Source organism: Galleria mellonella, unplaced genomic scaffold, assembly GCF_026898425.1.
Source record: "Galleria mellonella isolate WM207_F2 unplaced genomic scaffold, CSIRO_AGI_GalMel_v1 utg113, whole genome shotgun sequence".
Lineage (NCBI taxonomy): Eukaryota > Metazoa > Arthropoda > Insecta > Lepidoptera > Pyralidae > Galleria > Galleria mellonella.
This window is the reverse complement of record NW_026441975.1, coordinates 1,167,320-1,297,736: the sequence shown is the minus strand read 5'-3', so window position 1 is coordinate 1,297,736 and position 130,417 is coordinate 1,167,320. Positions and strand designations below refer to the sequence as shown.

Genomic DNA, 130,417 nt, shown 5'->3' with positions numbered 1-130,417 from the left:
TTATCTTAAAAAAAATAGCTTGTCATACGAATAAGGCGTGTCCAGCAGTGAAGTTTTCATGGGAAGCCCAAATTTTTTTGTTTCTTCAGAAAAAAAGTTCCTTATCACTGAAAGAGCACTAAAATTATGATAACGTAAGTAGTAACAGATTTCGTTTTGAACACTTCAGCCTTTCAGACATAATGTTTAGTACTTAGCCGTGTGGTCCCAGCATAGAATATGCCACCCCTTGCTTTCCTGTGAGTGTAGTAACAAGCGACTAAGTAAACTTAATAGTAGAGGAATGGGCAGCAGCATCCTTTACACCCCTAAAAAATACCCTTAAAAGTGTAACTGCAGTTGCCAACCAGCCTGCCTACAGACAAAACTTCTCTTATGGGGGTCAGCAGTGGATAGTTAACGGTTGAAATGAAAAAAACTAATACTTAAATGCATTTATTCCGAATTGCAATATGATATATTTCAATTGACATAATTGCAATATTTAATTATATAATAATAATAATATTGAAATATAATAATACATATTAAGTTATATTACATATTAATGATGTTTAGTCCTTCAGACTTGTGCCTATTTTGGACCGACGCTAGCTTATCTTTACTTACCATTCTAATTTGTATTATAACTAACTGCATGTTTAGTTCTATTTATATTCATTCTTTATTTATAATATGACTAGCGACCCACCCCCGCTTCGCACGGGTGTAGAATCAATATGGTATCAGTGTGGAGTAAATAATAAGTAAATAATTATTATCGTATCCGTCTAAATAGCTTTGTTCATAACGTGCATATTTTTTTAAACATTAAAATGGTTATAAAGAGCTATCTGTATAATATAGAATGCTAATGCAGTCTTTTTTGTAGTCCTAATAAAGAGAAACAATTTTATCATACAATATTTTATTATATTTTAGCATTTTTGTTGAAAGTCCTCAGTTGACTTGATTTCTTCCGACATCTTGAACAAATTAACAAAAAACAATATTAAATTATACGTATAAATGTATGAGGAATGGGCAGCGGTGTTTTAAACATCACCAAGCCTAACTGCGGTTGCCTACTAGTCTGTCAAACGTGGTAACTTCAGACAAAACTCCTTAATAGAAGGAGGCCTATGTTCAACAGTGGACAGTTCCCAGAGGGAGACTTTGTACAAAAGTCGTTTGCTTGGGCACCTCTGTCCCATTCGTGTTTCTACCATGAAGCAGCTGTGTTTGCATGGCTGTGTTTCTGTTTGAAGGGTGAGATATGTCAGTGAATTTACAAGGTACAGAGGAATAACACCTAAGTCCTCAGAAATGGCAATGCATGGGAGAGGGGTAATTTGGGCGAAACAATATATTCTATTATGTCCATGATACTGCTCATGTCTATAGGTGCCGGTTACCACTTTCCATCAGGTGGTCCGTCAACTTGTTTGGCCTTCTAAGTTGCATAAAAAAAGTTAACTACTATCTATTGATAACTAGATAAAATGGTATGTGTACTGCATTTATTTTTGTAATTAAAAATAATCGACATCATAATTGTGCACCTATTTGTCTTAATCATAATAATACAGCTATCTATGTATTTTGGGATTTAGGCATAAAATAACGATGATGTAAAAAGTTCCTTCTAAATGTTTGAGCAATACTAATTGACCGTACGTTTTTAAATCAATCAATTATAGTCTGTGGTATCCCACTGCTGAGCAAAAACGTTCCCCAACTGTTTCCATCTCGCACAATTAATGACCAAGCTGTACCAGTCTTTATAGAACCAGTCGAGATTGTCTCTCCATCACATACGTAGTGTTCCGCGACTTCTTTCGTAATTTTCACATAGCCAAAATGTACAGATTTTGGCTCACCTATAACTTGGTAAGTGACTCACATGTCCTGCTCAGACCTACTTCAGAGTTGCCGATTCTTGTGTTGCATCAACAATTTCTGTAGTTACATTTAAAAAAACAAGATTATTCTGAATTCCTAAAATAAAACCAAATATTCACTAGGTAGATAGGTAGGTAGGTAGGCACGTACCTAAGATACTTACTTTAATCGTCATAATAAGATACTTTGAATCGACTACCTATAAGACTAAGTTATAAGCTTAGGCCTAAGGCTTAGACTATAAGAATCACCTAAAATGGTTAAATCATATATTTAGGTATTTTACAGTAAATATAGAATTCATACTTTATCTACCTTAGGGAAAAATACAAACTTATGCAATGACTGTGTAACGCAATAAAGAACCAAAGATCGGTATCCCAAGTTTCGCCCGTTTTGGCTTAAGCGGATTGCTTTCCCGCCAAATACGGCGGCCATGACAGTTCACTGAATTATGTGATTAAATGACATGGCACACGAAGTGATCGCGAATCTTATCTTCTTGCTGATGACTTTGTTTGTATGATACTCAAAAATTTCTTTATTATTTGATAAAATCACTTAATGTGCAGCAATATTTAGTAAAATGCACTAATTAATTTCTTCCTAAATATATAGATTTTAAGAAAATATATGAGTATCTACTTTTCAATTAGATCACATTAAAAATAAAGAATGAAGTCCTAGTTATGTCGCCAAATATATCTACGTCAAGTCGTCACTATAATATTAAATGAATATGACCACATAACCATCAATAGGTATATTAAAACTGAATTGATTAAAGATTAAATCATTCAAATTAAACTCTGCATTGTATAGACATTCCTTTAAAGGAGAGTGATACGAAATGTTTGCAATCATAAGTGTATTGAAGATTCTCGATTTGTCCATACCATTTACCGTTACGGACAGTCACTTAGTTTATAGGTAGGGGTCGATATTTCGATTATTAATAATAAAAAAATATTTTTATGACCCGATCGCTAGTAGGTGTTGTACTCAATTTTATTAGCATCATTTCCACTGATGATATGCATTGTGGATTCTGATATCTCATCTTGAGACCTGTTTCCAAATTTGGTATTACTGATAATGTAGCTGTAAATTGAATCAAGTTTTCTTAAAGTGCAATGATATCATAATTGAATATTAAATTTGATCCTATATGTGTCTGTTCAAAAAAAATGATCGAAGTAAAAAAATAAATAAAAAGATATTTATTACTGAGCATCTTAAAAAGCAGCAAAAAAAAAAATAAGAAACAGTTTTTTTTTTAAATCTAAAGAGCTATTAACTTAAAATCTCAGAATAATATTTTTTATTTTTCTTAATAAAAAAAAATATAATAGCGGTGATTGTGGCGGTTTTTTTTATTTGTAACTAAATAGATGGACCTTTTCATAAAATAGGATCTATAATAAATCTGTAATCTTATACTTAATTATAATTAAACAAAATGATTAAGTCTCTGTAACAGGAAAAATGTTTAACCAGAATTTTGTTATTAAGTTATAACGAGCAACTTAGCAGTAACCAGAATAACATCTATTATTAGAATAATAAGGCAAAAAGACTTCGTAGGTATGTAATACCTGACCTAAATAACAAGAAGTGAATCATTATTACTTTAAATTCGTTCAGTCCTCTTTTTATGTTACAAATACCTATTTATTTTCTTTAGACCATACAAAAAAATCCGGCGAGCTTAAGCCTAAGTTAAGATTATATTTTGTTTGACCACCGGAGACGATGGTGTGCCATACTCTTATTACATGTTCCATGCCAAAAATAAAGCCAAAATTTATGGTCCTGCAAACGCTCCATCGTATGGAAATAAGATTAAAAAAGTTTTCAAACTTTTTCACAAAAACTTGTCTCGGCCCACGGTATCGCCCGCGCAACTTTGCACAATGTTCACAAAAATGTCACCCCGCTGCACGAGCCGCTGATGTCACACGACCTTGCTTACGTTGTAGGTGTTTGGAGAAACGTCCTACTCATAAACTCGTTTATGGTCTCAAGTAGCCATAGCTTTCTCTGTCTGATCGTGTTCAGTTAATTAAAAACAATTGATTCATTTAAATGAGATTGTGGCAACCCTGTCTTTTTGACAGATGACTGGATAGAGAAAAAAGAATGGTTGCTATGATATGTACGGTAAGGAAAATAATATTGTTGCAATCAATTGGATTGATGTTTGTACCCTTATATCATGCTTGTATAGTGCGGTGTTATACTAAAATATTAATAGTGCTTGTATAACAAATATTGTGAACTGATTATAAAAAAGAAAACGTCGGTTCGTGTTGAAAAGTTATACTGACAGTTTTATATAAAAAAATGAATAATTAAAGGAATACAATATTGGAAATACAAATTACAAAGGAGTTTGTAACAACAAAACTTCGCCGTTTCATTGCACTTCATCCTCGCCGCGCGGTTTTCGCCGGCGTACCAACCCCAAAAGATATTATCTGAACAATAACACCTCTTCGCAATGTCCAAATTGTAATTCGTTAACTACTACACTGATTACGATTCGTAGATATACAAAGATAGGTTAGAAACTCTAAAAACTATATCTGAATTATACAAAATTAATAGTAGATGATAGCTTTGTTAAAATAACCAGTTTGTATGAATCATGGTATTATTCATTTCGTATATCTACCTACTCACTTAAAAATTGTCAGTAAGCGATGAGAATAATAGGTGAAAATGAGGGGTATACTCTGTGATGGATTGGATATACGCTTTCAGGTCTACCGACATACGGTTCCACTTGGAAAGTTACTTTTAGGCGAATTGTCCAGATTTCATTGTCACCTATTGCTAAATATCTTTCATTGGTATCCACTAGTGCAAAGCTTTTTTTGCATAAATCCTTATAGTGGCATTATAAATATGAAAGTGAGTTATTTTGTTTCCTCAATAGTTATAAATATATAGTGGTATATACACTAATTATAGTGTATATATTACTTCTACTAAGAAGGAAAATAGAGAGTAAAAGAGGAAGGGGAAAACCGAGGAATAATCACATGGGACAGATAAAGAAAAAAACACTAGGTGTCATGTTGTATAGTAAGGTTAAAGTTATGACATGGGATAGAACTGGCTGAAAGAGAAAATGCAACTGAAAAAGAAGAAGATAACTATATAAGATAGAAAAGACAATTCTATACAAGGCTATTCTATAAAAACTATATATTAAGCTACATATTATACAGAAATATATATATATATATATATTAATAAAATATTGACACATTATAAAGGATTGAGATTTCTGTATAATTATATTACAATTATTATTATATTAATAGCGTTTAAAAGTTGACATTATTTTATTATATTATTACATATTAAAAAAATATTTTGCCATAACTTTTATAATGACTGTTGCACGCTAATAATGACAAAATGTGTAAAACCATTGTAATATTACCATATGACCTTATTGTACCACATTTTTAGCAATAAAATTTATTCATTCATACATAAAGTAGGTACATAGCACATATATATATATATATATATATATATATATATATATATATATATATATATATATATATATATATTGTAAATGTTAAAATAAATTTGTTTGTTTGTTTGTTACCTTATAGCCACTATTAAATTTGATCAACACGTATATACAAGGTATGGAGAAGGCTATAGGCTACTTTTTAACACAGTCGGTAAACATATGCCGGTTACGCGGACGAGGTCGCGGGTAAAAGCTAGTATGTAGTAAAAACTTGTTGCGTCCTTTGTTTTATCTTGACTCACGATTATATTAATCTAAAGATTATGTGCTGAGTGACATATAAAGTGTATCAACAGTTCGACAGGTCAGGTAATTGAATCATTGGTTGATTCAATTATAAAGCTATACGTTTTCTTACTAAAACCAGTTCGTAAATTGAATGCATATCTACCTACTCAATAATGATAATCCTGGATTCTGATTCAATTTATTTAATTCAATAACTAACATTATTTCACTGCCATACGTATAAATACAATTTTATTTTTAACAATATCTGCAATATTAATTATCAAGAATCATCAAGAAGAATTATCAAGAATCTAAATTCGATTATATTATTTACTTATATATTTATCCTATTTCCATACTAATCTTGTTAAAAAAAATCTGTTTTTTTTTTTTAAATAAGTTCATAGAAATGTATCTAAGTTCACAGAAGAAGGTACAAAGATGAGGAATAAAAATACAATTTATCCGTAGAAATAAAATGTACGGAACTCGATATGTGTCGGCACGTTAGTTCTTTATCTATATTTTCTAGGGTATTTTTTTCTTCTGACGAATCCTATATACAGTAAACTAATATGCGTGATCAATTAAAGATAATGTTTGGTGTTCGCACTCTGTAAGGTGTTGGCGCAGTGGGTACATGCATATTTATGCATTTAATGTGTTTGTTTTGAGATCTACGAGTGCAAATAAAGGAACGTTCATATTGGATTAGTAAATTTTACTCTATTTAAAAGGATCGAAAAAAGATTCTATAACAATTGTATCTTATAGCATAGATTTTATGTAGTATATTCTTCTTTAATAATAAGTACAAATATCAAAATCGCGTTTTATATAGCTTTTTCTCGTGCTAGTTTCAGAATTGTGTACTATTTTGAAGAATCGATAGTATATATTCTTTATTGCACTAAAACATACAGTAACAACAATAAGTTAATAACAATGTTAGCAAAGGCGAACTTATCTCTAAAAGAGATTTCTTCCAGTCAAGTATAAATTTTTACATAAATAATAAATCATTATATATATATATATATATATGATGACAGTCTTCTAATCATTTTATTATTATAGTTATTATTTTTAAATAATTTTATCAAAGTATCCGCTTAAAGAATGTGATTATAGTGTATAGCATAACTAACAATAATAAAACTTATAATAAAACAAGATACTGGTATAATAAAGCATTCAGTGGTAGTTATCCTAACTAATCATCATTTCAGCCGTTAATTGCTGAACATAAGCCATAAGGGAAGTTTTTCTAATAGTTGGCACGATTGGCAGGCTGGTTGGCAACTTGGGAAAAGTTAAGTTTTTAAAGATGTTTTAAGAGTGACGCTGCTGCTCGTCTCTCTACTATTAAGTTCCTCTTGTCACCTCTTACGTCACTCACAGAAAAGGAACCAATGACAAAACAATAAAATATATGTTGACAGCCCAAAATTCTTTTATTTATGCCTATTATAAATGTGAAAATCAGTTTGTTTGTTTATTATGTCTAAGCATCGTAACGGTTGAACCAATAACTATGAAATTTGGTATAAAAACACTATATGGGTTCGAAAAGGATTTTTTTTATACAACTTAGAATGACGTACAAGCTGACGGCCTACCTGATGGAAAGTGGCAACCGTCGCCTATAGACATGAGCAATATCGTGAACATAACAGAGTATACTGTTTCGCCCTTGTTATCCCCATGCGCTGCTGTTCCTGATAACTCAGGTGTTGTTGCTCTGCCGTCGGAGATATGGTGAGTGCCAAAGCGAACCCATGTCTCCGACATATGGCACCTCGAGGGTATATCGTCTGGTTTTTGGTGAGTACATCTCCCACAAGGTGTATGGGTCTGCATAAAGCATTTTCCAGACGTTAAAAAAAGAGGTGTTATAGCTCTGTACCCTGTAAATTCACTGCCATATCCCACCCTTCAAACGAAACACAGCCATGCAAACACAACTGCTTTACGGTAGAAACACGAATGGAACAGAGGTGCCCAAGCAAATAAGCTAAATCATAAGCTCTTTATCCCGGTTAATAAACATATCCTAGTCGCGCGGACGAACTCGCAGTTAAAAGCTACTCTTGAATAAATCCAGCATTAGCAGCACGTTCACGAGTATGTTAGTTCATTTTTAAAAAACATAGCTAAAACATATGATACATACGAACAATACTAGCTAGCTAGCTATTTGTCAGTTTATTATAAATTATGACATGGTATTTGTAGAACTTTATATTTAACCTGACTCATACGTTCATGATGTAGCATGTGCATGCCCTACGTAACTCAACGGGTGCCGCGGACACCTAGCGGTCATAGGTACTAACTACTTACTAGGTAACTAATAGTGTGAGAAAAATGTACTAACCCTCACCTACATACGCTTGTACGAGCCTCTGGAGGCGCTGGCGCTTCGTGCTTTGATTATGGCTATTCTATACACACGTGGCCAGTCTAATTTATTTACTAGCATTTACATCTAGTACTACGGATACAGCTATACTTTTAGAAACTTCTATGCTTATAATGTTAGTACACTGTAAAATATTATATTAAGTAATTAAATAAGCTATGTCCACGCAATTATTCGTTTGAATCTCAAACTGTGATGGTATCTAAGATCATTATTTATTTAAATTTAATCGTTAGCATGCGGCCGAAAAACTTATTTGCGACATCGATTGAAATACTAACTTTTAGTTTACGATATTTATTTGTATTAATTATTCGAACACAACCTTCATGCATGTTCGGTGATAATTGATGGCTTTGGACGATGAAAATTCTCACGCCTGCGACATCATACGATTTCTTTTCTACTAAAAATGACGACGTGCTGATTGTCAAACCATTTATGTTCTAGAATATGGTCATGCGCTCATTTTTGTTAACGTTTTTATAAAGAAATACAATATGATCTATTGATCGTGAGCTTTTGCACACGATGTGTCATGTTCATTGATAAACAACAATACTTCTTCATGTTGAATCAGTATCGATGATTTCTATACTTGCATATATAAAGTTCAAAATTGTATGTTCAGTAATCTTGTCATTATGAAGATATATTGGTCAAATTACAGGGTTTGTCCACCTGACATTGTCGTATTAGGAATGGTGAACGTGTTGTCGATTGGGAAACAGGCCTAGATCTGCCTTGATACATTGATTACATACCCACATTGAACTCGTAAACATCTTCGAAACTAGTACCGAGTAGTTTACGAATGGATTAATCTTTAATTTTATTTATCTTATATAAAGGTATATTTATTATTCTTTAGGGGTTGTAAATATAGGCCCTGATTATATCCACATTTTTAAAATTTCATAAACTGTAATTAAATATTCATATATGTGGTTTTAGAAGTCGATTAAAACACAACGAAATATTGATGTATTTACTACATACCTATCTGTATAAATTAAAAATAAGTAAACATACTTACTACTATAATTGCTGATGGCGTAGGCAGAAAGATTGTCATTACAATTTTAATAAATATACAACTTATACAAGTTTATTTAATATATATTATTTATTATATATTTTTATTTGCAACTTAGAATGGCAATTAAGCTGTCGGCCCACCTGATGGAAAGTGATAACCGTCGCCTATAGATATGAACATGGACATAACAGAGTATATATTTCATTAATGTAATCCAATGATACAAAAAAATTATAAATCACTATTAATCACTACATTACACATAGAACTATTTATAGGCTTTACTAAGGAGAAGACCAAGTGAGCAAATAAAATATAATTTTAAAATTTGAAATTATGAATCATTCTCACTTAGGTCGGTTCTGTTGACTCGGTAAATGGCGAGGTACCTAAGCTAAATATGGTCTTTGACCATATAACAATGTACCTAGTGCTCCTCGGAGTATAACGACTCAAGCATTGTTTTAATTAATATAATTAAATGATGTGTTGTTGAAATGAAGGTTTGTAATGAATAAGTTTAAAAGTTACAGTAAATAACTACGTCATTAAAATTTATTACTTTGTGTTGACTTAATATTTATGTATGCATTACTTACGTGTCAATTTAAGTACAATATAATTATAGATTCTTTGAAGCAATGCCTAATAAGATTCATTCACACACCTTTTTTTAAATGATAGACCATTCATCGAGTGCTATGACCGAGGCTAGGACTACCAATCACGGTAATTACAGCATATCCATTACATCATTAACATGTCTGTAATTAATATGGTTATTGCATAATTTACCAGAGGGAGACTTTGTACAAAAATCGATTGCTTGTGTACCACTGTCCCATTCGTGTTTCTACCGTGAATCAGTTGTGTTTGCATGGCTGTGTTTCGATTTGAAGGGTGGGATATGGCGTGAATTTACAGGGTATAGAAGAATAACATCTGAGTCCTCAGGAATGGCAACGCATGGGGGATATCATGGGTGAAACAGTATACTCTGTTATGTCCATGGTACTGCTCATGTCTATAGGCAGCGGTTACTACTTTCCATCAGGTGGGCCGTCAGCTTGTTAGCCATTCTAAGTTGTATTAAAAAAATATTATATTGAGTTATGGACGAATTTAGAGATATTTATTTATATAATTAAACAAATAACTTTCTCTAATTTTATCGATGTCTCCACATATATCACGGTTTTTCCAAGAGACTACAGCATGGGATTCTAAAAAAAGGGCTAAAGAGGTTTCTTCAGGGTTGGCAACGCGCGTGTAATGCCCCTGGTATTGCAGGCGTTCATAGGCTACGGTAACTGCTTACCATAAGATGAGCCGTATACTTGTTTGTCACCTTAGTGATATAACAAAAAATATATTCAGTACCAATCTAAAGGCCGAGGGAGTTTTTTAAAAAGCAATTATAAATTTATAGCAATTTGTTCGATTTCTAAAATTTTAATAGTTCACGGATTATAAGTTGTATTTTATCAAAATATGCAGTTGAGCTTCATGCATGTTCAAGTGCATAGATATATTAGGCTCCAACTTTATCGCCCTATACCTTGCATGTGAATGATGCAGATTTTCCATATAAAGGATGGAATCAACCTCAGTCTAACAAACCTTGTTTTGCTATTCACCAAGCTGTGTTTATTCAATTTTCAATCTAAATCCTTAGCCTATAATGTTTGAAAATAAGGGATAGCTATTAAAAATATAATGGGGTAAACAGACAGGCCTCTGTCTCAACTATGAGGTTGCGTATATTAATACTAATGTCTGCACTAAATTTACATTGACATTTTGTACTCTATATCAAGATACTAAAACTGAGAATGGCTTGTTGATCGATAGAATAATTTAAAGTGTTTTGTAAATAGTTAAAGAATGGATTTAATTACGGTTTGATCCGTGAAGGTGATATGTAACTAATTACAAAATAATTATCATAATGAAGCAAAAAGAAATCTGCAATATCAAAAAGATGAGCACATTTTAATCGATAAAATAATATAAAACTTGTTTTAAGAAAAAAATTAAATATTTGAAGAGAGATAAATTTACACAGCTTTTACTCATGCCTAGATTATCTGTGTAAATATGACACGCCCATTCAATTTTTATTACAATGTGTGTAACAATATACAGCCGTGGTGCTCTGTTTGTATAAATGACAAATTACTTCTTTCTCAGTCCTTGGAAAAGTTTTTCTTACTTCTAGTGTTTTACTGTATTTTAATTACCACAAATATTTTTACTCACCACCATTCATATCATTTATATTTTTAAGTATATTAATTTTGTAAGTCACGTAAATCTTTTTACGTATTTGAGTCATTGCTTGTTCTCATAGCTCTTTGGATTTCATTCATCAACTACTGAGAAACCTGTTTGAAATATCAAACACCAGAAAAAGTATAAAACTTTGTCATAGAATCCCCTTCTTGTCGAAGAAAACTCTACTGTTTGCGCTAATTGGACATTAGTTCACGGCCTACACCGCACATTTTCACTTAATAAAATTATTTTTAGCTCTTATGTTGTCAGTAATAAGACACAAAATATAATTGTCAGTATTGTCATTAACGATATAAGTAAACGCCTTCTGATCTTTGTAATTCTAAAAATTCTTATAAAAACAAGTTTATATAGCGCTAAGAACGTGGCACAGTGCTTATTTATCATATTTTCTTGAGATAATGACATCTATCATTCAGAAGCTTTTTAGAGCATACGTAAAGAAACTACCATTCAATGAAGGCTTTGTTATTAAGTACTTCCTGGCTTTCAACAGGTAAGTACCTACATAAATAAAGTCAATAATAAGGGCACTGATTTATAGATATCCGAAAGTGTAATATATGAATATCTAAGTACACTATCATAGCAGATTCTCAGATTTGAAAGCAACTGTCTTTTATTGGATGATAATGAAATGGTAACCCCATCTGTGCTATCGGTATACACTGGTTAGGCACCTGTGAGGGATGATAGCTAAGGATGAAAGCCGGTAAGTTAGTCCATCGTGAGGAATTTCACTAGAATTAATCACAATGGTTTTCAGGGGGAATCGCGTGGAGATCGACCTGATTGGGAGTATAGCTAGCAATGGGGCAGTAAGACAAATTATTAAAAAACCCCTTTCCCTTGAGAGCGACTGTCAGGTTAATTGTGTGTACTTATTATATTATTACTTTAATTTCTCTTCTCATCAAATTTTATTTATAGGGTTGGGGTAATAGGTAAAGTACCAATTAATATTCGATACAAAATAAGAAATCTAGGACAACAGGTATATCAACACAGTCTTAGGATATTATTACTGACAGTTTGATTTATAAATAATATAACAATCCTTTCCATTACATCTATACCTTAGTTTCCAGTATAAACACAATGTCTCCATAACTACATAACAACAATAAAAGTGTCCAAGTGCACCCTCTTTTTGAATGTCGTCCCTGCCATCAACTTTTATTCTATGGAAGCAGCTAATATAATTGGTAATAAAGTGATTTGACATTCTCAGTACTATACCCCATTTGTCCTTATTCCCACTGTTAAATCAATTGCATAGAATTAAATAATTGTATCTGTCGTATATCCAATTAAATAATTATTGCTACAACCGAAAGAAAAAAGTTAATGGAACTTTTTAATTGACATTGATGTTGATTCTGTGGCGCCATTTCTTAACCTTAACTCTAAAAATAAATTTTTTACTTGATAGTTTAGCCAAGCTTATTAATTTACGAAAAAATTTTAAAGAAGTTTGACGAAAGTAATTTTGATTAGCCATTCATTCAAAACAGCGCCTCGTTGCTAGATATGATTTTTCGGCCAAAACTGGATACTCTTCCAAAAGGTCCAAACCTAATTAGCCAACAAACAGCGTTGTGTATGATTAATAATTTTGAGCTTCTAGATTGTTTGGACCTTGAATAGAGTATAGGCTCAAGTCCCAATGCAAAATTCACCAAATTGAAGTTTGCGAAAGGGCGAGTTCTAATGCACAACGAGAAATTGACTACCGTGTGTTCTACACTCGTTCACGGTCCATGGCAATGTTTTAAACAAATCTGACATTCTTTTTATGTAAGGGTGTTGGCTGATTATTTACAGAACTGATCAACGCGAATTTGACCACTAAATGTTAGACAGTAGACTGTGAAAGGCCTCCACGGCCGCAGTAAAATGGACGCAACGCGACCAATATGTGCATTAACGAACGACACACGTTTGATATTAGCGTATTAATACGTGTGTACGTGTTATTTAGTCGTGCAACTTGCCATGTTGATTTGGCATTAGTAACTCGATAATAAACAGTAGATTAGACAGACGCCACCGAAACATCATGGCCGTCAGGGGCCGCCAACATCTACCCGCGTCAATAAAAGACCCTATATAAAGTGTCGTTTTAGAAATAGACAACTTTAGAATAGTCCACATCGTTTCTGGTCTAAATATTTTTTATGCAACTTAGAATGGCAAACAAGTTGACGACTCACCTAATAGAAAGTGGTAACCGTCGCCTATAGACATGAGCAGTACCATGGACATAACAGAGTATACTGTTTCGCCTATGATACCCCCCCATGCGTTGCCATTCCTGAGAACTCAGGTATTATTCCTCTGTACACTGTAAATTCACTGCCATATCCTATCCTTCAAACCGAAACATAGCTATGCAAACACAACTACTTGACGGTAGAAACGCGAATGGGACCAAGTAAACAACTTTTGTACAAATTCTACCTCTGGCCTAAATATTTTATTATTTTTATACAACGTAGAATAGAAGTTAATGACGATCTGTTGGAAAGTTCATACAGATCTTTAGACAATTTCCGTATATTCATTAAAGCAAAGGATAACATTTTAAATATATTTTAGCATATAAAAGTAACTTCTCAGCAAAATTTCTGGACTTCTAACTTTCTAAGCCTATTAAGGTGGTTATTATTACTATGGTTCTTTGCACTCCGCTGCAGTCACGGTTTATGAATTCTTTAATGTTCAAAATAAATCTTAATACAAAATATTCGTATAACAAAAAATTAACTACCTATTCCCAGTGTTACTAACTAAACTTTTAAAATTATGATATCATAATGAAACATTTCGAATTTCATTTCGAGGCAATTTGTACGATTGACCATGTGTGTTAACATATTTATACCAGCCGTTAATTCTCTACTGCTAAACACAGGCCTTCCCCGTTAAGGGACTTTTGTGAGTAGTTGCCACGTTTGGCAGGCGGATTAACAAGAGAAGTACTGCTGCCCATCATTCAATGATTAAATTCCTTTAGTCGCTTCTTACGACACCCACGGGAAAGTAAGGAGTGGCCCATTCTATGCCGGAACCACTCAACAAGTGCTAACATATACGACTATTAAATATTGATGAAATCAGTTCAGATATTGTTAATATGATCCCTTAACAAAGAAACGTACTCAAATTTGTAACAGCAAATAAACACAAGTGTGGGCCAGGAATATAAGTAAGAAAACAGTGGAACAAATAAAATATATAAAAAAAAAAGAAACGTACGAAAAAAAAACATAAAAAGTAGTATATATGTAACATACTCACATAACTTTAAATAGATCTTAATAATTTTTTTAATGTACATACGGTTTTAAAATGTGTGATGTATATAGAATAAAAAATTAGAGTATAAGGATTTGCAATAAAATTGAAAACTACGTGGACATAACAATTTCCTCAAAAATTGCAACGCATGAGGTACTGTGGGCAACGCAGTGTATTTTGGGATCTCATGATGTTTTATATAGGCAATGGTTACTACTACCTATCAAGTGAACTGTAAGCTTATTTGCTATTCCATGTTGGATAAAGGAAAGTAATTATTTAGTAATTACTGTACGTCTAACCAAGATATATAGGTATACATATTGCTTTCTCTTTGCAGTTTATTCTTATTATTATATAAATTAAAATGCATAAAAATAATAAAAAAAATGAATACATAGCTTGGTTTTTGTATTAATTAGTTATCTATATATTGTAAGTATAATACAAGTCTTTGTTTGTGTCATATTTAAATGTCTAGTTTCGTAAATAGTATTGCAAAGTTTGTTTACTGAATATGTCTAGAAATCAGAATAAATCAATAATTTAATAAACTTATATGGTTAAATAAAATACTAAACGCTTGTAAATCGTTTTCTGTAGATAGTTAACTATTATACGTATTTATACTTAATACCGATTAAATGTTCATACCATAAATTTACTCGACTTGGAATAGTGTGTTAAACACACATTCTGCAAGTAGTGGCGCCAAGTCTTGCTGTGGAATTTGTAAATTAACGTGAACGTTTCTCAAGCTGCAATATTTAATTTTGCAACTATGTTCAACGAATAATCACATATGAAATCACTTTTTATAGTCTCATCTTATAAAAGTCTAGAGTTCGAAATTCGAACATGACATAGACGTCTTTTCTCGCAATCACAAAAGAAAGTGTAGTGTGCAAACATTTTGCTTCTCGTCTCACCATCTTCAACAGGCCTCCTACATATATTTATATAAAGAATAGTTCTAAGCATTCCATTGGTTCCCTGAAATCTTATTTTATGATTTTATTAAGATCTATTCATTGTGCTAATCTTGTATTAAATACTTCTATAATTATAAAATCATAACAACAAACTTATAAATCTTTATTTACCACTAACAAGGAATAACAGTGTATGACAAAAAAATATATTATTATTATGTTTATATCATAAAACATTTGTCTTTGTGAGAGTTTGGAGTCTGAACTAGGTTAAAATCTGTACTACAAATCTTCAGACTCCCTCCGGGGTTTTACATTACATTATTGTACTTATTATTATTACTGTAATATTACTGTAATATTATTATATCAATTCAGTTATGGTATGGTAAGCATTTTTCACAATTTTTATTTTTGCGTACGAACATTCGTGCGTGCATGCCTGTGTTCCTCTGTGTATATATTTTTAAATTCAGTGGTTATTTGGGAAGATAAATATTTTTTCAGAGGAGAAGACTGAATTAGTAATATTATTCTCGCTTACTGCTCGTTTTCATTATTACATTATATTACACGAAATTTTTTAGAATATACTAGAGATTTTATTAACAGTTTTGATACTACCTATTACTATCTGGTTTACCTATTACTGACGAAATACTGGGCGTGTAATAATATGATGACTGACAGATATATGTTTCGATCTCATCATTCCATTAATCATTTTCAATTCATGAGACTTGACTGACGCAAAACCTATTCCTTTAATAGGCGCCTAAGGGTACTATGAACAAGGATCAATTTCGTTGAAATCACGTTATAAATCATCAGATAATGATTTACTCAAGGCTAAATTTTTAATTAGGTACATAAATAATAAACACTGAACTCAAAAATGAACGTCGCCATGCTAGGCAATAATTAACGAATTCTTCGTTCCGCCGAATAATTTTCGTAAAATAAGAGCTTTAGACGCAACGACGTTGATTTGAAGAATTATAAAATGTTTATATTATTAGTAATTTCCAAATGTATATATATATATTTTGTGTGTATTTAATATACCAATACATTCAAAATAAAACTTCGGTGCCACGGTATCCTGGTATTCTTAATAATATTAGATAATACGTAAATGAATTTAATACAGCCCTTTTATTCCGTCATGGGGATTTTGAATTCAATAATTCTCACAAAATAACTCATAAATAGTTAAAATGATAATTAAGTGTTAGAGTTTGTAAATGTAACTAGTCTATAACGAAAGATAGATTAAACACTAACTGTATCCCGCGTCTTTACCTACGTGAACCAAGTACTAATGTATCCAATGTATTGAGTTAGGCTATTATAGCCTACTCTAGTGCCCAAATTCATTCAAACGAGTATGTATTCAGTCGTTTAAGTATAATTAAGTGACAAAACATCTAAATATCTTTACACACTTTCGAATTATAATATTTGTAGGACTATTAACAAAATATAGGTAGTACAATATACCAAAAAAAAAGAATAAAATGAATAAAATGGATATAATGAGCATATTAAAATTTGCAAATGAAATTGATGATGAAATATATAAATTTGTATTCTGTTCATTGCACAGCCCTATTCTCCTTGATGTCAGTTGAGATGTGAAATAGGAGCAAACACGATAGGTCTATTGAATTACTGACATATTTACGAACTTGATATAGCCATAGAACTGAACTAACATGTCATTTACTGAAAATTAATTACAAATTTTAATCATACCTATTAGTTACTTATTTATTTCATACGACTTCATTTACAAGAAATTTACAAAACCTGTAGTTTTATACTTATATAATTGCATTTTAATAATCGATAAAATTTACTAGCTGTAACGTGGACCTTTAAGTAATAATCTATCTGTGCAACAAATTTCATTTAAATACAATTAGTCGATTTAGTGAATAAAACAGTGAATGGAAGACAGCTTGTATTAAAAATATAACAGTTTACAGTTTATTTGAGAATGATGGCCTATATAAGTCTAATATATATGCCGTCACTGTAGTTTTCATTCAAATCCGCTCATCATCCTACATGGAGTCCTTTTTATGCTAATTCATGTGGACACCTGTCAGGGGGCACGATTAATAGACTAATTTAAAACGTACCTCAAAACTTTAAACTTTGTTTTCTCAAAAACCTTTAGAATATTAATTAATATTTTGATTATTATTATTACGACTTATTTGAATTTAGAATTTGAAACTTGTATTGATAAACCGTAACGGTAATACTTTATATGGTTGAATATAACAGGGTAGCATCCAAGCGTACGGTGTGCCTGATAATAAGTGGCTACCCCAACCCACGAAAGCCACGATAGCCTTCTTACAACGCCATAATCTTATGAGACGACTATACATTACGTCTCTCTTGGATAATACACTGATATTTTATATATTTTTATAGAACTCTTGTATAAAATTTGAAATTGTTACATATTGAATAATCTACCTACAAGTTATTGGGGGAGAGCTTTTTGGATAACAAGTTCTAACAGCTCTGTTGCTAGTAAAGTCAGGTCGACCTCCGCGTGGTCTCCACTTGATATCATAAAACCATCACAATGGCACAAGTGACCAAATTTATCCTCGTCTATCATCCCTTACTAATACCGTGCCAGCGTATATGCGTCTTTTAAGTGCTGAAAATTTAGTTTTTTTGTTGATGGGTGAAAATGGTATGGTAACCCTGCCTGCGCCAACGGGATACGCTAGCGGAGCACCGGTAAAGGGTGATAGATGAGAATGAAAACAGGCAAGTTAGCCCATCACGATGAATTCATCAGGAATTAACCATGATAGTTTCCAGGGAGAACCGCGAGGATGTCGACCTGGTTGGGTATATTACTAGCAATAGGATTCTCAGTCTCCATTACTAACAATTCCTTTTCCCCCTACTGAAAATGTAGTGGTAATACCGCTCGCGGGGAGGGGGAGGGATTGTTAGTAATGCGGACTATCAGTCCCATTGCTACCCTATCTATCTATCTAAACGATCGAAACTATCGTGCTGAACTCCAGGCGTATTCATCACGATAGGCTAACTGTCCTGCCCTTTCATCCTCACTTATCACCCCTCATTGGTGCCCCGCCAGCGTATACCGTTAGCGCAGGCGGGATTACCATTCTATTACCATCCATTGAAAAAAAAATACCGCTCGCGCTCGCATTACAGCTGTTCATAACTAAGAGTCCCGGATGGACCCGAAACTAGTCGAACTTCCTCAACTAAAATATGTGTAAATAAAACCGGTAGTTATTACATTAAAATTTAAAATAAAACTTACAAGCTATTATCACAGTATAAAGTAACTTATAAAAAAAATTTTAAACACACGTCACCTCTTCGACATAACTGACTTCAAATTAGATGAATAAAAATAACTTAATATTTTATATTTATAGATCATAATTTTATATTGAAGTCGGAGCACAGATATAAATATTATGCACCTACGTTATTTAATAATATACAGTAAGCAATTCACTTGAACTGGAAATCCTGACCTCAACTGTATGAATCATACGACCTGACACAACCGAGCCTCAACACTCACGCTTTAGACATGGAATAATTTAATTTATTTATTTACTTACAATATAGATATTTTAAGTCAAATAAAAAATGTAAAAAAAAATTGATGTAGAAATAATAATAAAATACTTATATTATAAAATTGGTCCCTTTACTGACAATTTGTCACAATTATTCTGTACATTTATTACTATACTAGAGCATACAAAAATAGCTAATTATTTTATATCGATTCTCCCTGTAAACCATTTAGGCTGATTTCAGATGAATTTCTCACAAAAGGCCAATTGACCTTATTTCATCTTCACTTGTCATTCCTGACGTGTATATATTTCACCAACGTATACCATTATCGCAAACGGACTTATCATTCCAATTTCATCATATAAAAAAAAAATATTGCCATTCTAGCAAATTATTGCACATTTTGTCGTATCTATTACAAATAAAAATATATTTATTATACGAGTATCTAGCAACTCCAGAGTTGTAATGGTGGTATTTTTTATCACAACGGCGCCAGACGATTACACCATACAGATTTCAACTGCGTGTAATTTCGGCGGCAACAATACGTGACTACCATTTTTGGATTGCTCTTACGTTTTATAAGTTTTACTTAAAACATTCTTAATCACCCAAATATGGTGACATTTATGTGCCTATTGTTTGCAGTTTAATCGTTTAAAACACTCTGTGAGTGTCAAGGATCGCTACAAAATTGTATTGAATAAAAAACATTTTTCTAAAACAAATATTTTCATTAGTGTTTGACTGAATTTTTGGTTCCGATTTCGACCACTTTCGATGAAAATTATAGTTTCAGTTGAAAATTACATACCGAACCGAAACTAAACTGGATGGTGGCGTACAATGCGGTTTCAGAGCAGTTTCCTACCACAAACGCTCAAGTTATAGAATGAATCGAGGTTTTTCCAAGAAACTATAGCATGGGGTTCTTGAGGGAGAATATGTTTCTTCAGAGTCGGCAACGCGCGCGTAGTGGCCCTTGAATTGCAGGCATTCATAGGTTTCGATAACCGCTTGCCATCTGGTAGGCCGTATGCTTGTTTGTTACCTCAGTGGTATAAAAAACAATACGTGTATACCAAATTTCATAGATAGATAGATACTCTTTATTGTTTCCTCTAAAAGATTACAATAGTAAACAATATATAATATATATATATTATATATATATTTATATATATATATATATATATATATATATATATATATATATATATTCATAGTGATTCGTTAAGCTGTTAAAATGCTATAAGATAATAAACAAACAAATTCACCTTCACATTTATAAATATTAGTATGGTTTACGACATGTTTATGGACAGAAATCAAAAGTTAATTAATTGGTTCTAATATAAATTCTCAATATGTTGATGTAAAAAATTGTAATCTATATAACACAGAAAAGGAAGTAGATAAATTTGAAAAAAAAAATATCTACAAGTATTTTATAAAATGTCAGTTAGAAGGTATTAACGTAGTATTAACATACCTTTTATTTTTATAAGAGATTATTTTTTGACTCCTTAATGAAAAACTTTATAGACAGAGATCTAATAATTTATGATCTGAGAATTTTATTTAATATTCGTAAAAATGGTATAAAATTTATTCATTATTGTTTATATATACTAATTATTGCCCACAACTTTGAATGCGTAGGTTTTAAAAATAGAGGTTTTTTTTTAATGAATGATAATGGAATGGTAAGCCCGCTTGCGCTATTAGTATACACTGGCGGGATACCAGTGAGGGATGATTGGTGAGGATGAAAAGGCAGGTCAGTTAGCCCATCATGACGAATTCAACGATAAATTAGTCACGATGGTTTCTAGGGGGAACCGCGTGGAGGTCGACCTGATAAGGTATATTGATAGATGGGAACTAACCTCCCCATTACTAACAATCCCTTTCCCCCTTTTTGAAAAGAGCTACGCACTTCAAGTTAGAGTACCAAAATAAAAAATATACCAAATTTTAAATTACGCCTTTAGGAACACAAAGGTACGCACAAAAAAAAAAACATATTCAAATTAAACAAATAATTTTGAATTACACCAGTATAATATGCATATCGACGGACAGACAAAAATTCGACAAAATATTGGTTTAGCTTCTATTGATCTTATTAAGAGTCCTCATATAAATTTTTCTTAAATATCTCTTATGTTGCCGTGTGTGCCCTGGCATATAATCTACAAGCCTAACTGCGGTTGCCAACTCGCCTGCCAAACATGGCAACTACTAACAAAACTCCCCTTATGGGAAGACTTATGTTCAGCAGTGAATAGTTAACAACTGAAATAATATATCTCTTATGTACATACATTGTTCAATTAAAACATTATTATATTAGTAAGATAAATAGTATGTATATAAATATTGATGGTTTTTTTAATAACAATAACACTAATTATGTGAATCTCAAGTTAGAATACCTTGTATTATGAGAAACCAGAGCACCCAAGTCCAAGCTAATTTAGAAAAGTGTGTTTCATAAATTAACACGATCTTACCCAAGTCCAAAACCAACGTTTTAGAAAAGTGTGTTAATTTTTCTTTATAAACTTAAATGGCAAACAAACTGACTGATGGAAAGTGGTACCGATACTCAAGACCTCATTTTCTATTTCGCAAACCAATCGTGTTTATTCCACTGTAAATTCACGCCATATCACTACCCTTCAAACCGAGATTGTCAAAAACTATTATAGAAACACGAATCTGCTAAGGAGATTTTTATTTACTTACAAAATAAAAACACCAACACTACTTACATGTCATTGTACCTACAGCATACTAAATAAGTCACACAAAATAAGCTATCGTACTAATTTATTATATTTATAAAGGACGTAATGGAATTAAAAAAATAATTTATGCTACAACAGAACTGAAAGTAATTACAATTCTCGCTGACACGAATATTTACGCCTAAAGTTCTTAACATCTTATATCCTTCCATATTAGGAATACGACCGGTTACCCATTTTGGGGAACGGTTTTTGGCTTTCGAAAACATTGGAAAGTAAATGAAGTGGTTACTTATTTACATACCTAATAAATTCTTCTGTCACGGTCATTGAATTGCCCACCTATAATCGTGTTTGTATAATATTATTAATATGGCTTTAATTTAAAGGTCCTTGAATTGATTTAGAGCTATTTATGATTTTTAGAATAAAAACAAGCTAACACATCATCTAATGGAAAACGATAACCGTCTCCTAAAACCATGCCCATCGCAGAATACACTGTGACGCTTTTGGGATGCGTTGTATGCCACTCCTGAGAACTAATATAATAATAACAACAATATATAATATTTTTTTAATGGGTGATAATGGAATGGTAACCCCGCCTGCGCTATCGGTATACGCTAGCAAGGCACCAGTGATAGATGATTGGTGAGGATGAAGGCAGGTCAATTGGGCCATCATGAAGAGTTCAACAAGAATTAACCATGATGATTTCCAGGAGGAATCGCGTGGAGGTCGACCTGACGGGGTATATTGCTAGCAATAGGGTTATTAGAACCCATTACTAACAATCCCTTTCCCCCTAATATATAAAATTATTATATTAATAATGATATATGCCTCCCTACTTTGTAATTTCACTACCATACTCACACTTTAACCCCTTTCTTTCCCGTGGGTGTCTCAAGAGGCGACTAAGGGAACTAAACAGTATAGGGATGGGCAGCAGAACAACAAAAAAAGCCTAATTGCGGTTGCCAACCCGCCTGCCAAGCATAATCGCTACTGGCAAATTCCGCCTTATGGCGGAAGTGTCAGTCCTTAACTGGCCACTGCTGAACATATCAGCAGTGGGCAGTTAAGTGCTGATAAGGTGATGATTCTTCCAAACCTCAAATCAAAATAAAGCAGTACAAGACAAAAGTACCCATACAGATAACAAACTATGTGATAAGAGTATTTTTTATTCAAGTAAACTTAATTACAAATATTTTTTAATAATCATTTTTTATGGTTCTACCGTCCATTTGGAATGCAATTACAAATAAGAAGAAAGATGCTATGAATATCTATAATAGGCATGAGCATTAATATTGTATTATATGTATTTAATGTTTGTTATATTTATATGTTATAATGCAATATGCTGTTGGTATTTCTTTAAATAAATAAATAAAATAAATAAACGAGCAAAAATGTCAAGTATTGCTTTTTTCCACAAAAATTGATTTAACTTGCTATTTCGAAATAAAAATATGTAGAAGTAGAAAGACGAATTTTAGTTAATAGGGTTCTTAATTTACACCTACCGATTGTGTTGATTATGGTCTTACCTTAACATGTGGATTAAAAAAAAACTATGTTTACTAGATTACTAGTTGTCTACTTACAACAATAAGTTATTAATCATTTTAGCTTAGTGCTAAGTCGAAATCTTTGGCTTAGTATACCTATTTCCGAAATTATAATTTTTAATTACTCTGCAGTAGATACTCTGCATACTGCTTCAAATATTTGTCAATTGTCGTCGTTGACATATTCGCACATCTCTAAACGTCATTGTCAATTTTGATTATTTTACTCTGTATCGCTATATGCACTATCGTACTTATTAATCGTAATACGTATCGTAAGTCTCATAAATTATTTACTTTCAATTAAACCCATTATAAAGATGAGGTGACGTGGTCTTTCTTTATTTAAACATAACGCATATGCATTCCATTTCATAGTTTCAGTAGTTCATCTCATTAATAATGGCTGGTACTCCGGTGAAGTTGGGTTCGATTTTATCCTTTTGTATTGTACTATATGCAGTGTATTACCGCAAAAACGATATTGGAGACGAAAGGTTGTCACCAGTCAAAGATCATTTATTATATTTGGAGAGCCAGAATAAAGTAGGGGTCGGTAATCGACAGCCGAACGTAGCTTTAGGGTACGGAGCATGCCACGATCTCTTCGTAAACGCAACCTCATTACTAGATTATAGAGATCTGAAAGGAAGACCTAAACATTTTGATGAAATAAAAAATAAAGAAGAATTTTTGAAAAGTTTTTCATATTTCTTCAAACATGGAGCAGCTGCAGAGTAAGTTTTTCTTTATGCAAAAATCTAAAGAAAATAATAAAACTAAGATTTGGTCTGTTTACATTAAATGATAGCCTTTCAGAATTTATTTTATTTTTTCTTAATACTATCCATGCTTATTTTTATATATGTTTATCACAATACTCATTAAAATATATGATTGCATACAAATTATTAATAATGCCATTATAATTATTATTTAACATCTTGTAATTACTTTACTGATAATTAGTTACAAAAGTAACTTTTTGCTTGTTACTAATTTGTTAATTCTTTAAAGCACCTAAATAATGTGTCTATGTGATAATATTAATGCTATATGACTTTCTTTACTGTTAGTAAAGAAAGAAAACAGGCAGATAGGGTAAATTTATAATATTATTTTTGGCTTACTATCTTTTACCTGTGACTTCATCCATATGATTCGGATATGTTTACTACATAGAATAAAAGTAATCTATTACTTACTATTTTTTACCTGTTCCTTTATCTATGTGACTTGGATATATTTACTGACCGGGATAAAAAATAGTCTATATCTCCCATTTCCCTCCTATATACAAAATACAAAATAATATGTATATAGTATGTATATACCAAATTTCATAATGAATGATTAAGCTGTTAAGGTAACAAATAAATAAACTCACTTCTCACTTCACATTAATATAATAATGTGATTACAAAGTATATATTTTATAAATGTATAAAATACCCTTTAATTAAAATATGAAACTAAACCTGTCTTCTAATATTTCAGGAGATTTATGTCCAACTCGGATTTGTTTGATGAACTAATTGAACAAGCTCTAAAAATACCAGATTCTAGATGGTCCATAGGAGGCAATGCTCCTCTCATGGCTAAAAGATTCTTTTTAGAAGGATGGAAGGTACTTTTAGCAGCAAAAATGAGTGGAACCCTTAAGTCATACATTCCAAGTGGTATCCAAATAGTTGGTAATGCGGATGAAGAAGATATTAAGGATGATGTCCATATGATTCTGGAATATAAAGCAGATGAAACTTTTGGTATTTATAAAACCCCAAGAGCAAATAGGTATATACTTCACAATGATGAAAATAATCCTCTTTTAAGTTCCTTGGAGAAATTTGGTGAACACTTGCCCAGTTTCAACCCAAATTTACTAGTCATTAGTGGACTACAGATGATGGACAACTATCCATTTAAAAAAAATGATGTGAGAGGTATGTTAATTGTAGTACATCCAATGAATAATGCTATAAATTTATTAATAATAGTAACACATTTTTATCATGAAATAAATAGAACCAGAGAATTGGTAAACATCTGTGCATAAATATTATTATTCTGTTAATATTAACTTTTCAGAACACTGGTCAACAAAAGAAACATGTTTTGTATACATTATGAAAATTTTTAACTAATTATGTTTAAGTAAATTAAACAAAATTGAGGATAAAAATGATATTAGATATTTCAGATACAAATACTATTATGGAATATATTTTTAATATTTATGAAAAATTCAGTTTTTATAAACAAAATGAAATTATTGTGATATATTATAGTAATGTTACCATATGTTATTTTTCTCTCTATATTTTGTTTCAAGGATGCTTTATTGTAGTTTCTCACATTAATCCACTGATATACTTGAAGTTTATTTGAGTTGACATGGTTTCTCTCTAATCATGGTAGATTCTTTTAGTGTCATCTTTGAAATTATCCAAATTTTTAGGACTTTCATTTTACAAATATAGCCTCTTTAATTTTTGAATCACCCAATTTAGAAGGTTTTCTTTCAAATTTAAAAAGCCATCCTAGTCATTGCTTTTTATCATTATATGCAAAGGTAAATAATTGATCAGGTATAATATTGACTATGTTAATGAAGCTTTTAGTGTTTTTGTGATAAAGAGATTCTCTTTTTTAACTTGCCCTGAGAATGGTTTCTAAATTTATAGGAATTCCAAAAGACATAATTCAAGATCTTTTTTCTTGTAACATATATAACACAACAGATGTAAAAATCAATACTTTGTCTAATTATACACTACAAAACTAAAAGAATAATACAGAACTTAGTTATTAATTGTGTCAAATTTCTTTATTGGATTTCAAAATAATTTCATCATAAACATAAAACTTGTCAGGATCATTTATCTCAGGAAACAAAAATTGCAACCATGTTTATTAAGTACAAGATTTTAAATTAGACCTTCAGGAATACAACTGTGAAAACCGCATCCATCTTGGTGCAGTAGTTTTTGCATAATGTCGCAACTATTGGCCTTATTAAGACCTCCTAATATAAATTTTTCTTAATATACTGAAATTAATAAATATTCAGTTAAAAGGCTAGTAAGTGTAACCAGATCTATATACAAACTAGACATAATCAAACTAAATATAATGAGGGAAGGTAAATAATTAAATAAATAGTATATACTACCTTTCTTGTTACAAAATTTTGTTGACCAGTGTCTATACTTACAAATACATAATAAAAAAAATTATTCATCTGAAATTGTAAAGAAAAAAGAAAATGATATTTATTATTATATTTATAAAATTCAATTTTTACTGATTTGTTACAGATTTGAGAACCGAAAGACTTGAATTAGTTAAGAAACAAATATTATCACAGCCTCTTAAAACACTTGCTCATTTTGAGATGGCTAGCTATGTAGACTTGGATCTTCTTTTGCACCTTACCAACAAAGTTTTACCTTTTGTTGATTCTGTTGGTATGAATGAACAGGAACTTGATAATTTATGCAGTGTCTTAGAATTAGGTAGGGTCAGTGTAGTAGCAGATTCCAATCCACGTGTTGCTACAGCTTTAGATCAAATGCGTAAAATTTTTAAGATTGTAAGGCAAAAGAATGTTCAGTATGATAGCAAGAGAAAGTTGACTCGTATTCATGTACACACATTAGCATATCAAGCAATATTAACAGTGAAAAACTCAGCATGGAAGCGTACTGAAGCCGCTGTTGCAAAAGCATCATTAACTGCCCATAGATATGTGTGTAATAATCTTACTATAGCACTAGAAAAGACAAAACTATTACTTGATGATAGTTTCTCTACAACTACAGATAACAATAATAACAGTAGGGTCTTTTTTGAGCCCACTAAGCCTGTGGCTTGTTGGGATGAAATGATAAGTAATGAGAATGTAGATATATGTGTTGCACCAGTTCTTATATGCACAGAAGCACAATTGACTGCAGGTGCAGGAGATAATATTTCTGCAGCAGGACTAGTATTACAAGTTGAAAAATAATTGTTTTTGTAATTAAAAATATAATCAATTTCCTTTTATATAGAAAATGTATTTTATGTGCTACAAATAATATTTAATATCATGTTCCCTCAGTAATGTGCCATAACAGAACAAAATTGTATTTTTTTTTTTATTTTGGAAAACCTGCTTATTTACTCTTAGCATGTCTTTTTTAGAAATTGCTAAATTAAAAGTAACGGAAATAAATAATATTAGGCAACATTAAGCAACTGAAAAGTTTTTATTGACACTTATTTCAATAAAAAGATATGGTTTATTAAATAATTCTAAAAATAAATAATAATGTCAAGTATAAAAAAATATTGAATTCTAAATCATATGAACAATATGGGAAATGGAATTGAGGGTTAATATGTACAACAGATTATAGGAAAAATAGATCTTGATATGTCTGTTATTGTAAAAAAAGATAGAAGGCAATGATGATCATCAATTTCTGTTGACTGTTGCCATGTTGGGGTAGTGCTAATATTATGGACTATCATATTCATTTATAATCTTAGTGACAATGCCTGTATGTTCCTATGGCTTATATTTTAAACAAAAATCCTAATTTTATGAATCTTTAATGAGGCTAATTTATTAAATTTCTTTACATTCCTAATTTAAATTTTGTGTAATGTTGAAATAAAAAATATTTAGACAATTTATTGTTTTAATACATGCAAACTTATAATACAGAACATATGTTTATTTTTGTGTATACAAAATGACCCTTAAAAATTCCTAAATGTGCAAATACCTCAAATTTAAATTAAAAAATAAGAATAAGGTGAGAGTTTATATAGTAAGACATAATGTGATATTACAATACTAAAATTTAAATTAGTATGCTCAGTCTTACATGTGATATAAACATTAATTATTAATTTTCATCATCATTAAATTTCATTTTTTTGTTTGGAGGTAAAGCAGTAGCTCGGTAGGGATCATATAGACCACTTCTCACGAATCGTTTCGCCGCCTCAATGTCCACGGTAGGCCGTTTGTCGCGATCTTTCACTTCTTTCCATTTTAACATGACTGTTTTTATTCTTTGAAGTTCATCTTTTATAGGATGTTTTGTTGGATCTTCGCCTTGTATTCGTAAATTGATCCAATGTAATGAATTCAATGTGAAGGCTAAGAATAAATCTAGCTCAATTTGAGCGGGAAGAGACATTTTATCGTACTGTTGCTTTAATGGAAGCAACTTGTCTAGAACTGTTTGTATGTCCTTCAAATTTTCCTTCAGATTCTCACATTTATTAACAAAATCTACATTCTCTGCTAATTCGCCGTAATTGAGATTCCAATTCATCTTGAATAATCCTTGTTTAAGAGCGACTAGAATTATTTTTCACTAACAGCTGTGGAAGAAAGAGTATATCAGAAGATATTAAATAAGTATTATAATTCTTGAATATTTATATTATAGATAGGTATAAAATGACAGATAACAACACGAAAACAAAAGGAATATGAAAGCATGCACCTATTTATTTTTAATTAAAATTCAAGTCAAAAATGACTAGAAACAATAAAGACCTACCACACGAGATGACGTCCGTCAAATAGTCAGTCTGGCAAAACCACAGAGCAAATAAACAGTCGACGTTGACATAAACCTTATATCAACTATTATTGTGTAATACTAAGAACAAAGAATTACATAGAAGAAATGACAAAATAAAAATTGAAAATCATATGTTTGGGTCCTTTCTTCTTACGCAAATATAATTAGTAAAAACGAGGAAAGGTACACCATTAGACGCTATTTTTCTCATTTCATAGCAGGTTAGTTATAGAAAATGTTTGATATGTCAATTATTTGTCAATGACAAATTTTACATTACTAGATTATATATTCGACATAGTTTATGTAGAAAGTATACAAGCAGCTTGTATCTGAATTTGGTAGGATCATACAGCCATATTTCCTATGTATGCTTAAATTTTTAAAACTACGCAACGGTACGGTTTTGAAGCGATTTTTTTTTTTTTTAATAAATAGAGTGATTCAAGAGAAAGGTTTATTATGTATAATACATGCATAATATTATAGAGAAACATTGATAAATTTAGAGGTCTCTAATGTGATGTCGTAAATAAACTAATTTTTTTGCGCTTACATTGCAAACGCTGCCTGAACCCCACGAGATAAATTAAAATAATAATGTCTTAAAAAGGTCCACCAAAAAGTCCGCGATGGTATATGTCTATTCTCTATGTCTCTATTTATTAACTCATAATAACCTTTTTATATCCTTTACATTTTACGGGAAAAAATGGCTTATTTACGAAGTAATTTTAAGCAATACAGCATTAATTTTTATCTAATTAAGTACCTTAAATACATTGTCCATTCAATATAGATCAATATGGCTTTTTACAGCATGTAATTTAAATGAATATTTCAGAAGATATTACAGATTTAAAATGCAGGGACATAGCAGTGCGACAATACCGGCGCGGCCGCCGGCGGTGCGTGCCTATATAATGTGAATGTGAAAAGGACTCCATTTTCCGCGCTTAGCCTCTCATTTGGGCCATTGTGCGTATGAGTCGTGGCTAGTGCAGCCAACCTAGCTCCGTCCAGAAGCGCAGAAGCTTCCTGGGTTCTTCACAGGCCTCACGGAGCGACCTCACCGGTCCGAGGATTTCTAAACGTTGATGGGCCACAGCCTCACATTCCAGGATTACGTGAGCAGCCGTTCCTTCGGCGTCGAAACAGCCTCGACATAGAGGGCTGTCTGTGGCTCCTATTGTGTATATGTTTGTTTAATGGACAATGTCCCGTTATTGTCCCTATCATTGTTTTGAGGTTTTTTCTGTCTAGATGTAATAAACGTTTTGATAGTCGTTGATTCAACATAGGTACGGCCAATTTTGATTGTCTGCAATCAGTAGCCTATATCCATCTTTGGTTTTGTATGTCAGAGGATCTTTGACGAATCCACATTCGAAGTTGTGAGAATGGAAGAGGAAGGAGTGGATACGGGCCTACCACCCTCGTTCCTGAGCCTTTTCTAGCTAGTTCGTCTGCGGCATCGTTACCATAAGATCCACTGTGCCCTTTTATCCATTGGAGGATAACTCGGTTATTGGAAGATATCCTATCCAGTGAATGGTGGCATTCAATTATTAGTTTGTTGTTTGTCTTGTTGTTTCGTAATGTTTTTAGTACTGCTGCGCTGTCGGATAAGAATCTAATGCTATAACCATTTATTCCTAGCTTATGTACAACTGCAGCAGCCTCGGTTATTGCAACACATTCGCATTGGAATATTGAGCTGTGGTCGCCAAGCGGTATGTGCATGTTTATATTAAGGTCTAAGGAAAAGACTCCAGCTCCGCGTGCCTATATAATAGTGCGTCGAAGGCCGCGCTTCGCCCTATAGCACTTTATCATATTTGTATAGTCTAATGACAAGCTGTAAATGATGTTTATAAGGACATTCTGTAGTAGATAGTTATATTTAGTATCAGCATTGCACCCGTGCGAAGCCGGGGCCGGTCGCTAGTTATGAATAAGTACTAAAAAATTGTCAGGGTTTATCGGTTGTCAGTTAATTGAGCTACATACTACATATCTAAGGTTACCATAACTAGCTGCGAAACTAGCTTTTATATATATAAATATTGTTAGTTTAGAATTTTATTAAGTACTTTCGGTTTTATGAGTTATTATGGGTAATACATACTGACTCGCCTTCAAAGTGTAAGATTTAATTGAACTTGTAAATTATACCTACCTATCAGTCAGTAGTCAAATGACGATATTAAGTGGGAATTAAACCTGCAACCATCAAGAACTAAACTCCAAGGAAACTTGTTTTTATGTATAATCTGTCCATCCTACATCTCTACGAATATCTAGCTATCTAGTTTTAAAATGATCAAACAAGTATGAAGGATAATTATAAATAATTAATATGATACATGTTGTAAATAAAAATAAATAGAGGTTCTACTTATTCACATTATCTATGGAATTAGATTGAATTGTAGGAAGCTACTTAAATAAGAACACTTGTAAATTAATTCGACAATCATTTAATTGAGAAAGAAACACAATAAATTTTTAGTTAGTATCATATATATGTGCTTACATCAATATTTAGTTAAATTGTTCAATACATTTCCTGTTATAATTCTACTCATATTAATTTTAATAATATATATATTTGTCGAAGAGGTTAAACTTATCAATCATCTAAATATTCAAAGGGTTCCGGGGGTTCAGGTTCCTTTTCTTCTTCTGTCTTTGGCCCGAAAGCGGCAACGGGCTCTACAAGCACTTGCTCCACATCTCCAGAATGGTTTAGCATTACAATACCTCCAATAGTTACGTCTTTTAATGGCACGAAACCTGAGCCCTCAACGATAGAAATACCCTTTAACTGTTGTCGCATTACCCTAGCTGGATTACTTAAAATCTCAAAAGTAGGTTCTGGTTCCTTCTTTTCTTTTACTTCTTTTTCGTCTCCATCTTTTTCTTCTTTCTTGTTATCTTTTGATGATCCAGCTTCCTTGTCAGTTTTACCATGAACTGTTATGTTAGGATTAGGAGACTTTGTTGGTTTTTTTTCTTCTTCATCTACATCCATTTTAGATGTTGATGATGAAGTGACACTGCTAGCTGAGCCTTCAGTACCATGTGCCCGTCTACGGGCTCTAGCTGCAGCAATACTCAGTACAGCAGTAGTGACTCTTTCCCTTTCCTCACGTTTCTTTTCTTCAAGTGGAGCAGGGTATGCATACAAGGATGGTTTTGAATTTGATTTGATGTCCATCTGAGGCATTTTTAAATCTGAATTAAGAGCAATCAAACACGTAGGTGTAAAGGCCAGTGACAAACAGTGAGCTAGAGGAAACCAGTACCAATATTGAGTAAATACCAACATGCCTACTACAGCAAGCATATTCATATGTCCTGTTCTGTTTTGAAGGGAAACAGTGACATTTCGGCCACCAGCATCAATAATACCCTGAGCCAAGATTGCACCAAATTTTGCCATTACATCCTCATGCTTATTTGAAATTACTTGTGCATATAACTGTCGGAAGTAAGTTACTTTAGGGCATAGAGTTTCTGTTTGTTGAATCAAAATCATAGCAGAGGCTATCAATGCTCCCTGTCTTACAAAGTTAACAGGATCAAATTTTACCATTGGTTCCAAAAGTCCAATGGCTTCACGATTTCCTGTACCAGCACAGGCAATCCCTAAAGCCATAGCCGCACCATAACGGACATGTGGATTGTAGGATTCAGCTAGCAGGGATACAACTGAAGGACACTGTTCTGGTGTCCTAAATAGTAAAAATCCAAGTGCTGTTACTGCAGCACGACGTACATCATCATTGACATCAGATACAGCAACATGCAACAATGTACGTATGGAGTCATTGTTTCCTGTGCCACAGTATGCAGTAGCAATAGTATAGCATCCAGCACGTCGCAATAATGGATCCTTATCTCTCAATAACTGCTGAACAAGGGCATCAGCTTCTTCAAGTCGACCATACATTGTGAAGGCAATGCCAACTGCTAAACCGCGTAAAATTTTTTCATGTTGAGTTTCTTGAGCATATGCAACCATATCTTCAATAGCTGCTGCATGTCTTGAACCTAACATGACCATACCCATAGCAATACCAGCAGCCTCACCAGTGACAGCATCATCTTGGTAGAGATTAAACTTGAGCTGCTCGTAGACATCCTGTCTATGAGTACCCATGGCAGCCAAGCCAAGACCAAGGCAACCTCCATGACGTACCATTTCATTCTGTGCATCTTTTAATTGCGTTAAGAGATAGTCAATAATGTTCGCACCATGATTAGCATGAATTAAGCCAAGTGCATATAAGCCACCACCCTCAGAGTATCCTGATGATGGTCCTGCTTCTTTAGGTAAATAAGATTGCATGAGAGCTAAGGATTCATTTTCATGACCTCTATGTATGACACCAAGGGATGCTGTAACTGTTAATTTAGCCCAGTTTGTTGCCCTAGCTAACCATTCAAGATTATCTCTTAAAAATTGGTCACTTGTAGTACCGGCATGCATAAATGCATTTGCTATAACTGTAGCTGTGTGGCATATTGATACTCTGATAGCATCTTTAGTGTTTTTCAATATAAGCATATCTGCATGATTAGACCTAATTAAGAACTGCAGTTGTAGGCCTATTGATACATCTCCTCCCAGAATAGAAATTAATTTTTCAACTCTTCTCTGATGTTCCTTCTCTTCATCATTTAGATTTTCAATATCTCTTTCTGGTTTTTTGGACTCTTCAGCAGGAGTCTGTTCCACTTCCATAGAGGATTCAGGAAAAGGTCCTCCTTGAGGTTGTGGCTTCCCACCTAATGCACTTGGAATAGGAGCTGTGCTCCTTAAGGCTTGTAAAACTCTACCCAGGAATTGTTGTGTTGCAGAATCATATAAATCAAATGCAATTTGATATGCCATTAGTACTGATTCCTGAGGGCCATGAGTAAGCTTGTCAAGTATTTCAGCTACAGATAAGGGATCTTCAAGGAAAATGAGACATTGACACATATTTACATAGTCAGGGATATTAAGTCCTCTATAGAGACCAACCAGGGAGCGAAGAACTGTGCTACGGAAACCTCTGTTTTGAAGCAGGCTCATAGCTACTGTAAACGCATATTGAAGCATACCTGAAAAGAAAAATTGTAATAATTGTAAAACAACATTGTAACAATTAAGTAACAATAATGATAACAAAACTATCATGATAAAAGAAAGAAAAATTCTAAGAGAATTAATTACATTTGACTTCTTTATTACTTCATTTTATTGTTAAAATTAAAAAATAATAAAGTTTTTACAATGTTAATATCTAAAAATAGTAATATTTTTATTAATTGGAATGGGAAGCCACATCTAGCTAAGTAAATAGAATGTGGCACTAGTGATAGTGCCACTATAGTAGTTCACTCTATAAGTAAACTATAAACATTACAGAAAATACTATACCACACTATCTATAAATTTTAAGAAATATGTACTATTGTTGTTAATAAAGTTAAAGATAACAATATTATGGATATCCAGTTATGATATGACCTATACCAGGGGTGGCAGACTTGACTAGACCCAAAATCTACTGTTTATTGAGAAAAGCCTGTACGATCTACCAATAACATACTTCTTAGAATCTCAAATGAAAGAACATAGTTCAATACATTATTATTGTTTTGTTTATAATTACTCCTCTCCATCCAAAGGTTGCCTAGAAGAGATTGTTTTTAGCGATAAGGTCGCCCATTGTTATTATTGTGATTATTTCTTGTAATTGTTTATATTTATAATAAGTTTATAATCTTTTGGAGAAAACAATAATAAGTATCTATCTATCTATTATGTAGTATTGTAGTACTTTTTATTATATTAAAAGAGAAGCCATAAAACTGGAATTTATTCTTAGTAACTACTTATTTAAATTAGTGTCAGCAATGCATCTGAGCATCTTCAACTAGATTAGCAAAATATTATATTTTTTGTTATGTCACAATTGACTGGACTAACAGTTGCGATCAACTGGTTGGCCACCCCTAACCTATACTACAATGCTAATGAGTTGTCATTATTTTTTATATATAATGTAAATAGCAAACACAATGAAAAAGGATATATATTAAAAATTGGAAACCATTATTTATAGACATGCATAATATGTACAACTAAACCATTTAAAAAGCCTAACACTTTTATTATATTGTATAAAACTCTCATTCAGAGTAATTTAGAATATTGTGCATCAGTTTGGTCTCCTATATATAAAGTAGATATAAATAGAATCGAATCAGTACAAGCTGGTTTCCTTCGTTACATTACAAGGAAATTTCATTTAAAACAAAATTTATGTGATTATGAGGAACATATGAAGTATTTTGGATTCTTAACTTTGGAAACGAGGCGTAGAATTGGTGATCTGTGCTTGCTTTCTAGGATTGCAAATGGATTGTTGAATGAATCATTAACAGCTTCTCTGAACTTGATTGCGTGTAAGCATTCTTTCAGACATCCTCGGCTATTCGGTATTCCGTCCACCAATAATAATGTCTCACATAATAATCCCATTCATCGAATGTGTCAATTGTATAACAAAATTAGCGAAAAAATCGATATCTTTCATCAGAGTACTATTGGGTTTAAGAGGTTTATATATAATAAGTTTAGATTTTTTTTTTTTTTTTGGATAGAATAAGTTCATAATTGTAATCAGTAATATAATGTATATCTATAAAAATGTATAACGTTTACTTATAACTTAGTGTTAAATGATGTTTACAATGTAAGGTTGGCAAACTGCATATTGATAAATTTTTGTATTGTTTTGTTTTTTTTAATGGTTCATTTCTGTTTGCAAACTGTTATTGTAACTTATAATAAATAAATAAATAAATAAATAAATAAATGATATAGTTCATAATACAAAATCAGATAAAACTAATGTAATTTGAAAAATAACACTGTAATTAAATAATTTTCCAGTCTTCTAACAAAAAATAAAATATTACCTGCAATATCATCAGATTTCATAATGGACTCCTCAAAGATGTCCATGCGGCGCGTCTCTAGTGCCAATCCAAGAGCTTGCCTATACTGACCATCATCCAGACACCGTTGGAACATACGATTCACGATGGCTTCCAATCGAGGATCAATTGCTTCCCCAGTATTGTCCACAAACAGGGCTTTTCTTTTTTGAGTATAGAAGTCAATAGCTTTTGCGATAGTCGTATCAACATATTCATTACGGGCATTCACATCAAATAAATCACCTGCGCCTAACGCGTACGTCAATGAATCTTCAAATGCACCTAGGTGATAGTAAACCTTACTAGCTACCAAAGCTGCTAGTTGATGCTGTGAAAACACTTTGTCCTCGTGCAAGATCTCTATCTTCTCGATCGATTCGGAAATTTCGGGCCAAAATTCGTCGACGATATTATCCAACCTTTTCAGGGCGAACTCTTTCACTTCCGACATAGGTTCGTCGAGCAGGGATATTATCCCTGCAGCAGATGTAATATTCATTATTGTTTTATAATTCTTGCAATATAATAAAGATAGGAAATTATATTAAAAGATACTCATAAATGAAACTGGCACAATAATGCAATGATTAGACAAAATACAATTTTCTTTTTTTTTTTTAGTACGTTTGTTCCGTTGTGGAACAGGCTAAGGTCGGAGACCATACTGCCTAGTCTTCAATATCTACAATTTTCTTTGATTAATGACTATAGATAAAATACTTTTAGTGATTTCACAAAACAAAAATTAATAAATTTTGATAAGTAAAAATTTATGTGCAGAAAATTATTTTATATAAACAAAATATAATTCATACAAAATTTTATATCGTTTATGTGAAAAAAAAAATAAGCATAATAAATTTGGAGAACGAAATGTGAATGTTAAAGTTATTGTTATACGGTAACATTAGGAATTTCATTAGGAAAACATAGACAAACTGATTTTTGAAAAAAGCGCGGGAAACGTTTAAAAAAGCGGGAGTGTTTTTTGATCTTCTTTAAATTAATTTTATTTTTATTTATATAAGGATTAGTCTTTTTTATATATTGTGTATTAGATTGTATATTTAATTGTATATTTTGTAGTAATAGTGTTTGTTGCTGTAAATATTGGTAAGTAAATTACCTATATTAATTAGACATTATGGATCCACCTATAGACCCTGGGGGGACAACCCCCCAGGTGTCTGCAAATATAACTATTCCATTCAATAATAGTTTTGATATATTGGGTGAATCTAGTATGGACACAGATGGTTCTAGCGTTGCAAGTTCTAAACGTAAGCGAGTACGTGGTGAACGTCGCATTTGCAAACATTGCAATAAAAAACGAAGGAGGCACACCAAGGGCCTTGAATCTAAAATTAAAGATAGTGATTGTCAATGTATTGAAGATGAGAATCAAACTCAAGTATCAATACCAGTTGTAAACAATACCGAGTCTGTTAAACCTGCTTCTCCACCCAGTACTTTAAGCAGAACTTTGTACAATGCCGAGGATATAGCACCTTATGTCGTTCATGTACAAAAAAATGAAACACATCCTAATGATAACACTACATTACATCCTATTGCATTTGGTCGCTTTTTACACACTAATAAGATAAATAATATAGTGAATGGTAGCCTCAAAAGAATAGGAAGAAACCGTTTATCGCTTTCTTTCTCAAATTTTGAAAATGCAAATGCATTTTTAAATAATAGTAACTTAGAGACACATAATTTTAAGGCATTTATACCTTCTTTCCATGTAACCCGTATGGGAATTGTGAGGGGTATTCCTAAAGATTGGACAGAAGAGGAAGTAATCCAAAATATATCAGTACCGATAGGTTGTGGGAAAATTCTAAAAACCAGAAGAATAAAGAAAAAGACAATTAATGAAGGACAACCAAGTTTTATTAATACTGAAACCATTGTTATCACTTTTGATGGACAAATATTGCCAAAAAGAGTATTTATGTTTTACACATCATTAACTGTAGATTTGTACATTTACCCTACTATCCAATGCTATAACTGCTGTAGGTTCGGACATGTCAAGATGCAGTGTCGTTCAAATCCTCGGTGTTATAAATGCAGGCAAAATCATACAGGTGATAAATGTGAAGTAGATGAGGAAAATGTTTCTTGTATCTTGTGTAATGGTTCTCATTCAGCAATTAGTAAAAAATGTCCTGAATATGCACGTCAGAAAGCCATTAAAGAAACAATGGCCCATAGTTGTGTTTCTTATGCTGAAGCATCAAAATTTCATCCTCCAACTTCTAAACTATATTCAGATGTATTAACATCATCATCTCCTTCCAATAAATCTCATTTTCAATCTTCTTTCCTTAAAGAGAAATCATCATTACCACATATACAATCATCATATAAAAAAACAGTTACACTTAAACCACGCTCTCCTCAAAAAATACAACAAGGATATGATCGTTCTGCCCATGAAGCCATAGTTAAGGAATATAATATTCCTGCTCCCTCTAATGGTTGTGCATTATCATCAAATAATATTGACAATAATCAATCCATCATTGATATTATTCTCATGCTTATTAAAGTGTTATCGCAATCAAAAATGATACAAACAACTTTACCACCGTCCAACGATGCCATGTACAATGTATTTTCTCAATTATTAACTTCTCACAATGGATTACAAAGTCCAAATAATTCAGTGGAACTGTCGTAGCATAACAAATAAGAAATCAGACTTATTTTATTTGATTAATAAATATAATCCTTTTATAATAGCTCTACAAGAGACTTGGTTAAAGCCAGGATATCCTTTTAGGATTTCAGGCTTTACAAGTCTCGCCGTCGGAGATGTGGTGAGTGCGAAAGCGAACCCATGTCTCCGACATATGGCACCTCGAGGGTATATCGTCTGGTTTTTGGTGGGTACACCCCCACCTTACGGGGGGACTCCCACAGTACCCATACACCTCCCACAAGGTGTATGGGTCTGCATAAAGCATTTTCCAGACGTTAAAAAAAAAAAAAAAAAAAAAAAGGCTTTACAAGTCTCCGTGATGATAGAGCTGACGGATATGGCGGTGTTGCCATATTGGTCAAAAACTCCCTTCTTTTTTCTTCTTTTTCGCTTCCTGTATATAGCGGCATTAATGCAGCTGCTATAATTATAAATGGTATCTGTTTTGTTACTTTATATATTCCTGATCCTACATGCCAAATATATTCACAACTAGAACAATTATTTTCAATTTTACCTAAACCTTTTCTCGTAATGGGCGATTTTAATGCTCAGCACCAATCGTGGGGCAGTTCTACTTCTAATTTTTATGGTGGAAAACTCCTGACGATAATTGACACTTACAACTTATGTATTATTAACTCAGATGTACCGACACGTAGAACTGCACCGAATGAAGGGTTTAGTGCTCCTGATATTTCAATATGTTCTTCTGATTTAGCTTCTTCACTGTCGTGGTATCCTCATTCCTCTACCTTCGGAAGCGATCACTTTCCCCTCATTCTTTCTTTTCCAATTTCCATTCCCTCAAGTCGAAAGAGTGGTCCTCGACTTAAATATAATTTATCAAATGTAGACTGGAATATTTACAAACAATATTTAGATAATAAAATATCGGAGTTACCTATTGTTTATCATGGAAATGAACATCAATGTTGTAATGACTTGATAATTAATATGAAGGAGGTTGCTGATTTATTATTTCCTGTTAAAAATAGTGCTTCAGGGAAAATTCCCTCCCCACCTTGGTGGGACAAAGATTGTACGGAAGCAATTAAAAATCGTAAAGAGGCTGAAAAAAATTATAATAATTACATGACATCAGAAAATTTTGAAATTTACACCGCAGTTTCACGTTCTACTCGAAAACTACTGAAAATAAAGAAATTGGAAGGTTGGAGAAGATTTTGTTCTTCTATCTGTCCAGAAGTTAATTCATCAGTCGTTTGGAATAATATTAAAAGATTCAGATCTGCCTTCAGTGATCATACATCACGTTCTGCACTCGATTTAACTTTAGCGAATAAATTTTTAGATCGCCTTGCTCCTAGTTATGTGCCGGAATGCCTTTACAATATTTCTCTATCCGTCTCTGACGAATTATCCGAACTTGAGTCTCCTTTTACTCTTGTAGAACTTAAAGGTGTTCTAGCTTGTATTAAAGACTCTGCACCGGGAGAAGACGGTATACCGTATTCCTTTTTTAAAAATGCTAGCGATGCGACATTAATTTACTTTTTAAATATAATTAATTCCATAATTATTTCGGGAAATATACCTACTTCATGGAAGTCTCAGATTATTATACCATTTCTAAAGCCTCATAAACCACCTTCTGAACCATCTTCATACCGTCCTGTTGCACTTTCCTCTGTCTTACTAAAGCTAGCTGAACATTTAGTGAAGAACCGTCTAGAATGGTTTTTAGAAAGTAATAACTTACTATCCCCGAACCAGTTTGGTTTTAGGAAAGGTAAGAGCACCTTAGATAATGTGAGCGTTCTTATTTCAGATATTCATATAGCTTTCTCACAAAATTTGTCAATCCTCTCAGCCTTTTTAGATATAAATTCTGCCTATGATAATGTAATAATTTCTATTTTAAAAACTAAATTACAAGCTTTAAATGTACCGGTAATGCTTTCTAATTTCATTATTAATATTTTATCAGAAAGAACAATACATATGGATCTAGATGAAGATACCAAATTATCTAGAACAGTATGGAAAGGCCTTCCACAAGGATCTGTTCTCAGTCCAATTTTATTCAACATATACACATACGATCTAGAATCATTCCTTGATAAATCCGTAAAAATTTTACAATATGCTGATGATCTCTTATTATATTTTATTGCGAAGTCCATAGAATCTGCTTCTGCCAAATTATCTGATTCATTAGATATGTTAAAAACGTGGTTAGATGCAAATGGTCTTAATCTTTCTGTAACCAAGAGTAGTGTAGTTTTGTTTTCAAGAATGAGATCACCGCAACAAATTAAGGTGCTTTATGATAACTCATACATTCCTATAAAGACTGAAATTAAATTTTTAGGTATCGTGCTAGATAATAAATTAACAGGTCTGTCCCACTGTAATTATATTTCCACGAAATGTGAGCGTAACCTCAACATTCTTAGGTGCCTTGCTGGAGTTTGGTGGGGAGCACATCCCGTTTCACTAAAACTTGCTTATAATGGTCTTATAAGGAGTGTCATTGATTATGGAACTTTTTTGTTAGCTCCAGGAAGTTCATTTGCTTTTAAGAAATTGGATTTAATTCAATCAAAGGCCTTGAGGATTATCTCTGGAGCAATGAAATCAAGTCCAATCAATGCTTTACAGCTCGAAGTCGGTGATCCACCTTTGGTTTTAAGAAGGCAATATTTATCTGATCGCTTCTTTTTTCGTTGTTTACAATTATCTGATCATCCGCTTATTCAAAAGTTATCTCAACTATATATCTTTATTTCGTCTTCATCTTATTGGAAACATAAAAAACCTCCATGTTTAATACAAAGTTATGAAAAATATAAATCCATAGAATCTCCCACTTTTACATCGTCCTGTTTTCCCATTTATAAATGCTCATATCAATCTTTAGTTTTATCTCCTAATATTAAATATGATTTTGGGTTATCAAAAAATGATTCAGAATTGAATGCCAAATTTATGTTTATAACTGACATTGAATGGAATGAATGGCACTACATCTTTACTGATGCATCAAAACCAGACAATAGCGGTTGTGTAGGTGTGGGTGTGTTTCATTCACAATTTAATATCGTTCAAAAAATTAAACTTCCACCGGAATCTTCAGTTTTTACCGGGGAATGCTATGGTATTTTAAAAGCTGTAGAATATATACTTTTAATGAAATTACATAAGGCAATAGTTTTCACTGACTCTATGAGCTCTTTGCAAGCTCTAGCCAAATATCCGTTTAAATCAAAACCAGTTTATCCCATTATTTGTGACATAAGACAAAGTCTTTATCTTTGCATGTTGAGAAGGTATTCCGTTTCTTTTGCCTGGTTACCAGGACACAGTGGTATTAGCGGCAATGACAAAGCTGACCTTATTGCAAGAGAGGCTGTAACTTGTGGTGATATGTATCCGTATCATAATTACTGTAGTGACCTAGCTTGTCTCCCAAAAATATATTTAAGGTATGCCTGGAAGGAATATTGGGAAAAAACAAGTACAATAAAAGGAAGATTTTATCGCCTTATACAACCCGATATTCCTTTCAAACCATGGTTTTGTAAATTAAAGCTTGGAAAGACCGCAACAACTATTATAACTCGTATGCGTCTAGGTCACGTATGCACACCTTCTCATTTATACAAGCTTGGTATTGTACAAAGTTCGTCGTGTAATTGCGGTGCTGAAGTGGCGGACTTGAATCATATATTCTTCTCATGTTCTAAATTTGACCACACCTCCCTTTTTAATCATCTCCGATCCATCCGTGTTCCATTCCCAACTTCTATTCTTACTCTACTTTCTTCCAATGATCCTATTATCTATAAAATACTATCTTCATATATATATGATAACAATATTAAGATTTAGTTATATTACATGAATACATTTATAGTTGCATCAATTGCTTTTCCTATATATTTATAAGTATATTCTCATATGTACAAGTATATCCTTCATATCCTATAAATATCCTAGACCTAATCCTTATCCTTTCTAAATTCGTTTGTGTTAGGTATTTTTATTACTATTATCGTTTCCCCGTTTTGTTCTTGGCAAAATACCCTAATATCGGGGTGAACGCCACAAAAAAAGAGAAAAAAAAAAAAAAAAAAAAAAAACTGATTGTCATCTTGATAATTCTGCGTCCAAAAATTTAATAATGCATTTAAACTTATAAGAACTACCTGACTTCTTATTTCTTATTTACTTTAGTAACTAGTACTACAAAATTTAAAAAGAATCGAAGAATCGAACTACTAATAAGTAAAATATATATTTTGTAAACTTTATATTGGGTATAAAAATGGAAAGTAAATAAATAGATGATTTTTAAAATACCGAACGAGACATTTGCTTCGCATATTGTGAGTTGTCAATTTTATGTCAAACACATTTCAATCAACGTAGATAGACAAAAGTAACACCTGTGTATAATTCACTTACCAAACTAAATATTGTTTAAATATAAAAAAATGTTAGACCTGTTTAGCATCTTTAGTAAAGGAGGAATAGTTCTATGGTGTTTTCAGAGTACTAGTGAAATTTTTACACCGCCTGTGAATGCGTTAATACGCAGTGTAATATTACAAGTAAGTTCAATAAATTGAAGTCCTTGTTAGCTTTGTTGGCACGTAATTAGTATTTTTAAGGGGTGTTTAATCGCCTATAAAACATATTATCGTTATTAATATAATAACATCACATTCTAAATAGAAGCTAAGCACTATTTGTATTTTTAGGAGCGCTCAGGTAACAACACATTCAATCATAATGCTCTAACGCTGCAATATAAACTCGATAATGAGTTTGAATTGGTTTTTGTGGTCGCGTATCAGCGTATACTTCAACTTTCTTACGTGGATAAATTCCTAAACGATGTCCATCTGGAATTTAGAGATAAGTACAAAAATGAGCTGCAGGGATCACGGCATATCATGGATTTTGACTTCAAATCATCATTCGATTCTGTGCTAAAATCCTGTGAATTATGGGGTGAGTTTTATTAGTGTGAATTAAATTTAGTGTGGGAATTAAATTTATTTAATTAAATTGTATTTTTAATGACATCTTTAGAAAATGTTTTGGAAATTAATGAATATATGAACATATATTTTTTTTTTTTTTTATACAACTTAGAATGGCAAACAAGCTGACGGCCCACCTGATGGAAAGTGGTAATGATAGACATACCATGGACATATATACTGTTTGATGATACCCCCATGCTGCCATTCCTGAGGACTCAGGTTTTTCCTCTGTACCCAGTAAATAATAATATCCCACTCTTCAAACCGAAACACAGCCATGCAAACACAACTGCTTCACGGTTGAAACACGAATGGGACAGAGGTACCCAAGCAATCGACTTTTGTACAAAGTCTCCCTCTGGTAAAATGATTACTTTATTTTTAAGTTAATAATAGTTATTACTAATTACCATTACCTTTTTAGCTAAGTCACAAGCTAAAATTCCAAAACAAATGAGATCTTTTGAAGATTCTCAAAAATCTAAAAAAACTGTTGCTTCTATGATTGAACGCAAGGGAGAAGAAAAGAGTAAAAAATCAGGTGGGTTATTGTGCTATCATTAATTCTATATTAGCTATTTTATATTTACAGTCGTAAATCTTGTATGTATCATCATTAGTTTATTGTTAAGAAAAAAACTAAATTAAACATTTAAAAATAATACAGTTTAAGATATTAATACAATAAAAAATACTACAAATTAAATTTTATTCCACAAAAAAGACTTCAATTCTGGCAAATTCAGTTCATTTGATTTAAAAATTAGATTACTGTACTGATTTGACAAAATTTCTTTGGAACTAATCTGTAAGTGTACCTTTTCAGATAAAAAAAGAAAGAATTTTTCAAAATCAGTTTACTACTGATGGAGTTATGAGATAATAAACATAAAAAAAAATTAATTGAATTAAGAACCTCCTTCTTTTTGTAGTTGGTTTGTTGATTAACATTAAAACAATGCATTCATCAATGTTTTTTTGGTAATTACTTTTTCAATGACAGACTATGTTTCATATCAACATGTCAGTCATCTATGTATAGAACAAAGCATTAAACATATTTTAATTTAAATTAAGTTAAAATTAAATATAACTTATAACTGTGTCAGGTTTGGTATTTATTACTTTTTCGATATGTTATATTATGTAAATATTTATGAGATTTGTCTTAATATATGTACACACAGTACAAGCATTAGAATTTCATATTAGAAATTTAAGTATTTTTAAGTCATAAATTTTTATCTTTTATATCTTTGTATACCTAATAGTCACATTGACCATCTAAGAATCTTGTATACATATATATTATAATTTTGAAACCTCATATAATCAGATATTTAGGTATATATCAAAACTTTCATTTGGAATTTAATAAGTTGGTTGGTAGTTGGTGATTAAAAATATTTTACTAAACTAGGTGTTATTTTGCAGAATTCCATATTACTGATTATAGTTGTCATGTATTATGATTATTTAATTCCGCTATCATTACTGTTGACAATCGCATATATGCTAAAAGTAAATTAAACAAAATAATTTTAATCAAATAATAAGTTCTATGATTGAATGCTTTGATTTTTAATTTCAATACAATGTATGAATCTATTATTGAAATTATATATTGTAATAAATTATATCAATTTATTACATTGTCACTGCTCTTACATTTATTGTTGATTTGTTATTCCTTTTTATTATAGTGAAAATTGTAGAATCCAAGAGCCTAACTAATGGGAAAATAGAAGAATCACCTGAGACAGATGATGATGTGATAGCAGCAAACAGAGCGAAGCTTGCTCAAAAACTAGCCTCCAAAGGGAAAAAGGATGTTAAGTATGTTCACTTCTTATATAAAATATACTTATTTTGTTTTAATTTTGGTATAAAATAATCTATAGATCAAATAAAGTGTGGCAATATTACAATTATCCTATCTGTCAATTATCAAAAACATTAAAAAGCAATTCTGATTTTAAATATTTCTGGATTATTTAAAAAGTGTTCTAATAGTGAATTAAATGTTAGTCATACAATATGTTACATATTCATGTCTAAAGCTTTATCCACTAAAAACTTTGCACATGTATCTTATTTAACTTTGAAATTTTTAAATATCTTTTGCTATTAAAATCCAAATTTTAATAATAAAACAAAAAAATAATATAATAATAATAATGTTTTACTTCCTTATGAGAGCACTTTATAAATAAAAATCAACTTCACCTACTTTGAACATTTTTTATTTACACAATAATATTGGAATATGATTTTTATGTTTTACTTTCATATTGTACCATTTCTTTCATATTTTACTTTCACATTATACTTTGTTTTTAGAAAATCTCCTAAGACAACGAAAAGTCCAAAACCAGAGGAGCGTGTGAAGCAACCACGCGTGTGGGCGCTAGGCGGCGATTCGCGCGATCTGCCCTCACTTGATTTCAGCACTGATAAACCTGAGGATGCCAATGATACAATCAATCCTGACACACAGGTCAGTTTAATTTTATTGCCAACTTTTTGTTCTGTTTTCTTGTTCTTCTTTCAGAAGTGGCAAACAAGATAAGGGTTCATTTTATTAGAATTTAAATGGTAAATAGAAACTAGTACCAATAATGATATCTATATTATTTTTAACTATATATATCATACTGTTGATTCTTGTCTGTTGTTGAAGTATTAAAAAGCAATACAGCTTAAGTGTTTATTATAAAAACACTATTTCAGAGTCTCTTATGTTTAAGATTAAGAGGGCCACACCTGTTTATCCTTCAGCCTAATATAACGTAATACAAATCTACTACTGTTTTATCACTTTCTTTCCAAATTGAGAATTTAGTGTAAAAGAAAGAGACAAACAGTTCAATAGCTAAATAGGTTCATGAGAGGTTTGATATTTTTATGATAAGGAGGTGATGTTTCAGAGCACAAATAGGTATGATGCTATTGTCTAATACCTACGTGAGTTATGAAACTAAAACCAGTAATAATATTACATTTCAATATTGTTACTTAATTAAATGGATGTTCATAATAGAATATTATCGATATTTTTGTTTTTAAAATTCCAACATAAATAATAATATTTTCACAAACATTTATTTAATTATATTAATATTTTTATGCAGCTCGTGGGACGAATGACAGGTGCTATCCGCGATCTAGAGGTAGAATCTGAAGAGAGTAGCAGTGAAGATGAGGAGCAAACCTCTCAACCCAGCCCCAAGAAGTCTGGTGGCATGTTCAGCATATTCAAAGGTAACTGGTTTCCTTTTAAATATTTAGCTAAAGATGGTAATATATTTTATGGCTTCATGTTGCATCTAGTATCCAGTTATTTAGTTTTCTATTTTAAAAACTTAAGTTAAATTTAAAAACAACATAATTTTTGTAATATCTATTGTCAGGTCTGGTGGGATCGAAAGCCCTGACGGAGGAGTCGATGCGACCGGTGCTGGATAAAATGCGGGACCATCTGATAGCAAAGAATGTCGCCGCGGATATCGCCAACAAACTCTGTGACTCTGTCGCCATGAAGTTGGAAGGAAAGGTAGATTTTTTATTTTGTGTTTAATAAATAATGTTTGAAAAAATAATAAATTTTGGAATGGCCTCATCATATATTAATAAAATTTAAACGTGACATCCAAACAGTAGATTGGATTATTGTTTTATAAGGAACAGATTGCCAATTATCAGACTAGAAAAAAAAAAAATGAGTAAATAAATAAAGACACGTAGTATTAAGTTACAATCTTGTTGTTCATAAAAACTAAAGTATCCTACAAATCTGTTTTATTACCTATTAGAGTGTTATGTCACTTTCTATCAAATCGGGGATTTAACACGAAAGGTAAAGATAAAACTTTTCAATAGCTAAAGTAACGTTTATGAGACATTTTACGTTTTTATGATTAACCATTTAATGCGAGGGTTTTTCTGTGAAATGAGATCAAGTGGCGCATTGGCGCACGCACTAAATTCGAACGAGCATACAATAAATATACACTAAGCTCTTTGAAATACAAACGGGCGAGAAGGTATCGCTCCAGATAAAAATATAAACATAATATTTATAAGTGGCGAGAGGTACTCGGAATAGTGCAAATCGGAGCACATTTGAAGCGCGAGAGGGTCTCGTTCGAGATGCTTATTATGCCCCAGTTAAAGGGATAAGTCTTAAAAATTTACTTCTGAAAGATTATTTTAAATTTTAATTTAATCCCTTTATTTTTGATATGTAAATGTTTTTATTGTCTAAAAATAAAGTAAAAACAAACATCGTTAACAGGTACTGGGAACATTCGACAGCGTCGCAAAAACAGTGAAGACCACTCTAACTGAGTCATTGGTGCAGATTCTATCCCCCAAGCGTCGCGTGGACATACTCCGTGATTGTATTCATGCTAAACAGGAAGGCAGGCCCTATGTCATGGCATTTTGTGGGGTGAGAGCTTTTCATATATATTTGTTTCAGAATGAAATCTCTGTTCTGATAGGGATATCAGATATAGACTGGCTTTACGACAATCTACTAGGCTTATGTAAATAATTTAAACTTTAAAATTGTGCATACTTTTTATTGCTTAGTGTGGTTGCCATTGTTTTCACAATGAATCAAAATCAGTCCTGTGTATAAAAAATAAAAAAAAAAACATTAAAACAAAGTTTAACAGCTGAACTATATATTTATATATATAAAAATTGTTCATTGATAAAATGGCTATACTGATTTAGTTAAATTTTTCGTTAGGAATTTTATGCAATGAAAAAAATGGAATTTGGACAGGACATGTAGTAGGTTTTTAAATATCATATTATTGTAATCATTTGAAAATGTTGTGTTATTGTTCTCTAAACTTATAGATATATAGTTAATGGGTGAACTTTCTTTCACCCATAGAGAGTTACATTATCAGAGCTGAAGGAAAAAAAAGGACGAAGCCAGGGCTGGTAGCTAGTTTTAATTGTAATTGTAATTTTATTAAACTTTTTATCTGATAGTATTTTTTTATACGACTTGGCATGAATGGCAAACAAGCTGACCACCTGCGGCTCACCTAATGGAAAGTGGTAACCGTTGGTATAGACATGAGCAGTACCGTGGACATAACAGTATACTGTTTCGCCCATGATACCCCCCATGCGTTGCCATTCCTAAGGACTCAGGTGTTATTCCGGTGTGATAGTGTTATATATGACTAAAATGGTTGCCACGACAGGTGAACGGCGTGGGCAAGTCGACCAACCTGGCCAAGATCTGCTTCTGGCTGATCGAGAACGAGATGTCGGTGCTGATCGCGGCGTGCGACACGTTCCGCGCCGGCGCTGTAGAACAGCTGCGCACGCACGCACGCCACCTCAACGCGCTGCACCCCGAGACCAGCCACCGCGGCCGCAAGATGGTGCACTTGTACGAGAAAGGATATGGTAACTTAATTGTTTTAATGTCATTAATTTTTACTCATATCTACTTAAAAATGCTAAAAAAATATTTCTCGTGTCGATGTCATTTACCTTTGTCTCTAAAAAAAACTGTATCTCCTCCAAAAATTATTCAATTTTAATAATTTTTCTACAGCTAGCTAAACAGCAAGTGATTTCACGAGCGTGATGGCGCTCGTCGCCACTCTAACGATTAATATTCTTTCAATCGACTAAAAAATCATCATTATTTCATCCTTTAACTGTCCACTGTTGAACATAAGCCTCCACCTTAGGGGGTTTTGTCAGAACATGATTGAGATATTTATTTATAATCTAAGATAATTTTGTACCCATGTTCAGATAAACAAATAAATTAATTGAATTAAATTGAATAGTTGCCATGCTTGGCAGGCAGATTGACAACTGCAGTTGGGCTTTAGACATGTTTTAAGAGGGATGGCGTTGCCTTCCCCCGCCTTTCCTTAATCGCCTCATACGACACCCACAAGAAAGGAAGGGTTGTCCTATTCTATGTCGGGACATGTGGCCATTTCTTTCTTATATATCCTATATTTTCATATCGGTCCCATAAAAATTTTTTCATAATCGATTTGAAACTCATAACATAGTATCTATATGTTTGCTTGGGCGCAGGTCTGATTATTTGACACTTATTGTTATTATTATAAAATTTCACTTAAAAGAATAGTCTGCAGAGCTGGTGTCTATGTATGAGATGGCTTATGACAAAGTGGATAACCTAAGAAATTTTTTATATGACTTGAAATGTCAAACGATCAGACAATCTATCCAGTATTTTAATTTATTGGATCGGGACTTAACACGACGAAAACAATGCGAAAATTTAAAATTAATTAGTGTACAAAGGATTAAAGTGTTAAATATGATTTTTTTTTATAATTATCATTTTTTTTTATCAGGCAAAGACGCTGCAGGTATAGCCATGGAAGCGATTCGTTTCGCATCCGATACCAAGATCGACGTAGTACTTATTGACACGGCGGGCAGAATGCAAGACAACGAGCCACTCATGCGAGCTCTAGCCAAGCTGATCAAGGTCAACGAACCCGATCTCGTGTTGTTTGTCGGCGAAGCTCTAGTCGGCAATGAAGCTGTCGATCAACTTGTCAAGTTTAATCAGGCTTTGGCTGACCACAGCTCGTCTGTTAATCCACACGTGATCGATGGAATCGTTCTGACTAAGTTCGACACGATCGACGATAAGGTCGGCGCTGCCATATCTATGACCTACATAACCGGTCAACCGATTGTTTTTGTTGGAACTGGTCAAACGTATACCGACCTAAAAGCGATTAACGCTAACGCTGTCGTACATGCATTGATGAAGTGATCGATTCCTTTATCACATTGTCTCAAATGTGTCATTGTAAATGACCTTATTGGTTACCTTGACCTTTCTCTAAATTAAATTCTTAATATTTCACTCAAAAAAGTTACTTCTGTCTTTATCTTCTGTTTTCCAAACTTATGTGATATGATAATAGAAATATATGCCTATATAAAATTTATTTATATTTTTATATTTTACCAACAAAGTTAGTGAATTATTATGTAGTTAAAATATTTGTTTTGGGATCATGTTACGGTATAATGCAATATAATAAATGTGATTCAAGGAATTAATAAGAGGGACGATTTTTGTTGTATTTTTTTATAGTATTTCAGTGGTAAACACATGAAATTAAAAAAAATGGATAAATATATTGAAGGAAATGTAATGGAAAGTGTATACCAAGTGACAAAAGTCTTAGATTTTTTACAAAATACACAGAAGGAGTTTTTACATACAGGAATACAGAAGATGACAGAAAATTGATTGTTGAAAAAATTACGATTTCTGTAATGCTGAAATAATAAGCGGGGAAGCATTTTTTATAATATTAATATACATTATTTATATACTACTCTGTGCTGGTTCCAATTTATTAAATATAGACAAGGCAGTAATGAGTATCACTTTGAATTACAGAGGCTTGATCCTTGTTATACTCTTCCTTTTACACATAGTTTTATGTAATTAATTGGAATATATTGGTTATTTAATATATTTGGTTGAAAAAATCTGGCATTGTGGATTCTCTATATTTTTTGCTTCATGTGATAAATTTCCATTCCAGCGATCCATAACTGTAGTATGTGCATTATTTCAAATAAATTTTTATTTTAATCTCATTTTATTTTCTTTCGGGTATTACTGTTACAGGGATTTTAATTACATTTATTTTCGTATTATTTTTTAAAGTTGAAATAACAATAATGTACCTAATAGTTTTAACCGCATGTTAGTTGTAATGGAAACCATTTGCTATACACAATATATAAAAATATACAGTAATCTACATACAAAATCAATTTTGATTGTAATTCATATTTCTTTTATGTATTATTTACACATATATAAGTGTCTATGATTGGCAGTTGAACGTCAGAATCGTGAGATAATTTGGCTATACAAGAAGACAGTAAATATAATTATGGTTTTAACATGCTCAATTCGTGCCTTTTCCTGTTCAAAATGATTGACAGGATTTACTTTTTCAACATTCAAAATATAATAACGTAGTTGCGGTCAAATCGCTGCCTTGTTTTTACTAAATACAAAATCTTTATTCATTCCTTACATAGTTTTTACATAGAAAACTTCAGTTATTAGAATGACTGTATTTTTTTTATGTTGATGTTGACACCTCTATCAGTAAAGAAATAAATATCCATAAACTTGTTTCTTTTGTTATCTACACTAACAAATAATTATTACAATTCCTATCTGTACTTACATTTATTATTGTAAATCTCACACGATTTTCGTGCACGAAGTACCTATGTAATAATTTAAATAAAATGATAATAATGTTTAGTATTTATTATTTTTTATTCAAATTTATTATATGTGTTTGTACGAGGTAGAAATGAACGGGATACACGGACAGTACCCGGCCACGCACCCAAGAAATGACGGTGAACTGCACGTCTATGGTGAGAGGTGCGATGGTAAAAGGGTGACGATGGCATTCAGGTTATATAAATGTAAAATTTCCCATTTTACAGCCGATAAAAAATTGATAAAGAGGCAACATCCCGCTTCAAATTCAGGGAATCCAAACCGTCTGTTAGCATGGGATCGTCGACAACTCGTAGCGCTTGACACTGTATAAAGTCAAGTAGGAGGAGCCGAGATTGGGGTGCTCCTGCCCAAAAATGTAAGCAGTACTCCATATATGGACGAATTGGGGCTTTGTAAAGTAGGAGTCTATGCTGAGGAGTGAAATACTCCTTTGCCTTGTTCAGAGCCAAGTTATATTAGAATCTATTGGTCTCATTAAGATCTTCCATATAAATTTCTTTCTTAAATATCTCCCATGTACAGTACATTGTCTAATTACAATTTTATTATATTGTTAAGATTTTTGTATAACATTTGTACAGTTTTCAGTTCGCGCTTAGTGTCAATAGTGCTAAAATAGTTTTTGCCATGCCATAGCGACGTGTAATTAGCGAATTACTGGAGCCTAATACTTTTATCCGACCTTTCAATTAAACAACATCCTAATTAAAATAATTTCCATGATCATATGGTACCATTTTACTACAGCGAGACGGATCTTACACAGTGTGCTTAGTGCAAAAATCAGTGGACAAAATGGACAAATTGTACCATTATGTAGAATCGGCCGTAGTTAATTTTAAATTAAATTATTGTTGCTGGATAGCGCCTGTTAGGATAGGTATAATAATAATTGGATATTTTAATTTAATTGCTGCTGTAAGTACGCTTTTTATATTTTTTGAAATTATTTTATTAGACGAAAGACGAAATTAATTAAATCATAAAGAACCACAAATTTTTATAAGTTTTTGGTTGAAGATCAAAATAAGTAAAAAACATGGAATGTGAGAAACGGAAGAATTGTTTTTTTTTATACAACTTAGAATGACTAACAAGCTGACGGCCCACCTGATGGAAAGTAGTAACCGTCGCCTATAGACATGAGCAGTACCATGGACATAACAGAAGAAAACAGAAGAATACAGTGAATCTAGTGTGAGTTGTGCAAAAAATTACGTTTCATCTGCATTCACGCACGTTATATCAATAAATATTTTTATAAAAATCATAATATCTAAAACCATCTGCTAGAAATGCAGTTCAGATTTAAATGCAAATTGTAGACAGAGAGTATGGCCATTGAGGGGAATGCCCTACTTTAAAAAGCCCAGGGTACAGGGGTTTAAGACCTTAGTACTCAGGAATGGCAACGCATGGAGGTATCATGAGCGACACAGTATATTCTGTTATGTAGTCATTGTCCGTGTCTATAGGCGACGGTTATCAATTTTCATCAGGAAGGCCGTCATTTTGTTTGCCATTCTTAGTTGCATAAAAAAAACGTGTGAACGTTTCTCACCACGTACTCTAAAAAAAAATAGCTGAACTGAAAATCGAATTAGGGGTTTCCTTTATCTAAAACAACAAGGAATATTTACTGCGCTTAGAAGAACAATGCCAAATTTATCCGAGAAAATATGTTATAGTTCCCGTAATTAAATCTCATGCGTATATTGACAGATTTTTGTATCTATGTATGCATATGCGTGTTTTTTTATGTAATAAAGATATGGTACCTCGCCTGTGCTATCGGTATATACTGGCGGGGCACCAGTGAGAGATGACAGATGAGATTGAAAACAGGTCAGTTTTTTTTATTAGATGAAAATGGAATGGTAACCTCGCCTGCACTAACGGGATACGCTAGCGGGGCACCAGTGAAGGATGATCGATGAGGATGAAAACAGGCCAGTTAGCCCATCATGATAAATTCATCTGGATATGATCATGATAGTTTCCAGAGAGAACCGCGAGGAGGTCGACCTGGTTGGATAATAGTAATGGGATTCTCAGTCTCCATTACTAACAATCCCTTTCCCCCCAGCAGATCAGTTAGCCTATCCTGACGATTTCAACTAGAATTAACCACGATGTTTTCCAGGAGGAACCACGTGGAGGGGTATATTGCTAGTAATGGGGTTATTTTACCCTATTACTAACAATCCCTTAACCCCTGCATATGCGTGTTGTAAATTAGATATAAAAAGCAAAAAAAAATACTTTATTTTCTGTCTACCCCGCACAAGACAGCATTAAAAAAATACATCAAATTTTCATAAAAACCACGTTTATTTTCTTCCCTGTGCATATTTTGTTGCTTCTATCATTATTTATTTCAGATAGTGTCCTTGGTGGGTACTGCGAACGAAACCTTTTCACCCACTATTATGAAAGTTCAAGAGATAATACTGGAAGATAACGCATCCAAGCCAATACCAATTTTAGCGTACTCTATGGAAATGTCTTTTACTGTCTTGTTGTTGTGCGGCATGTATCGGGTGGGTTGACCTTATTAGTACATTACTGCAGCGGCCAGCAACTGAGGCATTGATGGACGAACGTGCAAATGTGGGCCGAGGTGTAGCCGAGGCACACATACGTGAGTCCATCAATGCTTAGTTGTGGCCAAGGCTTGTATAGTACTTTTCTCAAACAATGCGCGGAAATCAAAAACACAATTTTACTTTTTAAGTTCAATGACGAATAACGAACAATAATAATTTTTCACGCGCTATAATGTTCCTTTGTTTTTTTTTAATAAACAACTTTCTATTTGCAAGCCAGTTCGAAATTTAAATAAAACCTTTTATTAGTTACCTCCTTGGTAGGCATGTTTCGAAGTAAAAGGTCATTCCATTTTTAAATTACAGGACAGATATGAGTTTACATAATAATTTATCTGGCCGCAAAACTCGACAGAAATAGATTTTCATACAACTTTTGCCGGCCGCTGCCCGTATCCATCTAGCCAGAATGGCAATTTTGATTTATCTCGAAGAAGATTGTCAAAATAATGCTCACATTTTCAAGCATGTTTGAGAAAAAGTCATTAAATTAAATATGAGATATAACTGAGTCAGATTCTCTATTTAATAATGTTGCCGCTATAGATACTAAGCGGCTTAATCAGAAATGACGGTACGCGTGGATTTCAGAAGTAGGCAAATCAATAAAACGAATACTAATAATACTACTTCTAGATAGCGCATTAAGATAAAACACACCACATTTTAAGTTACATCTTCAGGAAAATAATTGGGAAAACTTTCTTTCCTGTGTATGCCCGTATGAATCGACTTGGGTAACTTAATGGTAGAGGAATAGGCAGCAGTATTCCTCTTAAAACCTAACTGCGGTTTCTAACCTGTCAAGCGTGGCAACTACTGGCAAAATTTACGTTATGGGAAAGGCTTATGTTCAGCAGTTGAAAGTTAACGACCGAAATAATGATAATGATGACACTTTAACAAAAACTGCAACAACTTCACTTACCTATTGTATAATGCATATTTTTTTCAGAATGATATTGTTTTGTTACGTGTCTATATATACTACACAACAGTGACTGTGGTTACATCTATTCTCGTGTATTCTATGGTCATTGCTGTTATAGACGTACTCCTAATAATTACGATTATTTTTAGTACAAGTAAGTACACGATTTACATTCAATGAAAACAACAAGATACTAAAATTTGAACTAAGTCAATTCTAATTATACAAACCTATTTTTATAATATTATTTAGGTACTTTAAAAATATTAATATACACATAATTAGATGGATAATATCCGATATCTGTATTCATTATGAGCGGGTTGTTTTTTCGATATTATATATTGGACAACCGATATGTGTTATAGGATCAATATATATAGATATTATAACTATAATATATAGATATTGCAAGATATTACCCATCCTAAATATATACTGGAATCAATTAAATCAAGAGATGAAATTCCATACTGTCACGCTGAATAAGCAATTCCAATATTGCCTATGAGACAGTACACGTGCGACACTAATACACGAATACGTCGAAACGATGACCTACAAACCACATAATACTCCATTTCAATGGAACTTAATGAAAATGTAAACCAATAATCAGGCCAATCATAACACAATTTGCTAATGTCGAATGTGCAAGTCAATAACTGATGGATCGAGTCTTTTGTTTTAAAGTATTACTTATAAGAGTGATAATGTAAACAAAAATTGGTGTTAATCTATCAAAATAGGCTATAACTTGATATTCTAGAAATTGTCTACTTAAATCTACGCATAACGTTCATTAATTTTTACCTAATTCTTTTTTTTTACAATATGTGCTGAAATGCGTATATTTTGATTTTAAAAATTCCAGTATTCCAAGTCTACATGCTACTACTAGTGTGGAGTGCTATAGTACAAATAAGGGAGGAGGAGCTAGCAAATAAAAATGGGAATATAAAAGTAGTATACAGTTGTGCAGATGAAGAGATAAAGGAGATGACCACGAAGCCAGTGTCCGATGTCGAAGCACCCGAGGAATCAGAGGCTGGCCCTTGTCCAATCAATGGTGAAAAGATAAAGGATAGCGACTCTAAATTAGAAACAGTTGAGGAGGAGTCGAAGGAAGCTTGAAATAATACTTCATTTATTTACATGTATCACATATATTTAAAAATAAATGTCACAAATTTTCATTTTTCTAAATTTTCAAGACTTGGTCGTTGAGTTCATGGAACCCAGGTTTTTTAGAAATATTTGCGCCTAAATCATTTTTATATTCCTACGATATCTAACTTAGATCTACAAATTAGATAAAAACAATCATATTAGGTAAACGTCTTTTTCTTTTATCTGTATCTAAATGGGTATGACATGATTCGGAATTATTATAGGTAGACCCAGGCAAAATATCATAGAAAAAATTTATAGATGTGGGAATCAGTTTTATAACACTTAAGTACTTATTTATTAAAAATGTTTTGAACAAATATTAATAAAAAAATACTATTAGAATGACATTAAAAAATAACAAATTAAACAATCAAATAAATTATTTAACTAATGACATTACAAAAGAGAGATTCTTAACCTAAAGAAAAATCCCTATATTCACAAACTCGTTAAACCTCTCATAAACCTATTTTTCTTTTACACAAATTTTTTTATTTAAAAGAAACTAACAAAACACTTTAATAGTTATAAGTTAGTTTGTAGGTCTTAGTTTTCATGAATAAAGGGTAATTTCTTAAACTTCGAATAAAAATATAGTCACATTAGAAAAATTAAACAAAAATAATCTTTCATACAAACAGAAACATAATACCTAATTATTAAAAATAAGCTTGTTATAAGTTTACTTAATTATAATATAGGCACCAGAGCAAATACTAAATAAGTTTTGAAAAATACACTCAAATATTCTACTAATATTTTTTCTAAACTATTTAGTACACATCAAAGAGGAAAGGTGCTCAATATTAATTACATACAAACTGATTTTAAATCAAACAGAATGGAAAGAGAAGAGAATGGAAAGGATAAGATGGACGAAAAAAATAACGAACGAGGCAGTCTTGAAAATGATGAAAGAGAAAAGGACATTAATAAAAACAATAGAGAATAGAACCATAACAAATGGTCATTAGGAGCTTTAGTGAACAAAACTATTACTAAATGGTCATGTTGTTTTATATTTTTACGTAAAATAATGTAAAGAGATAGAGGTACGACACATGTATGTAATAATATTGAACAATCTGGCACCGTCTACGTGACATATCTGTTGTTATTGATAAATATACTGTTTTTTATACATTTTGTCATTGTTTTTTATTAAACGAAATTATAACAGAATTGAGACATACTACATATGATTAATAATTTATTTAATAGAACATAGGGCAATTTTAATAATTGATTTTTTTATTTAGTATCACAAATGGTAATAATAAATACATATTAAATAAGAATATGCATCATCATCTGTTGTAGTTTCGTCATTAAAACATAAAAAACTTATTTAAAACATAGTGTTTATCGTACTTATAAAAATAATTTCAACAAATTACTTTGGCTAAGATCTATATATCACATTTATTTCTTAATTCTCATTTTGTCAAAGGAGCCGGCCAGGCCGCGACCTGTAAATATGTGAAAAAATTTAAATGTTGTACGTTTAATTTTTTTTATTTCCAGCATTTTGCAATTTATAATGTTTAAAAGAAAATACAATTTTACAAAAAAAAAAAAATGCTTTCAAATTTCAAATCCCATAATGTAGGAAGGCATAACATAGTTCTCAAGAATTGCAACGCATAACTGCCATGGATATTGCAGAGTATTCTGCGATGTCCATGGTGCGTTTATGTCTTATAGGTGACAATTATCGTTTTCCATCAGATGCGCCACCTGCTTATTTACCATTCTAAGTTTAAAAAAAAAACTATCACAAATGGATAACGAAACTTACTAGAGGCAGATTTTGTACCAAAACGTTTGCTTTGACACCTCTGTCCCATTCGATATGTTAGTTAATTTACAAGGTACAGAGGAATAACACCTGAGTCCTCAGGAATAGCAACGCATAGGGGCTATCATGGGCGAAATAGTATACTCTGTTATGTCTTATTGGTAAATATGTTATAGGTATTGGTTATGTCTATAGGCGACGGTTACCACTTTTAATCAGGTTGCCCGTCAGCTTGTTTGCCATTCTAAGTTGCATAAAAAAAAACGAAATCAAAGGAATTTAGGGTATCAAGTGTTGACCTACCGCGATATGGAGATGATTTAATTAATAATAATACCTCTTCCAGCAGATAACTTCGGAAAGTTCTCTTCAGTTAATTCCGGAGCTGGACGGATACTTTGTGAATCTGATAATTAGAAAACATATTTAATATTTCTTCATACCTTACTTATCATTTATATATAATTGTTCATTATACACAAGGAAATATTGTTTGGTCGTATGTACATAGTCTTATAATAAAAAAATAAAAAAAATTACACTATATTTATTAAATTATAGAAAGTGTGCTTGTTTTGCATTGTTGTTATTGTTGTCATTTAGCTTGTTTGCTATTCTAAGTTGCATAAAAAAAAGTGTAAATGGCGGACTTAACACCATGTACCAGTCGACCGTAGATAGGAGTAATAAAAAATTTAACTGTCGGTGCAACGTAATGAACAATATTAAATTAGAACAGTAATTTAAAAATACATATTATACTCATATTAATTACATTAAACATACAAAATACATAATATCAAATCATATATAAGAAGAATACAAGTATCAGACGAAGCAAATTTATTACGATTTTATGGATTCTAAACAAAAAGAACGTATTTGTACATATGGAATTAATTTCCATTAGTAATTTCACGCTATTTTATAGGTGTTGTTCGGGGATATTATTATATGAAAAGATATTTTAGTTCATAATAAACTATAAACAATTGTACTTACAATCTGTTTTCGGCAGGCGAAGAGGACGATGAGTTCGTTTTTCCTTTGCAGGAGCTGTAAAAACAAAAAAAAATGTTTAAAAAAATAAAAAAAATATTGCCTCTTGCATTTCTATTTTCTTCACTATGCTCAGTCAATTAATAATTATTACAATTAACTAAATAATAATTAAAAAATAAATATACAATTACAACGCAAAATTAAACATATATATATATATATATATATATATATATATATATATATATATATATATATATATATATATATATATATATATATATATATATATATATATGTATATATATATAATAATGTTAGAATGTAAAATTTTTGCGTTTTTACAATAGTCTACTATCATTATACTCACTCTCTAAAGATGAAACACCTGCGGTGTTAAATACTTGATTTGTGGATAGTGACGACTCATACGATGTCGTCGCCTGTAGAAAATAAAACAGACATTTATCCGTCTAAATCATTAATATTTTTGCATTTATTTGCTTACGTACTTCTGTCGCATCTATGTTTGTGAAACAATTGTGTTTACATGGCTGTGTTTCGGTTTGAAGGGTGGGATATGGCAGTGAATTTACGGAGTACAGAGGTATAACGCCTTAGTCCTAAGCAATGGCAACGAATAGGGATCTTATGGGCGAAACAGTATACTCTGTTATGTCCATGATAATGTCTATATGTTAATGTCTATAGGCGACGGTTACCACTTTCCATAAGTTGGGCCATCAGTTTGTTGCCATTGTAAGTTGCATAAAAAAATTGGAATAAAATAATAAGGATCAATCTGGACTGTACAGTTTTATGCCCGATTTACTGTACAACTCTTTGATGTATGAAGCTGTACAGATTTCAGAAAAACCATGTAAAAATAATCCTTACATTTATGAGGATATATAAATGGACTTTTTTTCCGCTATGATGAAAAAGTACTAAACAGATGTGAATGAAAATTGGTAGATGGATAGCTTATATTCTAACGTAACGTAATTAAATGATACTTTACATACTTATTCAGGCCGAAAAAGCCGCAGAATGCGGCTAGTGTATAAATGAGAAAATGTGCTTTATGGCTCAACCAAACATCATTCAAGGTGGTACATATATTGCATTTAAAATATTGGTTATTTTTTATCCCAGCCAATCAACATATTTCAGTTACATGTATGAATTAGCAAAATAGTAATAGTAAAATCTTATTTTTAATATGCGCATTAACTCAGGATAGCTTATAAAGCGATTAAGAGTATAAATAATGTAGGAGAAAAAAAAAATTCGAAATAAAATCGTATTCCAAGCCGCCTGGCCAGTAAGATAGAATCCTCTTATGCGGTGAAACCTGTGTCGAGTATAGGGATGTTATGTGATTGATACGCATTATATATATTATTACACAGCAAAAAATAACGGTTCGTATTTAGCCTAAGATATAATAAAAGAAATATATTTACACTTGTCTTGGCTACGGATGGGCCTGCTCTGACTTTCTTTTGTTCTTTATATGTGTGTATACTCTGCAACAAAATAATAATATATTAAACTGGTGATCCGGCCTGACTTTCCACCTATAAATATACTTTTTAAAAATAATATATAGTCTACATTATTTGCTGAAAATGTAGCTTTCTATAGGTGAAAGAAATAAGGATAATAATATTTAAAAATGGTCGAATAGTTTTTGAGTTTATACATTATAAACAAACAAACAATAATTGTTTGTTAGGATAAAAGAAAAGATTTTGATCTTTACTCATTATATTAGTCTGTATAGATATAAGAACATATAAGTCTGTAGAACTATAAATTACAATTTAATGCAGATTAAAATATGTAACTGGAAAGCTAGCAATCACAATTTTGAAAATTTCTATTCTTTAACAAAATCAGTCTCTTTGTGAGTTCATCCTTAATATTATAAATATAAAAGTGAGTTTGTTTGTGTGTTACTTTATACTGCATTAATGGGTTAACCAATTACTATGAATTTTAGAACACACATATTGTATGTGACGGAGAAGCATATAAGCTACTTTTTATTCCAATCAGTAAATGTATCCAAGTTATATGAATAAAGTCACAGGTAAAATCTAGCAAGGCAAAAATAATATTATAAATTTACCTCATCTGCCCTGCTTATTTGTCTGTTTCTTTTTTTACTAACAGTAAAGAAAGCCATATTGTATTAATATTCTTTATTTCTTTCTTTATTCTTTATTGTACACAAGACATACTGTTAATTACAATTCATTATAAACATAATGTACAAAGGCGAGCTTATCTCTAATAAGAGATTTCTTCCAGCAAAACCTTTCCATGTTAATTGTGTTATTTTAAAAATAAAAATAGGCAGTCATATGATCTGCATATATTGAATAAACACATAAGTTATGTATACACAAAGAATAATACAAACTACACATTATAAATTACATAAAATACCCTGTAAACATACACATATACTTACACAAACATACATATACACATACATATATATACACATAAACACATATAAATATACATACACATATACATAATACGTCAGCATAGTTATAAGTTATGCTCTCTTAGACGACGCTTAAACATGCCTATACTTGCCGATTCCCTAATTTCGGATGGCAGACTAATATTGTCATATGTATACATTATTTAGATGCTTTAAAGAATCAACAATCAATTGGTAACAAGCGCAAAGTCGCGGGTAAAAGCTAGCATTGTTATAAATATAAAACACATTACAAGCTATCACTCTCACCTCTATATCATAGTCTGCTGGCATGTGTTTTCCAGGCTGCAAATCAATCCCAATGACCGGACAGCAACTATCAAGTATTGTGTATGCCCAGCGTTTCGTACGAGAAGTGGTGCACTCAATAGACTTGTCCGCTATTTCGTGGTGCTGATAGATGTTTAGAAACATAAATTTCAATAACAAGATAGAGACTGCATAAAATAATAATGATTGTAATCTAAGTGTTTAATTTTGGTAGTAGTATAGTTTACTAATAGGTAGTATAAGACAAAAAAAAAAAAAAAAAACTGTTAAGGCAAGCAAAAGGTGGAAGTAGAAACAATGGTTTTTATTCAAAATATAAATACATTCACAAAATGTTGACACAGTTACAACGACACGTACACAGTTTTTTAAATGACGATACATTTTCAAGCAACTTAAAAAAAAGAGGTCGTTTCCAATTCAGTGGTTTTTCTAAGATTATTTTTAAGTGAGGTATAATCTAATCATTTGGCGTTCCATTGTTTCTGCCTACCCTAATGGGAGACAGGCGTGGTAGATGTGTTATATGTATAATCTAAAAGCTTAAAAATCCTCATTGAACCTACATATTAATATTACACCAGATAACACCAGAGGGAGACTTTGTACAAAAGTCGATTGCTTGGGTACCTCTGTCCCATTCGTGTTTCTACCGTGAAGCAGTTGTGTTTGCATATATGTGTTTCGGTTTGAAGAGTGGTATATGGTGTGAATTTACAGGGTACAGAGGAATAACATCCGAGTCCTCAGGAATGGCAACGCACGGGGGGGTATCATGGGCGAAACAGTATACTCTGTTATGTCCATGGTACTGCTCATGTCTATAGACGACGGTTATCACTTTCCATCAGGTGGTGATTGAACCAATATCACTATCATATCAGCTGTTAGCTGTCCACTGCTGAACATATCTCTCATAATTATGGTATTGGCAACTTTTTTATACATATCTACTTTTAGAATGTTCTTATTTGTAATTTTAATTTTGTATTTTTTGACAATGTCAGTTCTTTTTTTGCTTGGTCAGCGACCAAGCAAAAAAAGACATACATATTAATACATTTTATCTCTGCTAAATTCCATGTCTTCATTATTTACCATCTTATCACAGTTCACCGCTCCGTAATAATTTTGCCAATAAATGTTACATTTGGCAGGCGAGTTATAGCAGTTAGGCTTTTGGTGATGTTTAAAGAGATACGCTGCTGCCCAACGTCGAACATTAAGTCTTGGTCACCTTTTAGGACACTCACAGGAAAGGAATAGGTGGCCTATTCTATGCCGGGACCACATGATACCAATATAAAAATCTGTATATTTCTCATTGTGTTCTTATGCAAGCGTGGATGTAAATAGTTATAAATATAGAAATAAAAAAAAATAAGACATACTTCACATCCAATTCCGGGCGTATATTTGAAAGAGTCTTTTTTCAACTGGGCCAAGGCCAAGGACTCTTTAGGAAAACCTTCATTCGTGCATGTCTTGATTGCATTGATCAAAGTGAAGAATAGAGTATCTAGTTTGTATATTCTGAATATGCTGTCATCTTCGGCTGTGGTTAGGAGAAAAATTGAAATTGAGTAGGTAACTAAGAGAATCTGAAATCTCCGATTGGATGTGGTAAGCAGGCTGACAATTCACCCGTAAGACTGTTATAACAGTGGCTTAAAGGCATGAACAATATCTTGGACACATCACGCCGCTCAAGGCATCCTTGTGTGCTGTCACTTCTAAAATAATTTGCCTCTTTCTTGCTTTAAAGACTGCACTGACATTTGCAGTTTAATAATAATAAACTCTTTATTGCGCACAGTAGAGATGTTTACAAGGAGTATTTATACAGAATGTGCATATACAAAAGGCGGCCTTATCGCTAAAAGCAATCTCTTACAGATAACCTGGCATAAAGTTTAGACTTGTTTATGCCTTTTATGAATGTAAATGTTATTGTTTCGTCCAGTAACAAATAATTATTGCTATCAAAAACTAGCAATAATCTCAATTTTATGATATGGTAATAGGTAAAATGTTGGTATTTTTTTAATAGGTGAAATGGAATGGTAATACCGCCAGCGCTATCGGTATATGCTGGTGGGGCACCAGTGACACATGATAGGTAAAGATGAAAACAGGCCAGTCAGCTTAGTGAGAAAATTTCAACAAGAATTAACCACAATGATTCAGGGGAATTGTGTGAAGTTCCACCTAATAACATATATTACCAGTAAGGGGGCTTTTAGACACTGATGTCTAAAAGCCCCATAGTAATGGTAGTAACAATCTCTTTCCCAAAAGATGGAGGTATTTAGGCGCGATCACACATCTCTAAATAATTTAAGTGCTTGCATTGTAAATAGGACACAGTTAAGCTGGCTCTGTTAGAGCAAAACTACAAACTATTATGACATTCTTTTTTAATGGATAATAATGGAATGATATGCACACGCGGGGCATCAGTGAGGGAACTCTTAACAAATTCACCAAAAATTTTTAAGAGAGAAACAGACGACGGTTTTTAAGAGAGAACGTGTAGAGGTCGACCTGATAGGGTGCATTGTTTCCAATGGAAACTAGCATAGCTATTACAATATTAATCATCACTTACCTGCTCTGTTACACATTTGCAATATGAAGTCTTGCACTGGCGCAACTTTATCTGGCATCGTAAAAATGGGCGGCAATGATTTCACGTTGGGGTCCTGTTGTTTCAAATAATCAACACAGTTCGCCAAGATTTGCATGAAATTACTACGACTTTGTGTATCGTCAGGCATTTCCAAGCCATATTCTTGACTTCCTATTTTTATATCAGAGGCATATCCAATTGGTATATGAGCTAAAAATAACAGAATCAGTTTGTAAGGGTGTAATCCATAAGAGTATTTAAGGTTATTTTCCAAAAATAAATAATGTGGGTAGAAGTAACACTCATATAATTTCCTTTATAAGTACCAACAAAATGTACTTCACTTAAATAGGGTTGTAACAAATTTATACTCACTTAATAAATTACTTTGTCATATATAAGTAATGAAAAACGTAATAATATTGAAAAAACGTAAAATTAATAAATAGCAAACTTATACAGACAAACATAGTGTAGGTACACAAAATACATATTTTAATTTTTATAACACTTTTTATATTTCATACCCTCCGTAAAAAAAAGTTTTACATTCATCATCACCTTCCTACCCTTATCCCAATTATTATTTGGGGTCAGCATAATATGGTTTTATCCATATTACTAAAGGATTTGGCTTATAGTTTTACGACCGGCCGCCTGCCTGACGTCAACCCTCTTTATATTATTTTTTAACTATATACCATCATATTATTTACTTTATTGATTATATTTATATACAAAAAGTAAAAAAAAAATATAAGTAGCAGACTTGTACATATAAACATAGTGTATGAGCCACTAGCTCTCCTCCAAAACTAGGAGTGTAGACATCACATACAATCAGACAACTCATATGATTATACAGTAAATATATTCAACATATATCAGGCACAATCTCAGGCAAGTATCATACCATCAATGTATTAAACTACTTAGGTATTCATGTAAAATGAAAGACTATATAATTTATAGTAAAATTGGTTAAATAAATAGTAAACAACTAAAGGTTTTTCCATCTATATGTAAAAAACATACTTTTTGAATAATCCATAGAAAGATGACAGTATCTTCACCTCTCTGTATTTAAAAATATTATATATAATATATATTTAAACATTGTTCTTTATTTGATTTCATTCAAAAAGCTAAACAACATAAGTACCACTTACGAGGATTAATCAGCTCATGATAAATGTCCTTGATGCCATCCTGAAGGTTAAATCGTAAAATAGAACTCTCACCAATTACATACTCTGTGCTTGTTTTGCAATAGAAGTTGACATCCATCAAATATATATCTTCATATTTGATACCTAAAAATAAAAAAAAAATCCATATATATTGTAATGAACTCAGTATACCAGTAGAAAAAAAAAAAAACTATACTATGTTTTGTTAGAATTAGTAACAAAGAATTTATTACTAATTGATTAATGTTCCTTGATTACCTTGCTATTATGCTTTATATATAATTATTTAGAGTTAATGATTCCATAAACATAATCCAACACATCCAAGAATTTTATTTTTCAAATTACAACAAAAATAGGTATCAAGATGAAATAACTGATTAAAAAGTGACACATACTATCATTAAAACTTTTCAATTTGACAAAATTCTTTATGTCCTGGCGTTCAGCTTCCTCTGCATCTCGGAGTTCTTTCTCCTGTTGTTCAATTTCAGCTAATGATATGCCATGGGATGTAAACTTCGTATCAGGAATATTTCTTTTCTGTTTCTCTTGTTTTGCTATTGCCTCAAATTTAGATCTCACTGATGGTGGAGCATTCTATATAATTAAAAAATAAAACATATATTCATCATTATCAATATCCTACCTTATGAGTTTGGTTTGTGGTTTAATGACTATATACTATCTATCTATCTACTATTTGGCACAGAAAAGAATAAAAGGGTAATTTTGTCCTGGATAATCAATACATAATCAGATAGTAGAAGTCACAGGTAAAAAGGTAGTGCTTAATAAATATACATACATTAGTAATATTTTTCTAAAGATAAATTATTACATCCCAAACTGGGTGGTAGGTTATAAAAAAAATACAATACAAATATGTTTATTGTTAAGTTTACTTAAATAAAAATGATTTATTATTAATAATTTATACTTATTTAAATTCATATCCATCTTGAAATATGATGTGATTAAAGGCAAATAATACCAATATAAATACCTAAATATTATTTTTGCTGACATTTGCTTGTAATTGTGTCACATCTTGAGTGTGAATAAAAATATGTGTAAGCAATAAAAAAGTTGAAAATGTACATACATATATAACTTTGTTAAAACAACAGCAAGAATTTTGCAATGTAAGTGAGACCATACAAACTGGTAATAGGGCTAAACAAATGTAACATGAATAATTAATTCAAATGAAAAGGTAAAATCTTATAAAAGTATGAGTACCTACTTAAAAATAATAATATTACTATTTTTAAACTTATATAGTAATGAATAGTAAATAATAGTTAAATGAAACTGTTAATATTAGTAATATTAGGAACATTAATTGATCACTGCTCAAAGCATACTTGATAATCTAACATTTGATAAGATTGAATAAGAAATTGAAGACTATAACAGAAGGTAGTAGAGCCACCACTAATAGTTGTCAACCCTTTAATATTGGCAATCACACACATACAAATGGTAGCGGAGTTAGAACAATAATTCTAATCTACTAACCATTGATATGGACTTCGGAAAAATAATATAGATACCTACATGAGGAATCTAGTTTGAAGGTAGTTGTATATATAAAAAGTCTATTAATACAAGGAATATTTTCTTATTAATATTTATTAATGTTTAAAATAAAAATGTTTAAAATTTTTAAAACGCACCCTCCACGCAGGCCCGGCGGCGTCCGCAACTTCTGCTAAGTTTGCATAATTTATACCTTTTTTTCTTTCTTCTTCTTTAAAATTTATCATAAAGTAGTAAAATGCATTTCTTGGTGGTTTCTTTGGCATTTTTATAAGAATTTATTTTCTTCTTACTTTAAAAAATTAATTTAAATTAATGTGGAAGTTTAAATGAATCAAACACATGAGAGCACGATTACCAAAATGTTAGTGCAAACTTTCATTTTTAATCAAACGTCAAATATTTTTTCTCCAATTTGAGACAATTACAAGAATCTTTATCCAATCAGAAGTTTGTAGGGTTGTATTATAAACTATATATAGTTATAATATATGTATATTGGTAAAAAAATATAAATCTGTATATAAACTACATATAGATTTAGACTAGGTAAGCAAACTATATATTAGATATTATATGATACAATCAATATGGTAATTTTTGTAACCGTTTTGCGGCTAAATGCGACATAGCAGTACAAATTCGATCGGCCAATATTCAAATATCTAATATCCCCACTCAACGCGATATAATGAAATGTGTAAACCGATTTAGTAACATATACACAAGTATCAATTTATCGCGTTGAGCGCTACGACTCAATTTGTTATAGCGGCTAAATTATGTCTGATATCAACATTATTAATATCTAAAACAGATTCGATTTGATTCGAGAAATGGACTATGAAAATAGATATGAAGCTATGATATATGTATTTCAATATTTGATTGAATGAATAGTTCGTTTGAGTAAACAGTAGAGTAAAAGAAACATTTACGACTACTTCTTTTTTTCTATTACGCTATGTATTCATTTTCTAATGTACAATAAATTATACACTAAACTTTTTTGTAAGTTATTGAAAGTAATAAGTGTAGGTTATAAATAACGTTAAACAATTTAAAATTAAAGATGTAGATACGTAAGAGGCGCTTTTATTTTTGGTATCTGAGATTAAAATATATAGTTATAATATCTGATATTCAAGTTAAATAACCTGTACCAACTAAATATTGCGATATTGAATTGATATTACTCCAGCATTTAAGCTTGTATTGTTTATCACTATGTTTTGATGGTAAAAGACGAAAAGAAAGATAGCTATTTTTTCGTTCGTCGTTAGAGAGGGATAGACATATAAAAACGCATATGCCTTTTGACTAGTCCCTGTAAGTTAAATTTATCAAGATATGTCTGATGAATTTGATAAGAATGGACAAAAAATATATCTATTAAGATTATCTAGATCTCTCTCGAGTTTATTAAAAGATATATTAAAATGAAAAAAATAGTAAAGGTATTTCGCTCATATATCATTTAAATATGTTGTTGGAAGTTAGAACCACTTTCTTTTATTTAATGATCGTATCGGTCGAGTTGACTACAATAAGAAGGTTAAAAATACCACGCGAACAAAATCGCAGCCATCTGCAAGTTTTATTTACATTTAAAAGGGAAACAGTTTGAAGGCGCCATCTGTATTTTGCTTCCAGTTGTTAACTCCGATAACTTTTTGACTTAACTATCCTACTTAGACTTAGTATAACGTACTTACTAAACTAACGGTTCGTATATCACTTTTGCTTGAACGGTGTAAACTAGACAAATCAAGTAATGGTATCACATAGATAAAGAATTATATTACTACAGTACCACAGATTATTTACTGTTATGTCTTTCATCCTTTCATCTTTCAATTAAATTCATTCATTTCATGTTCATTGATTGATATTGAACTCTTAGATCAGGTGAAGCATTTAAGAATTTTATATATTATTTTATTTATAAAAAAAAAAAAGTTTTTATACAAATCGTATAAATATTGTAATTAGAAGTTTTATAAAAGTCCATGAGCAAATTAGTGTAACTCTTTGTAGTTTGTTAAATAAACAACGTTTATTATTTTTTACGGGTATGTATATTTGACCTATTCGTATACTTATAATTTAATATTAAAAATATAATTTGTGTCTATAAGTGATTCGCATTCCAACACCAGTATGATATAATGTTGCACGTCCTATGATAGTGCGATGTACAGATTTGCTTAAATTATCAATATCCGGCTAACTACTATTAGGCCAATATATTTATTTATTGTTATTAACTCGCATTGATGTCGTGAAATAACTTATTCGTTGTTTAAAAATCATCTGACAATTTTTCTCTTCTTACAAAAATTAAACAATAATTTAAAAATTATACTCTTTGGATATACTGTTATGACTGTTACCATATTATGTTAATATTATTAAAAATATTTAAAATTGTTACAGTTTAAATTCTATATGTGTACTACTAACAAAATTATCATTTAATGATGAGAAGACCATAATGAAACACTACTCCAATGGTCACATGTCATTTAATGATTTTTTTATGATGTACCTTACAAAATGGAAGAGGGCTGCAGTTGTCTTACTGATTATTTGGATTGGTGTCACATATCTTGTGATATCCCCTCTCAGGTGAGATTTTTTAAATTATTGCTTATTAATTGTATTTATATCACTCAGGCGGCCCATGTCTACCGCTGAACTAATTTGTTTAAGGATCAAGCCCTCTTGTAGAACAATCTTAAATATCCCTAATAAATAATTACAATACCTTTTAGTACATACAGCAATAACTGTGCCAGGTATAATCGTTTTGTAGATTACACTAGAATGTAATGTGGCAGTATTAGATTATTAGATTTATATCAGGTTTATTATCAATGGTTTCCATCACTGGAAAGTGAGTGGGAATCTTAAAATCACATATATATACAGATCAATGATTGCTAAACTAATCAGTACACATTTATTCCATTTAATTGTACTGGTCTCATAATGGTTAGGACTGGTGGAAAAAATCCACTTGTACCATCGAGGGGAAAATTGATAGGTACAAGTGAAACTGGCCAATAATATAACATATAAAATATCTAAGGTAAACCTTGGACTAGTCCCTACACATCACCAGTTCCTATCTAACTATTGATTTTATTTAAATAATTATCTAGATGCAATGGAAACACGGAAGAGATAGCAGAATTCCAAGATAGATTAAGGAGAGTATCATCTCAACTAGAAGCACTGAGACAACAGCATAGTAATCTAATAGCACAGATAAGAAAGTCATCTGGGTAAGTACTGATTAAATATAAGCCAGATATAAATTAATATACTACACAATGTTTCTAGCAAATAAATTTCATTTAATTTAATTTCATACTATGATTTATTCTTATTTAAAACATAAAAACAACAATATGAACATGTACAAAATATTATACATGCAAGAAATAGGCTAAAAATCTTAATTTGTGAATTTAAAATGAATCTAAAAATAATATAATTTTAAACTAACATCAGTCAAAACAATTTCCATGTTCTATACCAACTCAAGCTCCCTCTAACGCTTGTAGCGTTTCCACATTGGATTGCCAGAGATATCCTTAGAGTCAAAAATGAACCGGAATGGCTGACATGGCCTCTATCCACAATGCGCTGACACAACTCCTTTATAAAATATTTCGCCTCCACTTCTCACATATAACCATGATTGTTTATTTTTTCCTGAAACTTCATTGTTTGTTTGAAATTATCATATGCTCCTTTTTGAAGGACTTTAATGTAGAAGAGATTTTCAATTTGAGATTTTTGGGTATGACACATGATATCTTTGCAAATTTCTGTCTGCAATCACTTTTTATAAAACAAAATCTCTATGTCTTGTTTAAAAGTCTATCTATGATTCAGTAATGACTACAATGTTGATGAAATTAGTATTGCAGCATAAAAATAACTAGCATTAAAAATGTATATAAAGATTGGTTTAGGTTTAGTTAATTTAAATTTTTTGCATAATATACACATAAATACACTATCGGGATTTAATGCAATGAAAAATTTCTGCAAAATTTTTTTAAATAGTATCTACATACCTGCTTCTTTGCTTCTTTATTGCTAATGTTCCAAGGTAGATTGCACAAATTAGTGATCAGGACAGAATTGATTTTTCATTGGGCTAAGTTTCGATAGTGTATTTAAAATATGGTTTAGATTTTGTAAATTCTTCATAAAAAAAGAAATATACTATCTAATTGATTACTTTCTCCTTTTTAAACTTTGTTGAAAAAGTTTTTTTGATAGCATTGGTATGTTGATTATTTATTTGAATATATAGGGGTATGTTGTGAGTAGCCTATTATCCTCCTCTTATGAAAAGAGATCCATATCCAGCAGTGGGACAATTATAGATTGTTATGGTATGGAAGGTGCACCCACCTATATAATATTTTATTGTATTAAATTGAAATTTATCAATTTTATGTTTGTTCTAGTTTAAATGGTAACCTGAAAGACATAGACACCGGTTCTCTATTCCTCGATACTGGTCATGGTCCATCTGAGGATTACGAGAATCTTAGAAGAAGGATATATTCCAACACAAAAGAGTTATGGTATTACATTAGCCATGAATTGGGGAAAGCGATACGCGACGAAAACAAAATTGAGAAATTACAGGCCGTTTTGGACCAAGTGGCCGATAGGAAAAGGTTGGTTATTGTATTACTGCTGATTTCGTAATATAAAGATTTTATGGTATTGAATGTTATAGCGTGTTTCATAGCATAATTTGATGTGGTCGTTTTAATTTTTATTGAAAGATATATATTATTGTTTTTAATCATGCATGATTTATGTAATACCTAATTAGTAGCTATTTAAATTTTTATGTATCACAGTTTTGTTCCATGTGATGACATAGAAGGATATAAAATATATCACCACTTCTTATCATACTTGAGATGTTGGTAAAGGTCACTTAGTGTAGCGTCACATTAGGTCGGTCTTCGGTCGTTGATCTTCACGGAAAACTAATACATCAGATCGCATACAATTTGTTACAATACGTGTTCGGCGTCAGTTCGATCGTCCGCTCGCTGTATTTATTCGGCGGAAGATCGACACTAGAATGGAAAATAAGCTGACGGTCCAACTGATGGAAGACTAACCGTTGCTTATAGATATGAACAGTATCATGGACGTAACAATGAATACTGTGCCAGTCATGATACTCCTTATGCGTTACCATTCCTGAGGATAACACTTTAGGTGTTATGTGTTACTAACTCTGTATCTTCATTGCCATATTCCACTCTCTCTCTCTCTCTCTCTGATTAAATCAGAGGGACTGATTAAAGTTTTAAACCACTGTACGATGATTTTTTCGACATTTACGCGGTCAATACTGTTCGGATGAAAATATATTAAAGTCAAAATTGAACCCTCATAATTAATTCATGTCTGTACAATTTGCTATTGTTTGCTTGTTCGTCTTAACCGTTGTTGTAAAATGTTGAAATAAAATTAAAAACGAGAATAGTTTCACAATAACATAATATTAACATAATATATAAACATATTCAAATTGGTATAAACTACGCTCATTTTATTATCTTATTAAGATTAATCAGTGTGTTTAAACAATATGGTATACGGTGGTGTAATAATGATTATTTTATTACTATTTATAAACGTAACAATATATTATCAGTTTCATGTACCTCATGAAGTGGTTTAATACTTGATTACTTAAGTGTTTGTGTGCTTCTACGATTGTATGTAGGAAGGTATTTATACACTTGGCAGTTTTAATTATTGCAAATTGTTATAGAAACACTTTTTGATATTGAACCTGCATCTTCAGCGCCATGTCAGGTCAGTGCTATTATCAAGATCATCAATCGCACAATAATTACAGTTATGATTTTAGATTCTAGTTTCTAATCCCTAAAGATACGACTGTTATTTGCGGTAGAATAAAAAAATAAATAGGTATAACTATTTAATATTTCAATTTAATAAAGATTTCTTTTTAGATCTCTACTATCGGACCAAGAGAAATTACCAGAGTTGGATGGGTACCACGAGTGGCGGCAGATGGAAGCGGCCAACGTCAGCGACCTCATTCAGAGACGACTGCGTCACCTTCAGAACCCACCGGATTGCAGGGAGGCTAGGAAGCTTATTTGCAACTTGAATAAGGTATGTTTAAAAAATTATGAATCGACTTTTTTTTTCGTACAGGCAAAGGCGTGAGTTTTTATCGTCGGTTACAACATTCCTAACTTGTGCGTGTAAACATGACAGTCGACGTGCGTACATTATTGATGTTGAAGTAATTAGGTTATTATGAAACTATAGGAATGTTTCACGATTGTTAAACAGTATGTTTCCAAAAGCGTATCTGTAGATTTGAACAGAAGATAGTGTACAGGAAAGGTCACATAACTAATGGATGCTCCCTAATCCTATTTATTATTACTAATTATCATCGTCATCATATCAGCCTTTAACTGGCCAGTGCTGAACATAAGCTTTCCTTTTGGGAGGTTTTGCCAGCAGCTGCCATGCTTGGTAGGCGGTTTGACCACCGCAGCTAGACGTTAGAGATGTTTTAATAGGGCCGCTGCTGCCCATCCCTCGCCTTTCCTTACTCGGATTTTACGACACCCGCAGGATAGGAAGTGGTGGGCTATTCTATGTCTACATGGCACACGGCTAATTATTATTAATATCAGCCATTAACTGTCTACTGCTGAACATAGGTCTCTCCCATCCTAGGGGGGTTATCAGTAGTTACTACGCTTGGCAGGTGTATTAGCAATCGCAGTTAGGCTTCGGCGATGTTCTAAGTGGGACGCTGCCGCTCATTCCTCAACCATTAAGTTTTCTTAGTCGCCTCCTATCATTTTAAGGTAGGGCGTTGGGCCTTTTAAGGTACGGCATTGCCCCTCAACCCCCCCATCCCTCCTTCTTCCCCCAGCTACGACTGGGGACCAGCCACTTCAGCTTGCTTGTCCTTCGGGCTATGTCGGTGACTAAAGTATTAGTAAGAATTAATTATGAATTCAGTAAAGTGACCTTTAAACGTTGGCTGTACATAGATGATATTATTTATTATTAAAAATATTGTCCAGTAGCTTCATGCTTCGTTGCCCTCATATGGTCTATACCTACACACACGAAGGCTGTTTTTATCGCTCCCAACTACAATATATGTATAGCGTGACATCAATTCCGTTTTCCTCAGCTGTCGATAGTCAATAAGAATACATATTTTATGTCGTAATCATTCTCGGTAACCCATTTTTATTTGTATCTTTTTCATTTTCGGTAATTAATTAATTAGTGATTTATTGTAGAGCTGTTTTAAGGAACATAAATTTCTTGTAATACTTGTAATATTTTCGTATGGTCCTGGCATAAAATGGGGTAATATGGGGTATAATGGTTAACCTTTCATTTCGGGAGGGTAGGAGGGGGGTATTGTTAGTAATGCGTATTACCAGCCCTATTGCTAGCAATATATCCTGTTAGGTTGATCGCCACGTGGTCCCCCTTGGAAACCATCATGCTGAATTCATGGTGTATTCATCACGATGGGTTAACTCAGGTCAGTTATTTTCATCTCTTTTTTATCCTCCTTTTCATCTCACCTATCATCCCTCACTGGTGCCCCGCTAGCGTATACCGTTAGCTCAGGTGGGGTCACTATTACCGGGGTTGTTATCCATTAAAAAAACTTCCTTTCCCGTGGGTGTCGTAAGAGGTGAAAAAATGGTCGAGACATGGGCAGCAACGTCCTCTTAAAATATCACCAAAGCCTAACTACGTTTGCTAATCTGCCTGCTAAGCGTGGCAACTACTGGTAAAACTATCCATAGAGAGAGGTCTACGTTCAACAGTGGACAGTTAACGGCTGATGTGATGATGATGAAACCTATTGATACTAATATTAATATAAAGATAGAATATAGCAAAAGATAGAAAGATAGAATAGTTTGTTTAAACATTCTTTCCCCTATAAAAAAGCTGCATTATCAGCGAGTAACATAGGTTATATATCGTTTTAAAAAATTCGAACTATTGCGTGTGAAGCCGGGGCGGATCGCTAGTATTATACACAATTTCTCAAGTTTTAATTAGGGTTTTATGAGACTTCAATATCTATTCGCTTTTAGTTATTTTCATATGATTTTCAATTTATACCAATTTACGTAAATGCTGGCAAAAAATGCCATATCCTTCCATATATTTCCGATTTTAGTGGACTGTGGAACGTATCTAAAAAATATAATGGTTTGAAAATTATTTAATCCTATGTAGTGTATGATATTAAACTGTTTACGGACGTAGCGATGCATTTACATTTTTCCGCTGTGTTCGTTTTTAGTGACTGAATAAACAGATTTTGATGAGAATATAATTATGTTTCTGTTGGTAATGGCGTCGATGATTTTGATATATAGGGTTGAGGAAATGTGTGACACAGCAATTGATTTAGTGTAACTGATTTCTGTACTTACAGTAAACAAGTATGGCATGTTGATTACATGAGATAACATCGAAATACGTTTCACAGCGCATATTTTTAAAAAGGCGAGGCCGCGAGACATTCCTATCAACGTAACTGATTTATCGGGGGAAAAGGGATTGTTAGTAATTAGGTCTAATTGCTCCACTGTTAGCAATAGCTCTATCAGGTCGACCTCCACGCGTTTCACCCTGGAACCTGAAAACCTTCGTGGTTAATTTTTGTTGAGTTCGTCACTATGGCCTAACTCACCTGCTTTCATCCTCACCTATCATCACTCATTGGTGTCCTTCCAGCGTATACCGATAGCGCAGGTGGTGTTATTTTTTTTAATTTAATAAAACTTATCCAGCTATGCATTGTCGTAATGTGTACGCATTTCCTGTGATCGTCAAGATGGTAGCGGCGTAGAGTAGATCAACAAATATTTGTGAATGTCAACCGAACATTCCGCGCATTCGTGAGTGATTGAATGATAACCGCAAAGTATTGCGCATATAGAGTACACTCTTTGTTGGTGTTTAGGCTTTCGTCATCTATTTTTTTTTATATTTTATAGCTTTTTGCTCCTTACTTCGTATACGAGAGATGCAGAATAAGAAAAAAAACTAATGAAATATACCATTGTTAAATGATTAATAAACATCTATAAGTGGTATATTCCATTCATTTCTATATCTATTGTATTTCTATTTACTCTAAGCATTTTCAAGATATTTTAGGATTTATGTTAAACCTTCAGGAATACGACTGTGAAAATTGCATTCAATTTAAAAAAGTAGTTTTTGCGTGATACCGGAGCAAATATATAGTCGGACAAACAGACAGAGACAATATTTCCAAAAATTGTTATTTTGACTTTTATTACTTTTATTAAGACACGTTATATGTATATTTTTTTAATATCTTTCATATACCTTTTTCGTATATGATATACCAATTTCGGTTAGTTACAATTTAATTTCCTTATTCATATTTTAGCCGTTATATAGTTCTGTCTTTTTCTTTTGCGCTAAATTCTCAATTTGAAAGATTGAAAGTGAGACAAGACACTTTAATAGTTAAAATAATTTGTAGGACATTTTAGTTTTATGAAATAGGTTTTTTTTTTTTATTATACTATCGTTTCTGTCACTATTGTTTTTGAGACAACCTAATCTGTAATAACTGTAAAAAAAAAGACAGGTCAAACAGGTCATAAGTCTGTTTTTTCTTTTTTTTTTTTGAATACGGTCACATAAACACATAAAATGATGGGGAGAATGGGGGGGGGGGGGGGTTATTATATGAAAGTGTCTATACTATAGAAATTAATTTAAATGCCTGCCTTGGCGGGCCTGGGTTCGGCCAGATTGGTCTACAGTGTCTCGCTTAGCGATGTTTTCTTTAAGAAACTAATTAAAATAAGACATTAATTAATTATTGCCCTACTATTATTTAAGTAATACACTACTTTCATCCTATTATAAAAAAATACTGATAATTGTAAATACTAGTTGAAAATATTTACTTTTAAATGCCTTCATTTGGAGATCTTAGAATAGAACGAATCCGTATTTCTGGGAACGCTGCGCGGTTGATTGAGATATGGGATTTACAGTCTGTTTCTATAGAACTTAAAATTAATAATTAACGAACAACTGACCCGACCTGTCCAATAGAAGCACGAATACAAAATCGATTAATTGTCATTCGATTGTTTGATTTAGATGTTCCGTTATAATTTCAATAGAACCTGGTTATTTTTTCATTAAGCTCTATTGAAAGAGACTGTAAATTTTTAATCATCTGTTCATTTGATATTAATGACTATCTTAATCGGTTTATCGATTTCAGGGTTGCGGTTTTGGTTGCCAGCTTCACCACATTGTTTACTGTTTGATATTTGCGTACGCCACAGAAAGGACATTAATATTAAATTCGAAAGGTTGGAGATACAATACCAAAGGGTGGGACTATGTGTTTTATCCGCTATCAGATAGCTGTACAAGTGCGTACGGCGACAAAGTGCTACAATGGCCAGGTAATTGACTACGTTTTGTATATTGTTTTTAGTTCTTTAGTTACCTATATGTTTTCAGTATCGTTAGGAGCACGTCTAAGGAGCGACAGATATACGGGGAGGGGACTTATTATTGTATGGACGAGATTTTCTCTTCCCAACTATTTTTAATGCACACTCGTAATCCCCCAATTGCCTTGTCTTCACCATCAGAACTTGTTACTCGTTAGGGATTGTTAGTAATGGGGTCTGACTGACCCATTCCTAGCAATACACCCTATCACGGAATTCGTCACGATGGGCTAACTAACCTGCTTTCAACCTTACCTATCATCCCTCACTGGTAGCTTGCCAGCGTATATCGATAGCGTAGGCGAGGTTGCCATTTAATTATCACCCCATTAAAAGTTGTTGGGTTTATGATACCTTCGAACTGCCATAACAAGTTGTATTGATTTCATATTAATATTTATTATTGTTTTTCAATTATCTTTCATTACTATATATGGTCATAAAATTTTTATCAGCTTTACTGAAATCTACTTAAACATAATTGACTTTTATTACCATCATTTTATAGCTTTCGTTTTCTTTTACTTAGTGACGTAAATCTACTCAATAATGGTACCTACGTTGAGTGCATTAGAGGCCGACAAAAAGTAATAACAACCGAGTATTATTAGAAAGATAAAGCAAAACTGAGTCCTTTGGGGGAAAGGGATAGCTAGTAATGGAGTTTGACAGCCCCATTGTTAGCAATATGCTCTATTAGGTTGACCTCCACGTGGTTCCCTTTGGAAACCATCGTGAACAATTCTTGTTGAATTCGTCACGATGGGCTAACTGACCTGCTTCATCCTCTTCTGTCATCCTTCACTGGTACCCCGCCGATGTATACCGATAGCGTGGGTGGGGTTACCATTCCATTATCACTCATTTAAAAAAAAAGCTGAGTCCTTTTTACTTAAATATGTCTGATTGTCGTGTGGTCCCGGCACAGAATAGGCCACCCCTTCCTTTAACGTGGGTGTCGTAACAGGCGATTGGGGGCGAACGATGGGCAGCAGCGTCCCTCTTTAAACATCTTCAATGCCTGCGGTTGCTAATCCGCATGCCAAGCGTGGCAACTATGGGCAAAACCTCCAAAGGGGAAGGCTTATTCAGCAGTGGACAGTTAAAGGCTGATATAGTAATATTAATGATAATTTTATGGCTTCCTGTTAATTCTACACTATTATTTAAATTGAATTGTATTTTAACACCTATTTATCTTATTTTTACATTCACTAATTAATCAATTAACACCACACATTGTTTAATTTATATTATGTACTAACTTTTTCGCAATTTCGTGTTTCAGTGACGTACGATGCTAAAGTAGTATCACTGCCATTCATAGACTCGATATCGCAAAAGCCCAAGTTCTTACCGCTCGCCATACCAAAGGATTTAGCTCATAGGTATGTTGTCCTTTAAGATATCTAAACTAGTCATTTAATACGGGGTAATTCATGATGATGATATGTATGTTGGTGATGGATACAGGTGATCTATTTGCATATTGTGAAATATTGAAAAGTAACTGAGAATTTTGATGTTTATCATCATAACCTTCAAGAAAAGAGCATATTCCTTGTTAAAAGGCCGGCAGCACACCTTTTGGTGTTGTGGGTGATCATGGGCAGTAGTAGTCACTTACCATCAGGTGAGCCGTATGCTCTTTTGCCTCCTGTGTTGAAAAAAAAAATATTCAATACATTTTCTGTTGTATTATATCAACTTGATGTACCATACTAATTTGATAGTTGGACTCGCTGCATTAGTAAGGGCTTAACTTTTTTTTGTTGTGTTCCACATGTCTATAGGAAAAATGCTATTGTAATTCAGTTTTACTGGTATAAGATAAATATTATTAGAAATTAATATTATTCTAATAATATAAATATTATTAGAATTACATTCTCTTATAAGAATGTTACAATAATCTTAAAATTAACCTATGTTTTGAAGTCAAGTTTCCGTTCGTTAACATCTTCCAAAGAGAGTGTTCTATCATTGAACATTTTCTATCCGACCAGTTTATATTTCATACCAGAGGGAAATACTCTGTTATGCCCATGGTACTGTTCATGTCTATAGGCGACGGTTACCACTTTCTATCAGGTGGGCCGTCAGCTTGTTTGTAATTTTTTATTTGCAAAAAAACTCACTAAAGAAATATGTGTTTAAAAACGATAAAAAAATTTTAGCCCTATTTCCTATACTAACACGGTTTTAACATTTGGATTTATAAAATTTCTGTCCTTATGGTATATTCTACATTAGCGGTAGATTCTAACCCTCCTTTTTCATTAAAATGTCAAACCGCCCGTAAAAATATTTCAGCTATTGAACTCTATTCTTCCTTTTGTGTTGAATTCCCAATTTGAAAGAAAGTGACAAAACAGTATAATAGTTAAAATAGGTTTGTACATGGTTTTAGTTTTTATGGGGGTTTATTTAGGGGTTAGTTTTATATGTCGTTAATGATTTCGATTTCACCCTGTATAATCATAAATGAATGGAGTGAAATATTCAATTGTGACTCTCCAGGACATAGTGAAGTAATGCCAAGTTCTTGTCCAGGATAGTTCGCTTCAACGGCGATCCAGCGTCCTGGTGGGTCGGCCAAATGCTCAAGTACATCCTCAAACCACGACCCTCGATGCAGAAGTCGATCAATGAAACTATGGCCAAGATGAATTTCAAGACACCGATTGTTGGGTGAGGCTTTACTTTTTATATGAAATTAGTTCACACTACTACGTACTAGGTTATATGGTATTCTTCTACGTCATCAGAGATCAATGACTATATATAAAGTTTTAGTAACAAATGGACAAAGGGCAATTATTGGATAAAATAAGTGTTGTTTTGTACCGAATAAAATTAATTTATTGCTATATCTTATTCTTTTGAAACATATATATGTATAAGCAAGTTGTATGGCATCAAAAACAAGTAAAATAGTGTAAAAAAATTAAAAATTTTCATATTAATTTTTTACACCTTTTTGTTTGCTAATCTTATTAATGTAATGCCTGTCTTTAGTAACTTTGGTAACTTATTATAAACATTATTAACGGTAATGAAAATATATTATAAAATAGATTTGTTGCTGAGAATTATTTTGTTTAATTCCGCTGCCATTATTATGCATGCGATTGTCAACGTTCGAAGATCGATTACTATTATTGTTACCAGAAGTTCTACAACATTCCATATTAGCCATCAATCTCCGACCGCTATACCACTCACGCACGTTTTGCGACACGTGTTTCACTTCTAAACGATGCCTAAATAATTGTAATCAATTAATTAACGATATTCAAAAATAACGGCTGAAATGATGATGAATTAATGATATGGACTAATGCAAAGTAACACCTAGTGCAGTAAAATAATATAACCTTAGATTATATAGATAGAGCATCGAAAGTTCAGGGTACGATAGGACTGATATACCTGAATAAGGTAATAGCCCTTTAAAAAATAAAAAAAAAAAAACCTCAAAAACAGCTCAACTTTTTGTTGGCTAATTGTCAAATTAGCTGACTCGTTTTTTTATTAGTGTTCTATATACGCTTATAATGTACCTTGACATATCTATATTTAATTATTTAATAAATAAGTAATGAGTTATTGCGCATTGAAATGGTACAAAATTTATAAGACAAAGTAAAAAAGGAATCGCTCATAACTATTTATAACGCAAAAGTATATGAAAAAGTTGACCCGTTTTTTTAGAACTATTTACATGGCAGTGTGGTCCCGGCATAGAACAGGCTACCTCCTTTCATTCCCGTGGGTGTCGTAAAAGTCGACTAAGGGACGGCGAGACATGGGGAGCAGCGTCCCTCTTAAAACATCTTTAAAGTCTGACTGCGGTTGCCAATCTGCCTGCTAAGCATGGCAACTACTGGCAAAACCCCCCAAGGGGGAAGCTTATGTTTATGATGATGATTTACATGGAGATACTCTATCTATGTAATATAAGATTAATAACATGTATGTTTGCAGTGTACATATACGACGCACAGACAAGGTGGGGACAGAAGCGGCGTTCCACCACATACACGAATACATGGCACACGTGAAGGATTATTACGACCAGCTGGAACTCACGCGCACCGTCGATGTCAGGCGCGTGTACCTCGCCACGGACGATCCTAATGTGAGAGTTTTTTTTTTAATTGATGATAATGGAATGGTAGCCCCGCCTGCGCTAACGGTATACGCTGCCGGGACACCAGTGAGGGATGATAGGTGAGAATGAAAAAGCAAGTCAGTTAGCCCATCGTGATGAATACATCTGGAATTCAGCACGATGGTTTCCAGGGGAGATCATGGAGGTTGACATGGCAGGGTATATTGCTGGCAATGAGGCTGTTAGATTCCCAATACTAACAATCTTTTTCTACTGATTGGTTATTGGTTACGTGGGTGCAGGTGCTAGTGGACGCGCGCAGCAAGTACCCGTCGTACCAGTTCCTAGGCGACGAGTCGGTCGCCAAAACGGCGGCCACGCACCGCCGCTACACGCCGCTGTCGCTCGCCGGCCTGCTGCTAGACCTGCACATGCTCGCCATGTGCGACTACATCGTCTGCACCTTCAGCAGCCAGGTATACTTCTTGATGGTTAAGACCCTCTATACTTTGGAGTAGCTGTGAAGGTCTGGTATAGAATAGGCCACCTTTTAAGAGGAAGCTAAGAAGCGAATAACATGTTATTCAATAATTATCTTTTTATACTTAAATTATAATTAAAGTTTTTTTTTATACAATTTAGAATGGCAAACAAGTTGACGGCCCACCTGATGGAAAGTGGTAACCGTCGCCTATAGACATGAGCAATACCATGGACATAACAGAGTATACTGTTTCGCCCATAATACCCCCCATGCGTTGCCATTCCTGAGGACTCAGGTGTTATTCCTCTGTACCCAGTAAATTCACGCCATATCCCACCCTTCAAACCGAAACACAGCCATGCAAACACAACTGCTTCACGGTTAAAACACGTATCTATCCTTAGATAAAAACTTTATACAGATACTTGCTATATAGCTAGCTGTTTAGACTACGTATTGCACCAAATTGCCGTGTGGTTCCAAAATGGAATGGGCCACCTCTTCCTTTCTCGTGGGTGTCGTAAATAACGACAAAGGGAACTTAATGATCGAAGGATGGACAGCACCGTCTCTTTTAAAATCCACCAAAGTCTAACTGCGATTGCCAATCCGCCTACCAATATTGCCACAATATTGGCAAAAACTTTATGGCTTATATACAGCAGTGGACAGTTAATGGCTGATATGGTATAGTGTATATATATACACTATACCATATATATATATATATATATATATATATATATATATATATACATATATATATATTTTAGAGAATAGATAACAGATTTGTGGCAAAGTCGCAATTATTTATCAATTTTCGAAAATAATTCAACAATTTACAATGATTCTGATCGACTAACGAATTAAAATGTTAACTTATCTATACTATATAAGTTTGCGCTATTGCTTTTTGGTTGCTGGGTGTTTAAACTATATTTACACAAATAACATTCACATTTCTTCCTTAATAGGTGGGTCGAGTGGCGTACGAGATGATGCAAACGAACCGTGTGGACGCATCTAACAGTTTCTTCTCGCTGGACGATATCTATTACTTCGGCGGGCAGAACGCGCACGATAGGATAGCAGTACTGCCGCACTCACCTGACCACAACCAGGATATATCTCTAGAGGTATGTAACTATGTTTTCTTCATCGCGCCTGTTTAGTGTAGTCTCTCATTAATAATTTAACGAGGTATTAATAAGTTCTCGAGACAAGAAGAAGAGTTAGGTGTTCAATGCGTCTTAAGACCCGAAAAAAGATTAATGGTTGTTCAAGTAAAAAAGTTGTTTTGTTTATGAGAAGATTAAATAATTCAAATAATAATGTTAGTTATTAGTTATTAATGATATTTGAAAATTCAGATTTAACACCGTTTGAATAGCACTTTGCGTAACAGTTTAAAAATTCCACAAGTGTTTTCCGCTAAAATTTTGTCTATGGTTTAATTCAGTTGTGTTCACTTTACTATTTCTTTGTTCAATAATAAAATATAATGCTTTTTTACTGCAAATGATTTTTAATTTAATATTTACTTCATAGGTGGGCGATTTGATAGGCATCGCAGGTAACCATTGGAACGGTTACGGTCGAGGTACAAATAAACGAAGTAATATGGTGAGTTGAATTATAATTTAAAATTAAAAATATTTAAAAAGTAATGATAAAATTATTTTGGGAAAGATACAAAGAGTAGATCCTTTCAATATATGTTCAAAATTGGTTCGGAATTGGCTAAAATGTCTTCTACTAACAGACATGAATATATATCTTATAGTCTATCAAGACTTTTAATCAGTTAGTAGCTAAGTTATATGGTCTTATAAGTGAAGAAATAAGTTAAGTAAATTAAATATAATTAAATAAGTAAGTTTGTATGGAATTTGGGCTCAATCATTGTATATTTATAATGACCAATGTGAACTTAAAATATATTTTAATTGAACCCACCCTTATCATTTTGCTTTGCTTTTTGGCATAAATGACTGTGCATCACTATCATTATTATCAGAAGGTTAACTGCCCACTGCTGAACCTAAGCCTTTTCCGTAAGGAGAGTTTTACCAATAGTATTCACGCTTTTGCAGGCGGGTTGGCAACCGTACCTAGGTTTTCAATGATATATATATATATATATATATATATATATATATATATATATATATATATATATATATATATATATATATATATATATGTAATTTTAGTATGTATGTATATCAATAATTACTAGTACCGCATTCGAGTATTCTGACACTTCCCTATGGTTGACTGGGAGAGAATGATTTTAGCATTAAGTACACATATTTTTACTAATGAATAAATTTCTCTTACCGTTAGTTCTCTTAGTTGTCACTTACGACACCGACGTGATAGGGGTGGCCTATTCTACGTTGGGACCACATTGATATTAATGTGTATATAATAATTTATTTTGCAGAATGGCCTCATTCCGTGGTACAAGACAGCGGACCATCTCGTTTTGTACCCATTCCCAGAGTACAAACAGGTACCGCTGTATGCGGACACGCGACAAAACGAGTTATAGGCACGAGTCTCACTCGTGTGAGCACGATTGTGGGACTCGTGCGAGAAGTACGTCGGAGCTGTGGACATGTCACAATGTGAAATATACCCACGTAATATTGTTTTAATGGTAATATTTTAAACTAAATTCAAGCTTTAAACTCAATATGGAAATAATTTGAGTATATTACCCCATAATTTTATAACCATAATAATTTAGTAACCAAACAATGGCAGTTAATTTTTTTACTTTTAACAGTTTATTGCTTTAGTTGTACATTTCGTAAAATTTATGTTTACATTATCTTATCTTACGACTTTAAATGAAAACTAAACCAGTCAAAAGTAAATCAATTGAACGCAACGCGTATAATGAATGAGTGTAATTCAACATGAATATTTTTGTTTGAATGAAATTATTGACTTTATCAATTTATTTTACAATTAATAATAGCTGGTAAATGTGCAGTCAAGTCATATAAGATAGTTCAGAACAGATTGCCTTGTTTCCTTTTATTCTATTTCCCTTTTAACTAGCATATTCATTCCAAAATATACTTTACTATTATTTTACTTTATACATTATTTTTCTGTGATTGTTTTAAAATATTAATAATTCTATAGTGTAGTGTCATACTTTAATAAAATAGGGTACACTTTATGTTGCTGGTAAATAAATTCAACGCCGCCCACACGATCAAGTATGGGCACAAAAATATGAGGTTCTTTCGAATAACAGTCACACATTAGGGTCGATTTTGAGACGCCATTCTCCATACATCTAAAACTAATATTTTAAATTGATCTTTTGAAAGTACTATTTTACGGATAAACTCATTATAAACACTAAATTTATAATAGCTTTGACTTAAATCTATTAGAAATTTAGTTCATATTAGCCCTTAGAACAAAGATCAAAATGAAATTTTAATTTTAGAGATGAGTTCTAAATATAATGGTGGCTTAGAATCGACTCTATTGTTTTGAAATAGAGTCAATATCGATTTTACAATTGTATTCAATGTACAATAAATAAAAAAAAATCATGTTCATCGAAAGGACCATTCGATTTGTTTATTAATTTATAATCGAACAAAGATATCGGGTTTGCCGAGAGAATTATATTGAAAAGACTGGATACTCGAATAAAATTTACATAATTTAATCGATCATGCAATTGTATCTATGTTATATGTATATAATCGATTGTGTCTGGGCGGCATATCAACATCACCATAGACGATATGGTAGTATCATTGTAGTATAAGCTCAAAATAATTTTAATCACATTTTATAATCGTATCTTTTTATAGTTATCTGTTAATTTTAATTTTCAATCACTAAACTTATATAATATAATTGAGAATCTCCAACTGAAAGTATGAAATTATTAAGAAATCTCCGAACGAAATGATTTATATACATAAAAAAAATATATATATTAATTTCATTATTTTTTATTACATAAAATATTTATATTAAGTTAATTTATCTACAGATGGATTTTACGCGTTTCTTATTTTAACATATTAAACGCCAAATTAATATATAAGGACATTCCGCAAACATTATAGAAATAATTTTGTAACGATTGTTTTTCAAGCAGTAATGATATGTTGGTGTGCTTCATCTGTAGTAAAGTAATTTAAACTTTATATTTTTATAAATAGAAATCGGAATTAAGTAAAAGCGAATAAAACAGTTAACGTCACATTGAAGATACTCTTTTTTAAAAATGGTAACGATGCGATCTCTTCTAAGTTTTTTTTTTTAATTATAATTTTAAAATAAATAAACAATTATTTTACATAACACATTATTTACAATTCTATATACAAATAATTATTATATTTTTGGTGGTCATTAACAATTTTACATTAAAGATTTGGTTTTAAATTGCCATCATACATACTATTATATCTTTAAAAAAAGTAAAACATTTTACTTTGTTAAAGTTGAAGTGGAACTTGGAAATAAAATCTATAACCATGCAAGTGACAAAGATTTAGTTTTAGTGTGAGTAGGCCCTTAGGACAATGTTTGCAGTACTCTTTAACGCTATTATCTATATACATATCTGCGAATTACTTGAATATTTTTTTTATCACGTGACCTGCCCAGTAACAATATTACACACAAAATTGTGTACTGAGCAAGTTTCATTATCTATGGTTTTGTTTAATTTGTTTGCTGCGATCTGCATAAATACCTAGCTTAGTTCAAAAGCTATCTTACACTTAAGATGTAAGTTTAACGTATTGCTACAGTTTCAATAGTCAGTTACATATTTATTTTATGAATTGGCCAAATATGTGGCGCTTAATTTAGAGAATTTAACTTACTATTGTTTTGCTTTTATTGTATTTAAACTACATTAAATTACTGTAATAAGGCCTAACTTAACCCAATAGTTACTGTGATACATTATACACACGATAACAATGTTTATTAAAATTGTTTACTTTCTTAGTTTTGTTTATTGAAATTGTTTAAAATCGTGAAACATAAAATATCATGTCATACATCACAAATAAATGGTCAGGTAGTAGTTTCTTCTATCAATCTTTTATTAGTTGAGTTATAAGTAATTTTAGTTATTTAATACAGTCGCTAAACTTAAATGTTACTTCTGAAGTTGTCTAGTAATAATCTATATCGATATTTTTTTTAAAAGAATTGATTTGATATGTAAAATTGTTACTACCCAAGTTATACGCTTTTAAAATCGTATACAAGGCAATACTTACAGAACAGGAAAGAATTAATTTGTAATAAATAGCTTCGGAGGTGCATTTAAATTTGGTGCATTCTTTATTGTAAACTTTTCCTGTTATGATCTGATACTGGTTGCAAAAACATATACTACTTCATTATTTTTATTCCCTTATATGATATACAATGTGTTTATATTAAAAAGTTATAGAGTAAAACACAAAAAAAAAATCGACAAATTTATTTTCGTATTATATGTAATATTTTGAAATTGATTTCAGTGTCTATGTTCTTTACAAAGTACATGTCAAATAAAATTAAACCTTACAGACTACTACATTAAGTATGTTTTGATAAAGAGAACAATTTGATAAGTATAAATTGGTTACCTACATAATTTAACATGACAAAATAGTGGAAATAAAAAAAATAAAAAAAAAAACACGAACACATCTGAATCGAATATTTTGTAATCTTGTATTCTTATAACTACTTATATCCTAAAAATATTACAAACTGTAATAGTATAACGTCTGAAGTGCATTTATTACCTATATATCTTGAACTTAATAATTATTCGCGTACAATTGTTAACGAAAATGTGAGCTCATTTACATTATGTATTAAATGTAAAAAGTTGATAAACTATTAAATCATTTTAAATGTATTATAGGTACGTTTCGTTATATTATTTATGACAACATGTCTGGTGTTGCGTATTTTAAAATTTGGGTACTCTTGTTTTCTTGAGGTCCTGATTTATATATCTAAACCCTGTTAAAACTGTTTTGAGGTATGTGATAACAATAATGCAAGATCTGCAATATTAGGTAGTTTGTTTGTAAAGGATAAAATTAAAGTAAATCTTAGATCGACTTTCTTCCACGCATAGTTAAATTGTCGAACCAGCTCCCAACAGCATTGTTTTCGAATTGATATGACATTGAAACTTTCAAGAAAAGAGCATATTCCTTTGTAAAAGGTCAGCAACACATCTGAAAATTCTGTAATGTTGCAGGCATTTATGGTGGCGGGTCGCAAGTTCGTTTGCTTGTGTTTTAAGCAAAGAAAGTTATTAAAGTGCAGATGTAAAAAAGATATAATCAATGTACTCGTAACATACCCGTTCATTAGTGGTTATTTGGCATCTTTGTCTAAGATACATTACGTTTGTTCATACAAGGTCACCATTTATGAATTATTTTCTGCGTTTTCAAAATGATAACGGATTGCTTCTTATTATTTATATATGACAAAGTAATTTATTATACTTGTATAAATTTGTGACAATCCTATTAGTTTGGGGTACATTTTGCCATCACTTACAAAGGAAAGTATGAGTAACACTTCTACATAGGTTATTTATTCTTATGGTAATATTGTATATGCAGGGAAACGAGAAAATAGGAGTAAACGCCGTGAAATGATAACAAAATAAAAATAGGAAAGTCAGTAACCTTGATATATCAATTTATCTAAAATGCAAGGAAAAATATTTTCCAATAATGACATTTTTCTATATTTACAACCAAGACAATCACAATATGGCGAAAATTAGTTCTATTTTGATTTTGAATATATTATTATACATAATGTATGATACAGGTGTGACAAATATGTATGTATGTATACATAATATACCCGTATTAATGTGATGCAAAATATTTTTCATAAAACCTTATTAAAACCAAACAATACATTGTTCAGTATATCATGATCTTGTTGTAAACGTTTTCTATGAAACTTTTGTATTGTTCTGAGCTTCGATAAGATGTAATAAATATGGACCTAAACTATGTGTATATAGCTTTATAAATTATAGTGTATATAAAAGTAAAAGAAGTAATAATATAAATAAACAGTATGTATGATTGGATTAGTTTTTTTATTTTTCCTACCTACTAATGTGCTTTCTAATGAACAAAGGTCTCTATTAGTAATATCAATATTTAATCAATATTTTTTTTATCAAATTTTAATTAAGGGTCTGCCTTCTAAAGTAAATTTCCTTCAACTTAGAAGGCAGACCCACATTATTTAGTCAACCAGAGGGAGACTTTGTACAAAAGTTGATTGCTTGGGTATCTCTGTCCCATTCGGGTTTCAACCATGAAGCAGCTGTGTTTGCATGGTTGTGTTTCGGTTTGAAGGGTGGGATATGGCGTGAATTTACTGGGTACAGAGGAATAACACCTGAGTCCTCAGGAATGGCAACGCATGGGGGTATCATGGCGAAACAGTATACTCTGTTATGTCTATGGTATTGCTCATGTCTATAGACGACAATTACCACTTTTCATCAGGTGGGCCGTCAGCTTGTTTGCCATTCTAAGTTGCATAAAAAAAAAATATGATTTTGAATTATAATGGCATAAATGTCGATCTACAAACTGATAGCAGTGAGATATTCATATAATATAGAAGTAATGGTTTGAGGCAGATATAGTATAATGTTATAAAATATTAAAGGATAAAATTTAAGGATGGTATATGGCGTGAATTTACTGGGTACAGAGGAATAACACCTGAGTCCTCAGGAATGGCAATGCATAGGGGGGTATCATGGGCGAAACAGTATACTGTGTTATGTCTATGGTACTGCTCATGTCTATAGGCGACGGTTACCACTTTACATCAGGTGGGCCGTCAGCTTGTTTGCCATTCTAAGTTGAATAAAAAAAATTAATTATAGCGAAAGAGGTTTAAATTATGTGTGCGATGTCGTAAAAGACATACGCAGTCAGGCAGGTTACAAATGAACCTTCAACTTTCTGTATTTTAACTTCAAATAATCTGATTCAAAGAATCTCCTAATTATGTCTCTCCTTATGTCTATGTCCAGTTTTTTGTATATTAAGATTTATATATTGAAGATGAAACAGAAAGATGGCATTTTTCATTGATTTTCCTTAAGAGTTCAAGTAATATGCAAAATAATTTGGCTAAATTCTCGCATACATAGTGCATCTGTAATGTTTCTTCGAATTGCTCTAAGAGAAATTCATTATAGCAATGGGCCACAAATACAGCGATTGACGACCCTGTTGGCTGCTGCCGCTTAAGCTTAATGCTTAACATACCGCTTTATTTTCCGATAGTCGCGGATTTGATTTCCGCACAATACAAATATTTGTGTTAATAAGTATGTATGTTTGTATTGGTTACAGTGTTTAAGTGTATGTATAGTAAGGCTATGATGTCTACCCTAGTATAAAATCAGACTATGAAATACATCTCAGGGCAGAAAGGTCTAAGGGTGACGTCATATGATAACGTAACGATAACGTCCACGATTCTTTATTCTTTTATTGTACACAAAACATACTGTTAATTATAATTCATTATAAACATAATGTACAAAGGTGAGCTTATCTCTAATAAGAGATTTCTTCCAGCAACGTCATATATAAGGAGTTTTTAAATTCCTAGACTGGACATGATATGGTATAAATATCAATAGTGAGTACATCAGCCAATGATATGGTAGCCGATGATATAGTAATCATGACGTAATCCCTGGAGGACTTGAATGTTATGTGCAACCAATAAAATATTTTGGAATTGACTGATATACGCAAATTCTATTGTCTCAGGCGCATTGACAATACGTTTTCAACGCTCTTTTTATGGCTTCATAAAAAGCGACCGCGGCGAAAGTTGCTTCAAGTCAAGTTCAATAACACAGCATAACAGTATAACGTTGGAGTGCGCACGCGCTGCATCATCCGGCATTATTTGCTATAAAAAATAAACAGTTATCAATATTGCATTTACCGATTTGCGATACTGTAGTTGCATCTACATTCAGTGTTCACACTTCATACAATTGGCACTAAGTAAATGGGTTGTTGGTAAAAATGAGGAGTTTAGTGTTTATTGTCGTGACATGCTGCATGAGTCCTGCTGTTTTGCCGGCTAAACATCTGCCAAAGTGGAAGAAACAAGTAAGACGTCGTTTTCTGTTTTTTTTCTAAACCTGTTATTTTTTTTAAAAAAAGCGCATTTAAAATTTTCTCTACTTACTCGTAGTTCCAGAATTTTGTCGTAAATAATGTTATTAAAATGGTACAAAATTCTATTACCATGGTAAACAGCTAAATATTTATTAATATGTTGTAATTTCAGTTAGCTTTCTATATATTTAGGTAGGCTAAATAAATAATATCTATATGTTTAGATACAGCCCATTTATTATTACAATTAGTTATTGTTAAAAATTTTAAGAGTATAGAAATTTTGAATAAAAACTGTTTAAGTAAAATTTTATTTTATTAGTAAAAATATTATTAATGAAAAACTTTGTAAAGATTTTCGTTATTAAACAGGTAAACAAATTTACATAAAATTTGGAGCGCAGGCACCGTATTTTAAATTAATATACGGTACTGGCTTTTTGTATTAATTCACGTGTCTAAAACTATGAATACTTTTTTATTTCGGAATCATATTTTAAAAAAGATTTCTTGAAACTAGACACGGTAATATTTAAAAAATCTATAAAAACCTCAATACCGTGCATTTGCTACGTATAAATTAACGAGGATATGGTTTATTTATGTATCGAATTTCATTTATATTCGTCCAGCCGGTTAATCACAATCACGTTGTGTAATAAACTAAATTCAAATAGAGCGCATTCAACTTTCACATTTTTAATAATGTTAGTTATAGGAGTTACAGTTGAATTTACGCATCTACTTAATATTAAAAAAAAAAACTGTTTTTAATTATTGAACGTATTATTTAAAATTATGTACAGGTGGGTGGACATTTTCATCGGGGTTTTTCTTGTGGCATACTTTCTCGCTGCTTTCTCGCGGCTCTTATTAGAAAGTTCCTTTGCTGACTCAGTGAGATCTTTTTATTGCTTGTAATCCTGCCTGACGATCGAACTACTTGAGGAGGCGCGGCTTTCTAATATTATTTTCGGTATAGTATTTCATAATCTTGCTTGTTTTGAAATTATTAACGATATATTTTCAAATTTTTTTCTATAACAGTTAATAAATTTTCCAAGTGCATACTTGTAAACAAATATTTCATATTAATTTAAATGATTTTGCTCTGGGTTAATGTTAATGATTTACTTACTCTATTTTTTTAATGGATGATAATGGAATGGTTAGCTTGCCTGTGCTAACGGTATACACTGGCGGGGTACCAGTGAGAGATGATAGATGATGATGAAGCAGGTCAATTGGCACATCGTGACGAATTCAACAACAAATCACGATGATTTTCAGAGTGAACTGCGTGGAGGTCGACCTGATAGGTTGCTAGCAATAGAATTACTAATCTCCATTACTAAAAATCCCTTCTCCCCGCTCATCCGACTAGGTCTAGGAGTTTTAGTCACCAAAAATTTATATGATAATTTTCAAATACTTCTCCTGTGATTGGAAGCATTTTTAGCGAACCAAATTAAATCCGAGTGATGGAGATAGGATTGCACCCTTTTACATATTATATGTTAATATGCTCCGTGATATACCTATGAACATGTTAAATATTACTATATAATGGAAACCTACCTGCGGTATCGGTATACGCTGGCGGGCATTAGTGCGGGATTATGCAGATCAGTTGGCCCACATGACGAATTCATAAAGAATAAATCTAAGGTAGAGGTCGACCGTATAGGATGTATTGCTAGCAATGAAACCGTTAGATTTTCATTACTAAATGTTAGTAATGAAAAAAAATTATATGTTAGTAATGAAAATCTAACTCAGTCTAATCACTGCTGAACACTGTTTTCCCTCATGCCATGAAATACAATCCTGTGCCATTTGTATCAAGAAGGTTCATACAATTAATTAATTAGATGCTCGCTAGAACTAGCGTATAATAATAGCGCAGGCGAAATTACTATGCCATTTTTACTCATTAAAAAAAAACTGATTAGGCATCCTAGATTTTTTTGATATCAAAGAGCTATAGCTTCATATGACTAGTAGTCTTATATCAGGCATCGCCTATTGAGACATATACATAACACCAAGGATATACTGTGTCGCCCAAGTATTTGGTGGAAGCACGGTATCATGAGATTACACTTTAAATCGATTAATGGCGGAAATAAGTGTGATGGTGGTAGGTACTTAATACTTATCCAGACGACTTATCCATCACCACTTTATGTATGTTTTTTTAATGGGTGAAAATGAAATGGTAACCCCGCCTGCGCTATCGGTTTACGCTGTCGGGGCACCAGTGAGAGGTGATAGATGAAGGTGAAAGCGGGTCAGTTAGCCTATCGTGAAGAATTCCGTGAGAATTAACAACGATGGTTTCCAGGGGGAACCGCGTGGAGGTCGAACTGATACAGTATGTTGCTAGCAATGGAACTTCTAGATCCCATTACTAACAATCCCTTTCCCCCCTTTATGTATGTTATACGTAATATTTATTCCAAAATGTGTGATTTTGGCAGGCATGCTCGCTGCCTGCAGTGCTGAGTGAGCACAGCCACTACGTGTGCGACGACAACGGAGAGCCCAAGTGTCTGCCCGGCTGGCAGGGAGACATATGCGATGTGCCTATTTGCAAAAAGGGCTGCGATCCGCTCCAAGGTACCTATTTCCAAGAAATCTTATATGCTAAGGATTACAATTTGAGGATTGTGGAATTTAATATGAATGTTTTTGGAGAGAATTTAATGGAAATTGGATGATCTTTTGTCCTCCAAGATAAGTGGCAAATGAGACTTGAATAACATATTTTCGAAGTTGTGGAGCTAAAAGAGACATCAACATCCGTTTTTTCTTGATAATTTACTTGAAAACAGTAAGTATATATTAGACAGAACGAGATATCAATGTCGCGCTACTTGTTTTTATTTATGAGTGTAGTAATAACAATATATTTACTGCCAGTTTCAATTTGCCACTTGTCTAGAGAGGGTGTACTATTTTTAAACGAGTCTACGTACACGAAGTTTAAGTCTTTCCCTACTTGTTGGCATATGGATAAGATCTCTTTCCAAGGTTTATGGGTTTGACCCCCGATTTAGTTTGTCTACATAAAATCGTGAACTTATAGTTTACTATCTCGATACAAAAAGCAAGGCTGGGGACGTGAGGTCAGTCTTGGAAGATATGTTATTATTCCTATTCTTTTCCAAATAACTTTCTGGTAATGGAAATCGTCATTAATAAATCTTATACATATTAAACCATTATAAGTGTTAACTCTTTACTAATATTGTAAATATAAAAGTAAGTTTGTTTGTTACCTTATAGTGCCTTAACAGCTTAACTCTAATCACTACAAAATTTGGTATACTAATTTTTATCCTGGTTAGTAAACATATCTCGGTAACGCGGACGAAGTCAGGGGTAAAAGCTAGTATAAATATATATAGATATACATGTTATATTTAATTAGATCTAATTTTTTCCCGTCGTAAGCACATAAAAGTGCATTATTCTTACTATCAAAAAGAAATGATCTACTCACTTGAACACTAATTCACCGGAACTTTCACATAGAAAGTTTTGTTGCAAACAGACATGCGAAAGCTTTTAGGTGTCTACTTAATGTAATATGAATGCAGTAGGTACGTACCTACTTTCAGTGAGTGCATATTATACTTTAACAACTGATTTTTAAAGCAACTTAGAACGGCAAAGAAGCTACTGGAAAGTGGTAACTGTTGATTATAGACATGAACAACACCATGAGCAACATAGAATACTCTGTGACATCCACGGTGTCACTCATACGTGTAGGGTAGGACTCTTCCCTGCTGGACTTTTACTGACTAAAATGCCACGGTATTCTGTCTTTACGCATGGAATATAATTTATAATTTATTTGCAATACTTACAGCACACAAATCATAACAGACAGGGGGGAAAGGGATTGTTAGTAATGGAGACTGAGAATCCCATTGCTAGCAATATACCCAACCAGGTCGACCTCCTCGCGGTTCTCCCTGGAAACTATCATGGTTAATTCCTGATGAATTCATCATGATGGGCTAACTGGCCTGTTTTCATTCTTATCGATCACCCTTCACTGGTGCTCCGGCAGCGTATCCCGTTAGCACAGGCGGGGGTTACCATACCATTTTTACCTATCAAAAAAAAAATCATAACAGACAGATAAATATACATAAAAAGTGAGATAAGAGATATGAATAAAAAATACATAAAAGCAAAACACAATTTTTCTTTTTGTGCATGTGCCATAACAATACAAAATGATCACAACTCAGTTTATTGTTTCGCCCTCAAAAGAGCAAAACACTGATATTCTGTTGTGGCCAAAGGGAGGCCATAAGGTAACAATAAAAATAATACTACCAGATCTATACAGTAAATAGCAATATGACAGATCATGTAGCAGGCAAACGGAACAGAAAGGTTACTTGTTGGAATATCTAACTTTTGTTTCTCAATTAAGAATCGACCTTTGGTTTCTGCGTTGGTCTTAAAATTTAGTTTCAGTCAGAGGTTACAATTGTTTCCTCACGTTTAAAATTTAATGTACGCCTTCTAAACTGTAAATAGGGATAAATAATTACTTTATCTTTATCTTCTTTCTTTATTGAAAAAATAATAAATTAAATGCTTTTTTTCTAGGTTATTGCAAACGTCCGGGCGAATGTCGTTGCAAGTTAGGCTTCTACGGCGAGCACTGTAACAAATGCATACCACTGCCGGGCTGCATGCACGGACACTGCAACCAGTCGTTTGAGTGCATTTGCCGCGAAGGATGGGATGGACTCTTTTGTTCCGAACGTGAGTTGTTTTTTAAATCTTAGCAGAGGTATGTACCGTCGACTACAAAATAAATACCTTTTTAAATTTTGTTTACACATTTTTGTAGTCGATTTTATATGACATGAAACATAATTGTAATGAGCAAGCGATTTCGCTTGCATGCGGGGTCATAGGTATTGATTGATTGGGTTTAATGTAGCCTCTGTCTCACTAAATACCTACATGTAATATTTAGCACGGAGAGAAAAAACAAACGGCTACTTTGCATGCCAAATTTCATGACGATTGGTTGAATGGTTGAGCCGTTAAGACGCTAACGAGGCGTGTCAGAGGGTTTATTTTAGTGATGAAATCCACTTTTAGAAATTAAAATAACTAATTTTGAATTCTATACATCGATTAACTCATAGATGTTGTAGTTATATAGGATATAATAGACAGAAGAATTAGTTGCAATAAGAATTAAGTACCTATTTCATTTATGGTCTATGGTATTAGGCTTAAAGTAGATATATAATGATAAATGAAAGGATTTTCATTGATAATCATTAATAAATATTTTATATCTTAATCCTCTTATCAGGATCTTTTACGGGTAGGAAAAGGGAAAAGAGGGTCAAAACCTCATTTACCTCATCTATTTTCATACTTCGTTCACTTGTTTATGATATTCTATTCTGTACTATTTATCCGTTCTTTGTCCTCAGCTATCTGTCGTTCAGACTGCCACGCGACACGCGGGTACTGCGACTCACCAGGCGAATGTCGTTGTAAGCTCGGCTGGTCTGGGCCGACTTGTCGGTCCTGCCAGCCTCTGCCTGGGTGCCAGCACGGGTACTGCGATAAGCCACTAGAGTGCAAGTGTCTGCCTGGTTACACTGGCCTGTTGTGTCAAACTCGTAAGTTTTGAATAAACCTTCAATAAATTTCTAGCGTTATATATTACAATTAGCAATAATTCGTAAACTGCAGAAAATATTTATCTCGTTATAATTGTTACTTGTGTGACGATTGGCCTTAGGTGTAAAGTTTCTAGGTCAGCTTCGTTATATAAGAAGACACCTGGTCCTTACTGGACAACGGCATACGTGCCCTCCAAAGTACTAGACAAATGACAACTATTTTAAAATGATTCAAATATGAAATTGAAAAATTTTGTGTTTTAAAATGTTATCCAATAGAGCAGTGATTGATCTGTCTGTCTGTATTCTAACGTTAAATCATAATTACAGCGATCTGTGCATCCGGTTGTCATGGCGAGCGGGGCTACTGCAGGCGGCCGGGCGAGTGTCGGTGCAAGGTCGGCTGGACCGGCACCACGTGTTCGCAGTGTCACCCCTACCCTGGCTGCGTCAACGGCACATGCAATAAGCCCTGGGAGTGCAACTGCAAGAAAGGATGGGGAGGCATGCTGTGTGATAAAGGTGAGTAAACTTAAAAGAAATAAGGTTCGCCACTGGCATTTGTTGAGTGTTGCTTTTGTGGTGTACGTAACACTCGACAAGGTTTCCGTAGAGCATATTAGAATCCAATGTGACAGGGGCCAAGACTTTCGAGAGACGAGAATATAATGCAAATTTGCATTATATTTCCTTTATTTCTTTGATTGTTGACGACTTTAACGATATGACAATGCGAGTTTTACATAATTAAACAATAGAAAATTATTTATTGACGGTAAATATTTTAAATCCACAATATAATATAAAAACTGGATAGAAAAAAATTACTAAAAATATTTAAAAAAATTAACTATTTAAATGAAAATTGAAAGTCAGATGAAGTCGCAGAAATGTAACACTTCTCGTTTATTACTTAATTGACATTGGTATTTGACGTGGTCATTTCTCAATTCAACTATAATTTTTGTGTGTACACAAGTACTCTTGATATTTTATTTATCTGAGATATTATTTATTCTGTACATTACTTTAACTGTAGTATTCAATTAATAAGATTCTTTGTTGGTTCTATATTAATTGTGCAATCATTAATGTAGTTTTTTTTGTGAAACAAAATCTTTTGCACCTATTAAAATTTCATTCAATTTTCAGAACTCAATTATTGTGAAAAGAATCCAGATGTTTGCAAGAATGGTGGCAAGTGTCAGTCGTTAGAGGAGGAGGATGGTAACTACAGGTGTCATTGCCCCGTGGGCGTCAGTGGGAGGAACTGTGAGCATCTACCTGACAGCATGACCACGTCAGCTGCAGACAACTCTGTGGACGTGACAGAAGCGGCCACGGAAACAACGACAACGGAATCCAACGATTCTAGTGATGACAACGAGACTGAATAGTCAGCTTATACTCTGTATAATCGAAATTGTTTGCATCCTTTTACGCAAGTGTTCTACAATAAAAAAATTACACTAACGTAACATGGGTCAAAATACGATAAAAATTTTGAACTTCCCATGCATATGTGGATGTTTAAAGTATTTTATTCCTTGTCGACCCATATTTCTGGAATATGGAAATATTTTCATTTGCGACAGAACACTTGCTTAAAATGATGCCTAATCAGGATTTTGATTTCACCTTCACCTTGTATACAATATTTGTAATTTTGGTACGCTGCTGAACATAGGCCTCCTTGTATATGGCTTTGCCAGTAGTTGCCACGCTTGGCAGGCAGTTTTGTATGTATGTTCGTGTTTTCAATCTCCAGCATATATACTGGAGATTGAAAAATGTTATTGATATGTACGTTGCTATATTTCAGCAATAGTTATATACTGTAAATTTACACTTGAGTCTTGTGTATAATGTAGCAAGAGGCCATTATTTTATACAGACATAACTTAATGCCAAATAATTTTGATTGTTTTCTTTAAAAGATTTCTAAGTACTTATTAAGTTTAATTTGAGCATGAAACAGAATTAATTTGTTAAAATATATTATTATTGGGACAGTATATAATTGGAACTTTTAATTGTTTAAGCACGAACGTAAGTTTAGACTGACATAAGTAATTATTTCATCTTAATTTAAGGTGGCGAGTGTATGAGTTATTTATTTTGTATGTGTGATCTAATGTATGTACATAATGGTATACTGTAATGGTATAGGTATATAAATATTGAGTTTCATTTTATTGCAAATATAAATTGGTAGAATTTTTGACTATGTCATGAACAAAGGTATCTTTCCAGATATAGAAATAAATAGATATCGCAATAACATGTAATTTGCATGTTAATTTTTTTTATTTAAATGAGGGTCAATAGAGTTTAAGTGACTCCAAATCCGAGTTCTTACAAAAAACGATTGTATAGAAAGGTTTAGAGAATTAATGTAAAAAACATAATGCACGATATTTTTAGAAGCATTTAGTGCACGGTAGTTATCAATAAGTGAGTTCTGAAATATTAAGTAGCAAGTAATAGTTACTCAGTAAGGAGTAGTTACTCAGTTTTCATATTAATGAAGTCAACTACTTGCGCTATCTATTTCTATCTATCATCTGTTGTATTTTGTGTAAATCGAAAGTCGAAAGAATAAATTTAATTACCTACACGTATAAGTTGAGTAATCACTACTTTAATACATGTGTACCTAAATGTGAGTTGTGTGTAATTTATAAATTGTGACATTCTTTTTTTATCTTATTAATAAAATATTCTCTCAGTAATGTGTGTTTCGATATACCACGCTCCCGCGATGCTTAATATGTACTTACCTAGCTACTTGACGTACTAGGACTTTAAAAAATGTTCACATACTTTTAAAAGGAAATCAGAATCTCGGTTAGAGCCGTAACTGTGCAACGAGCATCACAAATAGCATTTATGGTATTCTATCTGAATAACTTTCTGTCTAGAAATGTTTCATAAAAGTATATAGCAAATAATTGGAAATGCCAAAAATGAGAAAATTTGTACCTAGGAAATTTACAACTGTATATTTTTACCAATAAATAGTGCTGTTCAATTAGGAAAATTTTTGTTGCAACTGTCTTAGTTTTTTATATATTTTAGTTTTATAATTTTCTCATTGCTCTTTGTCACTCTCGTAGTTTGTCTTCTGTAGTTTTCTTTATTATAAGTATTTTGATTTAAACTCAATTAATTAATTATACTAAATACAATAACTTACAGTCATAATAAGATCTTCAGATTAGGATCGTTATGATAACACAATGGATTTAAGGGGGTATATGACTCGGAACATCAAGCCAGAGACAATTTTAAAAATTCGCATTGGAAACTACTGGATTAAACTTAAGACTTCTTTTAATAATACATTATAACTACTACTGTGCTATGTTAGTTATCAAATATAGAAATGTATATCAAAGAATCTGTACCTACTTATTCCATATTAAATTTCATTGAAACAACAGTAAAGTACTCCTGACTTTGTTCGTTGTATCTTGACCTATTTTTGTTGCTATGAGAAATACGATGTAGGTACAATTGTGGGCGACAAAGGAAATGATAATGCAAAAAAGAACTTAAAAATCTAGCGCCGTGAAGGGAGTTAAAAGGAAACGATGAAGAATGTGTCCATTTTGAATTTGGTAGATAGTAATATTAAAACTATAAACAGAATATGTGGCCTGTACTTTATAATAATATTGTAGGGATGTTGGTCCCATCTTGGGCCCAATTACCTATCTATTATTGCTATCTAAATCAGTTTAGTAGTTTAATCGTATATACAGGATGCGTTCTCCTGGTTAAAAACCAAAGAGTTGGAGGTTTTAACCAGGGAGCGTTCTACCAGTGAAACAGAATATTTTTTTCTAAAGGAATATGGACAAATAAGAAATAAGGCAAATTGTGTTTCGACAGAGGCACAAATATGGAAAAGAAATAGAATAGATTTACTAATAAGACTATTTATTGCTTTACCTACAAGTAGTTACTAGGCTCAAATGTAAGCGTAAGTGCGGAAATGCCAGGATAAATTAAAAAACTCACTTTATGAACTTAGATTTTTTTATACACTATATATCGTTTTTATTGTAGATAAGTATTTAAATAATCTGATTAATTTTATCGCATCCGATGTTACACCATATCTTTACGTCGTAGCTACATTTTAATTTTCTTTTACCTGTGAACACCGTGTTTTTCGACTCGCGGAATTCGCTCGAATCTCCCAAAAGGTTATTCAAGATACTTTTGGGCGTTATATGGCCGTATAATTCTGCAATTAATTAATGTATGTGTATTCAGGCAAGTCTGAAGTAGTTATACTAGTATGCGTATAACTAATTAATGTTTTACGTTTAGGAATTCTGCGAAATAAATTTATTAAATATTTAAGTAAGAAAGTAATACAAAATTATGCATAGTAATACAGAAGTAATATAATATTATTAATTTAAAGCGAGTTATGGAGAGAGCCTGGAGTTATTTTGCGTGATAGAATCCGAAATGAGAATATCCACAGAAGAATCAAAGTGACCGATATAGTCCGAAGGATAAGCAAGCTGAAGTGGTAATAGGTTGGTCACATAGCTCGAAGAACCGACAATCGATGAGGAAAAAAGGTACTTGTGTGTCAATCTTGTATAGACAAACGCAGTGCAGGATGATCTGAAATGCATTGCAGGGAGTCAATGGATGCAGATTGCTCAGGACCATTCCTTATGGCAGCCTATGGGGCAGGCCTATGTTCTGTAGTAGACAGTTAACGACTGATACAATCATGATGATGATGATGATACTTAAAAATTCAATGAGAAAAAGAAATTCATGAATATTAGACGAATAAATTAAACCAAACGACTAAAATTTTATATTTACTGGCACCTTTACGAGTATATATTTTAAAAAGTTATATCATTCTTATTTTTTAGTCTAGTATAAAGTTTTCTGAAGGTAAAACGAAACAAACTGGGTAGTAACTTTTTTCATACAAAATTTAATTTAATATTTAATTGCAATCAAAACTCAATATTTAGGTAGATATCTAGGCTAAGCTCTTTCTAACTCAAAAGGGACTAGTTATTTCTCAATTGATTAAGGACAGTACTTTTGACATTACTCGTTCTTTAGAAGAACTGAGAAATAACTTTTTCGTGTAAGAAGAAATAAGGGTGCGGACGCGACATAATATCTGGTCTATTCACTTAAACCCACCTAGGGTATAAATTATTACACGCATATACAATTTGTATATCTGTCCATCTCGATTAGGTAACAGCACGAATGTGGATTTTCAATAAAATCGTTCAATTTTATACGAGCCAGGCGAGTCGTTTCGCTCGGCTTAGAACTGATACGTTCCCTTACGTCTATATAAATCGATGGAACACAAATCGGCCACATATAAGCTAGTTATTTCAAATCGTTCGGTCCATCGATCGCAATCGATTAGATTCGTAAAGTAATGTGATACTGTTGTGATCTCATTTTAGGAATTAAATAATGGCGTTGATCGTTTATTTAATGGTAAGAATGATGTACTTAATATTGTATATAATAATTGAGTAGAAATGTATAAAAAATAATAATAATTGACTTTGATTATACAGAATATACTATGCTTATTATACTCTCTAGAGATTCTATCGTATTAACTGTATGATCAATAATTTGGTTGTTAATTAAATATTTATTTTAATGTTTAAGTTAAAAACTAAGATAAATTCTATATTTCATTTAGTACATAGCCCATCTGTATAGAAAGTATCTTTTATTCAAATACATTCAAAACAAATTGTCTCATTACTAATATCATAAACATGTATAAAAATATATATAGAACGTCTTTATGCGTTTTGTTCAATGACGCTTAAAATAAATTTAAATGAAAGACACGAACGGACCAAAGTAATGCAAATCCATAATCGTGAATTAACTAATTCTTTTTTAATACACGTAGGCAGGGGGGAAAGGGATTGTTAGCAATAGAGTTTAACAGCCCAATTGCTAGCAATTTGCCCTATCAGGGCGACCTCCGCGTGGTTCCCCCTGGAAACCATCGTGAACAATTCTTGTTGAATTCGTCACGATGGGTTAACTGACCCGCTTCATTTTCACCTATCATCCTTCACTGGTGCCCCGCCGGTGTATACCGACAGCGCAGCTGGGGTTTACTATTTCATTATCACCCATAAAAAAAATACACGTAGGCAATACCGCAGGCCATATATACAGTAAATAATAGTAGCGACATATATCTAAAATACGATATAAGTGTTACACCATAATTCTAGACTGTTATATATATTATTGGATAATTGCGATAACACGGTTACGAATTCCATGTTAAATAAAGCAGCAAGACTTCCGATTTTTCATTACGTCGCTCAATGTAATGATGCTCATTGCGGTTAGATTATTAAGCGGTAAATTATTAGGAAAAAAAAATTAATGCGTAGATAAGGATTTTATTGGCTTTCTTGTAAAAGAGTTAATTTTTTTATATCACACTATGGAGAACTATCATATTTCCAATAGTCTGTGATAGTTATAGTATCCATTCACGTTATCATCAATCGATAGCAAATTTTGATTGAGTTTATTGAGGAGTTTAAGGAGTCGTCTATGGTAATAAAAATAAATTAAACAATGAATATGTAATATTTATGATCTGATACTGCTTAGTAGTTTGTAATCAAATTCATTATTTATATAATTAATCCTTTTCAAAAATCTTTTTGGCTGAAATTACGTTATTATACTATAAAATACTATTCTATTCTATTTATAATTGGCGGTAATAGAAAAAAAAATGACTATTCAAAAATGCTTAAATCTAAGTTTATTTCAATAAATATATTTTTTTTCTTTCTTTCTTCCTATTGTCACCGTTTATTTCATAACAATGGCACAGATCTACTTGTATATTACCAGTAGGTAAACCAGTTTCTTCTTAAATTATTTCATTATTAGTAAAATAAACGTAATGCTTATTTGATTGTTTAATTTTCATGACTATAGTTGGCCCAATATTAAATAAATTTATAGTGGATCTTTTTAATATTTAATGAAGTAGGTATTAATTCTATTGAAAGGAACTCTCTTGATTTAAAGTTACGTGGTTTAACATTTCAATAAGAAGTCTGACGAGTACGCAAAAATCTTCGTCTAACTTTATTTGATGATCGCTGATTCTATAAGTACCTTTACCTATTAGCATATGTTTAAATCTATATACGTATAAGGTATGACAGCACATGCGAGCACTGGACTTCACCTTGACCTGAGTACTAAGCCTGTAGACATTGATATAATGTATAACACCTGCAGTGTTCAACGCACTAGCCTTAAATCTAGATAATTTCAAGTTACACAGTGACTTGGCAACAAAATAAAAATTTTGTAGTTTCTAAAAAGTGTACCATTTTTTTAATTTACATAGTCTGTTGATAGCATTCTAATTTCTGATATTAATAATATCTAGAGTGTACATTGAAATGTAATCTGGTTGTATTACATTTTAATTCATAAAAGCTTTGTAATTATTGCTTTTACCAGTACGTGTAATTATTAATATTTCATTGTTTAGGTAATCTTCCTTTCTATAAATATGAAGGGTAGATAAAGACATACTTATGTGTTACTTATGCTATCGAGTGGAGTATCGTTTATAATGAAATATGAACTACGATACTCTAATAAAGCATTTTTTTTTGTGATTTTGAATTAAACCTTTATATCTCAAATTTTAGATAATTATTGTTTTGATATTTCTTTATAGGTGCTGTTAATATCGAGTAGGCTGTCTACAACGAAAGAAACTGAATACAAACCCAAGTTATCGGAACTTCTAGAAAAAGGTGGAATAAAGGAAACTTCAGAGTCAACAAAGGGTTTAAAGCGGGGAATTTATCAAACTGGCTATGGAAATTCATTTGGAGCATCGTCTTATTTGGGATCGTCGTTGGGTCTTGCAGTTGCGCCTTCGTTCGGAATACCTGGTAGTATTGGTCCTACAGTATCTGCGATTTCTCCAGCCATTGCGTCTCCTGCGCCAGCCGTAGTAGCCGCAAGCCCTGTGTCTGTGCCAGCACCAGTTCTTCCAGCTCCCGCTGTACAAACTTCAGTTGCTATAGAGCCCAACCCAGTTATTTTGAGGCAGGAAGTCCCAAGATATATCACTCGCACAATCACTAGGGACGTCCAAGTGCCTGTTCAAGTGCCAGTGCCATTCCCTGTTGATCGACAAGTGCCCGTACCAGTACAAGTACCAGTACCAGTGCCGGTAGTACACAAAGTTCCGGTGGAGGTGACGAAACAAGTACCCGTGTATTACGAAAAGAAAGTGCCATATCCTGTCAAAGTACCCGTGCCGGTCTCTGTTCCAGTGCCAGTGACGGTGGAGAAGCAAGTGGCAGTCGATCGACCGGTTTATGTTGACCGACCTGTCCCAGTTCCACATGCGGTATATGTCGACCGGCCGGTTAATGTCCCGGTACCAGTACAAGTGGATAGACCTGTACCGGTACCACAGCCGGTTATAGTAGATAGGCCAGTGGCGGTGCCTCAACCCTTTGCTATAGAGAGACGGATACCGGTGCAACTAGGAGCGGTTTCTGCTATACCAGCTGTATCTGCTTTACCTGCTATATCTCCAGTTGTGCCAGCTCCAGTAACGTCATTAGGTTTACCTCCTTCCGGAATATCTTACGCATCTCTTGGCTTATCAAATTCAATTTCTGGCTATCATAATTCTATTTGATGTTCTTTATACTAGAATATACCTATATGAGTTTTGGATCACTATATGTTTGTATATAAACGTATCTCTATTTATTTTGTTTATTAAAATTAAATAGATGGAAACAAAATCATTTTAATTATTTTATTTTATTAGCCAAAGAAATACAAATTGAACCATAAATTGAATACAGTGAAGACTTTTTTATTTTATAAAAATGAATATTTGATCTTATATTATAATAGGCAAGATGCTGGATATTTATATTTTCACAACACAGAACTCACTCATAGATTAAGTAAAGAGTTTAATGTCAGAGATAATTTTAATTAACTATAAAAATATCTATAGGTAGGCACCAAATGTATCCCACACATAGTGAGAAGGTTTCTTTTAATTAACCACAAACAATGGGAAACTGGAATTATAGGTTGTATTTATTTAGAAAATTATGCATCTTTTAGTGGGATTCATTGGAGAACCGGGAGGACAGTGCCAGGCTTTGGCAAATTCTTCATTGTTCTGCAACGCACCCCGAGCTCTGAATTTCTGAGGCGAGTGCTCATCGTTTAGATCAGCTTCTAAGGAGTCCCTGGTAGAAACTCCACACCATAACTGAAAAGCAGCATGAATGATAAAGTATTCTGCAGGTCTTAATTTAGAATTGTGAAGCCGATAGTCATTAAAAATCAATTTCATATATGAAATGCTCTGTTTTTAATCGATTTTATATTATATGTTTTGTATGAGATGGAAATAATAACCATATATTGTTATAAGTTATATTTTCTTAATTTTTTAAATTCTATTTACTAGATAATAGCTAGCATCGTTTAGTAATTAATCTAGAATTAATTTATCTTCAATAATAATAACGGTACATACATTTCCGTAAGATAAGAAGAATAACTGTTCCGAAGTCATATGCTCAAAGCCAGGCAGTTTTTCTTCAGGACCATACATATGTAAGTGACGTTTTAGTGCCAGCAATGCTTCTCTTACGCCTCCGTTATCGGCAATATTCTCTCCTAAAGTCTTTTTGCCGTCTAACTGAAAATATACGTAATTCCTCTTATGAAATTGTTTACTTAGGTTTACATAGACGATTGGAAATTGTTACAAGCAGCCGGGTTGTCCAATGGAAAATATAAAATATAAGTATGTATAAATAGGATCATAAGTACGAATAATTTCTAAGCCTAGAGTTCGTACTGATGTTTGTATGTCTTTAATTTATAATATGTACAAATGAAACAAATATGGACCACTTTAAATTTCCAATTCAAGGCCAAATTACTGAAATCAATACGATATAGCTTCTATACGTTTTAATAATGGTACTTACATATTCATCTAATTCTGGTAGATAATAAGCTGAGTACTGATCGATAAAGCATTGAGTCATGTTCACGAATGAGTCTATGGTGTCGTTTGTCCACCACGGTAGAAGATTGCCATTTTTGTCGAATTGACGACCTGAAGTCATAAATTAATATTAAATGGTCACTGGTTACAAAAAATACAGGTTTACAAGGTTTAAGATGATAATCACGGGAAATAATTAAGGTCGAAGCTCTTTCTGCTCATTGTATAAATATTGTAACAAGATAAAATTTTGAATAGTCTCTAGTATGCAATCGGTAGCAGAAAAATGTGAAAGTTGAATAATATATTACTTTAACGGTTCGACCAATTGTAAAGAAATTTAGCGTTTTTAGTGTTTCGCACGGACAAGTTAAGAAATTGGAAATATATGTATATTAATAGAAGGAACTTAGAAGATTAGAGCCGTGAAGAGAAGCCAAAAAAGAAAACAATAGAGTTGCGTGTTCCTTAAATAAATAAATAAATGTCAAATTTACTAAATAATAACAAAAAAACTATAAATAAAATATGTGGCTTGTATTCCACAACAATAAATATGGTGGATAATAAAATCATTAAAAAAAAAGCAATGGATAAAATGAATAGATAACTTTTCTAACATATCAAAAAATTCAATATGCTAGGTGTATTTTTTGGAGATTAATGGATCATGGACTACTTACCGAAATTATCAAAGCCGTGTGTTACTTCATGACCAAGTACTGTTCCCAAAGAACCGTAATTGAGGGAACTGTAGGAATTATAAATAAAAATTACATTTATATTATTCCTCACTTCTCAAAATTTAGGATATAAATAAATTACTTACTCAAGTCCTAAATTAAAAAATGGATACTGTAACATCACCATAGGTACAGCTGCGTCCAAGGATAATTAATATGAAATAGTTTATTAGGAAATATTCTGTTATAGTATACCTATAGCGGGTAAAATTATTATAATTATAACATTTTTATGATAAAAATGTTTTGTAGGATAAAACTGGTTATTGGTCATACAAATATTTTACAATAATAAATTGGGATGCAAGTATAGTATTAAGTATAATATTTTTTAAAAGTGGTTTCACAAAGAATGACAATATTCTTTTTTCTTGCAGCCACATAATAATTATGATTTGGATTATATGTCTATGAATACCCGATAATTGTATAATATGAAATATTATATTACTTTTATGCAAAGCTTAGTGTATATAATATTATGGTCTTACTTATTGTATTTTCTTGAAATGTATGATAAGCATTTACTTCCGTTGGATCTGTCGCCCATGTATAATTGTTTCCATTACGAAATTTATTCAATACTTTCTTAATTTTCACTTGAATTATATTTATCATATTATCTAAATGTGTATCAGTGTTTACTTCTATGCCTTCATAGAACTCTTCTAGTCTTCCTTCTTCATAGAACCAATCCGGAAACCCAATTAAGGTTTTCATTTGTATTATTTTCTGATAAGTAGCTAATTTTGTGTCGTCATCCATCCATTTTGTTTTACCGACTAAATGTGCTAAGGCGTTTTTTATTTCATCGAGCATTATTTGGATCTAAAATTAAATTATATTTTAAATAAATTAATGCTTAAGATATTATTATAACAGTATTAATATGCACGTAATGCTAGAAAGATTGTTGTTGAACTTGGGAATTATTTATTATTTATATGTACTTAAATTCTTATAATTTCCAAGTAAGATATGTTGAACAATTTTTATGCATGTTTGGCTCTATGGATGCTTAGTCATTGTTTCGATGAAAATTCAAAGTTTGAGATCCCACATTTTGATCTACGATGAAGACATTAGAGATTATACTTGTAGTCACATTCATTGTCTAAAGATATCTCCTAGATATTTTTTAGAAACCTGGTTTGTTATGTCATTATAAACTTTAGGTATTTAAAGCTGCGAGTAACTATCATTTGTTTCTTTATAAATACTTTAATAAATCCTTATTACAATTTTCTTCTCGATTAATCCTGATATATTTTTTTAATGCAAAATTTGTGAGATCCGATAAGGTACCTTAGGTCTGGTGAAATTATGGAAGTGAGGATCAACAATAGCGTATGATATAGCCATTCCCATTAGATCATTGACTGCGCTGGCGCACTGTAGACTGCGAGGTGGTGACGGTGACTCTGGACGGTGGGTTCGCATGTCATCATATGAACGTTGGTACAACAATCTCAGCTCCTTTGTCGTGTGTGCAGCCATTACTTCTACCACCTGTGATGTATGTATTGTGATAGGTATAAATTTAATAATATAATAGGTTTTACAAACAATAACGACTTCTTTCGTGACAATGGCAATTTAGATTGCAAAATCATCAAAGTCAGTTCAGAATTGGCGAAGATCTTGTGAAAAAAATACATACAACATGACAACCTTCTCTTTTTTGAAATCGTTTAAAACTTGTTTCAAATCAATTAAAAAAAAATCTTTTACAAACACTATAGCCATTATTTAGTTTAATTACCATTTGGCTAAAAGTATGTATAAAAATTCTTCGAAACTGAAAAGTTGAAAATTAGTGCTGTTTTTAAGTAACTTTTTATAGTTTTAAATAATTTAAAGGAATACTTAGCTCTAAACATTGTTTATAAACAATTTTTTGAGTTGGTTTCCTCGTATTATAACTTACCTTTACCCAAATATAAAGCTCAATAACAACCGGAGGTGTATTAGAAAGGTACGCTGCAATTAGGCCCAGATATTTCATGTCGGACTCAGATATGAGAATTTTATCTGTTTCAAAGTTTAGAGTCACATTACTAATACAAAAAACTCCTTCTAAATATTCCTTCCATATGGGCTGTGCTGTGCCATTGTTGTTTTCAACTATCATGTCGGTGTGTGTTTGTATTTCATCGACAGTATATTCTGGTATGTGCAAAAAGTCATCGCTGTCAATTTCTGTATCATTGTTGGTTTCTAGCTAAAAAATATATAGGTTAAATATATTAAACGAAATAGTTTTTCAAATATTTCTACCAGTAAGATAGGATATCCGGGCCATTCAATTTATATTCATTTCAAAAAAATATTAATGCTGAAACTATGAATAAAAAATTGCTTTTAATAATTTATTTTAATAGAACAAACTATAAAAAATTATTAGAACGAACAAAACATTAAAAATTATCGTATATCGTTACATGTATTGGTTTTGGTTTTTAGAGATACTATTATGATTACTTATATAAGAGTGGCAACTAATGACATTAAAAGTTTCTCTCTGTTGTAGGATACCGATCGTTCGGCTTTTATGTGGAAGCAAGTGATACTCATTTTTTAATAACCCAAACATGATATTTATAAGTCTAATATTAATTAATTAGATGTAATGTTCTCAGGTTAATCTAATGCCATATTAGAGTTAAATTGAGATATATTTAGAAATAAATATTGCTTTTACAAAATACCTCATACACATCGTTGTAAATCATAAAATATTCATTTGCAGTCAAAATAATGTTCTGATCTAATTCAACTTCACCTATTTTTGAATCTTTTATTTCACCCGTTTCTATAACGAATAGTTTCATTAGTTCAGCATAGAATAATTTGTATATATGTTCTGTTTTCTCATCGTCTCCTTTCTTCTTTTCTTCTCCATTATCTACTTGTTCATTATTTAATACAAATGTTTCGTCTAGAACTACATCATCTGTCAGTATCTTAAATGGTCTTTTATTTTTATATCCAATATGTTTCTTTTTGTCGTTATGCATGCTAAAAATGAGTAAATATTTAAATAAATAATATGGTTATTTTTATTGGCATCCTTAATACAAAAATAAAATTTCTATGTAATTTTTTTAGTGTAAATTAAATTGTTTTAGTTAAAATGTTTGTGTAATCTATAACACTATTTACATATATTTCAATAACTCGTATAATAAAATATAATGTATGTACTAATAAACTTTCTTTACTTACCTTGGAAAAGGATTTGTAGTCTCTGGCGATCCCATTACAAGTCTATAAATTGAGGAATTTTTAGGATCTGTGAATATGTCAAAACCAATCAGGACGTCCATTCCTAATTGAGTTTTGATTTTGATTACTGTATCTAGCCAGTTGAAGTTGTAAGTGGAATAGTCAAAATCTTCAGTCAAATTTATATAAGTAGGATAGTGAGGCAAATCTAAGGTATCTAAAATTTTCAAGACTGGTTTCAATCTAAGCTTGTCTAGTTTTTCTGAAAAATGGAAATGCATAAAATTATGTCCTTATTTTAAAACTGGGCATTTGTATTAAAATATTCCATATATCTTACAATACTATACAAATACCTATATAAATATTTTCTTGATATAAATTTATGAGATAGTTATTAAAACAGCAAGTGTACTTTTAAGTTAAATATTAATATATATATATATATATATATATATATATATATATATATATATATATATATATATATATATATAATAGCTAGATAAATCTAATTATTATATCATTTATAGATAAATTTATAAATATAAAAATATATTTTTGTAATATTTTTATTTAATATTATCATTGCCAAATTGCGTTGTATCTATTGTCTATTTCTTGAGTCAGTTTGGATGAAATTTGTTTCAGAGAATCTGAGGTATTAGATCTTAGATTTATTTTTATTAAATTTGATAAAGAAGAAGGACATAGGCTATTTTTATTTCAATCAATTAACATTATTATATCGATCATGAAGTCTAAATTGCCGGTAAAGCTAGTAAATGTGTAAATAATACATGAGGAATTATTGGTGTAAATGTTTAGTGGAAATTCGATGTATTTAATTATAGTTCTAACATACCGGTATCCATACAAGCAGTGTACAAATCTTTAGCTTGCTGCACTGGCAGTGGCTGATCACTGATGTTCTTAGCGAGGAAGTCCCGCACTAATGCGTACACTTTGCTCTGTTTGTCTCTGAACCAGTCGTACGAACGGTACGCATCTGGACGCGGATGGTCTTGTGCCCAGTTGCCGCATACAAACTGCGATGTACTAAACTCGTTAATATGTACTTTAATAACCTTACTTATGTATAGTATATGTAGAAAAGTTTAGACATACTTATATAATAGATAAAATTCAACTTAATTTTAGTAAGAAAGGAAGAAAATGTAGATATATGCATGGAACTTGGCAAACATTCAAATGCACGAAATATAAATTGCATACATTAAATGATCTATTATTATGATCATTAATTATATTAATAATGTATTCATAATATTAATAGTATATAATAACTTTATTAATAATATCATGTTAAAACTAGGCATTACTTGCTTTTATTTTGTTAACACACACCTGATAAAAGTCATCACAAGGATTTGCGTTCTTGTCCATTGAGAGAGCTAGATTGGCGGCAGACCGGAGGCATTCTTTGCTTTTACACAGTCTTATTGGTTTATGAAACTTTTCCTTTACATCTGATAAATAGAAAACAAATTAACATAATATAATGTAAAATATAGTCGTGAGCATATTTTTTTTATTTAAATTTCAAATATAAAACAGTTCTTTGAAAGATCAAAATATGAAAGTGAGATTAGGTCGCGGCATTTCACGTCTCAATTTGTCGTGAAATTTGGTATATTTGTAAATATTGTATTTGACTTAGGGAATTTGCTGTTTTCAAAATGTATGTGTGCGAAAATTAGATGATAGAATAATACTATAAGAAGAAAAATATCCAGACCTAGCCATTGTTGCTAGATTTCGAACAAGAATGCTCCGAATAAGGAATGGTAAATAGAAGTCGACTGTCTATGGAGATGGAAATTAATTTTAATATTATGCACGTATTTTGCTATTATGAATCCTAATAATTATTATATTATTACTATTGTAAAAAATAACAATTATGACACGAAAAATATTAGTTAAACATAAATATTATTATAAATGTACTTACATAAAATTATAAAAACTAATAACGCTATAAATAATAAGGCAATTAATGTAGCTAATAATAATAGTAACATTTTGTTCATATGTCTCCGTCGAAATCTGAAAATAAAGTTGAGCATTAGTGCTGAATGTTATACTTATCTATATTTATAATAAATCTGTACAGAAGTCAATTCTGTACATAAAATATATTTCCAAAATAATTATCAGGAGGTGTGGTCAGTATCAGTCAGGTCAGGTATCAGTGGGGTAGTGAACGATACTGATGCCAAAAATGCGATCAGTAAAATTTTTGTCTATCTGTCTGTATGTTCGTTATAGAAACAAAAACTAGTTGACGGATTTTAACGAAACTTGGTACAATTATTCTTCATCCTGGGCAGGTTATAGTATACTTCTCATCATGCTACAATCAATAGGAGCAGAGCAGTGAATGTGTCTGTTACATCAAAACCACTGAACCGTGAGGAAGGACATAGGCTACTTATTTTACGAAAAACCACGAAAACGCGGACGAAGTCGCGGGGAACAGCTAGTGTTTAATACGAGTAGATTGCGTTAAAAATTCAAGCCATAGAATCCTTTCTTCACTTTTTTATATTGTTATTTATTATAGTTATAAAAATAAATGGTGAGTTTAATTTTTTTTTGACTTCACTGCAACTATAGGTGTACATATGCTACGAATATTATGTATTTCTATGTGTGTTGGAATGTAACAGTAAGTGCACTTTATATACTTTTTTTTTATATTCTCTAATCTATTTTAGTTTAATTTCTAGGTAATGCAATCCTGATATCAAAAGAGTTGGAGTAAAACTGGGATAAGTCGAAATTTTTCATTTTATAGATTAAGTAAAAACACCACTAACCTAGCAGTTCTTGAGCCGACAGCTATCAAGTAGCCTGACTCTCGTAAATCGCTTCCATTTTTAAGTGGAGGGGTGTTTATTTTAGAGCTCGCTGTACCTGTTGTAAATAGCAATGATGTTATTAGTAATATGTTAGTAGTAACAAAAATTGTCTTCATGTATGGAAACACCAGTTATTTTGATTTAAAAACTATTGAACCGATTTTAGCTAAATTTCTATAGGGCTAATCTGTAAGTATAAAAAAAAAAAGATAAAAAAAGGAATTTACAAATTGGTTCTAAACCAGCTGAGGGAATTATGAGGTAACAGAGATAAAAAAATACAGACAATGTGAATATATTCTTCTTTTTGAAGCTGTTGATAATATTATTAATATGACAGTAATCCAGGCTGGTCAAGTAATTTATTTTAATTAATATTTTCAAAGAATAAAACATGCTCTAACGGTAGAGACAAAACCACATACTGCGACTAAAAATTAATGAAATTTTTAGATTTGAGACCTTAAAATGTTGGCTATAATTTGCAAATAGATTACAATATATGGTGAGTTTGAATTTTCATTGGTTTGATCCATACATATATGGAGACATTTGACGTAAATAATACTAAATATTCTAGATATAAAAAATAAGCTTCATTAAATTTATTTTTAAATACACTAAGTCACTTTAAATTTACTCTTACATTTAGTGACGGCCTTAGCTTAATAGGTGAAAATGGAATGGTAACCTCGTCTGCACTATCGGTATATAGTGGCCGGATACTAGTGAGGGATATATGTCTGAAATATAAGATATTAAGCAAAAAATTCGCATGCGAAGTAGATGCGACGTCTTTATAAATACACGTTTTATTTTAGACTTTGTTAAGATTTGATCCTGTGAAATCATGTGCCTATACAGAGAGAGACTTTACCTCCTTATACAATATTCAAAATTGTACATCATAGGTCCTTTGTATCTTTTTTTATAGGCTTCGCCAACATGAATCGGTTTATGAAGTATCCTATTTTCTATGTTAGGTTATAACCTATTATATTTATTTATTTTATTAAATTTAATTCAAATCCATACAGTAGTTTTTTTTTATGGAACATATATCCATTCATACAAACATTTGCATCCATACAAGTCATCCCATTTGTAATAGTCATAGGATTAATTTGTTATAATTTTTTAATTCATTATAATTTTTTTATTTAACATTTAATATTTTATGCGATTTATTATAAAGATTTTTTATAAATATGCGTGATGTTTAAATCTGTTTTTTTTTACTCACGAGCGACCGTTGGTCCCATGATGTCTCCACCACTTCCTGGCCACGCATGCATTTTGAAAATTATTTATTGAATGAAAATAGTATAATCAATTTTAAAAGTAATCAAGTTAAATTTCTGTTAAATAGAGACATTTCGAGGTTCTTTTTTTAATTTATATTTTTATCTTTTTATATCAGAACATTTTAAATATTTTATTTATGATACTAGTCGTAAATATTTTTTTTATATATATTTTCTGTGCTCACTCCGTTCAGTTACATAGCATTTGACTTACTGAAGCCTTGTTGTGGTTCACTGAAAAATATTCAATGTGGTTCGTTGTAGTGTGTCCAAAGTTACGGACTGTTTAGGATTTTCCTTTATATGACTTTTTTGACAAGTGATTTATCTGATTTGATTTAGTATTATATGGATTTATATATATATATAATTTGTACAATATATTCAATAAATATCAATCAATATCACCTACGTGAAAAGATTTTTAAAATAGGCAATTGTTTTAAAAGATTACAGCATAATACGACATTGGATTACAGTTCTCGCCTTCTTATTATAAAATAGCTGTTTCTTGTCACTTTGTCTGCGTGCTTCAGTATATAAAGTTTTTTATGTGTTAAATAAGAGAATAACTTCTCCATGTACTAAATGTTATTCACATCCGTTCAGAGGTTTAAGTGTAATTGAGTAGAAAACATACAAACATTAAAAATCGTTATAAACTTCCACATATATAATATTAATAGGATGAGATCATTTAAATAATTCTGCTTTAAGACTTCAAAATCCAAAGAAAACATACGAGATTACAAAAATTAAAATTTTCAGTATCTAAAAATTTATTCGTCAACTTTTCTTTTATTATACTAAAAGTGTGGTTATTTTAATGTTAAGCTGATTCACAAGATAGTGGTTGGCCTGATGTTCCGTAGAGCACGCGATCGCTAGTGATGTGCTCCGTACTATAGTATCGATTCAACAAACTATAAAGTTTGCGATTTATGGGATATTTTCATTCATCGCATGATGTGATCTGCTGCTGTCATAACACGCATGGTGTTACCGTAATATTTGTTTGTGACTTTTTGTTATTCTTTCGATACATTGGTTTTGGTTTCATATTTAGCGTACCTAATAAGTAGGTATCAGGCTGTTTTGTGACGTATTTAATAATTTTTTTTAGATTATCGTGTTGTTTAAAAATAGATAATAATAAGAAGCCTCAATCTGTATTGTAAGAAATTAAGAATACACATTGGGGTTGATACTGAGGCGTCATATCTCTAAACTTAAAATTTCAAAATTTTAAAACATAAATCTTTACTTTTTTTTTATTGTAATTTGTGTGCTGTAAGTAATGTAAATAAATTATCTATCTATCTGTCTATCTACTTACAGAAATTACTACTTTAATTAATACGACCAATATAATTAAATTTCCAATAGACTTATATCAAAATTATTAAAAATTTAATATATAATGGTCTATAAAACAGTAATTTTGGGAAATTAAATATCAAATTAAAATATTGGGTTAAGAGATAAGTTTACAGAAGTAGCGCCATTGAATCGGCCCCGTTGTGTTGACCATTTACTATTCGTATCTATAGGATGTCGTAAGAGGTAACTACAGAAATGGGATTATAACATGGTGATTAATCTATTCAAGTAATTATGAACCCGATAAATTTGAATATAAAGCGATTATATCAATATACATTATTATTACGTAATAGTGACAAAAATATTATTTTTTTATCTAATTAATAAAATCGATAGCAATTTAGTGTATGCATCATTAGGTAGTTAATTTGGGACTTCAACAAAATAATTGTGTTAGTAAAAACATCACTAAAAGGTCTATTCGTATGTACATAATGAATATTAAATATAGGTTCACTCTTGGTCACATCATAATTATCATAACGACCCCATGAAATGTACTTACATGACTCATATAATGGATTGTGTTCTGAAGAACTATTTGATCAGCTTACAGCCACTTTTCATCATCGCATCGCTCCCCATCGGCAGGGAATCCATTCTTACATATTAGAAACAGACTGGTCACGGACAATGCGGTTTCAGAGACGTTTCCTCCCGCAAACATTCAGGTTTTGGAATGACCTTCCTGTCGAGGCTTTCCCTAGAGATAGTCTCTAAAGGGTTCTTCAAAAAGGGCGTATTAAAGTTTTTTAAATATCGGCAATGACGTTTGACATTCTTGGTGTTACAGGCGTCCATAGGTTACGGTAACCCTTACCTTAGGCCGTATGCTTGTTTACCACTATAGTAGTATATAAAACTCATTATCGACATTAATACTATTGATAAATTTTATTTGGAATTTTACTAGATAATATAACAAAATTGTAACTAGGCAATGTTTGTACATGGGAGAATCTTAAGAAACCTTATATCTTAAGAAATAAAGATATAAGGGGTCTTAACAAGAACAATAGAAACTAAAACAATATTTTTTTCTGCCTGTATCAAGCAAAAACTACTGCATAAAATTGGATGCGTTTTTTACAGATGTGTTCCTGAAAGTTTAATTTAATAATCTTATCTTAATACGATATTAACAATTGATAGAACATTTGTAAATGGCGTATTAATAATTAATTTCTTATCTAATTCATTAGTTTTCCTATTTCTTAAATCTATGCGTACGAATAAGCGGGCAAAAAGTTACTTGTAGCTTTGAACAAAATATCAGCCAATTACTGGAATATTGACTGGATATATATATATATATATATATATATATATATATATATATATATATATATATATATATTATTCTATCATAATAGAGTATCATATACTCGTATATCCCGCGTGAATTCGTACGTCTTGTATGTATCCAAAAATAATTTTCTATCACTAAATAGAATGTTTTAAGAAAGGATCACCATTTAATAGATGCATCATTGCAATTTTTATAAGTCACGAGTTTCTTTATGTATCATAACTTCTAAAAGCTTAAATAGATTTGGCGGAATGGGATATTGAATTGTGATATGTAGGTACTGTTATGTGATCGCGCCACTTTAAGTCCCGATCGTGAATTTAGGCAAAAAAAAAATACAAAATGGATGATAAAATAATTTATTGGCCTCACAACAACATCACGGACATGATCTCAACGTATAAATAAAACAATTATTTACAATCGGCAGTGATAAATTTTAACACAGACATAGATAGAGACAGACTATGCAAATACTTTGATGTATATGAAAACTATGTGTGCTAAATTTTTTCTAGTTATTATGATGTTACAATAACTAAAAATGGCCTTTTACACCAAATTATCTTATAAATACCATCTGTAATGTTTTATTGTCAATTATTTGCACCTGTTTTTTTACAAAAATTTAATTGCATTCCAAATAGATTTTTAGGCATTTTTTAAACCTTGGAAAGAAATATATTGACACGCAAAGTATATGTAGTTGCAAGATCTATTTAAATCCATGTCTATGGTTGTCATTTACCACCCGTGGCCGACCGAGCCGACCGATAGATACTTTTGGACGACGGGTTGTGCTATGGTTTGCACGACTGGTTGCTGGATAATGGGCGCTTGCACGACTGGTTGCTGAATAATGGGAGCTTGTACAACTGGTTGCGCAACTGTTTGCACGACCGGTTGGGATACGATCGGAGCATGTACGACCGGTTGAGATATCACGGGAGCGGCGTGGACCACTGGTTGAGCCACTGATACTGGGTGGACGATCTGGAATTCAAACGTTATATTTTTATGTAAGAATAGAGGATTATAGAGGCATGTAGATGTCGGTGTTGCCTCTAGGTAGCAAGGTGACGTCTGCGACTCAAAGTAAATGTCAGATTTTAATCATTTTAAGGTTAGTGCTAAAAATCGACGTCAATATAAAGACTAATTGCTACGTGGGTCGAACTACTCCGAAAAGGATTTAACGTAAAGATAGATGATGATGAAATTATGAGTATATAATTAAGAACCGTGTGTTATTAGGATAAGGATAATTTAGTTAAGGTAGGTTAAATGATAGGATCCGAGAGACATTTGACTTCTATTATTAGATCAGAAACATGCTTACAGACTTCCTCTCCTTATGCATGCCGTTTGTCATCAAAGGGAATGTTTTCTTAATTAACATCTTAAGAAAAAATGTAGATGATGATTACCTTATCATCGCCATAATGCTGGTATGTGTTAATTTAAAAAGTGGAGATCAACGTGACAGTACTTATTTTTTGGAGGACTATTGATAAAATTAAAAAAATACAAAACTGCAAAATGTGTATTTTGGGGGGAATATTGTCTGAACAGATTCAGAATTACAGCGGTATTTAGTAGATGATGAGGTGGTTACCTGTTGGAAGGAAGCATAGCTAGTGGCGGCCGGTTTGGCGATGACCGGAGCGGCGTGTACGTAAGGTTGCGCGACCACCGCCGGCTGGGCCACCGCCACCGTCGGCTGCTGGACTACACTCACTGGTGAGTACTGTCACATTTTTAATAATAATATTAGTTCAAACACGTTATTATTTTATACATATAAAACTAAACTTAAAAAAAGAACTTGAAAATTATTTCCCTCAAATTGAATAATATGTAATTTTTTTTTGCCCTGATTCTCTTATTTTAGACATCTTGGCCAATTCCTCGTCGTATTAAAAAGGATTTTAGATTTTTTAATGTGGAAAGTAATTTCACATATGAAACCATTATTGTTAAACAATCAACTACTCTTGGTATTAGAAACAAAACTTAGTGCGAGTCTTGGTAACCTTAATAAAGAATTTAGTATTATTATTAGTAGTTTTAATAAGACTATTTATTAGTGTGTTTTTCTATATTTTGTGATAAAAAAATATGAATTAATGTTTACGCTACCTGACCAGTTTTGCCTTATGATATTCTTGAGATTTTTTTTGCATTAATCAATATTCAGTATGCATCAGCTTATGTGGTATTAATTGGTAAGGCACGTTATCGATGGTAAGGGATACAGTATTCGAATCCTGTCGGAGGGTTAAATTTTTCAATAAAATTTGTTGAGATTTTCTAAATACTTACAGAAGGAGCACTCCATGGTGAAATAAGTCCTCCTGGACGTGGTTTAGCAGTAGCTGCTGACAGTAAAGCAAAGAATATCTGTAACAAATAGAATAAGCCCTTCATACCAATAGCCAATAAAGAATATTCTATTAATTGATGCTATGAATTAAATTAAATAAAACATATAGACCAGGTCATATTAGAAAAGTTTCTTCCTAATTATCTCGATCAAGAATCGAACTGGGTCTTTGTTTATAGAAAGTAAAGCCATTAATTAAGTAATTGCGACAAGAAAATTTCATAATTAGTAACAAAATACACTCGCTGGAATAAAAAATATGCTTATTTAGAACATATTTTTTGTTACAGTGAGTTTATGGTAAATTTTTTAAATTTTCATATTTTTGATGGATAAAATAATAAGAGTATAAATATATAGTTAATATATCTGAACAAACTTGTAGTGTACTTACAAGTGACCACATGTTTTTAATAAACTGTTAGAGACGACGTTTAAATGTTGTCTGACCAATTATACAAGCCTGTGCACTTTATATACCTACTTAATTGGAATTTTCATATAGGTACACTATCGACTCAGTTCATACATCCTATGTTGATTTAATTTTAGGCGCGTACGTGACATGGCTTGCTCTCTGCTGGTGCATAGGTTATTCAGGCATGTTGCTAACTATCACAGAGGTATAAATAATTTTATTTAAATTTTATGAGTAATATAATGCATTTTGTCTAATTATTCCACGTTATTTCCATTTTGTTTGTGTAAAAATTAGAGAAGAAAAAGCAGGCAAGCCAATTTTTTTTTAAATGGACGATAACAGAATTGTAACTTCGCCTGCGCTACCGGTATACGCTGTCAGGGCAACAGTGAGGGATTATAGGCGTGAATGAATGTAGGTTAGTCGGCCCATCGTCACAAATTCATCATGAATTAACCACGATGATTTCTAGAGAGGACTGTGTGGAAGTTTTTTTTATTGGGTGATAATGGAATAGTAACTGCGCCTTCGCTATCGGTATACGCTAGCGGAGCACCTGTGAGAGATGGTAGGTGAGAATGAAACAGGTCAGTTGGTTCATAGTGCCGAATTCATAATAATTATAAACATTAGAGTATGATATAATCTGTAATGTCTATGCTATTCTACACATCTATAAGCGACAATAGACACTTTCAATCAAGTAGGAATTCAGATTGTTTGTCATTCTATGATGCATAAAAAAATGCAACTTATAAATTTATAAATGAGGTTATAAAGTTTTATAAAGTTTGTATGTTCAATAAAATTAATCATAAATTAATATGTATTGGGTTATTTAAGAAATACATGTAATAAAAAACTATTATACTAACACATATATACCATATAAGTTAGCATATTTAATCATGTTACATATATATTTAACTAGCCGCCCCGGGTTCGCATGGGTGCACATTACATCACATCACATTATATACACACTATATCACATATAAACTTTTAAAATAATCAGTGTTTCTCTACTATATTATGCATGTATTATACATATAAACCTTCCCCTTGTATCACTCTATTTATTAGAAAAAAACCGCGTCAAAATCCGTTGCGTAGTTTTAAAGATCTAAGTATACTTAGGGCCAGACAGACGGGAAGCGACTTTGTTTTACCATATACTATGTAGTGATTGATGATCATGTATTTTGAAATATTAAAACCTTGTAGTTTATATTGTGTCAATGAGAAAAAAACAACATGCGATTAATTGGATGAATTCATATATATGACATGTGATGTACTACTACTTCAGTACCACATACATACATGTGAACTACATGTATGTATGTGATAGATATACTATACTATACTAGTCTGTAATTTTCAACTGTGATGGTTTGTTTTCAATATATTCCATCAAAGTATAACATAGATTTAAATGCATGAATATATATGCAGTTTATATGTATATCTGTTTTGTGTTTATGCTTGGAAAGGCAAATATGTTAACGACCAAACAAATGGAAAAGGAAAAAGGATAATTGTTGCAATGAACAGCATCCTGGATATTATAGAATACTGATCACAAATGGGCACTTTGCATGGGCAAATGCTTACTTTTATTTATATCTATATATATATGGATATATATGTATATATATATATATATATATATATATATATATATATATATATATATATATATATATATATATATATATATATATATATATAAGTAGAAGCAACCAAGCAGACGACTTTTAGTAAATATTTGTTATTGTGGAACCAATTTAGCGTAATTGAAGTTGTGAACACTAAAAGTATCACATTAATGTGATGCTAAGTTACTAATTTAAAATTCTAATGCGTATCTACTTTTGGCCCTAAACCTATTACTAGTAATGTGTTTTTTGCAATACCCCACCCACTGAGTTTTGTAGATCTGCCCTAGTTAACCATTCATAGGCTACTTTATTTATAGCTATTGGTAAGAAAAAGTCTTTTAATTAAATACATTACTTACAATTTTTTTTCACAGTTCACTGTTTTAAGTTGTCTACTTTGAGTAAATATAGATAGGTATCTATCATGAGAAGTTCCTGAATGACACAAAGGGCACCTATTATACTATATTATTTTATATTTTATTATTGTGCTTGACCGTCAGCGTCATACATTAATTTACACCCGTCTTCTTCAGTTCACTTCTGTCAACAGGGTCAAGTTTATTTATTTATTTATTACATTACTGTCATATGGATTCATTCTTCATAGATAAATATAGAACAAATCGACACAAATGTATCTTTTAGGCATTGTAATGTGGGTGAGAGGGATAGACATCCTATTAGGAAAAAGCTTCTGCAAAATATTTTTTTATCAATCTATTAAATTTACCGAACTTATTTGGGCTTACAAAAAAAAAAAAAACCGGATTGCTTGCTTGTTTGAATACTTGATCTGCAGTCAAATTAATCTAATGGATGCGTTTAAATTAGAACTAGGAGGTACTTTAGGCTTACTTAGGTACTTTTTGCAGATAATATTGTTTTGATAGACGCGGATGGTAGAGAACTTCATGAATTTCAAACTTATTATTCTTATTTAAGTACATTAGATTTTATACCTTGGAGGATGAATGGAGATTATTTTGGTATGGATTTTATCAAAGAAGATTAAATAAGGATTATAAAATGTTGAGTTTAAAAGTGGATAGGACTCAAGGTAAGAAAAAATTTTAAAAGAAAAGTATATAAGTATTTGTGGTTTGATGGGTCGGAGATGATGGATTTAATATTAGTATGAAAAAAGTACGATGCCAGATAACTGGAAAAGGCAGGACTGATAACGAAAGCGATTTTATAAATAAATAAATTGTGGATCTATAACTGTTAATATTTTTTTTTAATTCAAGTGTTTTTTTAAATGAAAAAAAGAACGATGTAATAAAAATAACTGCTCTTCCAAAAATACATTGCTACGCTTCTAAAACGGTGTTGGTTTCGGATAATAATAATCCGTCGTTGCTGTCACCATAGTTTATTCTAGTATGAGTCACAAATTGAAAGTTTTTATATGGGTCATGAATGGGCGATCGATGGAGTATCTATTAAAGTTGCATAAATATCGATTGGTCCAACCGATAACTACTTTATGTACATATAGTTATATGTCACGCGACGAAGCCATATAGTGCCTCGGCCATTATTATTGTCATGTTAAATATCTGTTTGGGGTTAAGTGACGGGCAGTGTAACTAAAGAAATTGATATACCAATGATGTATTTTATTCAAAATATAACCCTTACTACGACGATATTAAGAACACTTACAATTGGAACGTAAAATTTATACACTGTGGAAGAATGGTAATGACGCCTGCGTTACCGTGTGGTCCCGGCACAGAATAGGCTATCACTTCGTTTCCCGTGGGTGTCATAAGACGCGACTAAGGGAATTAAATGGTCGAGGAATGGGTAGTAGCGTTCCTCTTAAAACATCACTAAAAGCCTAGTTGCAGTTGCCAACTTACCTGCCAAGCGTGGCAGTTATTCGCAAAACTTCCTTTATGGGGATAATAAATAAATAAATAATAATTTATTTGCTCGAAATGTGGTACAAATGGTCTTAAATGGTAATTGAGCTACACATTTCGCTTTATCTAAAGGCATGCAAATTTTGTCTTAGCACATATTAGTTAGTTTTTAGTGGCTAACATTTTAAAGTAAAAATTTATCAATAACGTATGTCCAATTAATTATTCTAAATACATATTAATTGTTACATTTAATAAGTTAATTATGAAAGGCTTATGTTCAGCAGTGGACAGTTAACGGCTTATAAAATGATGATGAACCCCGCCAATATATACCGATAACGCAGCCGAGGTTCATCATCATCACCAGATCCAGTGAGAGATTATGGGTGAGGATAAAAGTAAACCCGTTAGCCCCTCGTGATGAATTCAAAAAGAATTAACTTCGATATCCAGGGAGAACCGCGTGGAGGTCAATTATTGTGTTGCTAGCAATGGGGTTTTTAGATCCTATTACCAATAATCCCTTTCCGTTTGGAAAGCACTCTTGGTGACGAATCAGTTTTGCCTAACATACATGAAATAAACATTTAAATATTAAAGATTATTATATCGGTACCTATTGTTTATTAACTGAATAAGAAATCACTAGAACCCTTGTAATTGACATAGCTTTATCCAGCACAATTTAGTTCGTGTTCGTTTAGAAAATAAATTTAAGACAGCTGGGAAAACGTAGGTGTGTTAGAGTGTGGCAGCTTGTGGTTTATTCCAGGAAATCGTCGATATAGTATATTTTTTCTTCAAGGTCGAGAACTCGCAGGTGATACCTTTGGTATTATAGGCGTAACCAATTTTTTTTAATGGATGGTAATGGAATGGTAACCCCACCCCGCTTATGTTATCGAGATACGCTGTTGATGCACCAGTGAGGGGTGATAGGTGAAGATGTAAGCAGGTTAGTTGGCCTATCAAGACGAATTCATCAAGCATTAACCATGATGGTTTCCAGGGAGAATCGCGTGGAGGTCAATTGCTAGCAATGGAGCTGTTAGATCCCATTACTGACAATCCCTTTCTCCCCGGCGTAACCAATTATCTGATGTTAACCGGTTTTGTCATTTTTATGATAAAATAATTAAGGACTTCGATCAAACTTGAGAGTATTAAAGCGTCTAACTAATGGTTTTTTGATTTTATAAAAAATAAGGTATAGAATTCGAGGACTACAAATCTCTTTCTAAAAAGAAAATGTCTCTCTTTTGATCTTCCACTATTTATTTAGTTGGCATTGAAATCTAAGAAGGGATCAATAGTATCGTTTTAGTTTAGTTTTCACTAGAGAATATAACATGTGGAGCAAGATGGAAAAGTTATTTAATAATTTATCTATATTTTTGGATCATTTAGATAATTGGTGATCACCGCAGTTCATAGATATTAGAAATACCGGAAGAGCTGGGGTTGTGACTTGCTAACATCTAATAAAACATATGACAAACATCACACATGAAAATAAGAACACCTATGTAATAATCTTTTTAACTTTTAGATAGTTCATTACAATTTTGTTGCATGCATATAGTAATATAGTTTTGCAGAAATTCAGATCACGATGCTGTAAGCTATACCTTATTACCTTAGCTTATTGCCTTTTTAGGTCCTCATGAATTCCAGTTAGTAAATCATGTTAAGCAACTACTGACATATCTTTAATGCGCAGGAAGCCTCGCCTCAAATTTAGTTCTCATTAGACACCTACTAAAATTATTCATCGAATGACCTAGATGTCCCTACGATGATAATATCTAAAAGCTGAATATGTGACGTTTCGTTAGACCTGTCATCCACTCAAACTGGTTTTACGAATCGCGATGTGTTTTAAATATTTCATTCTGGGTTTCAATGCGTCTCATCCTTCCTTAGGCCGAGACACACCAATATTATTTTTTTCGATTTCCTTCTCGTACCATAAATTTTTCTGAAATAAGGTTTTTTTAATTTTTTGTCTTACAAACAAAATTAATTTTATTTCTTCAGACATAGTACTAAATTACTAATAAATATAACTTAAGATACCGCGAAGACTTAGCCAAAACTGTCGTACACGAGATGATAGAGATTCAAGTTTAAATTCATATTTTCGTCGTGAAATACCAAAGAGTAAAATAACTCAAGAATGACGACATAAGATTTGTTAATATTTATTTTAAGATGCATTGAAGTCTTGTATTCATATGTTTAAGTAAGAGTTATCGCTTATCATTTTCTAATATATTTATGTCTTTTGTATACAGGGTAAGTAAGAAATTAGCATGCGGATCGTCTGATGAGAAGCGGTTACCGTACCCTGCGGATATCTGCAACACCAAGATTTATACTTGTGTGTAGTGGATCCTTCATTAAAAAAAATTAGATAATAATTTCACATGGTTGACTGGTAGATCGTTATGTGCAACCAAGATTTATACTTGTGTGTAGTGGATCCTTCATTAAAAAAAATTAGATAATAATTTCACATGGTTGACTGGTAGAGGACGTCGTTATGTGTTAAGTCCGTCATATTTATACTCACTTATATAATTGTGCATTGAAGTCTAAATAAATATGATAATTGATAAATCTATAAATCTTAGTACTTAACACTTAGACCGTTGAAAACTATCTTTCGGTTTGGTGAATGTGATATTAGGTACTAAGATTAAATTTATCAATTGTTTCAGTTTAAGAACACAACTGTTTAGTGACGAAAATAAGATATAACGGAATTATAATTATTTATTTTTATAATTGAACCAAACTTGCAGAGTATATTCCAGTAGGATAGACTTATGTACAAAAATCGTTTGCTTCAGCTGCCCGCTAGCAACATGTTTTCTAACTGCATTGGGTTGACTGGAAGAGATCTCTGTCCCATTCGTGTTTCATCTTCGTCCACCGTAAAGCAGTTGTGTTTGCATGGCTGTGTTTCTAAAAAATTTTTGGAGTTATATATATATATATATATATATATATATATATATATATATATATATATATATATATATATATGATATATCATTAATAATGGTTTTTTAGAAATTAAATGTTAATTAATTTATTTATTAATTATAGACTACTTGGGTTATGGCGTGAATTCAAAACGTACAATCATTTCATCGATTTTTGATTTGTACAGAGGAAAAACATCTGAGTTCTCAGAAATGGCAAATAGGTAATGTACGCATGGGGCTAGTTAGTATTGAAACATGGGCGTAACTTCTAGTGATGACAAGGGCCGCTTACTATATAAACTACAGCAGTGTTTTTTAATTTATAGAACTGCTCATGTCTATAGGCGACGGTTACCACTTTCCATCAGGTGGGCCGTCAGCTTGTTTGCCATTCTAAGTTATATAAAAAAAAGATGATTTTCTTTCTAGTTGTTACTTTAGTAAATTATCATTAATATTATTATTAAAATCATTATAAAAATGATTTCTTATTTACTAGCTGTTACCTACGGCTTTGTTTAGTTAACTCGCGCTACATTATTTTGGTGGTTATTGACCCTTAATGTTAAACTAGCGATGAGTCATAAATGTATTTTATATTACTCGTATATCGTCTAGGTTTACATTGTTAGATGGATTGTTATTAGTGCCAGACATTGGATCATCAATAAAAAAATCGATAGATACTTATTCAAAATGTAGAAAGTTCAGTAATTTTTAATACTAACATATACATATACACACATATACACACAGTATAGACACATAGTTTAGTTAATAGTATCTAATGGGAATGGTAAATGCAAAGAGTTTGTATTTGTACCTCACAATTTACGAATATACGAGTAAGTATAGTATCAGGTTAACCTTGACGTGATTCCTCCTGGAAACCATTGTGGTTAATTCTTATTGAATTTGTCATTTTATATTAACTAACCTACATTTATTCTCACGTATCATCTTTGACTGGTAACCTGCCATTGTATATCATTAGCATAAGTGGATGGACAACTCTTTGAATGAATGAATGGTCTATTTCTCTTCATAAAATGTATTAAAAAATAACAACTGAAGATAAAATAAAAATCATTAATTCTCCCTACCATCTGTATGCGGATGATCTACAACTTTACAGACACTTTGCACTGTCCGAAGTGTCTGATGCCATTGCTGTCTTAAATACGGATTTATCTGCAATACAATCGTGGGCTAAGACATTTGGTCTTCTCGTAAATCCTGCTAAATCACAAGCTATCATTATTGGCAGCAGCAGGATGCGATGCAGGTTGAATTGGACCGGGATACCGCCACTTTACTACGATGGAGTTCCAGTGGCATATAGCGAAAAAAGAACCTTGGTCTCATAATGGACGGCACTCTATCTTGGACATGTCATATAAATGAGCTCAGTAGACGCATGCACTTTACATTTCACTCTCTCAAGCGACTTCAATACTTTCTCCCAGTAAATACTAAAATCATGCTCGCACAATCTCTACTACTCCCAATACTTGACTATGCCGACGTCTGTTTTTTGGATGTGACTGAGGAGCTTCTAAACAAGCTGGAACGATTACAAAATCTGGCCATTAGGTTCATCTTTGGTCTTCGTAAATTTGATCACGTTTCTGCCTTTCGCAACCAGTTAAAGTGGCTTCCTATCCGACTTCGACGTGATATGCACATCCTTTCTTTCCTTTATAACATACTTAATAACCCCAATTCTCCTTCGTACCTTCGCTCTCGATTTAAATTATTACCACCACCAATCCGTCCTAAACGCTCCTGTCAAGTTCAGTCCAGGATTCTCGACCTACCTTTGTGTAGAACACATTTTATGGGCAACTCTTTCTCGTATCGAGCTGCCCAATTATGGAACAAACTCCCTTCCCACATACAAGAGAGCCCTTCAATTACCTCTTTCAAGAAAAGGTTGAAGTTACATTTTCTTTCCTTTGAGTCATAATTTATTTATTTTTATAATTGAACTGTCAAACTTTGAAATCATTGAACTAAATTTCTATTCTAGGTAGTATATTCATTTATTTTAACATCCACTGTATAAGTAGATATTATATTTATTTATAGTATATGTATTTATGTAATATTTTGTTATGTATCTTAATATTTTATTTAACTGTATATTTGTTTATGTATTCTAAATATTAATAGTTGTAGCACTTCAGCTGCCCGCTAGCAACATGTTTTCTAAC

General features: G+C 32.1%; 11 protein-coding genes across 16 annotated transcripts; 6 read left to right on the top strand and 5 right to left on the bottom strand.

Annotated features, from left to right (window-relative positions):
* The first annotated feature begins 23,772 nt into the window (after nucleotides 1-23,772).
* LOC113512833 (ADP-dependent glucokinase) lies at nucleotides 23,773-28,262 on the top strand. Of its 3 annotated transcripts, XM_026896764.3 has the most exons (4): nucleotides 23,773-23,861; nucleotides 23,965-24,323; nucleotides 25,084-25,529; nucleotides 26,904-28,262. In XM_026896764.3, the coding sequence occupies exons 2-4, from the start codon at nucleotides 23,989-23,991 to the stop codon at nucleotides 27,593-27,595; spliced, it is 1,473 nt and encodes a 490-aa protein (XP_026752565.2). In that variant the 5' UTR covers nucleotides 23,773-23,861; nucleotides 23,965-23,988; the 3' UTR covers nucleotides 27,596-28,262. The 3 variants fall into 3 exon arrangements, with proteins under 3 accessions (XP_026752565.2, XP_026752564.2, XP_031766847.2); XM_026896763.3 differs by having other exon boundaries at nucleotides 23,807-24,323; XM_031910987.2 differs by lacking the exon at nucleotides 23,965-24,323 and having other exon boundaries at nucleotides 23,821-23,911.
* LOC113512834 (nuclear nucleic acid-binding protein C1D-like) lies at nucleotides 28,254-29,342 on the bottom strand. 2 transcript variants are annotated; one of them, XM_026896766.3, is made up of 2 exons: nucleotides 29,148-29,342; nucleotides 28,254-28,965 (listed from the first exon to the last, which is right to left on the bottom strand). In XM_026896766.3, exon 2 carries the CDS (start codon nucleotides 28,914-28,916, stop codon nucleotides 28,482-28,484), a length of 435 nt encoding a protein of 144 aa, XP_026752567.1. In that variant the 5' UTR covers nucleotides 28,917-28,965; nucleotides 29,148-29,342; the 3' UTR covers nucleotides 28,254-28,481. The 2 variants fall into 2 exon arrangements, with proteins under 2 accessions (XP_026752567.1, XP_026752568.1); XM_026896767.3 differs by having other exon boundaries at nucleotides 29,091-29,204.
* A 2,293-nt stretch (nucleotides 29,343-31,635) lies between these two features.
* On the bottom strand, nucleotides 31,636-36,803 carry LOC113513071 (26S proteasome non-ATPase regulatory subunit 1). The gene is made up of 2 exons (XM_026897058.3): nucleotides 36,150-36,803; nucleotides 31,636-34,283 (listed from the first exon to the last, which is right to left on the bottom strand). Exons 1-2 carry the CDS (start codon nucleotides 36,667-36,669, stop codon nucleotides 31,804-31,806), a joined length of 3,000 nt encoding a protein of 999 aa, XP_026752859.1. The 5' UTR covers nucleotides 36,670-36,803; the 3' UTR covers nucleotides 31,636-31,803.
* Nucleotides 36,804-43,254: 6,451 nt separating this feature from the next.
* On the top strand, nucleotides 43,255-52,230 carry LOC113512876 (signal recognition particle receptor subunit alpha homolog). Its single transcript, XM_026896829.3, has 10 exons — nucleotides 43,255-43,460; nucleotides 43,611-43,863; nucleotides 44,323-44,439; nucleotides 45,602-45,734; nucleotides 46,239-46,395; nucleotides 47,030-47,159; nucleotides 47,309-47,451; nucleotides 48,193-48,348; nucleotides 49,124-49,331; nucleotides 50,270-52,230. Exons 1-10 carry the CDS (start codon nucleotides 43,344-43,346, stop codon nucleotides 50,698-50,700), a joined length of 1,845 nt encoding a protein of 614 aa, XP_026752630.1. The 5' UTR covers nucleotides 43,255-43,343; the 3' UTR covers nucleotides 50,701-52,230.
* A 335-nt stretch (nucleotides 52,231-52,565) lies between these two features.
* On the top strand, nucleotides 52,566-57,340 carry LOC113521156 (uncharacterized). 2 transcript variants are annotated; one of them, XM_031911105.2, is made up of 4 exons: nucleotides 52,566-53,133; nucleotides 54,597-54,755; nucleotides 55,777-55,906; nucleotides 56,627-57,340. In XM_031911105.2, the coding sequence occupies exons 1-4, from the start codon at nucleotides 53,011-53,013 to the stop codon at nucleotides 56,884-56,886; spliced, it is 672 nt and encodes a 223-aa protein (XP_031766965.2). In that variant the 5' UTR covers nucleotides 52,566-53,010; the 3' UTR covers nucleotides 56,887-57,340. The 2 variants fall into 2 exon arrangements, with proteins under 2 accessions (XP_031766965.2, XP_052748896.1); XM_052892936.1 differs by having other exon boundaries at nucleotides 53,053-53,133; nucleotides 54,601-54,755.
* Nucleotides 57,341-57,547: 207 nt separating this feature from the next.
* Nucleotides 57,548-68,313, bottom strand: LOC113521157 (protein maelstrom homolog). Its single transcript, XM_052892926.1, has 11 exons — nucleotides 68,012-68,313; nucleotides 66,731-66,932; nucleotides 66,312-66,455; nucleotides 65,122-65,352; nucleotides 63,905-64,068; nucleotides 62,493-62,636; nucleotides 61,192-61,254; nucleotides 60,096-60,168; nucleotides 59,726-59,779; nucleotides 59,061-59,129; nucleotides 57,548-58,394 (listed from the first exon to the last, which is right to left on the bottom strand). The coding sequence occupies exons 1-11, from the start codon at nucleotides 68,138-68,140 to the stop codon at nucleotides 58,348-58,350; spliced, it is 1,320 nt and encodes a 439-aa protein (XP_052748886.1). The 5' UTR covers nucleotides 68,141-68,313; the 3' UTR covers nucleotides 57,548-58,347.
* Nucleotides 68,314-69,697: 1,384 nt separating this feature from the next.
* Nucleotides 69,698-90,193, top strand: LOC113512926 (alpha-(1,6)-fucosyltransferase). Of its 2 annotated transcripts, none has more exons than XM_026896891.3 (13): nucleotides 69,698-69,782; nucleotides 70,311-70,502; nucleotides 71,039-71,161; nucleotides 72,362-72,577; nucleotides 73,904-74,069; nucleotides 78,238-78,424; nucleotides 79,764-79,863; nucleotides 81,029-81,166; nucleotides 82,463-82,616; nucleotides 82,892-83,065; nucleotides 84,048-84,209; nucleotides 84,622-84,696; nucleotides 85,520-90,193. In XM_026896891.3, the coding sequence occupies exons 2-13, from the start codon at nucleotides 70,369-70,371 to the stop codon at nucleotides 85,625-85,627; spliced, it is 1,737 nt and encodes a 578-aa protein (XP_026752692.2). In that variant the 5' UTR covers nucleotides 69,698-69,782; nucleotides 70,311-70,368; the 3' UTR covers nucleotides 85,628-90,193. The 2 variants fall into 2 exon arrangements, with proteins under 2 accessions (XP_026752692.2, XP_026752691.2); XM_026896890.3 differs by having other exon boundaries at nucleotides 69,739-69,946.
* Nucleotides 90,194-92,011: 1,818 nt separating this feature from the next.
* Nucleotides 92,012-100,671, top strand: LOC113513047 (neurogenic locus protein delta-like). The gene is made up of 6 exons (XM_026897033.3): nucleotides 92,012-92,261; nucleotides 94,751-94,889; nucleotides 96,903-97,061; nucleotides 97,751-97,942; nucleotides 98,276-98,467; nucleotides 99,098-100,671. Exons 1-6 carry the CDS (start codon nucleotides 92,175-92,177, stop codon nucleotides 99,340-99,342), a joined length of 1,014 nt encoding a protein of 337 aa, XP_026752834.2. The 5' UTR covers nucleotides 92,012-92,174; the 3' UTR covers nucleotides 99,343-100,671.
* A 2,514-nt stretch (nucleotides 100,672-103,185) lies between these two features.
* On the top strand, nucleotides 103,186-106,794 carry LOC113513046 (zinc finger protein 512B-like). Its single transcript, XM_031911062.2, has 2 exons — nucleotides 103,186-103,447; nucleotides 105,702-106,794. Exons 1-2 carry the CDS (start codon nucleotides 103,424-103,426, stop codon nucleotides 106,680-106,682), a joined length of 1,005 nt encoding a protein of 334 aa, XP_031766922.2. The 5' UTR covers nucleotides 103,186-103,423; the 3' UTR covers nucleotides 106,683-106,794.
* Nucleotides 106,792-116,409, bottom strand: LOC113513045 (endothelin-converting enzyme 2-like). Its single transcript, XM_031911061.2, has 15 exons — nucleotides 116,123-116,409; nucleotides 114,838-114,934; nucleotides 113,970-114,064; nucleotides 113,363-113,484; nucleotides 112,860-113,043; nucleotides 111,995-112,256; nucleotides 111,478-111,787; nucleotides 110,697-110,990; nucleotides 110,075-110,278; nucleotides 109,261-109,597; nucleotides 108,856-108,904; nucleotides 108,710-108,777; nucleotides 108,007-108,137; nucleotides 107,547-107,711; nucleotides 106,792-107,276 (listed from the first exon to the last, which is right to left on the bottom strand). The coding sequence occupies exons 1-15, from the start codon at nucleotides 116,172-116,174 to the stop codon at nucleotides 107,103-107,105; spliced, it is 2,544 nt and encodes an 847-aa protein (XP_031766921.2). The 5' UTR covers nucleotides 116,175-116,409; the 3' UTR covers nucleotides 106,792-107,102.
* Nucleotides 116,410-119,218: 2,809 nt separating this feature from the next.
* LOC113513043 (serum response factor-binding protein 1-like) lies at nucleotides 119,219-121,722 on the bottom strand. The gene is made up of 4 exons (XM_026897030.3): nucleotides 121,653-121,722; nucleotides 121,198-121,275; nucleotides 120,491-120,622; nucleotides 119,219-119,868 (listed from the first exon to the last, which is right to left on the bottom strand). Exons 1-4 carry the CDS (start codon nucleotides 121,662-121,664, stop codon nucleotides 119,620-119,622), a joined length of 471 nt encoding a protein of 156 aa, XP_026752831.1. The 5' UTR covers nucleotides 121,665-121,722; the 3' UTR covers nucleotides 119,219-119,619.
* Nucleotides 121,723-130,417: the final 8,695 nt, after the last annotated feature.

Coding starts and splice junctions, on each gene's coding strand:
- LOC113512833 (XM_026896764.3), top strand. CDS start 23,989: ATGGCTGGTACTCCGGTGAAGTTGGGTTCGATTTTATCCTTTTGTATT. Junction 24,324..25,083: donor AAACATGGAGCAGCTGCAGA/GTAAGTTTTTCT, acceptor CTAATATTTCAG/GAGATTTATGTCCAACTCGG. Junction 25,530..26,903: donor TAAAAAAAATGATGTGAGAG/GTATGTTAATTG, acceptor GATTTGTTACAG/ATTTGAGAACCGAAAGACTT.
- LOC113512834 (XM_026896766.3), bottom strand. CDS start 28,916: ATGAATTGGAATCTCAATTACGGCGAATTAGCAGAGAATGTAGATTTT.
- LOC113513071 (XM_026897058.3), bottom strand. CDS start 36,669: ATGAATATTACATCTGCTGCAGGGATAATATCCCTGCTCGACGAACCT. Junction 34,284..36,149: donor GAAATCTGATGATATTGCAG/GTAATATTTTAT, acceptor TTTTCTTTTCAG/GTATGCTTCAATATGCGTTT.
- LOC113512876 (XM_026896829.3), top strand. CDS start 43,344: ATGTTAGACCTGTTTAGCATCTTTAGTAAAGGAGGAATAGTTCTATGG. Junction 43,461..43,610: donor TACGCAGTGTAATATTACAA/GTAAGTTCAATA, acceptor TTGTATTTTTAG/GAGCGCTCAGGTAACAACAC. Junction 49,332..50,269: donor CTTGTACGAGAAAGGATATG/GTAACTTAATTG, acceptor TTTTTTTATCAG/GCAAAGACGCTGCAGGTATA.
- LOC113521156 (XM_031911105.2), top strand. CDS start 53,011: ATGGACAAATTGTACCATTATGTAGAATCGGCCGTAGTTAATTTTAAA. Junction 53,134..54,596: donor ATTTTAATTTAATTGCTGCT/GTAAGTACGCTT, acceptor TATTTATTTCAG/ATAGTGTCCTTGGTGGGTAC. Junction 54,756..55,776: donor TGTTGTGCGGCATGTATCGG/GTGGGTTGACCT, acceptor TATTTTTTTCAG/AATGATATTGTTTTGTTACG.
- LOC113521157 (XM_052892926.1), bottom strand. CDS start 68,140: ATGCCAAAGAAACCACCAAGAAATGCATTTTACTACTTTATGATAAAT. Junction 66,456..66,730: donor ATTGAAAAGTTTTAATGATA/GTATGTGTCACT, acceptor TTTTATTTTTAG/GTATCAAATATGAAGATATA. Junction 58,395..59,060: donor GAAGTTATCTGCTGGAAGAG/GTATTATTATTA, acceptor ACATATTTACAG/GTCGCGGCCTGGCCGGCTCC.
- LOC113512926 (XM_026896891.3), top strand. CDS start 70,369: ATGAAACACTACTCCAATGGTCACATGTCATTTAATGATTTTTTTATG. Junction 71,162..72,361: donor CAGATAAGAAAGTCATCTGG/GTAAGTACTGAT, acceptor TGTTTGTTCTAG/TTTAAATGGTAACCTGAAAG. Junction 78,425..79,763: donor CAAAGTGCTACAATGGCCAG/GTAATTGACTAC, acceptor TTCGTGTTTCAG/TGACGTACGATGCTAAAGTA.
- LOC113513047 (XM_026897033.3), top strand. CDS start 92,175: ATGAGGAGTTTAGTGTTTATTGTCGTGACATGCTGCATGAGTCCTGCT. Junction 92,262..94,750: donor TGCCAAAGTGGAAGAAACAA/GTAAGACGTCGT, acceptor TGATTTTGGCAG/GCATGCTCGCTGCCTGCAGT. Junction 98,468..99,097: donor AGGCATGCTGTGTGATAAAG/GTGAGTAAACTT, acceptor TTCAATTTTCAG/AACTCAATTATTGTGAAAAG.
- LOC113513046 (XM_031911062.2), top strand. CDS start 103,424: ATGGCGTTGATCGTTTATTTAATG. Junction 103,448..105,701: donor CGTTGATCGTTTATTTAATG/GTAAGAATGATG, acceptor ATTTCTTTATAG/GTGCTGTTAATATCGAGTAG.
- LOC113513045 (XM_031911061.2), bottom strand. CDS start 116,174: ATGCATGCGTGGCCAGGAAGTGGTGGAGACATCATGGGACCAACGGTC. Junction 111,788..111,994: donor ACTACAAATCCTTTTCCAAG/GTAAGTAAAGAA, acceptor ACTCATTTTTAG/CATGCATAACGACAAAAAGA. Junction 108,905..109,260: donor ATTTCAAGAAAATACAATAA/GTAAGACCATAA, acceptor CCTTGGACGCAG/CTGTACCTATGGTGATGTTA.
- LOC113513043 (XM_026897030.3), bottom strand. Junction 120,623..121,197: donor CACCATGGAGTGCTCCTTCT/GTAAGTATTTAG, acceptor AAAATGTGACAG/TACTCACCAGTGAGTGTAGT. Junction 119,869..120,490: donor GCTATGCTTCCTTCCAACAG/GTAACCACCTCA, acceptor TTTGAATTCCAG/ATCGTCCACCCAGTATCAGT.